The sequence below is a fragment of the Manis javanica genome, chromosome 9, assembly GCF_040802235.1.
Source record: "Manis javanica isolate MJ-LG chromosome 9, MJ_LKY, whole genome shotgun sequence".
Taxonomy (NCBI): domain Eukaryota; kingdom Metazoa; phylum Chordata; class Mammalia; order Pholidota; family Manidae; genus Manis; species Manis javanica.
In genome coordinates this window covers 80,580,024-80,724,202 of record NC_133164.1, presented here as the reverse complement: position 1 = coordinate 80,724,202, position 144,179 = coordinate 80,580,024, and the positions used below count along the sequence as shown (strand labels likewise).

The 144,179-nt window shown below is 40.3% G+C and overlaps 1 protein-coding gene and 3 pseudogenes across 1 annotated transcript; all 4 read left to right on the top strand.

Moving 5' to 3' along the window:
* The first annotated feature begins 23,383 nt into the window (after positions 1 to 23,383).
* L3MBTL4 (L3MBTL histone methyl-lysine binding protein 4) lies at positions 23,384 to 143,735 on the top strand. Its single transcript, XM_073213285.1, has 9 exons — positions 23,384 to 23,472; positions 24,579 to 24,686; positions 26,121 to 26,286; positions 29,094 to 29,112; positions 32,460 to 32,903; positions 105,415 to 105,493; positions 105,827 to 105,926; positions 139,002 to 139,053; positions 139,964 to 143,735. Exons 1-9 carry the CDS (start codon positions 23,384 to 23,386, stop codon positions 139,999 to 140,001), a joined length of 1,095 nt encoding a protein of 364 aa, XP_073069386.1. The 3' UTR covers positions 140,002 to 143,735.
* On the top strand, positions 53,737 to 71,359 carry LOC108384961 (histone-lysine N-methyltransferase SETD2 pseudogene; annotated as a pseudogene).
* LOC140843415 (histone-lysine N-methyltransferase SETD2 pseudogene) lies at positions 71,384 to 72,175 on the top strand (annotated as a pseudogene).
* LOC140843416 (histone-lysine N-methyltransferase SETD2-like) lies at positions 73,667 to 74,619 on the top strand (annotated as a pseudogene).
* Positions 143,736 to 144,179: the final 444 nt, after the last annotated feature.

Here is a 144,179-nt window from a genome sequence, read left to right as displayed (position 1 = left end):
AAAGCTCTTTCCCCCTGCTCAGCAGGTGAAGGAAAATCTTTATGAAAGGAGGAAAGGGGAAGAAGTGTTGCAAGAGCAAGGAGGGCAGCTGATGTGGAAGGATGCACAGTGCAAGATGGGTGAGCTCTGCAGAAATGGCAAAGGCTCTGTGCTCACCAGTAGATGTGCCTGGACTGTCCCAGCAAGAGCAGAGGTGGGAGGGCAGCCTAGCAGGGGGACTGTGCAGTCAGACTGTCTGGCTTCAGATCTGGTTCCTTCGCTTTCTAGCTGTGGACTTAGGGCAGACCACTTTACTTGCAGGTTTGTGTGGAGGAGTTAATGAAAAACATGTATGCAAAGTGCTTAGTGGGTGTATGGAACACAGGAAGTTTTCAATAAATGTTAACAGCTATTAGTATTAGCACAAGGTAGCATTTTATGAATGTTTATTCTCTTTCTAACCTTCTTAAGGGGAGTTTTCTTAATACCACCAGGAGAAGGCCTGGAGTCCCAGCAAGACAAGAGCAAGGCCCTGGGCCAAGAGTTTACTGATTTTGGGCAGTGGAACTGATATTTTATTAAACGGCAACATATTAGTTTGCCAGGGTTGATCTGATTAAATAACACTGACTTGAGTGGCTTAAATAACAGAAATTTATTTTCTCACAGTTCTGGAAGCTTGAAGTCCATCAAATAATGTAACCCAGGAAGCATTAAACAGGGAGAGAAGGTATTGGCTGTGCTGGTTTCCCCTGAGTCCTCTCTCCTTGGTGTGCAGTGGCCAGCTTCTTGCTGCGTCCTCACATGGTCTCCCCTCGGTCTGTGTGTTGTTTGTTTCCTCAGCTCCTCTTCACATAAGGACACCAGTCATATTGGATTAGGGCCCCCCATATGACCTCATTTTATCTTAATGAACTCTTTTAAGGTTCTATCTCCACATACAGTCACATTCTGAGGTACTGGTGGTTAGGACTTCTACATATAAATTCTATGGGGACACAATTCAGCCCACAACAGGTAAACATACATGTCTATACCAACAGTTTAGTAATTATACCTAAATAATCACCTGCAATCTAGAAAAGTTATCTTTAATTTCAGTCTCCAAGTCCTTATGAAAGATCCCTCTTCTACTGCTGATGAGTTAACTTACAGAGAGTAACGCATTGTAAAAGGTCAGGTGCTCTCACCTTGACTCACAAGGCCTGGCTTGAATCCTCTATCAACCACCTGAGAGTTTTGTGATCTCTGGATATCTCTTAAATTCTGCTCGTCTATAAAGTGGGGATGATAATCTCTACCTCAAAGGGCTGTTGTGAAATGAGATGAGGCAATGTACATAAGGCAATGGAGTAGGAATTCATGGAATGTTCTTTTTTTTTTAAGTACACACAACCAAACTTGAGTGTAATCTGACTGAGTTTGGTCATGAACTTGGTACTTAGGCAAGGAATCCTATTAATTATTTAAGCCCTCAGTTATAAATACATTAGTTATAAAATAACTTCTTGGGGGGGATTATTTGGGTTGGAAGCGATGGCTGGCCCCCAAGCAACCCTACTGATCCATATGGTAGAAACAAAATGTTGAGAATGACAGAGTAATGTGATAGAAGAAGCCTGGTCCCTGATGACTCAGGAGCTGTAGCACAACCTTACACAGCCCAACTCTGCTCTTAAGTTATAGGGGGAAAAAATTAACTTCTGTCTTGTTCAGGCCACTATTATTTAGGAGTTTTGGCATTCACAGTTGAACCTCATCCTAACTCACATTAAAGTTTTCATATTAATAGTTTTCCATATTCTTTAATAGAGTTTACTGTATAATCTTAGTACAGTATCTGTTACATAGTTTAAATTGTAGCTGTCAGTGTCATCATATGCATATAGGTTCATAAGCTCCAAAAAAGTCAGTAAGAAAAATCTTCAGAATAAACTTGTTAAACAATATTGCAGGGACACAAATACACAGAGATCAATTGCATTCCTCTATGCAAGTAACAGAAAGCTAGAAAATAAAAGAGATTCCATTCACAGCAAAGGCAAATCATTTGATTCTTGGAAATTTTTCAACTTGAATGTAAGATTTTATTAAGAATAATTTAAAATCTCATAAGCAAAGAGAGAAACAAGAACAACAAAAAAATACAAATCCCACACTACTGACTAAAAAAGACTGTTAAGAAATTAAGAAATATATGAAGAAATTAATAGAGTTTGTGATAAAACAGCAACAGACAGAGAACTTATAAGGTGTCTAACACTGACCTCAGTCTTAATATGCATAACTCTTTACATACTTTAACTCTAATCCTATAGAGTAGACATTATTATAATGCATGTTTTTCAGAAAAGGAAACAAGTACAGAGAAATAAAGTGACTTTCCCAAGCTAACAAGCATACTAGAACTCTTTATTAAAGTACACACACACACATGCATACACATGTAATAAAAAATACAACTAAATCCCCATTAAAGAGACAAAAATTCAGTTATTTGATAGTGCTAGTTCTGAGATGGATATAAATATGTGACTACTGAAAAATAGAGCTTAACATTAAAGATGACTAACCTATTGGATACATTCAGTTTAAAGGAAAATGTAACAAAATAAGAGGTAAATTGGTATTTTTATATTATATTTAAAACAAAGATTTTGTCCTTCAGGATAATGGCATATTGAGTTCATGCTTTGAAATACTCCCTCAACTCCAAAGGCTTAGCAATAAATGGATAAAAAAATAAAAATAAAACCAAGGGAAAATTTAGATTCATAAACAAGTAAACCCTTCAGTGCATCAAAACTTTACCAGCAACTCAGAACAGTAAATAGAGATGAAGACTGTTACTACATTTGCTCCAGGCCTGGAACAAGTAGGTGGTAGCCAAGGAGTCCAGTTTCTGAGAGGTGGAGACAGGTTGAAGAGCTCCCACAGGTGGGGGAACCAGAGTGACTGCAGAGGGGCTCCCACACTCTGAAAAGAAGCTGGAGAAAAGGTGGCTGCCCACCACCTTAAGCTGTGACTTTCAGCAAGCCATGGGCCCAAGCAGGTTGGAGAACAGACACAGCATCATAGCTGGGAATTGAACCATGACAGCCACCAGCTTGGCTTCAGGAATGGATATGTGCTATTTCCAATATTCCCACAACATTGTAAGAACTCAAAATCATTAACATGGCCATTCTTCTCAAATTGATGCCATTAAAATACATCATATTTTTTTTCTGGAACTTTATAGACTGAATCTAATGTATTTTAGAAGAGAAAAGGGCCATAAATTGACATTAAATTTGTAAAGAAGAATAAAGATGAGGGATGATCTTCAAATATCAGGCTTATAATACAGCTAAGTTTTAATGAAAGTGAAAGACTAATACACCAATGAACCAGAAGAAAGAGACCCAAAGCACAACTATGTCCATGGAAATCAGATAGATGACAGAAATAATAAGCCAGTGGGGAAAGGAAGGGTTCAGTAAATGGTTTGAGGACAACTGATTACCCAAACTAATGACTACCCGTTATGGAAAAATGTCACTCTCTACCGTACAGACCATGAACAAAGATCTGTTCTTAGGTGAATTAATGTGTGAAAATTAAAACAGGAAAATAACTTTGTGACCTCAAGTCTCTTTGAGATGATACCAAAACACAAAATATACTTATCAAAAGACGGGAAAAATGTAACTGTTTTATAGTAAAATGAAAAACTGTGTACCAAAAAACACTATACACTGAAAATACAAGCCACAGATTAGAATATAGTTTGTGTGGTACACATAAACTGCAGAAGATTTGTATCCAAAACATAAAGATCTACACACATTAAGAAAGATGACAGAGCAATTCAACAGAGAAATGAGCAAACTATGTGAACAGGAAAATGACAGAGGAAGAAACTAGAAAGATGTTCAACTTCACTTGTAATCAAGAAAATGTTAAATTCCCAGATGGGTGGAAATAATGTAACTATTTTACAGAGCAATTGGGTAAAAAGAACCATGTCACTTCTACGTGCACATATATATATATATATATATATATATATATATATATATATATGTGTGTGTGTGTGTGTGTGTGTGTGTGTGTGTGTGTGTGTGTGTATACACACACATATTTCACTTATAGCTATATACATAGTATGTGTCTATGTTTATATACTTGTAAACATATATAATATATGTAAAATGAGCAGAAAAAGATTTAAGAGAATTTTTGTTGAGTTATGGTTTATACTCTCAAACAATTAGAAACTGACATGACCTTCAATCAAAGAAAAGATTATTTGGAACACTATACAGCCACTAAAATGAAAACACAGATATACAAGTTTCAAAGTGAGCAAACTTAATAGGATATTTCAACATACAAACAGCAAAACTAAAGCATATGTACAGAAAATACCATTTAAAGTTTAAAACATGCAATCATACCATATATGTTTTATGTTTACATAACTATGTAGAAGTAGTATGAATCACTTTTATATTTATAGTAAATGCCATGTTTGGAGTGACATTAGCTCCAGAGAGGGAAGGTAGGGATATAAATTGGGGAGGATTATATGGGGGCTTCAGTTACATCAATTGTATTTTATTTCTTTCCACTGAGGTATTTTCAGGGTATATTTTATAAATTTTTTCTGTGCATTTCTGTGTGATTCATACAATTGATACTCTTTTTTAAAAAGCTTACTTTCCAAAAGATCCAAATAATTAAGACAAATCTATAATGGCTAACACTCAAGTTCCATTTGGTGATTGGTTAAAGGAAATGAACTAGGCATTCAAAAACATGGAACTGAAATAAAAATCATCACACTGGTTAATTCATATCTTTATCATTATTTAATGAACATAAAATTTAGCAACATTTAGATATGATTATATACCTATTTACTAAGTACATTGAAACTATAAAATGTCAATTTATGGATCTGTTGGATATGAGAATGACATATTGTAGGATCTGAAGAATCAAAAGTTAGCATAAGTACAGCCATCTTAAGGCCTAAATACCACCCCCTAACCCAGAAGAAGCAAAATCATTAGAATCTTGAAAAACAAGTTAGTTAGCCTGTGTCAATTGTAGTGACCTTTCTGTGTCAATTGTAGTGACCTTTAGTTAGCTAACCGTAAATCAGTTAATCATATATGCCTAGCTTATCTTACTAGAACCACCCTAGACATTCCGTAGGTGATCTCATCTAATCAGACCCCAGGATGTGGCGCCAGCAAAAGATTTATGAGCCTATAGAAAAAACTCTGTATTGTGATTATGGAAAATTTTACCCCTTTTGAAAATACTATAAAACCTTCTGCCTTAGTGTGCTCGGGGTCCTCGTTGAGACCTGCTGCGACAGGCTGACTTGGACCCCAACTAGTTGGCTTCCGAATAAATTCCTCTTGCTTGTTGCATCAAGAAACGTCTTTGGTGAGTGATTTGGGGCGGCGCCTTCCTCAGGGGAATCCAACAATATATTTTAAATGTTCTTTAATTTTAAATGTTTCTGGTCACATTTTCAATTCTTCTAGTTTTTCTGGAAAAGACACCTTGAGCTGTGGAACTATTGGGTATTGTATGGCACAATAATCCTACTCCAAGTAATAAACAGATTAAAAAGTTATTTACTTAGAAATATTTATGGTAATGCTGTTTATGATTACAAACCCAAAACCATAACAGGGAAAACCCAAATGTCTAAGTGTGGGGAGAGGGCTATGCCCTTCCCCCACTTGCTGATGTGGCGGGAATGGAGAACAAAGAACATCCTGTTCACGCATTCCAAGAGCAACTGAAGGAGCCCTGCTGTGCCTACCTTTGACCGGCTACTGCTGACGTCAATACTGTGCTTGACTGTTTATTGGATAAGGCTATTTTCTGAAATCGTGTATGTCTTTGCTGTATAAATACCCTGATACCCAATAAAGCTTTGCTGGAGATGCGCAGGAGTGTCAGCCCTCCCAGTTCTTTCTGTCTTTCTTTATTTTCTTCACTCCCCTTCTGCACTTCAGGACCTGCCTGACTAGGCGTGGCTGGACCACGCCAAGTGGCGCCCGAACAGGGACCTGAAGGAGAGGGAGAAGGTGATGGCCACCAATAGGCCAATAGAGAAGAGAAAGCCCTGGCCAGGGTAATCAGAGAAGATGCGTGAGAGAAGAGGCGCGCAAGCAATGTGGACATGGTAAGTGAATTTTTCTGGGAGTCCAATATGGGACAGGCAGGGAGCAAACAGTTATTTGTTTGCAGGCTAAAGAGGTTGTTAGCTGCCAGAAGAATTAAAGTAGGGAAACCCCAATTAGAAAGATTTTTAGATTTTATTGAGAAAGTGTGCCGTTAGTTCCCAGAAGAAGGGACAGTAGACATAGAATTGTGGAATGAGGTAGGAAAGGGACTTCAATCTTATTATTCTACCCATGGTCCAAAAAAGGTTCAGGAGGACACATTTGGCCTGTGGACCTTAATTAGAGACTCTTACATGACTTAAGGCAAATTAATGTGGTTCTTAAACCTATGGAACCTTTACAACAAGGCCTCCCTTTTCCAGCTATGATTCCAAAAGACTGGAATATGGCTATCATTGACCTTAAAGATTGCTTTTTTACCTTGCTCCCCATTCAAAGCAGTCCTCTTAGGCCTGAGTTACTTCCTCCTGTGTAATGTAAATAGAGCCTGTAATTAAGCTGAATCCTCAGATCAACATGTAAATAGCTCTATTCTATTAAATGCTTTCCTTAGAGGCAGTCATCCTGGAGCTAACAAAGCATTTCCTCCTCAGCAGTCCCAGGGAAACCAAACAAGCTTGTGACTCATATCAGGGCTCTAGTTGCGAAAAGTCACACAGTCCCTGCATTTATCAGACAGGCAGGGCCTCTTGAGGAATGACTAAAGCTCAGGCAGAAAAAATTAGTTAAACTAAATGAGAGCAGTTCCATCCCTTAACTCTAAAAAGAAGTATCTTATCTTCTGCACACAAACCTGGCCCCAGTACAAACTCTGATTAGAGAGACTTGGCCCCTAAAAGAAGTATGCAATATAATGTTATGCAGCTAAATATATTTTGCCGCAAGGAAGAAAATAGTCAAAAGTTCCATGAACTACTACAATATGGAGCTAGTTTTCTAAATTCTTTTAGTGAACATCTATTCTACTTATTAAGTTCATCATTATCTTTGAGAATTCTTAAACTAAACTCCCTGAGATAAAAGAAATTTATCTTCTGCAATACAGCCTGGCTATAAAGGACTGGAGCAAGAATTATAATTGCATTTCATTTCCACACCCCTGGACACACACAGTCCCTATCAGTTCAGAGCCTTCATTGGCCCTGTTAGTCTGGGGCCATCTAAACCTTAACCCAGTTATGTAAACTGCTTGCCCTTAGAGTGTATTCTTGAAAACTGAAGTACTTTTAATCAAATAAACTAAGAAGAAAGAAGACCATTGAATATTAGAAACTCAAATCTTTATGTCAGTTTGTCTGTGTATATGTTTTTATATAAAAAGTGTTGTTAACTGTAGTCATTATGTCTCAGTCCGTATGTTTGTGTGTCCAAATGTGTAACAAAAAAAATTATTTTCTACCTCTGGAAGGTATTAATAAAATTGATTTAAAAACAAGCACTTGTGAAAATTGGGCATTCTAAAACTTCCAGAAAAGCTAATAAAAAATATTATACATTAATGCTAATTTAAGCTTAACTGAAATGGACATGTCCTTATAGTTATTAGCTGCCAAAGTTTACTTAAAGTCATCTAAGTTAATGTTACCTATTAAATATTTCAAGAAAATGCTTAAAGAAAGGCTTGACTTTGATGTGTGGTGAAAGTTTTATAAGTAATTTAGCATGGTTGCTAAAAATAAGTAAACAAGTGTAGCAAATAAACTTGTAATAATAATACTGTATTAATCTATAACAATGTATATATCTGCAAACAGCCTGAGAATTTTTGTAGTAACCAAAGTTCTTAAAGTTTGCTAAGTTATATAGACATATTTTGTGCTTAATAAGAAATTGTGCTATAAGGCACATTTCCAAAAATGATAAAACATGTTCATAAATGTATCAATCTGAAGAATGCTGGTGTAACAGTTTACAGTGGCCTATTTTTCAGTGTTCACTGAAGGTAAAAGTATCAAATAGTTTTAAGTTCTAATGAAAACTACTTGATATAATAAGGAAAATATTTTTGTATGTTAAAGATGTGTGTTTTAATAAGAGAAAGTATAAAGAATGGAAATCCGTTTTGTTGAGAGTAAAAGAAGGTTAATTGTTCTAAAGTACAGCTATTTATTTAAAGGGAGACAGAGACAGAGAGAGAGAGCAGTGTGGTGCAGCAGTGTGATGCCTTTTGTGGTGCTGGATCTGCTCAGCCTGTTGCTTTGGGGGAGGGTCAAGATGTTTAGAGATAAGGCAGGATGAACCCAGTCAAGCCCCAGGCAAGCCCAGGCATAATTCTCACTGGCTTATGTGCTTGGGGCCATGGGGCAAATGAAGAATAAATTACTATATTCTTACAGATATAATCATGCTATGTGAAATTAAAGCAAGTGAGTCTTAATATCGAGAACACAGCAAAATTGGACTTTTGTTTTCAGTTGGAAAGACAAAGTATTCTTTAACTGCTAGTCTGCTCTTAATATTGAAAGATTGCAAAGGGATCTCTAATTGTTTTATTAAAACAGTTTCTTATGCTTAAAGTCTTAATGAATTGTCTGAGTATTTAAGAAAATAAGATCTTAGTATTAAAAAGACTAAGCTAAGTGTTAACAACTATGTAACCTTCTGCATTTGCTTTTAAACTTTCTTGTTATCATTCTAGTTAAATAATAAGTGTTATTTAATAGCTATAATTCTATTTGAAGGGCCCCCACCAGTAAGATGGCGAACTTCCGGCTTCTCTTCGGGGTCCTCGGTTCCCGCCGGTGCCACCTGAAGACCAATCACCTCTTGCCCCCCTCCCAATCCCAGCACCTAGCCAATAGCCACCAGCCCCATAGAAGTAACACCACAATCACCCCATGCCCCTTCCTATATAACCCAGCACCTTTCCCTAATAAAGCGGAATTCTCTGGTGAATTGCTGCTGTGTGTCGCCCCTTTCCTTTCATTGGTCCCAAAACCTGGGAGACGAAACACCTCAACTGGGCCCCGTCTTCCCCCAACACTAGCAGCAGCTTGCCCTCATCCTCTTTTTCCAGCGCTGGCTCATCACACTTATCACTCCTCTCTGGCCTTTAGGTAAGTTTTCCCCCTGAGTGGGCCACTCTTCCCTGAGCTATCGCAGTGCCATGGACTGTGATCGTCCAGCAAGGCCCTGATGCTCGGGGACGAGGAGGGAACTCTCCCTGCCTCAGGCCTTCATGGCTGCGGTGGACCCTCAGGCCCCTCCTCCAACAGCCATAAATCCCCGCCTCAGGCCTTCACGGCTGCAGCAGACCCTCAGGCCCCCCCCTCCAACAGCCATAAACGAGGTGACTCCTTTGCAGATGAGAATGCTCCCTTTTCCCCCCCTCCTCCTTTTGTTCCGTCCGTCGAAATCCGTTCTGTCTGCCGAAAATTCCTAGTACTAGGTACCTCGTGACTCCGGCACTCTGCCTTCTTAGGGAAGTCTGGGTGATGACCCACACTTCCTAAGAAATTCCGACTCGTGTACGAGTTTCCGCAGACCACCAAGGATCATCGGGGATGCCCTTTGTCTCCTTGCGGTCTGCTCCCAGTCTGAGGATCTCCGTTCGTCTTCCCCTGTTTGTCTCCTTCTCTGTCCTTTAGCCATGGGAGCCTCCTCATCCCTCCCTGAAAATTCACCTCTTGAATGCCTGCTTAAGCATCTGGCTACCCTCTCCCTGACGCCTGATATAAAACCAAAACTTCTCCGTAAATATTGCTCCCAAGATTGGCTGACATACCCCCTAGACAATAACAATCAATGGCCCGCAGGGGAAACTCTTGATCCTAACATCACTCACGATCTTTTTAACTACTGCCAGCACCTGAAAAAAATGGAAGGAGATTCCCCATATCGAAGCTTTTCACCTCCTAGCTCAAAATCCCAGCCTCTGCACCACCTGCTCCCTGCCCCAAGTTCTCCTAGCCTGCAAGCCGTCTCCCTCCCCTCCCCACACTCCCAGTCCCTCTTCAATTACCTTTGACCCAGCTGACGAGCCTCCGCCATACAGGCTTCCCCCTTCTGCCCCTCCCCCTCCTACAACCCCTCCACCCTCCACCACCGCCACTGACTCCACCCCCGCAGAAGCCTCCTGTCCTCTCCCTTCCCCCTCCTCTCCTCCCTCCACCACCATCTCCTCCCCAACCTCACCCCCTCCTCCTCCGTCCCCCTCACCTCCCCCCCTCCCGCAGATCTCTTTCATCCCCCCTCTAACTAAGTTCCAGGAGCCTCCTCCATCTTTGCCCCCTCAGACTCGGTCCCGAGGGCCTCCCAAAATTATTGCGTCTTTGCCCCCATCACCTGTTTCCCCCCCACAGACTGAGCCAGAACCCTTCAGTCCCCCTCAGACTCGGTCCCGAGGGCCTCCCAAAATTATCACCCCCCTCCGGGAGGTAGCAGGATCCGAAGGCATCGTGCGCATTCATGTCCCTTTCTCCTTAGGAGATTTAGCTCAACTAGAGAAATGCCTAGGTTCCTTTTCCACTGATCCCATGACATACATCAAGGAGTTTCAATGGACCCTCCAGTCTTACAGCCTCACACATCATGACATTTTCATGCTCCTGGCCAATACTCTCCTCCCTGAAGAGCGTAGATGAGTTTGGGACTTTGCCCAAACACACGCTACCGAAACCCACAGGACTGACCCCACATATCCCCCTGGCCCCACTGCTGTCCCCGAACAAGACCCACACTGGGATTATAACACCGCTGTGGGTCTCCGCTCTCGAGATATTTTTGCCTCCTGCTTAATAGCAGGTCTGAAAAAGGCAGCTCGTAAAGTAGTCAATTTTCAAAAGCTCCAAGACATAATTCAAAAGAGATGAAACCCCCTCCGAGTTCTTAGACAGACTCACTCAAGCCCTATTACGGTATACCAGCCTGGACCCAGAAACACCTGAAGGAAGACATGTCCTTATGACATACTTACTAGCTCAAAGCTACCCCAACATTAAAGCTAAACTCAAAATGTTAGAACAGGGCCCCACTACCCCACAGACTGAGATTCTAACAGTGGCCTTTAAAGTCTTCCATAACCGGGAGGAGGAGAAAGAATGCCGTAAACAAAAGGCTGATCAGGCCAATTTCCAAATGTTGGCCCAGCTGATAAAAACCACAACCTGGGCGCGCCTCTACAAACAAACCCCCCCAGGAGCTTGTTTCAAGTGCAGAAAAGAGGGACATAGGTCAAGAACATGCCCCTCCCCCAGATCTCCTACCACACCATGCCCCAGATGCCACAAAATGGGCCACTGGGAGTCTGATTGCCCAACCACCCGAAGGGGAGGCTGGATGAACAACCCCCATCCTAAGCCTGCTGTAGTGGGGCTGGCAGAAGAAGATTGATGGGGCCCAGGGGCTTCTTGCCCCCGACCATTTCCATCACCAAACAGGAGCCCACGGTTACTTTAACAGTAGACGGTCACCCCATCTCCTTCCTCCTAGATACAGGAGCCACCTTCTCAGTCTTATGAGAATACCGGGGCCCTACCACGCCTGTCATTACTCCTATAGTTGGGGTAGGAGGTAAACAGATTTTCCCATTAAACCCCCCCCTTTTATGTACAATCCAAGACAATCCCATACCTTTCTCCCACTCCTTCCTGGTTATGCCTCAGTGTCCCATCCCTTTACTAGGATGGGACATCCTTTCTCTCCTCCATGTTTCCATAATTATATCCACTCCCACAGCCCCCAGTACTCCCTTTCTGATGGCCCTCATAGCCAATGACACCTCTCTATCCAATGAAAGCTCCGGTTCCGCCCTCATACACCCTGTAAATCCCAAAGTTTGGGACATTACAAGCCCCTCCATGGCCCTATGTCCTATGTTGGATTCTGTCTGCCTCTATCAAATTATGTGACCCCTCTCAGTATATCTGTCAGGCCCAATACCCCCTAACCACTTCAGCTCTCATAGGCCTCCAACCCATCATTCAAGATCTCTTAAACAAAAATTACCTCAGACCCACTCACTCCCCATTTAATACCCCCATATTAGCTGTTAAAAAAAACCAACGGATCTTTCCACCTTGTCCAAGACCTTCGCCTCATCAACATGGCCATTGTCCCTATCCATCCCTTAGTTCCAAATCCATACACCCTTTTATCGCAGATCCCTGCCTCGGCATCCCACTTCTCAGTCCTAGATCTCAAGGACGCATTTTTTTCTATCCCTCTGGACCCGTCCTCCCAAGATTTTTTCACCTTCACCTGGAAGGACCCATACACAAGACATTCTGAACAACTCACTTGGACAGTTTTGCCACAAGGCTTCCGAGATAGTCCCCATATTTTTGGACAAGTCCTAGCTCAGGACCTGAAACAGTTTCATCATAATCACTCCGAGTCCACCTTATTACAATACGTAGGCGATCTTCTACTCTGCAATCCCTCATGGGAACAGTCTCAACTTGACACTGCCTCTCTACTTAACCTTCTAGCTTCCAGAAGTTACCGGGTATCCCCCATCAAAGCTCAAATCTCTTCCCCTTCTGTCACTTACCTTGGATTCCTTCTGTCTCAACAAAAAAAGTCCATTACCTTAGGCAGAAAATGACTCCTCTCTGACCTTCCCATTCCCAAAACCAAGACAGAAATCCTTTCCTTTCTAGGCCTGGCTGGGTATTTTAGAGCATGGATCCCTAACTTCTCCCTGTTGGCAAGATCCCTATATGACCTCAGCAAGGGCCCCCCTGAAGAACCATTATCATCCTCACCCCAACACTCCTTCATTAAGCTCCATCAAGCCCTTGTGGAAGCTCCAGTTCTCCATCTCCCTGATTTCTCGAAACCCTTCTCATTATACATTCATGAGAGGTCCAGTTAAGCTCCAGGAGTCCTAGGCCAATATTATGTATGGCCCATCCTTTGCCCCAGTAGCTTATCTCTCCAAGCAATTAGACCCCACAGTTCGGAGATGGGCCCCCTGCCTACGGGCATTAGCTGCTGGGCAGCTCTTGCAGAAAGAAGCTCATAAAATAACATTCGGGGTGCCCCTTACCATTCTGTCCCCACATCACCTAAAAGATCTCTTAACCTACAAAAGTTTACAGACTCTCCCTCCCTCCAGACTCCTGACCTTACTGTCCTCTTTCCTCCAAAATCCAGACATTTCTTTCCTCCCCTGCCAGCCCCTGAATCTGGCCACTCTTCTTCCTCTACCCTACTCTCCTCATACTCCCTCGCATGATTGCCTAGAAGCCGTTCACAACTTCCTTCCGTGCTACTCCATGATCTCCGAAGGAGCCCTCTCACACTCCGACCTCATCTGGTTTACTGATGGTTCCTCCTTTAAACATGAGGGCACCCACTACGCAGGATATGCAGTCGTCTCCCTCAAAGATGTCATTGAGGCATGAGCCCTACCCCCTGGTACAACCAATCAACAGGCCAAACTCATTGCAGCCACCAGAGCTTGCACTCTGGCCTGGGACATGTCTCTCACATTGTACACTGACTTCAAGTACGTATTCCACATTCTCTTGTCTCATGCAGCAGTATGGAAAGAACGAGGCCTCCTCACCACAAAAGGAAATTCCATAACTAATTCAGCCTTAATTGCTAAACTTCTAGAGGCTTCACAACTCCCACACCGACTAGGCATAGTCCACTGCAAATCACATCAAAAGGATGACTCCCCCATTGCAAGAGGTAACAACAAAGCCGAGAGTGTAGCCTGGTCAGTTGCCCTATCAGAAGACACACCAGACAACAATCCTTCTGCCCTTGCAGTTTTAGCCTTATCACAAGACACCCTCTGTTCCCAAGACAAAGAGTCTCTCTTCCACCTCTTACATGATCTGTTCCATCCCAGCCCCCAATCCTTGATCCATTTTTTACAATCTTTTTTTTCTCTCTCTTCTGAAGACAAAACCCTACTTAACCAAATCACCTGCAGGTACACCATCTGCCAACGCACTAACCCTAATACCCCCCTCGAGGCCCGACCCTTCCCTGATCATCAAGCAAGGAGTAATGTCCCCGCCGCAGATTGGCAAATAGACTTCACTAACATGCCCCCTGTATGGCGTACCAGATACCTACTCATGTTAGTAGATACATTTTCAGGATGGGTCGAAGCTTTCCCCACCACTAATAAATGAGCATCCGTGGTTGCCTCTATCCTCCTCACCCAGATCTTTCTTAGGTTCGGGATTCCCACTTCCCTCCAATCAGATAATGGCCCTGAGTTCACTGCCCAAATTATCCAGAACCTCTCCAAGTCGCTCTCGTTCCCCTGGCATTTACATTGTCCTTATTGACCACAAGCTTCAGGAAAAGTAGAAAGAGCCAATAGGACTCTAAAGGACATCCTTACCAAACTATCTCTAGAACTACACCTTGACTGGGTTCGCTTACTTCCCTTAGCTCTACTCCACATTTGGGCCCTCCCAAAGAAACCTTCCTTCTTGTCGTCCTTTGAGATCATGTACGGCCGCCCGATTCTACCCCCGGGGCTAACTTCCCATAAAGGACCAATTCCTCCAAATATGGCCCTTCCACTACTCTCTCTCCTCTGCACTGAATTGTGGAAATATCGGGATTGGCTCCTTCCTGATCCATTCGCCTCCCAAAATCCTCCTGTCTTACAGCCCAGCCAACTAGTGTTTTATAAGCCACCAGAGGATTGGCCCTCTCTCACTCGAAAATGGGAAGGTCCACACCCAGTTATTCTCTGCCCCCCTCAGCCGCCAAGCTCTCACTGCCTGATAACTCTGTCACGCCTTGGATTCATATCTCCAGGTTGAAACCAAATACCCAGGACCCACCTTCTCTGGACACCCAAGACCCATCAGTCACAGTCCAGTCCTTCGGATACAGCCCAAGATGCTGTCTGCTCTACCACGCCTCATCCCTCTGATCCCTTGAAGCTCCGCATCTCCCGTTCACCCCCTTTGCCATCCATACCTGAATCATGACTTTTTCCTCCTTTACCGCTCTCTCGCTTTTTTTCCTCATTCCTATTGTCTTCCCCGCCACCCCAGCCTCCTTTGTATGGCAATTCAAAGTCAGGCAGACTTACACACAACATCAAACAAAAGTTACTGCCCTCATTGCCACATCAGACTGCCCTCTGAAAGGCTGCTCTGAGCCTTTGTACCTCCACTTTCCTCCCTCCACCGAAGTGTTCACTAGCAGCTACCTTTATTCTCCCTACCTCTGCTTCCTCTATGACCAAAGACAAGCCTATTGCAGGCAATGGCAAGACACCTACAGGGGATGTCCCTACTGGTCTTGCGCCATTCACTACATGGGTAACTCCCAGTACCCACAGTATTACTCCTCCAACCGTTTCATGAAATATCCCAACGGCTCATTCTCCTTATCAATCCCAGATCCCTGGGACTCTCAATGGGCCACCGGGGTCACATCCTCAGTTTACTACGGGGGGTCCTTGACCCCCCACAGTACCCTTCATATCTCTCGAGAGTATGTTCCCTCTCACTCCCAGATCTCCCAAGTTGCATCAGATATCAGACATTCCAAAAAAGTCATTATCCAAACTCTTGACAGCGCCTCTTCATCTTCTTATTCCTCCTACTCTTGGTTACAGCTCATTCAAGACACCACCATCTTTCTCAACCACACCCTCAACACCACTAATTGCTTCTTGTGCGCATCACTACAGTGTCCACTGCGGGCCACCGTGACCCTTAATATTTCCAACTACTCCTTCCATGCAGAAGGACAACCCCTCCGCCCCCTGGCAGACATACCCTTATGGGAACCAGAATACGCAGATAATCTCACCATCCACCACTGTGTAGGCCCAACTCCACCCCCCTCCAGCGCACTTCACTGCCTCTCTATCTACACCCTTACCTCCAGCTCTAAGACTTTTACACAACCGGGACACTTCTTTTGGTGTAATGGCCGTCTTTTCAACTCACTGCCTCCCAACTCCGATACACTCTGCATTCTCGTCACCCTAATCCACAGCTTACACTTTACAGCATGGCAGAATTTCTTGAGCTCCAACCTCCCTTGCACTCATGCACAAAAAGGGCTGCTTTCCTTCCCATCATGGTCAGTATCTCTTTGACCACCTCAGCCATTGGGGCAGGGTTTTCGGGAGGAGCCTTGGGTCACTCACTATGGGCAGTTAGAGATCTCAATACCAAACTTGAGGGAGCCCTTACATCCACTGCCAATTCCCTAGCCTCTCTCCAAAGACAGGTCACTTCGCTAACTAAGGTCACCCTTCAAAACTGGCGGGCCTTAGATCTGCTTACAGCCGAGAAGGGCGGCACCTGTGTCTTCCTCTGGGAAGAGTGCTGCTATTACATCAACGAATCCAGCATTGTAGAAACTGACATTACCAAACTCACCGACCTTGCCTCCAGCCTCCACTCTGCTTCCAATTCCACCCATTCTCCTCATTACTAACAAACCCCCTCCTTACCTGGGTCTAGCCCATTGCAGGCCCCATAATAATCATTCTTCTCGCCTGTCTCTTCTTACCCTGTATAATAAAGTTCATCAAATCCCAAGCCAGAAAAATCTCTAATCAAGCTTTCAACCAGCTTTTACTCAGGAACTATCAGCTTCTGGCCACAGAAGATCCCTCACCCTCACGTGACCTCCTCACCACACGCTGAGATGTACCCCTCTCTCCACTGGAAACTGTTCCTGGAAACAATGGCCGCAGACGCCTGGCTCCTGACACCCATATCCTCTTGGCACCATTGGAATCAACAGGTCCTTGACCTATGGTTACAGGGAACCTTCATTGATTTCCAACCTGAAGAAGTCCACATCTACTCATCCTTACTGTGGGGAGTCCTATCAACCCTTTCCTCCCAATCCTCAATCCCTCACTCCCTTCTCTGTCCCCGTTCAGCAGGAAGCAGTCAGAGAGAAAGCAACGTCCACAACCCCATAGAGGAGAAAGGGGGGAATGAAGGGCCCCCACCCATAAGATGGTGAACTTCCGGCTTCTCTTTGGGGGGTCTTCAGTTCCCGCCAGCACCACCTGAAGCCCAATCACCTCTCGCCCCCCTCCCAATCCCAGCACCTATCCAATAGCCACCAGCCCCGTAGAAGTAACACCACAATCATCCCATGCCCCTTCCTATATAACCCAGCACCTTTCCCTAATAAAGCGGATTTCTCTGGTGAATTGCTGCTGTGTGTTGCTCCTTTCTTTCACTATTTAGGCAAGTGCCTTAAAAACCTTTGACAGCTTCCCAAAACCAAAATTTAAAAAGGTATTTTTACCTCTCAATTAACTCTGATATTTTCCAGAGGGCCCCTGGAACATATCAGTAGAATTTCTTCTCCTCATCAAAGAAAATATTTGACTAATTTGGCTTATTTACCTGATATATACTTACCTTAAAAGTGCTGTCTAAAGGAATAATGCTTGATTTTATTACTGAGTGTTTTATGTTACAGAAATATCCAAACTTCCATATATCAACTATCTTACAGTAAATTCTCATCAAATCTTTAAGCATTGTCATTTGTAAATCTTTTCTTGTTTATAATCACTGTTTAATTACTACTAAACTAGTAAAGAACTAGATTTCAGCAAATTGAGTACTAGTTACTTAAAATTAAGTAAACTAAAGAATAATGATTTTGTAGCTTCTTGTTTCAAGTGTTGCTTATAAAATGTTTTAAGCTTTATCTCTTAAGCTGACTGACAATGCTCCAGTTTACCTCTCCTCTGTGTTACATACATTTTTTCAGCTATATAACATCACTCACAACACAGGCATTTCATACAATTCTACAAGTCAAGCTCTCATTGAATATTGTCATCTTATTCTTAAACATCATTTATTGATACAAAGAGGGGGGATTATTCCCCAATATAATAAAATTAGTTGCAAGTTGACGATTGGTGCATGCTTTACATATCCTTAATTTTGATCTTCTGGAGGGTGATAGATGGTCAGTGGTAGAGGTACATTTTTCTGATAATACTTCCTTTTCTGAAACAACAACAATTCCTGTGTGGTAGTCTCCAATGGGTTCTTCACTATGGCATAAAGATCATATCAAGGTGTGGGGCAAGGGGTTTGCTTGTGTTTTTACAGAGGATCAATGCTTGATCTGGCCGCCCAGAAAATGAATTCAGATATGATATGAAGGAGAACTTCCAACATCAACATCCTCTGGAGGAGTCATTCCAGAAGGTGACCATCAAAAAACCTCAACAAAAGTCTGTCCCGACCCGCAGGACTATCAATGGGGGTTGACGACCTGGAGGAGAGAATGAAGGGGCAAGAGACACAAAGAATGGACAGCAAGACAGGATGTCTGATCAAGCTGACCAATTTTATTGTTCTCAGGCTCAATTTATATAGGTTGTGATGAAAATATATGTAAAGAGGTGATTGGTCTTCAGTTGGTGCCGGCGGAACCGAGGACCCGGAAGAGAAGCAGGAAGTTTGCCATCTTGTGGGTGGGGGCCCTTGGGAGGGAGGTTTAAGGGTGGGGCTTTGCCCTGGGGCAGCAGGTGTTCTTGAGAAGCAGGAGTTTGGCAGGGTTAGAAGGCCAGTGGAAAGAACAGAGGAGGAGACATTGCTTAGCAATCTGACTGCAAGATCTATATTGATTTGGCTAGGAGAACAACTCTGCCTTACTGCAGAAATGATTGCTGTTGTCTTAAGACTTACATAACTAGTATTGCTTAAAAGTCCATAGGCTCGCTCCCAGCAAAAGTCTGCATGTCAAACACGGAAAACTGAAGCCCACTAAATAATAGTATCTTTTTTTATTTCCAATAATGGCACTTATGTATGTACATACTACAGAAGAAATGTATAGACACATGATAGAGGAAAACTTAGATAGAATGATATTGCTGATTGGTCTGTTAGAGATGGTGATCATTATGATATTTATAAAGCAGCTTTGTCCCGAGAAGATATTGGCAGCTATACTTGTGAAAAGTTTCAAAAAAGAACTCCTGTCATATTGTATAAGAATAATTAGGTGTATTTAAATATATCACTCATTCCAGAAAATAATTTTTCCACACCTAACTTGTAGTTACAAGAACTCGTGAGCCAAAAGTTGCACAAGTCATCTTTTTGTGTAGCAAGAAATTCCTCTATCAGTGAACTGTTGAAGAATTTAATAGGCATAAGACTTTCTCTTACGGTGTTTACTAATATCTCAGGCATAAACATCACTCTTCCCCCTAAAGTGCTTGCTCCTGATGCCCAATTAAATTTACCTGTTAATACTACTATAATTACTGATTGTATATGTATTAATTGTACTTGTGTACCCTCTTATTGTAATTCTTCAATCATTGTAAAATAGTCTTCTAGATATAGACTTCCAAATGGTTGGGTAATTTTTGTGTAATAACAAAACATATCAAGCCCTTTCTTCACACTATCAAGGTGTTTGTGGGGTGGGACGCATTCTTCCTGCTCTAACAGACCACCTGAATATAAGCACAAGAAGCTTCTCCTAGCTCTGCCATCTGATTGTCATGAAAACTTGAAACTTTGAGATCCTGCCGCTGTTGCAGTTGCAGCTGCATTCCTCCTGCCAGTTCCTAGACTTGTCATTGGAATGCAGAAAGAGATATCTAAACTGGCCTGTGCATATAGCAAAACAACAAATTTGACTGTTTCTGTATTATCTGAACTCAACCAAAAACTAAGAGAATTGCGAGCTGCGGTGCTTCAGAATCGCGCTGCTGTGGACTGTCTGCTGTTAAAAGAGCATGTAAGATGTGAACAATTTCCAAAAATGTGCTGTTTCAATTTATCTGATTTTTCTCAAACTACCCAAAATCAATTAGATGATATCCCTCATACTGTCAATAAGTTTTTACAAATGCCTAAGCTATCTAACTAGTTTTTTAAATTTCATTAGAGATAACTAGTAATTGTAAGTCTGCCTTTGTTATCTATCTGTATTCTTATTCTGTTAATGTATGTAAGCAATTTAACTAGTAGTTTGTTAAAACCTATGTATATATATATATATATATATATATATTCAAGTTATGTCTGTCTTTCAACATGTTCGATCTCAGCCATGTAATGCATATTTCCCACAAAACTAAGATACCACATAATCCACAAAGCAAAGCACTATAAAACGTGCCCATGGCACCCTTAAAGCTCATTTGGAAAAAACAAAAAAGGGGGAGTTATATCTCTGGTCACCACAGAACTATTTAAATTATATCCTATTTGCAGCCAAAACTGCATCTGATATATTAAATCAGATAAAAGATGTGTTCAGGGACCCCCTGAATAGTCTCTGGCATGTTGTCGCACCTCTCTTAACCTTAAGCATTTTATGGCTTTTGTTGCTGTTACTAGGGCCTTGTGTCCTTCGCAGCATGTGGAAACTCATCTGGCAAGCCTTAAGAGACCTGCATCATTTGAAATTGCAGATGGCCCCTCCACTTGTAAATCATAAGTTCTAAATCCTTTCCTCATTTTCTGTTATCATTATGTGCAGCCATTGTGTGTATGTTTCTCATTGTGTTCTTGTTGCCTTGTTTCCTAAAAATGAGTTTAAAAGCATTTCTGCACCTTGGTGCAGAGCTACATATGTCTCAGCTGAAAAGTCACCCCCCTATGCCAGATATTGAGAAGGGGACAGGTTAGTCAATGATGGGTAAGTGTCTTGGAGACCTCTGGCAACCTAAGACAGGGCCCTCATGATGGAATGTGGGTACCAATGATGGGTAAGTCCAGATGAGTCGTCCAAGAACACCTAAGACAGGCACTGCCACCCTCTTATAAAATAAAAAAGGGGGAGATGTGGGGAGTGGGCTATGCCATTCCCCCACTTGCTGATGTGGCAGGAATGGAGAACAAAGAACATCCTGTTCACGCATTCCAGGAGCAACTGAAGGAGCCCTGCTGTGCCTACCTTTGACCGACTACTGCTGACGTCAATACTATGCTTGACTGTTTATTGGATAAGGCTATTTTTTGAAATCGTGTATGTCTTTGCTGTATAAATACCCTGGCACCCAATAAAGCTTTGCTGGAGATGTGCAGGAGCATCAGCCCTCCCAGTTCTTTCTGTCTTTCTTTATTTTCTTCGCCACCCTTCCTCACTTCAGGACCTGCTCGACTAGGCGCGGCCAGACCGCGTCATCTAAGAGTAGAAGATGGCTAAGTAAAATATGTCAAATTACATAGAAGATCACTGAGGAGCTATAAAAATGTCCAGTGTGTGGTTCATGCTGATGCATTAAAGTATGAAATAAAATTAATTTTATCAAGCAGAGTTATGAAAGTGTCAACTGTGAAAACCATGCTGACACATGGTTATTAAAATTAAAATTAATTTGAAAAAGCAGAACACACCATTTCCTGACTTCATGATTTCCACTATGAAAAAAACAATACTTGGCAAAGATAAAGCAGAGAATTTGAAGAGAAATAAATAAATATAATTGGGTTTATTGGATTCTTATTCTTTCATTTAAAGTTGCCTAAGTTGATTTGTATACTAAAACTACAGGGATTCTACCAGCAGTAGAATGATTTTATGAATAAATAAACATGTCTGTGTCCATGTAGTGTGATTAGAAAGTACTTGACATTTTTCTTCTGATGTTGTCCATCCTTGAGGCAAGTAGCCACATGACGTGCTGGAAGAACAACGTTTTTCCCTAATAGATGTGCCCAGTCTGAGCCATGTCAAAATTTTACAATTTGTTTGTTGATTTGTTTCCCATATTGTAAAGAATATAGCTGATGCACAATAAAATGTTAAATCCATTCATATATGTCAACTAGAGTAGTTTATAGCAATCTGTGGCCAGGAGTTACAAACCTATTTTTCATGTACAGCTCCATAGGCCATTCTGTGCCATAGCTAAGGCTTATCTTCCATCTGAATCAAGACACACACAAATCAAAGGAACAAATAAACAACAAACAATCTAGCTTAGTTCCCCTGCTAAAACTCTTTTGTTATAAATGAATGCTTCAATGAAATTACGGAGGAGGTAAAATTCTAACAGAGATAATATTAGAATAAAATTAGCTCCCTGGGATAGAGAAGATGTGAATCATTTTTCAGAAGAACAAAATTATTTTTGAAGTCTCTTGTTTTATGTTAAAAAAACCAAGCACATTTTGTCTCTATTCCATAATATATCCATGTTTAATATAAAAATAATGTTATACATCATCAGCTGAATAATTTAATTCTCCCTCCTGCCAAAGCTACAGAAAAAATAATGTCCCAAGAAGATACCCATGGGTTTGTGTACTTCAGTATGTGGGGGTTAACAGCCTCTGTGAAGGGGTGAAGACTACACCCTGAACTGGAGGATTTGAATGACAGCATCAAAATCATGAAAGGAGGGAGAAGAGCTGATATTCATTTTGTTTCTAAGACAGTTTTTGCTTTGAAAGTTTTTTGTATTTCAACAAGAAAATAAAATTAGTAAATTTTGTCCTTTACCTTAAAAAGGTAAGGGATGTTTATCCTTATTACTAGAAAAGAGTTTGAACATAGTTAATAACTTATTTTCCAAACATTAGACTTATAGTTGGTGAAAAATAATATATAGTACTAACTTTTCCTTCATCAAATCTTTACATACTGAACTACTAAAAGAAATGATAGTAAATGTTTTGCTGTCAGATATTTAGCTATTGAAGATAAGATGTTCTCAAGGTCGGATTATCAGAAATCAGTGAAATCTAACAACACTGTAGAAAAGAAGGAAAACAATAGAAAAAGTTATTTTCCCATTTACAAAGTAAGAAAAATGATGCTAATAACTCAATGTCATGAGAGAGATTAAGACTGAGTGAAATACTTAGAAAGAAAGCCCTAAAGGGGTGTTGAAATTTTGACAGAGTCAATATTGTACTACTGTAATTTGCTACTTAAAATTTTCCAGGAAGAGCTTAAATGGAATGTAATGATGATAAAGAAGAAACACCTGGATAAATGTTGCCAGATGCCTCTATAAAGATTAATGTACAAAATTTTGAAAATGCTATTGGAATATAGCATAAGTGGTAAATATAGTAATACAGTAAAATATAAGTAGAGCATAAGACCTTTCCTATGTGCAAGTAAACAACCAATCCAATGAACATCATTCAAAGCATGGTACTCTGGTTTATTAGTACTTAAACACATGAAAATATTAATTTGATTATTAAGACTGTTGGTGATAAAATAGGAGTTCCATCTTTTGATTCATGTTTGCTGTTCATTTATCTTGGTTGATAGTTCATTTCCAGGCTTAAATTACAGTCTGTGGAAGAAAGATGAGAGCAAAGGACGAGCCTACAGACTGGAACTCTACAACAGAAACCAGTGTGAGTATCAGGATTTATGTGTTGAGTTGGAACACAAGGTAAGATAATATGTGGTTCAAAAAGGTCAATCAGATTTTTTGGAAGATGTAGGTTATCAAGTTGCATATCTAGAGTTCTGTTTAATAGCCTCTGTGTTGTTCTATATTCCTGAGTCCAAGGAGTAGGCCCTAAGGAGAACAAGAAATAAAGAAAAAGGAAATAAATGGTGGAAGAGAGATGAAGTTAATTTAGTTTGCAAAATGGTGATTGAAGAGTTAACGATAACCTCAAACAAATAGGTTAACTATCTGCATTCATTTCACCATGATTAGTGATAGTAGACAGAGAAAGAAACATCTGAAGATACAATAAATGCAAATACACATGAGAGATATTATGTAGGTTCCTTAGGGTTGAGTTGTAGATGTAGCAACTCTTCTTTCTTTCATCAGCCTGTCATCCATAAGTATTTGTAGAGTAGTTGGTAATTGTCTGTTCTGGCAATTGTTTGTGCCCACCTACCTTTAGAGCCACTCTATTCATGAAGACAGGGATGAAATCTTGGAATCCTTGGCACTGAAAGGCTTAAAGTTCATCCAGTTCAATCCCATGTTGGGGAACAAATTTCCTCCACAGTATATTTCTGACAAGCATTCACTCAGCTTCCCCTGGAACATGATGCAGTGGTTTTAATTCTAGAAACTTTTGGGGGGGGCTTATCATGTGCAAAGAACTGTGCAAGGGACTGAGAGGAAAATAAAATCAAATTAGAAAGGGAAACTTGGAAAAGTCACTGAGTTCATCTTTGAAGTACCTATCCTGATCCAAACAATGCCACTAAAATACATTAAAATGATAAGGCAGTCATTTCCATGTTCCAGAAACAAGTACATGAAAACACAGTGAAGTGCAGGGGGAAAAACTAGGAGTTTCTGAGTCCTGAAATTTCAGAGATGAATGGCAGTTTCATTGTGGTCAAAAAAGCATGTCATGCTTAGTGGGGCAGGGGAGCCAGACTCCCTGTCTAAACCTGAGGTTGGATGCTTTCTCGTATGCCTAAAGGAGCCTGAAAACAGCCACTTGCTGTGTTCTTGCAGTGCTTCAAAAAGAGGAAGGTGTAGGACCTAGACTAAGTTCCTCACTGTCTTGGTGACTGTGTCTGCAGTACCCTCAGCATCACCATAGAACGGAAGGCCAGCGCTGCCAAGAAAAGATCTGAATCTGGACAAGAATGTGAGCAGCAGGTGGAAGCAAAAATGGAAGGCAGTGGAGAGTGGGAGAGGACAACACTGACCTCTTCTCAGACTCCTAAGATGATCAACACTGAGAAAAACAGTCAACAAACCAAAGCTGTAGGATGAATTTACCAGTAATAAAGTACGAATAAGAGAAACCCATTAAAACAACTTTAAAATAAGTATGTTCAATATCCCCCCAGAAATAAAGGAATAGAATCTATGAAATACGTCATTAGGCAAGGAGTGATAATTAACTATCTCAGTTGAAGCTGAATGGGCATCTGATAATATCCAAACTTGTTAACGTAAAAACAAACAAAACACACTTCGTAATAAAAGAGAATGGAACTTCTTTAATCTATAAAAGGATCTCTGTAAGATCTTACAATAAACATAGTACCTTTAGAATTATCCCTGTTAGAATCAGGAGCAAATTAAGGCTGCCCATGATCCCCTCCAAGTACTTGAGGTCCTAACTAATACACTAAGATTTAAAAGTATTTAAGAAAAAAACATTTTCTTTTATAACCTTGAGTAAGGGAAGGATTTCCTTAAAAGACACGAGGCTCAGAAATTCTAAGGATAAAGGCTTGTAGTAAAAGGATTTGTACCAGGTTCATAATAGTGGTTGCCTTTGAGAAAGGGGGCAAAGGGAGCCCAATGAAAGCTGATAAAGGAATTCAACTTATATATCATGTTTTGTTTCTTATGTTGAGTATAAAGTGTTAACAAATATTCCTTCTGATTGATGGATGTATGGGTGCTGATTGCACTACCTTCTGCATTTTTCTGAAAAAAATTTTTTTTTTAAAAGGACAAGACTAATGGCAAAACCCCACAGATAACTAAAAATATAAAGAGTAGCTTAAAAAATATGGGTCCTCTTCTTCAGAGACCATAGTTAACTGGGTTAGATATGATGTAATAAATAATTAGAGTAAAAATCAGAAAAACATGAATGCAATATAGATGTATAATCAAAATGCTATGGGTAAGTAGGTGGAAAAAAAAGGAAGGCAACAATTTGATAAACACTTCATGGAAGAGATTTTGCTGGTGCTGAATGCTCAAAGATACAGCATATTTCCATATCCAGAAAAAAACCTTGATAGCAGAGTTTTCTTGGTTATATAAGGTTTTGCAGGCAAACTGTCAAGACTTGCAGCCATTCTGAGAACAAGGAGTGTGTTGTCCACAGCGATGGAGTGGGAGATGGAGCTGGCTGTGATGCGGGGCAAAGCATGGTGGCCTTGAAGGGCTTAGGGTAACATTCGGACTTGGAACTCCAGGCAAGGAGAGCCATGGAAAAGTTTTTGAGGAGGTTTTTGAGAGAGACAAGTATCTGCCCATTCTGAACTATACCTATGCCAGGTGCGGGCTTCTGTAGCATTTTGAATATGTATTCTTGCTCACTTACAGGTTGAGTAGACCCATGAGTCAAGCTGGACCAATTAATCTTTTTCTTCTAGGACTGAGGATCTGGAATTCAGCAAAGTGAATCAGTCTAGGAGGTGCTTGAGCTGGGATGGCTGGGTGGCCACGTACTTCCCGCAGAGGCAGGGAACAGAGTGCGTGAAGAGCAGAAAGGACTTGAGGGACCAGAGAACCTGGAGAGATGGCCCAGTGCCTTGTGAGGTAAGGTTGTGCTCCTGGACTCTGAGTTCTGGAAAGACCTAAAAGTTGCCTTTTTTCTAAGTGACCAGTGGGCTTTCGTCCCTACCTAAGGCCAAAGGGTAGGATTTGAAGGAGATTAGGCTCAGTGTCTCAAAAGTTACAGAGGAGTCCAGTAAGTACATGACCAGATGATAAAATAAATTTGGACAATTCTAGGGCCATTGATGACCTGTAAGGGAAGTGTTTTGGTAGACCATTGGGGGCAGATGCCAGACTTATTATGTGATGTGATTATGATGTGAGTGTACATTATAGATAGATTTTTATAGGACTTGGTAATTATAGGACAAGAAGTGATAGGGCTATCTATGAGCGAAGCAAAGTCAAAGAAAGACTTCTGTTGCTATCACTCAGGAGGAAACCTGTGAACATCCTTGTAAACTGAAGGGAGATAATAAACAAGGAGGCAGGAATGGCTGTATAAGGGAGAACATTAATGCATAGTAATGATATTATGTATTGACCCACATTTTTGTGCAAAACATACACAGCTGTGTTTGTTCCCTATGACACTTTCCCTGAAATCAGAATGCTGAACTTATACAGCATCCAAGCTTCAGGAGAAAAGAACACCTAGCTAGTGACTCAATTTTCTCCAAGAGAGAAGTAACATTACTTTAATGTCATAATAAACCTTTTGGGTCACATAGCTACTGCTGCATAAAAAACACCTCAACACATAAAAACATACCTCTACATCTTCCATGGCTCTCCTTGACCTACACTCCCACGTTCAGATGTTACCCTAAGCTCTTCAAGGCCAGCATGCTTTACCCCCACATCCAGCTCTATCTTCCACTTCATTGCTGTGGACAAGATACTCCCTATTTTCAGAATGGCCACAAGTCTTGTCGACTTGCCCATGAACCCTTATCTGGGAACACTCTGTGACCAAGGTTTTCCTGAATATTGAAATATGCTGTATCTTTGAGAATTCAGCACCATTGAAGTGTCTTCCATGAAGCATTTCTCCATGCTAGAGATTTAACACCACAATAATTTTTCGTTCCTCACAAGTGTATAGCTTGGCTGGATGGCTCTGCTGATCTTGGCTCAGTTGATCATACTGGGCTCATTCATTCATGCCTCTGTGGTCAGCTAGTGGGTGGTGGTGGGGGGCTAAGTCCCCTTTCACACATTGAGGGCCTTAAATGGAAGAACTCTGGGCTATGTTCCATTCTCCAGTAGGTGAGCGTAGTCTCAGGGTGATCATACAGAAGCACTCCAGGCCTCCAAGGTCTAAGCCTGGAGTTGGCACAATATCACGTCACCTCCTTTTATTGGTCAAGATAAGGGCATCCCTGATTCAGGGAGTGGGAAAATCAGCTCTCCCACTTAGGGAAAGAAGTACATAGTTACATTGCATAGGATATGGGGAAAGGTAGGCCACTAATTGAGGCCATTAAATTAATTAATCCACTGCATTTACAAAGAGCTGAGTTTTTTCCTGTTTGAATGGAGTAGGGGAATATATGAGCTGTCAATGAGGGGTTTTTCAAGGAGAGCATGAGGAGATCAGAAGTTTAGTACTAAAATAGAAGGCTTAAAAACAACTCAGGAACAATTTCCTTATCCATATTTTATGTTCTCATCACAGCTCAGGTTGGTGAGCCTTGTTCCATTCAGGGATATATATACACACGTGTGTGTGCGTGTGTGTGTGCAATATGGGTAATTCAGGGTAATATGAATAGCTCAGTCATACAGAGTAATTAACTTTCTTCAATCCAGAAATAGGGGAATATACAATATTCAAATTCAAAGTACTAACTGTATATTTGGCAATCTAAAAGTCTAAAGAAACATGCAGCTTTTTACTTTTCACACAAATGTCACTTTAGTAGTTTTAGATCAATTCATATTTCTAAAATAGAAATTTATAAGAAAACATAAAATGGAAAATAATCCAAAATGGAAATAATCCAAATAGGTTTTATTTAGGTAGTTAGCATGCAAGTACAGTAAGGTTCTTTTGGATTTTTGAAATTGTCAAGAAGTTAAGAAAGCCATCCTCTGAGAGAGCTCAGAAGGAAAACAGAAGCAGCTCTCCCCAAGAGACAGTTTGTAAATGTATTGGTGATGGACTTTTTCAGAGCACCAAATCCAGTCAAGGGGGCTGGGGAATATACCCCAAGGACTGGAATGCAAAAGGAGAGCAGATCTCAGTGAATAATTTCAGATCCAGGTGGCACAGTCTTTGGGCCTCTTGGCTGGACACAGCCTTCTGGGACAAAGTTTGTATCAGACAGTTGTTGCTTTTTGACATTTCCCATTACAAGAAGCCAGCTCTCCTTGTCCTAATTTCATGGTCACTTAGCAATCTTTTAACATAATTTGCCTTCCTTTGCACATTATAGTGGTGGGAATGTGCTGACCCGAAAATATCTACCTTTTTGGCATTTATTTCTATCAGCAGAATTGGCATTCTTGTTTTTGGCTGGTTCCCTTAGCCTGATCCCTTCTGGGAACATTAACAAACTCAAGTTTTTGGACAATGCTGAGAACTAGACCTAGACTCTGAATCTGGAGACCTCTGAAGTAAGTGCTGTGCTGAGAGACACATCATGTGGAGTCAGCAGGTTTCTCCATGATAGGTCACCAGGAGAGGCAGGAATAACCACCACCTTTCCTGACACCTAGCACGTGTTCTACATATATGCCATTTTTTATGTTCTAGGGAACTCATGTCTGGCTACAGTTATTTGGGGGCATATTATTCAAGAAAATATGAATTGCCTACCTCTAAACTCCCATTTTTCTTTTTCTAGATCTCAAACCTTGGGGATGGTATGGTTGTGTCACCAATGTCTATGAAAATGAGATTAAAGGGATTGACAGATTTTCTTCTGCAGTTTTCATGCCTTTTTCCAAACCCTAGTAGTTGATTCATTGATGGCTGTAGAGGGAAGTGAAGCTGGCCTATTGATATGAGAATCCTTCTTTTGTTTAGTTTTTACAGTTTCTAAGCATAAGTAGAAATATTGTGTACACAAATTTTTAAAAATTCCAGAGAACATACCTGGTTACAGTGTTTTTATGCTACTTTGTGATAGCTTTGTTCTGCTAAAAAAGAAAGTACAAGTGTAAAAATAAATCAGATTTTTACGGAAATTTTAAATCATTATTCAAAATAGCATAATGTGTGTATTGTTTATGAAGCTTTTTGGTATCATTTATTTAAAATTAGTTTTAATTCTTCAATATTTTTTGCAAACTTCTTTCTGAACCAATATTCACATTTAAATGCAATTCTATGCGATTATTTATATCTCAACCCATTGAAGGCAGTCTACTATTGGACAGTCCACTTAGGAAAGCAAAGCTGTAATGGAGAAAATATAATGTGGTGCAGGTAAAATCATTAACAAATGGCATTTAATGTGAAATGAACTTGATGAAAATTATTATTGATAATGAATAGTGTGATAATTTTAGCTGCAATGAACAATGAAATAATTTGAGCTGCAATGGACAATCTGCTTGTGGACTAAGCATAAAATGTTAAGATAAGTTATCTTCAGTTATACTAAAGTGCGTAAAGGAATTCATTCTGTACTTAACTGTTGCAAATGATCCTAAGTATGTGCTAGGAAACAACTACGAATCCTAAAAACACATCTGTGTCACGGCCAATCCTGCTATTGATCAAATAATAAAACAGTTTAATTCAATTATATTTGGAAAAAAATAACATATATACATCTAAAATTATATATAAAATTTTAATGTAATATAAAAATTATGTATATAACAAAAAGACCAAACTAGAAAAAAATAAATCTAAGAAATTTTAAATGAGTATTCCCTGAATAAAACCAATAACTACCTTAACAAAATTACTATCATTTCTACCCATAACAAATAAACATGTTAGAGAACTGCTGCGACTTTTATGTTTCGGTGACCTGCAGAAAGGAATTCTTCTGTACTTTCCATGCCACCAGGGGTTCCTATCCTAACAACTAACTATCCTTACCTAGCTGGTCAATATCAACTTTGCTACTAAGAGTTTGTGAGATTCAGATGAATTATAAAAATAAATGCTTAATAAACATCAGTGTGCTAAAGCCCATTGTTCGTAAGGGACCACTGCTAACATTACCATAATCCACAATGTGGCAATTTCATTTTGATCTACAGCTGTTCAAATAAAAGGGATTTACTACAACAGCTTTTCAAAAATTCTGTAGTAAGTGTACCAATGCATTCTTGCTTATATTTCCATGTAATTTGAATAACAGTATCATTTAAAACAGATGTCAGCTTCTTTGAATATAATCATATGCTTTGTCAGCATTATGCACCCACAGAATAACATTTAAGTAATCTAGGATGAGGTTCTCTGCCTGTGTACCTGTTTTATTGGTGCATTCTTTCCCTTGTTTAAACCCAGCTCATGTTTCTGTTTTCAGAAATATAAGCCAAATATATTCAATAAACATATTATAATAATAATTCTGTTTCCTCAAAACAAGTGAAGACAAGATAAGGTGAGCTAAATTAACTCTGTTTGGATTTCAATCCAGTTTTCTTTGATTTTGTATAATATCAATATTTATTTTTCTAAGGGGCAGGTGGAAACAGTAGTACTCTTAATTCTTTCTGTGTTGGGAGCATTTTGATGTTTATAACACTTAAGACTTTAGAGTTTTAATGATAAACACCACTGGGAAGGATTGGGGTTGCTCTGTAGTATTTGAAGCCCTTATCCTATATCTCTGTTCAGGTAAGTAGCAAGAAGAGAAACAGTCATTCACCCCACTGAGTCCCTCTCTAATTTCATGCAGTCAGGTGATCAAATATGCAATAGTGGTTCTCTTAAGTGTGCCTGTTGTCACAGAAATTCTATGAGGTCTTTAGCACAAACACGTTAAAATTGGACGAAAATAAGTCCACTCCCTTATTAAATGTTCTCAATGGTCTATACTGATGCCTTCTGCTCCCCTTTCTTTTTTTCTTTGCTCCAAATCTCTTTCTTAACTGATTAGAGCACAGAACACCGTTGGTGTGTGTATACTTACACATTTCTATGATCATGGATCCTAACTTAAAAACTGCACTAGCAAAGGGTTTTTACACTTCTCTCTTCAATAACGCTGTTATGTTTCTACTAAAGTACCAGTCTCACCCGGAAAAAAACAGTTCTAGCTTTGAGTTCCGGTGGTCAAAAACAACCCAAAAAGATCATTTGGGAAATTATTATTGTTAATCACGTTAAATTATTCAATTTCTTGTTGAAAGCAACAAACCACTATTAATTTTGTACCTATCAGCTATTACTTGCATCCTAGAATTTATAGACAAGACACCTCTACGAAAGAAAATGTCATTGAAAAAGCCACAAAAGTCTTTAATTACCAGGTATTTAAAATTATTAGCTAAAATAAATGATTGAATAAGTTCCTCTCCAAATCGGCGATAACGCTTTGTGAAAGCCCAACCTTAACCTGTAGGACTGTAAGTTCCATGAGGGTAGGGACCCCGTAGCTCTTGTTCCCTTATCAATCTCGGGCAGCTAGAACAGGGTCAGTCCACGTTTGTTCTCCACGCTTGCAGGGTATCTTTTATTTTGAAATGGCATCTGCGGACGCGAGTGCAGCAAAGTCAAGAGCGGGAAAGGGGCATCAGAGAGGAGGTTGCAAAACCTGAAAAAGCAGCGGGACAGAGGAATCCAGGAGGGAGAAGAGCATTTGGAATGGGAGCCCTGAGAGCTGGGAGGCAGCGAGGGTGAGGACCCGGGGATCCCACGGCGGGAGCAGGCAGTAGCTACGATTTGGGAGGCTCCTCCCGGGGACACCCGAGGAGAAAGGCGCATCTGAAGAGCAAAGCCGCAGCCGCCGTCGCGCACGTGGGTGCCAACACCCCAGCTTGCCCTGCGTCCCCTCGGCTAACCCGGAGCGAGGGAGGTGCGGCGGGAGCTTGCGCGCCGGGCGGGCAGGGGAGGTCGCCCCCCCGCTCCGGGTACGCCCCTCGGACGTGCACCTCGCGCCCCGCCCCCCGCGGCCAACGCCCGGCCAGCGGCGCCGCAGCCCGGACCGCCCGGGCCTCCCGAGCCCTGTCGCTCCGGCTCGCGCCCCGCCGGCCAGTGGCCCAGTCGGCGTTGCGGGCGGCGCGGCTGTGTTCGGCGTAAGCAGAACGCGGGCCGCCGAGCGGCGCGGTTGGGAGACCGCGGGGCCCCGCCGCTTGGACTGGCCCCGGTTCCCGCGCCGGGCCGGGGGGCGTGCGCGTCGCGCGCGGGGAGGCCGGCCGGGCGGGCGGCGAGTGCCGTCAGGAATCGGCTGGTCCTCCTTCCCCCTCGCCGCCGGGCGCGCGCCGGGCCCCCCGCGCGAGGCGCTGCCCTACTTGCCGCCCACTTCGGACGGGCGCGGCCGCTACTCAGTCCGCTGCCGTGCGCCGGGACGACTCCGCGCTCCCACGCCTGCTCAGGCCACCGGGAGCCTGCGGGGTGCGTTTGGCTTTTGTTTCCTTGCGAGGCTGGCGGGCCCCCATCTCCCGCTTCCCGCCTTCGCTTGCAAATGCCCGGACCCCCTTTCCGGCTCCCAAGTCCGCCCAGCGCCTCGGACGACTCTCACTTAAGGGTAAGTTGGTCGCCACTGGCACTTGCCAGTGGCACTGTCTCCGGATCCCGCCTCTGGAGCTGTTCTAGAAGATGCTTGGGGCAGGCTCCAGGTTCAGTCCTTAGCCCAAATAATAATAGTGGAATCGCCTGGTGTTTTCTGTTCCCTTAACTCAAAAAGGTTAAAGTGGCCAACAGGTTGTGATGGGATGGAGTTTGTTCTTGATATTTGATAATAGAGATTTTGAATGCTTTTCTCTTTTCACGAGATGCTAAAAATGCCGACTACAGTTCCTCCTTCTGGTATTTTAGAATTGGGACAAAGTGTTAAAAGAGGAGAGCTTTCTGGATCATCCTAATGGACTGGATTCTGCTACATTCAACTTGGTGTGTAATTGTTGAGTAGGAAAGACGTGCTTACAGCTGCTATTAATTATGGTCTCAGATTGTGAGGTATATTGATGAGTTTGCATTACAGGTAGCCTTTGTGGAATTGTTTACTTAGCACTTTGCTGGACAATATCATTCTGCCCACGAAGGCTCTCAATCTGTTTTCTAAGAAAGGGTATTTGGTGGGTAAGTGATCCTGAGAAGACAGTATTGGGGAAAGTTAAGGAACTGCCTTAACTTCATGTTAAGGAGAAATACATATATTTTTAAGTTCATCCTAAGAATCCTAGGTGAGCTGTACCATCTGTATATTGCATTGCAATATGTGTACGATTTGCATTGCAAGTTACACTTCTAATTCATCCTGACTTATATTTAAAAAATTTCAGTTGTCATTTGTACAATAAATTATCTTCTGTGTATGTTCATATGTTGGTACGTTGGGGAGATAAAACATACAAACCAAACCACTTGTGAACAAGAAGGATTTGAGACTAAAACATTATAAAATGAAACACCAGCAGTGTCAAACAGACAGTGGTCAGAAGGCTTGGCAAGAAGTGGGTCTTTTGGGTGTAGAGTGATCAGAAAAGGATACAGAAAGAGCTGTGTCTTGGGCAGAGTCTGGAGGAATGGATATAGTATCGACTGACAGGGAGAGGAAGAAGAGTTTGTGGGCCTCAGAGGGTGAAGGGGGCTTCATGCCTCACAAAGAATGATTCTAATTTATTTAAAAGAAAGATAACTTACAGTGTCCAGATTGGCCAGTGTGGACTGCCTGTTCTCCCCTCAAAGCCCTTTCCAGGCTGGGCCACTTTTCTTCATGATAACAGTGTGATTCCTTCTCTGTGAAGGTTTCCCTGATTTTACAACCTGAGTTTTTTCCTTTGACTTCCACTTTCCTTGGCTCATCTATAAGTACAAATAAAAAAACAGATTTTGTTTTGTTTTGATGGTCCAGACCTTAGATTTTGCTATTTCCTATTTATTTTAAAAATTGAGACATACCACATTATATTAGTTCCAGGTGTACAACATAATATGATATTTGTATGTACTGAGAAATGACTACCACAGTAAGTCTAGTCAACATTCATCACCACCTAGTTAAAATTTTTGGTGTGTGATGAAAACTTCCTAAGATCTACTGTTTTAGCAAATTTCAAACGTACAGTACAGTATTATTAACTACAGTCACCATTATAGTCATAAAAACATTTTTGTATATTTTTCACAACTTCGTTTCTGTCTTTAAGTAACACATATGTTCTTAAAAGAGCAGGAACAGTCCTTAGTTCTCTTTATTCAGCGTATTTTTGCACTGTGGTCATAGCTTTTTAACTTAAATAATAATTAGTCTGGTGCCTGGCATGGTACTTGACCATGGTTGAATGCATACTCAACAGTCCTATCTGTAGGACTGAGTCTGTGTGGGAGCAGGCAGCTGCTGAGCAGAGCAATGGGGTAATAAAAGCAGCAGTCAGAGATCATTCTGGTTGCAAAGGGAGATTTGCAGATGGAAGCCCTGGAGTTCTCACTGTGAAGAAGAGGGAGACCTGAAAGCCACAGGAGGGAGCTGGGTGGGCTGCATAGGAAGCATGGGGCCATCCACAGTCTGACCCAGGAAGCAGAAGAGCCCCAGCCTCTTTGCCCCCACGTCCCCATTCCTCCAAGTGTGTTGCAGGTTCCCCTTCACTAGAGCTGATGGAGGGTTTGAAAATCACCATCAGAGAGTGTGTGAATTGTTTCAATTAATTATTTTAAAGAAGAAAGAATGCTGCTGTTGTTGAAATGGTGTAGTTAGCAGGAGAATCAGGGGTGGGTTGGGAACAGGGTGGGGCAGCTAAGTTTGGTTTTCACAATACTAAACTGAAAGACAATAGAGGTGCCCATGTGCGGAGAGGGTCTCTGATGGGGGCCAGGAGAAAGCCAGGTCGGATATATTCAGCAGCTACAGGGATGCCAACAAAGAGTATGAGACAGGGTGAATAAATTAAGCACCATGACTGTGGGCTACACCCAGTGAAGAGTCAGTGAGAGAAACCAACCAAGACAGGGTCCGACGGGGAAAACCAGGCATCACAGTAACAGGGAAGCCAGTGGCAGACCTGAGGGGGAGCTCAGTGAAAATTCTCATCAGTGGCTGATGAAAAATCCCAGCCAAGAACTTGCCTAGAAAGAGGCAATCTCAGTGGTAAGGCTTCGGTGTGACCTCTTAGTAGTGTTTTGCCTTCTGTTTTAGGTATGTATGGACATCCGCCTTTCATTTGAATAATGTTTTATATTCTATAAAGCATTTCCACCTTGTAACATATTTTATTTTATTTTGGTATCATTAATCTCTATAATTACATGAAGAACATTATGTTTACTAGGCTCTCCCCCTTCACCAAGTACCCCCCACATACCCCTTCACAGTCACTGTCCATCAGCATAGTAAGATGCTGTAAAATCACTACTTGTCTTCTCTGTGTTGCACAGCCCTCCTCGTGCCTCCCCACATTATACATGCTAATCATATTGCCCCCTTTCTTTTTCCCCACACTTATCTGTCCCCTCCCACCCATCCTCTATAGTCCCTTTCCCTTTGGTAACTGTTAATCCATTCTTGGGTTCTGTGATTCTGCTTCTGTTTTGTTCCTTCAGTTTTCCTTTGTTCTTATACTCCACATATGAGTGAAATCATTTGGTACTTGTCTTTCTCCACCTGGCTTATTTCACTGAGCATTATACCCTCTAGCTCCATCCATGTTGTTGCGAATGGTAGGATCTGTTTTTTTCTCATGGCTGAGTAATATTCCATTGTGTATGTACCACATCTTCTTTATCCATTCATCTACTGATGGACATTTAGGTTGCTTCCATATCTTGGCTATTGTAAATAGTGCTGTGATAAACATAGGGGTGCATCTGTCTTTTTCAAACTGGAGTACTGCATTCTTAGGGTAAACTCCTAGAAGTGGAATTCCTGGGTCAAATGGTATTTCTATTTTGAGCATTCTGAGGAACCTCCATACTGCTTTCCACAATGGTTGAACTAATTTATATTCCCACCAGCAGTGTAGGAGGGTTCCCCTTTCTCCACAACCTTTCCAACATTTGTTGTTCGTCTTTTCGATGATGGCGATCCTTACTGGTATGAGGTGATATCTCATTGTGGTTTTAATTTGCATTTCTCTGATGATAAGCGATGTGGAGCATCTTTTCATGTGTCTGTTGGCCATCTGAATTTCTTTAGAGAACTGTCTATTCAGCTCCTCTGCGCATTTTTTAAGTGGATTATTTGCTTTTTGTTTGTTGAGGTGTGTGAGCTCTTTATATATTTTGAATGTTAATCGTTTATCGGATCTGCAATTTATGAATATATTCTCCCATACTGTAGGATACCTTTTTGTTCTATTGATGGTGTCCTTTGCTGTAAAGAAGCTTTTTAGCTTGATATAGTCCCACTTACTCATTTTTGCTTTTGTTTCCCTTGCCCCAGGAGATATGTTCATGAAGAAGTGACTCATGTTTATGTCCATGAGATTTTTGCCTATGTTTTTTTCTAAGAGTTTTATGGTTTCATGACTTACATTCAGGCCTTTGATCCATTTCAAATTTACTTTTGTGTATGGGGTTAGACAATGGTCCAGTTTCATTCTCTTACATGTAGCTGTCAAGTTTTGACAGCACCATCTGTTGAAGAGACTGTCATTTCCCCATTGTATGTCCATGGCTCCTTTATCGTATATTAATTGGCCATATATGTTTGGGTTAATGTTTGGAGTCTCTATTCTGTTCCACTGGTCTGTGGTTCTGTTCTTGTGGCAATACCAAATTGTCTTGATTACTGTGGCTTTGTAGTAGAGCTTGAAGTTGGGGAGCGAGATCCCCCCCCCCCACTTTATTCTTCCTTCTCAGGATTGCTTTGGCTATTTGGGGTCTTTGGTGTTTCCATATGAATTTTTGAACTATTTGTTCCAGTTCATTGAAGAATGCTGTTGGTAATTTGATAGGGATTGCATCGAATCTGTATATTGCAGGATGGCCATTTTGACAATATTAATTCTTCCTAGTCAGGAGCATGGGATGAGTTTCCATTTGTTAGAGACCTCTTTAATTTCTCTTAAGAGTGTCTTGTAGTTTTCAGGGTATCAGTCTTTCACTTCCTTGGTTAGGTTTATTCCTAGTTATTTTATTCTTTTTGATGCTATTGTGAATGGAATTGTTTTCCTGATTTCTCTTTCTATTAGTTCATTGTTAGTGTATAGGAAAGCCACAGATTTCTGTGTGTTAATTTTGTATCCCACAACTTTGCTGAATTCTGATATTCTAGTAGTTTTGGAGTGGAGTCTTTAGGGTTTTTTATGTACAATATCATGTCATCTGCAAATAGTGACAGTTTGACTTCTTCTTTACCAATCTGGATTCCTTGTATTTCTTTGTTTTGTCTGATTGCCGTGGCTAGGACCTCCAATACTTCGTTGAATGACAGTGGGGAGAGTGGGCATTCCTGTCTTGTTCCTGATCTCAGAGGAAAAGCCTTCTGCCTCTTGATGTTCAGTATGCTATTAGCTGTGGGTTTATGATATATGGCCTTTATTATGTTGAGGTACTTGCCCTCTGTGCCCATTTTGTTGAGAGTTTTTATCATGAATGGATGTTGAATTTTGTCGAATGCTTTTTCAGCATCTATGGAGATGATCATGTAGTTTTTGTCCTTCTTTTTGTTGATGTGGTGGATGATGTTGACGGATTTTCGAATGTTGTACCATCCTTGCATCCCTGGGATGAATCCCCCTTGGCCATGGTGTATGATCCTTTTGATGTATTTTTGAATTTGGTTTGCTAATATTTTATTGATTATTTTTGCATCTATGTTCATCAGGGATATTGGTCTGTAGTTTTCTTTTTTGTGGGGTCATTGCCTGGTTTTGGTATTAGGGTGATGTTGGCTTCATAAAACGAGTTTGGGAGTATTCCCGCCTCTTTTATTTTTTGGAAAACTTTAAGGAGAATGGTTATTATGTCTTCTCTGTATGTCTGATAAAATTCCGAGGTAAATCCATCTGGCCCAGGGGTTTTTTTCTTGGGTAGTTCTTTGATTACTGATTCAATTTTGTTGCTGGTAATTGGTCTGTTTAGATTTTCTGTTTCTTTCTGGGTCAGTCTTGGAAGGTTTTATTTTTCTAAAAACTTGTCCATCTCTCCAGGGTTTTCCAGCTTGTTAGCATATACGTTTTCATAGTATATAGTATATGTTAGCATATACGTTTTCATACTATTCTCTAATAATTCCTTTTATTTCTGTGGGGTCCGTCATGATTCTTCCTTTCTCATTTCTGATTCTGTTGATGTGTGTTGACTCTCTTTTTCTCTTAATAAGTCTGGCTAGAGGCTTATCTATTTTGTTTATTTTCTCGAAGAACCAGCTCTTGGTTTCATTGATTTTTTTCTATTGTCTTATTGTTCTCAATTTTATTTATTTATTTCTTCTCTGATCTTTGTTATGTCCCTCCGTCTGCTGACCTTAGTCCTCATTTGTTCTTCTTTTTCCAATTTTGATAATTGTGACATTAGACTATTCATTTGGGATTGTTTTTCCTTCTTTAAATATGTCTGCATTGCTATATACTTTCCTCTTAAGACTGCTACAGAAGTTGGGGCTTTGTGTTGTTGTTGTCATTTGTTTCCATATATTGCTGGATCTCCATTTTAATTTGGTCATTGATCCATTGATTATTTAGTAGCATGTTGTTAAGCCTCCATGTGTTTGTGAGCCTTTTTGCTTTCTTTGTACAATTTATTTCTAGTTTTATACTTTTGTGATCTGAAAAGTTGGTGGTAGGATTTCAATCTTTTTGAATTTACTGAGGCTCTTTTTGTGGCACAGTATGTGGTCTATTCTGGAGAATGTTCCAAGTGCACTTCGGAAGAATGTGTATCCTGTTGCTTTTGGATGTAGAGTTCTATAGATGTCTATTAGGCCCATCTGTTCTAGTGTGTTGTTCAGTGCCTCCATGTACTTATTTTCTGTCTGGTGGATATGTCCTTTAGAGTAAGTGGTGTGATAAACTCTCCCAATATGAATGCATTGCATTCTATTTCCTCCTTTAACTCTGTTAGTATTTGTTTCACATATATTAGTGCTCCTGTATTGGGTGCATATATGTTTATAATGATTATATCCTGTTGTTGGACTGAGCCCTTTATCATTATGTAATGTCCTTCTTTATCTCTTGTTACTTTCTTTATTTTGAAGTCTATTTTGTCTGATACTAGTATTGCAACACCTGCTTTTCTCTCCCTGTTGTGTGCATGAAATATTTTTTTCCATCCCTTGACTTTTAATCTGTGCATGTCTTTGGGTTTGAGGGGGTGTCTTTTAAGCAACATATAGATGGGTCTTGCTTTTTTATCCATTCTATTACTCTGTGTCTTTTGATTGGTGCATTCAGTCCATTTACATTTAGGGTGATTATTGAAAGATATGTACTTATTGCCATTGCAGGCTTTAGATTTGTGGTTACTAAAGGTTCAAGGTTAGCTTCTTTACTACCTTACTGTCTAACTTAACTTGCTTATTGAGCTATTATTAACACAGTCTGATGATTATTTCTCTCCCTTCTTATTCCTTGTCCTCCATTCTTCATATGTTGGGTGTTTTGTTCTGTGCTCTTTTTAGGAGTGCTCCCATCTAGAGCAGTCTCTCTAAGATACCCTGAGGAGGTGGTTTGTAGGAGGCAAATTCTTTCAACTTTTGCTTGTCTGAAAATTGTTTAATCCCTCCTTCATATTTAAATGATAATAGTGCTAGATACAGTATCCTTGGTTTAAGGCCCTTCTGTTTCACTGCATTAAATATATCATGCCATTCTCGTCTGATCTGTATGGTTTCTGTTGAGAAGTCTGATGCTAGCCTGATGGGTTTTCCTTTATAGGTGACCTTTTTTCTCTCTCTGGCTGCCTTTAATACTCTGTCCTTGTCCTTGATCTTTGCCATTTTAATTATTATGTATCTTGGTGTTGCCCTCTTTGGGTCCCTTCTCTTGGGAGTTCTGTGTGCTTCCGTAGTCTAAACAACTATTTCTTCCCCCAGTTTGGGGAAGTTCTCAGCAGTTATTTCTTCGAAGACACTTTCTATCCCTTTTTCTCTCTCTTCTTCTTCTGGTACCCCTATAATGCAGATACTGTTCCTTTTAGATTGGTCACATAGTTCTCTTAATATTGTTTCATTCCTGGAGATCCCTTTATCTCCCTCTGCATCACCTTCTATGCGTTTCTGTTCTCTGGTTTCTATTCCATCAATGGCCTCTTGCATCTTATCCATTCTGCTTATAAATACTTCCAGAGATTGTTTCACTTCTGTAATCTCCCTCCAGATGTCATCCTTTAGGTCTTGTATATTTCTCTCCAGCTCTGTCAGCATGTTTATGATTTTTATTTTGAATTCTTTTTCTAGGACACTGGTTAGGTCCGTCTCTGCAGATCCTCTCTCAGGTGTTGTCTGAACTATCTTGAACTGGACTAAATTTTTTTGCCTTTTCATGGTGATAGCAGTGGCTGTAGGCAGGTTGCGGGTGTGTCAGCTGGGAAGAGAAAGTCCTTTCCTGCTTGCTGGTTGCTTTGCCCTTCTCCGCTGCTTGTGTTGGTTACCCGCACTCCTGGAGCAGCCACCAGGTAATTCCCCTAAGCTGTTGTGGGCGGGGTCTCCATCAGAACAGTGCGGAGCCTTGCAGGGAGTGGTAGGCATGCCAGGTGTGCTCCTCCGCTAGTGGTGCCCCTGCCGGGCAGCTGTGTGCCAACAACAGCCTTTGGGTCTGGCCTGAGCGGCTGTGTGTCATGCTGGGATTCTGGTTGGCTGCTGGGAGTGCCACTGCTCTCTCTGGCACCACTGCAGGTGTGCACAGGCCTCTCCCGCATGGACCTCTCCCAGGCTCCTCTGGCGCCACTGCTCCGGCACGCGCGGCTGTACCCAGGCTGTTCGGTCACCGCTGTGGTGGGCTTGCACGAGCCGCTTCCGGTCCCCTCTGGTGCTGCCGGAGCATGTGATCTGCTGCCGGTCCCCTCCGGTGCCACCGCCCACAGCGCGCACAGCTACTCTTCCACTATTGGGCTGGTGTGTCAGGGTCTGAACCAGTTGGAGGAACGACTGGCAGGCTGCTTAGTGCTGTGAGGGGCTTCAGTGCTGCACTGCCACCCCGGGGTTTAGAGTGCCTAATGTTCCCCAGGATTCCCAGCTGCTGGCTAAGTGTGCTGGGATGACTTCATCCAGCTGTGGGGGTTTCTGTCTCTTTAAGACTTGCAGAAACCACTCACTTTTCTTTTGTCTCAGGGGTACTGGTTGCGGAGACCTGCCCATGGGTTTTGCTTTTCTGTTTCTCTAATATCCCTCACCCTGTGTACCTTGTGTCTGCGCTCTGGGTGCAGATTTCTAGAGCTGGTTGTTTAGCAGTCCTGGGCTTTCACTCCCTCCCCATTCCGACTCCTTTCTTACTGCCAGGTTCTGGGGTGGCGGAGCGTTCGGGTCACGCCTGGTCACGGCTTGTATCTTACCCCCTTCATGTGATGTTGAGTTCTTGCAGATGTGGATGTATCCTGGCTGTTGTACTGCATCCACTGGTGTCTCTCTTAGGAATAGTTGTATTTATTGTATTTTCATAAATATATATGTTTTTGGGAGGAGATTTCCACTGATCTACTCATGCCGCCATCTTCCCGTGATCCCCATGGTAAACGTATTTTAAGTATAGTAATTATAGGAGCATATCTACAAGTGAAGAAATGTTTTAGGTCCATTTAAAAACCAATGGACTGTTCACATACTTCAAAGGGGCTCTTACAACAAGTAGTATAAATATAGATATTATCTAGTACTTCAGCAAAATAAAGGAAAAGCAGTGAGTTAGAAGATACTTGGGAGAAACAAAACTCTTCAGTTCATTCACACCTATCATTTTTTGCACTATTTTTTTCTTTAAGAATAGTGCTTTAGAATAATTTATTCCTGCCTTAACTTACAAATACATTTTCCACAGTAACAATGGAAAAATGAAACCTTTACTCCCAGCTCATCAGAGTTGCCACTGCTCTGCTCCCCAGGCCTATCTGCACCTTTTTGGGGGGACGTCACTACAGTGAGGCCCCTGGTCAACATCACCTGCTGAACCTTTATTTTGTGTTGATTTCAGCTTATGTGTGAAGCACTCTCTTAATGAAGCTAGATATTGTGGACAACACTTCTGCCTCCCTTCTGACGATGGATCTTGAATGATGGAAGTGACAGTTAATAATTGATTAATAAATTGTTCAGAAAGTATCTGGTTGGGGATGGGGGTGACAGAGCAGCAATGCATGCATCTTTTTTTTCTTTTTTTTTTGATCACCATACCTAACTGAAGAGGACATGCAGCTAGAGGGACAGGCAGGCAATCCAGCACTTATATGCCCAGTGTTTTGGTGTGTAAGGTGTTATGATAGTTTTTAAGATCATGATAGATTTTTAGATTAAGTCATTGTTGCCTGGGTCCCTGTTCTTTTGAGGGGGGATGAGTTAAGGAACAAGGCATTTTTTCTGGGTGTGCACTTGATATCAGTTGTGTGCTGAGTGTAAGGGGGTGGTTAACACAGACATAACCCCTGCCTTCACGGAGTGTATAGTCTAGTGAGAGGTCAGATACTAAACAATCTTCTAAATAAATGCAAAAGGCACACTTTAAGTTAACTATGATAAAAGTCCAACAGGAATGCCTAATATGGGTTTGTGAGTCAGAAAAGGCCTCACTGAGGACGAGTAACTGCTAGCAGGGCAAAAAGAAGTTCAGGCAGAGGGAAGCACGTGTGTGAAGCCCCCAAGGCGGGAGAGAGCTCCATGCATCGGTTGCATCGGTGGGCAGGAGAGCCAGGGAGAGGGCATGGGCTGGGGGTTTTCCTGGGAGGGGTAGTCAGGGCCAGAGTGGGAAGCCCTGGGAGGGCCGTGTCAAGGATCACACATTGTTTTTCTTGCCGTGGGAAGGCTTTGCAGAGTCCCAGCAAGGGTGTGACATGATCAACTTTACTGCTTGATATCAGGAGAGGCCCACTCTGGCTGCCAGCTACAGAATACTATGCAGGTGGCAAGACCAGTCCCTTGCATTACAGGCGTCCAGGTGGGAGTCATGGTGCTTGGACCACAGAGGTGGGTGTGGAGATGAGTGCAAATGGAGGGACTTCAGGAGTGTTTTGGAGGCAGAATTTACAAAACTGCTGGTATGTTAGAGAGCAAGGGAAAGAATCTGAGATTCTTCCCTGATCTTTTAGCATGAGACACTGAGTGAGTTTTCATAGGTGGGGAAGACTGGGGAGAAGCAAATTTGTTGTCTTTGCTTTAACCATTTTTCCAATGAAGGCTAGTAGATATAAGCTATTTTTAGGGATAAAGCTTGGTGTCATCAAATGTGTCAGGCACCTACCACTGTGATAGGTAAACGGTTTTGGAGTTTAGCAAATGTGGGATTTATTTTCCTCTTCTGTGGCCATGTGCTTCATGGCTCTCTAGCTCACATCTGATCTAATGACTCTTCCTGGATTGGAACAGCCAGTCTGTCTGCAAATGGGAACATGCACTCAAATGCAAGAGGTCCAGAACCTGCCATCTTCAGTCCTAACCAGCAAGGTCTCAAACTATTGGATGTGCTGTATGGACCGTTCTTATTCATTTCCCTATGTCGTGGTGCCCACACACTGATCCTAACCCTGGGTGACGCCTCAAGTCCCTGAAAGGTCTCTGGCCCTTCTGTTAGGAGCCTTTGCTTATTCCTCATGCTTTCTTCTTTTCTGAGCACATCAGACGTTAAAACGAGACCTTCTTGACTGACAACATTAAAGAAATTGCTTTTGGTCCTGATTAGTTTTATAATTTCTTCTAAATAAAAGCCATGGAGCAGATTTTAGAAATGATTCCATGCCTGTGTGAATGGATCCAGATTAGTGCTGATGCCAGTTCAAGGCCCAGTTCATAGATGACAAATATTCTGCCATGGCCTTTGGTTTCCTAGATCTGGCCATGCGTGGTACACTGACACGGTGCTGTTTGGAAATGGAATTAAGGCCTCAATCTAGGGTCACCAATTTGGATGTCTCAGAGGGCAAGGGAGGTAAGGGAACTGAATGAAGCAGGCAGATAGAGGGAAACTCACAGTCTCATCTTGATTTCTCTTTAGTTTCCTCACATTTGAGAACTGAGCATAGGTACTTCTCTGCTATAACACATTCTTGAATTATAGGGATAGTAAAAAGGGAGGAAAATCTCAGTGCTGTGGGCACTAGGGAGTAGTGGAGACTCTGGCAAACTAGGGTTGTTATATGGTCTAAAAGAGTAGCTATTACGTAAAAAAAGTCAAGTTGGTAATCTGTATTTTTAAAAATGTGAAACCTCCCTTATTAACAATACTGGCTCAAACTTTTTGGGACACTGCTTAGGTAAACAGAATATATTTGCTGACCAAATAGAGTTCATAGGCTGCCATTTTGCCATCTCTGACTTGTGGGCTCAGCTCTGTGCTTAGCTGACTGTACTTTCCTTTTAATCAGATTGCTCTTCTTACTCATCATGAATGCCTTTCTTATTTATCATGATGGAGAATATCAGAAAACATTCCAGCTTCCTGTTCCACTGATTCTGCCCATTTGAGTCTGACTTGAAATCTGGGCATGTAGAACGGGGAGCTGGGCCAAGCCCCTGGCCCTGTAAAGTACATACTCCTATTGCTTGTAGAGTTAACAAAATTTGGGTAGCTCTTAGGCTTTTTAAAGCTTTCATTCATGTTTCTGTGGAATATTTTTACATATTCCCATTGTCAAAGTGTATCTTTTTCTCCAGTTGTCTTAAGAGTTTGTATAACTTCTAGACACTCTTGCTTTTTGTATGATTGGAGGCAACAATGCCTTCGTTTGCTTGTGGGCTTTTGTATGTTTGTACTTACCTTTCTTGTGAATTTTCCTCCTCCAGGAAGCCTCCAAGTCTCCCTAAAACTGGATCCCTCCCCTTCCCCACTGTGTGCTCCTCCCCACCCCCACCATGTGCTGCTCCCCACCCCCACCATGTGCTGCTCTCCACTGTTTCACTCTGAAGGGCAGATCCTTACTTCTCTGTGTTCCCTAGGGAACTTTTTGGCTTAAGTTTACCACGTCTTTCCAAAGCCTAGAAATTTCTGGACACATGTTAGCCAACAGTAAATTAAGGTTGAATGATTTTGAGTTCATTATTGACAGGCTTATACAGAAAAGAAATGTTACAAAATTCCTAGCATTTTATGATTCTGTGATTCAGTTAAGACTTGGGATTTAGTTGAAAATATGAGCACTAACCTTTCAGCCATTCACTATTATTTTCATGGTTATATATCATAAGGAAATATAAAGGCTCTTCTCTTTTTGCTTTATGGCAAAGAATATCCTTTAACTCCCTATCATTATGCCGTCTGTCTTGGTCCTAGACATTATCAAGGTGAATTATTAGGACGTCAGCATAGTGCTTCCAAATCCAAACTTATGCAATCAATTTTTGAGGATGGTTAGAACAAGGATTGTTTCCCCCCTTTTCATCAGAAACTGTGAGCTTTCTGTGTTTATTTCCAGAAGATGTAGGGATGTTTTCTGGCCAGCTTAATACATGTAATTGAGCTTAGAATAGGAATTGTTGAGGTTAACAGACCAAGAACTTGAGAAGCCTCACCCAGTGCAGGATAGCATCCTTTTGCTAAGTGTACTTGGAAAATTGCCATACTTATAGGTGATTTACAAGTTGATGGAATTTTGTGTAGGGCAGTGAATCTATTTCATTTGTTAATTGAATGCCCCAATTATTTGGTACTTTTTAGAAAGGTAATAGTGTAAGTCACACTGCTGGATGCTGCATCCATGTAAATAAGCATCTGTGAATGGGCGCCAGTCCTGCGGATGGACCCTGTATATGGTACAGAAGTGTCTCCACTTCCAGCTGTTGCCATCATTGTGTTTTGTGTGAATGGCAGTGCCCATCCATTTTACTGCAGCCGATCATTAGTAATATTTTAGGGCCACTTTATTCTTCTGTGAGGACAGGGAGAGTATCATTGTCCGCTTTTTCAGAACCTTGCATCTGTGTCCAAAACAATGCCCATTGCTATGGAGTAAATGGTGAGAGAAGGAAGACAGGACCCTGTGAAGGGAACAGTTACACATTAACCACTAACATGAGGCCCAGGTGCAAGGTTAGTAGACATCGTTTTAAATTGGGTCTATGTCCAAATAAGTTGTTTTTCAAGAACTTTCTAGAACTTAGAGCTCAGAGTAACTGTAACTTCTATAGTAGGCCAGCTGTAGCTTATAAAGAAGCTTCTGCTGTTCCACACTTAGCAATGTAGACTCAGCATTTCTTTTTAACTTTATGGAGTTTGGAAGTAATCTAGTTCAGAATTTTGTCGATCTCTACTATAAACAGATGATTTTTTGTTATAAGGGGTCATCCTGTGCTCTGTAGGATGGCTCCCTGGCCTCTACTCTCTAGATGTCTGTAGCATCTCCCCCGACACTGAGTTGTGACAAACAGAAATGTATTCAGACATTTCCAAACATGTGCTGAGTAGGGGAACTTGCCTCTGGCTAAAAACCACTGATCTAATTCAGCCAGTTTATAGATGACAAATCAGAGGTCCAGTTACATTAAGCAATATTTCTACAGCTAAAAGTCATTATGTCAGAAGATGCATTAAAAACCAAATTATCTAACTTGAAGGAACCTCTTATCAATTCAAAACTCATTTTTCTTTTGTGGAAAATAGTTCTTAATGATAGTAAATGGTGCCTCTTGATTCTTGGCCTGACTAGCCAAATACAGCTGCCACTACTGTTAATCAAACTGTAGCAAGGATGTAAAGTATTAACAGTACTTTGAAATCTTAAACAACTTTCAAAGTAATTGAAATGTTAAGACATTGGTAAGTAAGGCAAATTTATAAAATTACTTGGTTTTGGCCTCTATCTTCTATGGCTTTATACTCTGCGTACTTCATAAATTTGTACTAATAATGAGGATAAAAAATCCTTGTCACATGTATTTCTAACCTAACCCCTTACTGCAGGGATGCCAAAACCGTTTTACCTAAAACGGAAGTACAGGGAAAGCCCTGATTTGTCCACATGTATGCCTCTGAGTAGTGGCCGAGTTGAAACTATGATCTGTCTGTCCTGAACCCGCTTCCCGCAGGTTTTTGGCAAAGTACATTAACCTCTGTTTTCAGAGCCAGATTTTGCAATGAAGTTGTGTTCAGTAGCTTGGCGTGTTTTATTCTAGAGCCATGAGTGACCGTGTGCTTGCACAGTTGGGAATTCTGATGCCAGCAACATAAATATCTGCTAAGTAAGAGTATGTTCATTCATTCCGTAAGTATTTATTCCAATGTCTGCTTTGGTCAGGGATGTGCTAGTCTGTGGATGTGAGAGATATGAGAAGGAGCAGACACTGAGACCCCAGGAAATTCACAGTCAGGGTAAGAACTTCAAATTTCAGGCTCCTTTGTATCACATTAGAAAAAATGCGCTGGTTTATTCATGCATATTTATTCATTTAACAGGATTTTTGAGTCCCTGTTGCATGGCAGGCATTGGCATCAGCTACTCTGTCCTTTTTGCCTAGGCAATTTCCAGAATAAAGCTGGGAGGAAGGGATGGTGTGCACTAGTGAGTGGGCCCTCAGACTCTGCAAGAGAGGAGTGAGAAACACTAGTGCCTGTGCTGGCAAGGGAGCTGCCCTGCTTTTAAAAGTTAGTGAGAGTGAGAGTACGTTTGTAAAGTCCATAACTAACAAGCATTATTGTTCTGCTTCACAGATGGTACCTAGGAGCTGACTGGGGAAGGTTGCATCCTGGCCGGGCTGTTACCGTCACACCAGGTCTAGTCGTTGTCAGCCCGATCATATGGTGCTCCCTCCAGAGACCATGCGTTACAGATGGAAAAAAATGTCTGAGCTTTTAATCAACCCCTTGTAGGGATGAGTGATGTGTTCAGGGTAGTGCTATTTCTGTGTTGTTTATGTGGCCACTGTTGGCATATAGCACAAAAGAAGAAAGAATTCACTTTGTGGAAATTAAAAATCTCTGTTCTCATCTTTTAATGTTCTCATTGACTTTTATATCACACGTGAAGAAAATAAATTCACCAATTATATGACCTTCTGCATGAACATTAAAAAAGTTCTCCAAGTTTCTCCAGGCTGTCACTAAAAATGTCGGTCAGAACCTAAAATAAAAAAGAAATAGTATATAAATTATTCGATTGATGATTTAATTCACTTACCTTCTTTAAATTGTTCTGATTTTTACCTAGTCCACTTCAAAGATTCCATAATGAAGATTCCTATGGTTAAGTAAATGCACAGTTCCCTGTTTAGCCTTCCTTAGGATCACACATTTGTACAGCAATGAGGACTCTTTCTTCTGGGACTGAAAATGAGGATAACTTGTAAAGAGTGGACAGTAGATTGAGCTGTTTGTCTATCTGTCTATCTATCTATCTACCTATCTATCTGTCTATCTATCTATCTATATATTTATATTCACAGAGTTTGAACTTACTCCCACCCCTTGCCAGGAATAAAATAAAAGCTTTAGTGAATGGCTTTGGATGCACTTATCACCTGTATTCCGCCTGTATTCCTTTTTTACTTGTTTGTTGGACCTATGTAGAATGAACTGAGGAAAAAGAGTTCATTGTTTATGGAAGGGTTACAACTTTATCAACCCTTTGATAACATATATTTTTAGCACTCCCTTAGTATCCTGAGATGAAATTCGTAGGTGAATGAATTACCTATACATATTTTCAAAAATGTCAGTATAATGCCTGTATATAATAAATGAGAGAAACAATGGACGGTAATTTATAATACAGTTATATTTCAAAATGCTTGGACTTGATTAGTCTAGAAAATAAATTGAAGCAGTTGGATGCTTGTGCCTATATGAAGATTCACCAGTAAGAATGTTATCAAGGAATGAGATTCTGCACAGCACTGTGCTCAGCGACATCTTGTGAAATAGTGAACAATATTTGGTAAAGTTCCATATGAAACAAAGTAAAAACCTTTACTCAGTTTACACAGAGTTATATTCCTGGGGAAGACAGTAAATACTAAACCATGCAGAAAAATAATTTTTTATTATATGTAAAATGAAATTATGCTCAAGGTTTAGAGAGCAAAATAGGTTTTTTTTCACCTACATGGATATCAAGTGAGGCTAACTCTCTCACCTTAAAAAGTGAGTGTCTTTGCACTATCTCATTCCATTTTTTAAATAAGGGCATTAGTTTTAGCATGTGGGGCTTACCTGTGTACAGCTTGGCTATGACAGTCCTTGTATGTCAACTGCATTCCCTCCTCATTTTCACTTTATTTATATCTCCTAAGCTGCCCTTTTGCCCAGGGCAGTTGTTGCTATGGGTACTTTTTGAGGTTTGGTGTGAAAGGGGAGTGGGATTGGATTCCAGTACACTCTTAAAGCTTGAATATGGTGTAAGAAGCAAAAGAAATAAGACTCAAATTTCCACAAAGTATTATTTAAATGCTGTTTGACAGCAAGGCAACATTCAGAGAATGAAATATAAGGTGAATGATGATGTCTATAATTGTGCTTGTAAGTGAAAGTTTGTGTCACATTAGATATTACACAACCAAACACCACCAGGCACATGACATTTTGGGGTTTATTGTTGATTTGGTAACCATTACTGTTCATGAGAGATCTAAAGGTATATTCCACCTAAGTTCAGTTTGCTTGCTACCATATAACTAGAATCAGATGTAATATTGTGCTTGAAGGATAAGGCGTTGTAGTCTTATGAAGTCTTTTTCTGATGATGCAAGCTAGAGGTGAGAGTGGGCTGACACAAGAGATAACTTAAAGTTAAAATTGTGTCTTAATCCAAGAGCACAAATGGAGGGCACATTATAAGCCTTAACTTCTGATCCTCAACAGTGAGGAAGGGGGAGGTGTGGGAACCTGAGGGCCGTGGCTTAGTGGGTTTGGTCTCTGTCACTTGGCTACATTGGTAACAGAATTCAAAGCCTGGAGCCTCTCTGAACCTGCGTTAGATAACAGTTCTCAGGAGGCATAGATGGAGTTTGGGGATAAGCATTAAGGCATTTTCTTGATTATTGCCTGTATGTGTAGAGCTCCTGGTAAGTTTCCCAAGCTGTTTACAAAAACCAGACTCATTTTTTTATAGTCATTCTTCTTTGATATCATCTCTGACCTTTTACTTTTTGTCTCTTGTTTCATTTTGTCTATAGGCTAAGTGTAAAAACATATGGGCAAAATGCACTCAGTAGTTTATCAACTAATGTGGGCTTACACCTACATCCAATGTGAAGGAAGCAGAGAAAATTGGCATATTGTTTAAGGCTCAGTCTTTGAATCTTGGAAGGTTTATTGATAGTCTAATTTTTTGGTAGAGTTTAATGTAAAAGTATTTTTCAAAATTATGATGCAGACCACCCTAACTTAGGATAATTTTCTCCATTTCTTTTTAGCACCATGTAAGGTGTATTTTAAAAATGCTTGGTATTACTATAGTCTTTTATACTTTTATAACACATCATGTGGATTTGTTATTACTTTTTTAAACGTGCTAGTATTGCTCTACGGTAATTACTCAAGGGCAGAGTTATCAGTGGCAGTTAATGCCATTTAAAATATTTGTCTTTGTTTTTATTTACAGACTTTTTAATTGAATAAAAATGTGTTTTACAAGGCATCTATTCAGAATTTCTGTAATAGAAGAAATGGTTTTATAGATGAACTAAAGTGCTTAGTGTTTTGAATATTTCTGTGTATTATGTAAAGGAAATTCATATGAAAGGTCTTTTCGGGTTAGCTGAATAAAATTTACTGTTACTTCTCCATTAGCTATATTGCCTAAGAGTTATTTTCTAAGATGTAAGTATAGTGAAACTTGACATTTTGCTAGTTTTTGAAAAGATGACAATGGCTAAGCTTTCTTTGCTAAATTCCAGTCAGTAGACATAAAAATGAATTGGAAGTAAATGGTTATGGCTGACAATTAACATGCGGTTCAAAACCCCTTAGAACAAAGCCACTTAGACAGGTGGCAGTGTTTGCTTTTCCTTTCCAAATGTTCGACTAAGTGTAATTAAAATATAAAGAAATTTCATGTGGCCTTATTTAGATATAGTCAGAGTAAAAACAAATAGGAAAAGTAAATTAGAAACCAATTTGAGGTGAAGACCCAGCTCCCATCTGTCATTGAAACATCTCTTCCAGCCCAGAAGCATAAAGCGACTGGTTGTTTTAGGTTGCTGAACAAACACTGGGGTGCTCTCTAGTGTTGCTCAAGGCAGGCCTCAAGGGTCAGGAACCTCACTGTCTCTTGCAGCCAGGCAGATAACTTGAGCAGGTGAAGTGGCCAGGTTCAGGTGGGTGGGGATCCTGGGCTGGTGGATCATTGGTGCATACCTGTAGGGCCTGGGAGGATTGGTCTCTTTGGGAAGGTGTTTGGTTTTTTTTGTCAGGCTTAATTTTTTTTTCCCTGTAGAAGCCAGAAATACAATTATTTACAATGTGTGTAAATTTCTGAGTTTTAAATTGTGTGAGGCACAAAAACAAAACATCTGCAGGCTGAATTGGGTCCAGATAGTCAGTCTGAGTCTTTTGGCATATGCAACAAGAGTGGGGAGGCAAGGAAATTGGGGAGAGAAAAGGCTATTTCCACAAGTTTAGAGCATTCTTCTTTGCCTGTCCAATGTATAGTGAATTTATCATGGACTCAGCTCTGTGAAGAGGCCCTAAGCCTACATAATGCCCTGGTGGTCCTTGTCATTGGCATTCTGACCCCAAGACTAGGGAAGGGACACTCCGCTCAACCCCTGCTGGCAGGGCATGGGCAGTGCTTGTCTCACCTGCAGGGGAGGAAGGTTCTCCAGCTCTCTTCTCTGCACTGAGCACTCGAGCATCTGCACCATTTGTTCCAGACAGGGCCCTCTGAACTCATAGCGCTTGGTATCTGAAGCAGTGGTTCCTGGATTTGGGGCTGTTTTATATATCAAAAAATCTTTATGTGATCTTACAGAAAGTTGCTAACTTTTTATTTTCTAACCAAGCCAGCTAACAGACATAACCTCTTCCTAAGAAGATAGTCTTAACAACAAAATGGTAGGAGGGAACATCATCCCCAAACAATAGGTTTTATATTCCAAGAAAGGACAGGTGGCAATCTTTAGAAAACAGACACAGCAGAAGGGAGTTATTATGAAGCTTCTCCAATGTGAAAAGTTTAAAAATAATTTTAAAAGTGATTTTATTGTTTCATATCAATTCTTTTCTTGACATGGATTTTTCAACTTAAGGCTCTTTGGGTGGTATTCAAAATAGAGATTGGATGTCCACCTGCTCAATGTCCACCCTTCCTAGTCTCGGATGCCCATGACAAGGACCAGCCTTAGGGCCTCTTCGCAGAGCTGAGTCCATGATCAGTTCATTATATGTCACATAAGCAAAGATAAGTGCTCTAAACTTGCGGAAATAGCCTCTTCTCTCCCCCGTTTCCTTGCCTCCCCACCTGTTGGAGTACATTGATTTTTTTTTTTTTGTAACAACTTGAAAAAACCCAGTTACACATAGTTACTGACCAAAGAGGGTGTGGTTAACGCTAGTTTGCTCATCCTGTTGTACTTGGCATAAATACAGGCTGCTTGTAGGTTTAGTATTTTAAAAATATAATGGTGTTTCTTTGCTATTGTGAATGCTTGTTCCCGCGGGATCTTGTGTCGTGGTGTTCAGAAGTAGGAAGCACACTGTGTGCACCTCCCCGTGACTAGGCCTGTGGACGGTCCGCCGGTCCTTCTCTGCGTAGCCCGCCCCTGACACACTTCTCTCCTCACCTTCTCTGATGTCTTGGCTCCTCTGAGTTTCTTCTTAGTTTAGTTTGTCTTTCCATTCATGCTTTAATAGTGTTTTCTTGTTGAGTTTCTCAGCATAAAATGCCCCAACTGGCTCTGATTCCTTGCTCAATCTTTTGTAGCTGAACTTATTTAATGTACTGCAGCTTCCTCAGCTGTACCGTAGGGAATGGCACTAGGGTCCTTGTGAAGATGTAATGACTTTCTAAGTAGGAACATTTAGAGCATAGTAGCAGATAGCTGTTGTTTCAGTAACTGTCAGAAACTGATTGTTAGTTGTTGTAAACACGGATAAACCTTAATATTGCCTGAAATAGGTGGTATTTTTAGTTATACACTGCAGAATTTTATGATTTTTCCCAAAAAGGGTAGGGAAAGACATTCTGAGGAACATATTTTCTTAAGGAATGTCACTGCCTTTGCTTGTCTGTCACAGGAGTAGTTTTCTTCCTCTATCAGAGATTGCTTCTTTGGTATATGGCTGCTGCCTGCACATGAAATCCACACCCTTCCCAGCCTCATCCTTCCCAGAGAACAATTTGGACTCGTAATGGGTGGGACGAGAGGTGCCAGTAAGGGTCTTACCAGGTAGGTGGTGACAGATGAGGTGCATGGATGTCCAGGCTGAAGAAGGGACTGTTCATCTCCCACTGGGTGACACCTCGCACTCAGGCCCGGAGTAATTGTCTAATGCAGTCAAGGATTCCTCTGGAGGCTTGTGTCAGTCCAAACTGGTTTTCCTGATGGGCTCCTGAGGCTTTGTATTACCCATGTGGCTGCTCAGTAAATTTCTTTCTTTTTACAAATTGTGTGAATGATATTAAAATAATTGCATAATCTTAAAAAAAGGAGCTGTGTTTAAATTTTCACTTGGTAGAAACTTTCTCTTTACTAAATGATTTTCAAATACCAGAAATACAGTTTCAGAATGCAAGCCATCTTCATTTACTGTAATAAGTTCAAAATTGTATTCTTTTCTCTTATTTTTTATGATTTGGATTATTTCTTTAGCCTAAGAGAGAAAATAATATAGATGAATATGTATTGTGAATATGTGAGTTTTAGTACTAGAATTACCTGGGTTCAAGTCTTGGTTTTGCTCAATACCTACTGTCAGATCTTGGAAATAAATAATCTTTTCCTCTTCTTTATTGAGATAATATCCTTGGGGGTTATTATAAAAACAATCAAAAGGAAAACTGAATGTAAAATACTCATGTGATCTTGTAATGTACTAGCTGCTGTGGAACAAAAATGATAGTCCCGTCTCGATTTTTACAATGTTTACTTAGATTTTACTCCTCCCAAAGTGAAAGTTACCTTAGTTTTTCAAATACTGCTACTATTAATCATTTTTTGAGATCTGTGATTAAAGTTATTACACCAAACACACTGCAGTGCTTATTTTTAGCACTGAGAACAGTAAATTGGGTATTTAGGCACATATGTCACAAATTTTGCATCAGGCCTGTCACTTTATTAATAATACACTTTTAAAAATAAAATTTTCCTTGACCCTGGGCTGATTTGACCTTTTTGCTTTATATGTCCTCATACTGCACACACATTACTCCCTTTCCCCTTTATATGTCAGGAAGGGTGGGACAACTGTTTTGGTTATCTTTGCCAAAAGAAACCCCAAAAATATTTGTTGAAACATGTAGGAAGCAGAATATGATGAGTGGAAATAAGACAGATGGTCAGCGAAGCTAGTGTCACATTAGAGAGGCTGTTTGTTCATGTATAATGATCATTTCTCAATATCAAAGATAATCCTGCAAGTAACAGTTCATATATTTTATAAACGAACAGACATGAAGGAAAGAAATCTACATGTATTTCAAAGCATTGCAAATAATCAGTTCTACAAAGAGTGAGCCACATCCTTCTGTATATTGCGGGGAATATACATTTATTTTCATGAGATTGTATTTGCAAAATGTGTCAGCAAATGATCCTTCCCTGTATCTCATATAGTTCCATGATTGCGCATTAAACAATCTTAAAAATAGTGTAAATATACAGTCTAAATACAGGAGAATTGAGGCCAGTTTATTCTTGGTGGTAAGGTGGGATATCTCTTTTTTTTGTTTTTGCTTTTAGTAGATTTACAGAGTTCACTGATTAGGTAAATATAGTGGCATTATTTCAGATCAAATCATTGACTGTCTGATATGTCATAAGTAATTTTGTTATTCCTCTAGTAATTACTGGGGGCTTGGTGTGTATCAGGCAATGTTGTAGGCATTTGGGCCTCAGTAAACAAAAAAGGCCAAGATCCTTGGTGGAGCTTACATCTTACTTGGGGAGAGGTAGTCAGTCAGCATTTTACAAAGTGGCAAATGTCATGGAAAAGAGAACAAGTGGTGTAGGCTGAGAAGTCTGGGAGTGCTGGGAAGTGAGATACAGGATTCCCTGAGGAGGAGAGAGTCCAGCACAGTGGAAGATACCTGGGTAAGAGTTGCAGAGAGAGGAAGCAGCTAGAAGAGCCCCCCAGAGGCCAGGCAGCCTCTGGAGGGACAGCTCAGGCCTTTGTGAGCAGGGGGAGGGCAGAAGGGTAGTCCAGTGAGGGTTTTGTGCAGGCTGCCATGGGGAGCCCCACAGACAGGGGCAGAGGGCTGCCCTGGACCAACATGCTTTCAGGCTGTCATGCTGACCCAGGAGAGGACACACAGGCTGAGTGACACCTGCTCAGGAGGCAATGATCGAGGGGGTGGGGGTGATGTAGCTCCAACGAGGGTAAATGGTGAGAAGCAACTGTTCTGCGGATGTACCATGAAGGTGGGCTGGCACGAGAGAGTTGCCACCTGAGGTGGAGCAGGTCTGGGATGGGCAGGTGATTGCTGTGACAACAGGTTATTGAGACAAGGTTCTTAGAACAGGGTCTGCTCACAGTGGTACCCAAGAAATGTCAGTGTCTGTCCTTAGCAGCAGCAGCAGTAGGAGAAGGAGTTGAGTGCTTTTACCTTTTATTTCAATATGTTTGTGATCCCATCCCAGTATATCCTCTTGCTTCTTCGGATGAGAATTAAGTAGCTGGAAGAGAGTCCATGAGCCTGGCTAGACTTGGCTGCAGTCAGGGGAGCTGTGCTCAACTTTGCCCCTTGCTAATTTCCAGTTTAGGGCAAGTCATTTACCTACTACCCACCAGTATCTTGGAAAGCTCACATGACATAGTGGACCAAAAACCACTCTGCATATCTGAAAAGCTTATATATATAATGTATGATTATATTTTGTCCATTGATTCAGAAAAAATAAATATGATGTATGTTAGGCTTTGTACCAGTTTTGTTTTATTTTTATCAAAGCAATACCTAACACCTATAAGAAATGGAAGAATCTAGGAAAGGTTATAACAGTAGTTTCATGCCCAGCACTCTCCATTCCCAGAGGCACTCTTCTGTTTTAGATACTTTTCTGGCTGCTCCCCTTCCTTCCCTTCTCCCCTCCCCTCCATTAAGCACAACTGACACCTGACCTTATTGCTCTGTTGTGCCTCTGGGGTGGGTGGCCTGTTGGGAGAATCCAGGATGTCTTTTGAGCACAGCAACATGGCGAACTGTCTCGGGCCTGGGCCCTCAGTTCCACTTCTGAGTGGATTGGATTATCTGTTTCTAAAAAAACAAAAACAAAACAACCCAAGAAAAATCCCCAAACTTTTTATTATTATACTAATAAACTCATACATACAGCTTTGCATAGCCAGTGTAATTGTAGGTCTTTCTGTGTGCTTTTATTTTCTTCTCCATTTGAGCTTGTCTTCTCACCTCCTCTCCTTCCCTTTGGCACACATCAGTGTCTTCTCCCTCCACTGGATTCTTGCTTTTCTCATACAACAATCCTCTCAGGTCAGCTGGGACAAATCTAATCCATTCTTTGAAAAGGCTGTATAACATTTCACAGGCATGATGAACCGTAATTTATTCTGAAATTTCTATATTGTTTGGCATCAACTTTTTTTCCTCCCCAAATTTGCTTCAAATAATGCTTCAGTAAACATCTATGAACATTTTTTCAGCCATTCCCATATTTTTGAGCATTAACTTTAAAAAATTTTTCTGTCCTTTATTTATTTTCTTCTTTTACTTCTATTTTTTAAAATTATTTAATGGTTATTCCATCCTTAATAAATTTGTTCTACATACTAGTATTTCTTTTCTTAAACCATAGGTTCTCAGGAGTGAATTCTTGGGATGACAGATATATATATTCTTTTATATTAATAGATCTATTCAGATTGCTTTCTTTTTAAAAAACATTTTCATTTGTTTATTTTTAACAAATAAAATTTGTGTATATTTAAGGTATATAACATGTTTTGATACATGTATATACATTGTGATATGATTACCACAATCAAACTAATTAACATATCCATTACCTTCCGTAGTTACCATTACCATTTTGTTTTTGGTGGTGAACACCCTTGAGATTTACTCTTAGCAAATTTAAGTATGTAATACATTATTAACTACATGACCATACTGTGCATTAGGTTTCCAGAACTTATTCATCTTATAACTGAAAGTTGTACCTTTTGATCAATATCTTCTCTATCCCCCACATCCTAGCTTCTGGTAACCACCACTATATTTTCTGCTACTGTAAATTTGACTTTTTCTTTCTTTTTTTAGATTCCACATATAAGGATATCATGAGATACTTGTGTTTTTGTGTCTGGCTTATTTCAGATAGCATAATATCCCTCCTGATTCATCTGTGTTCTGTCAAATGGCAACATTTCCTCCTTCTGTAATGCTGAATAATAATCCATTGTGGTGTGTATATGTGTGTGTGTGTAATTTTGCTTATCCATTCATCTGTTGATGGACCCTTAGGTTGTTTCCCCATCTTGGCTACTGTGAGTAATGCTGCAGTGAACATAGGAATGCAGATAGCTCTTTGAGATAGTGGTTTTATTTCCTTTGAATGTATACCCAGAAGTGAGATTGCTGGATCATATGGAAATTCCATTTTTAAGTTTTTGAGGAACCTCCATACTGTTTTCCTTAGTGGCTGTCCCAATTTACATTTCCACCAGCAGTGTACAAGGAGTCCCTTTTCTCTGCCAGTACTTGTTATCTTTCGATTCTTTTATAATAGCCACCCTAACAGGTGTGAGGTGATATCACTGTGGTTTTGATTTACATTTCCCTGATGGCTAGTGATGTTGGATATCTTTTCATACACTTGTGGGCCATTTGTATGTCTTTTTGAAAAATGTCTAATCAGATCTTTTGCTGATTTTTAAATCAGTTTTTATATATATTTTGCTATTAAGTTTTATGAGTTTTCTACATTTTGCTTTTCCTCTTTTCTCCAGTTTTATTGAGATATAAGTGATATATAAACATTATGTAAGTTTAAGGTATACAATGTATTGATTTGATATTAACCCCTTATCAGATATATGATTTGTAAATATTTTCTCTCACTCTATAGTGTCTTTTCATTGTTGATTTTGAATGTTTCCTTTGCTATGCAGAAGCTTTTAGTTGGTATAGTCCCACTTGTTCACTTTTATTGCCTTTTTTCCCTATTGTTTTATATAGCATAAGTTTAAGGCTTGCAGCATAATGATTTGATTTACATGTATCTGTTGTGAAATGATGCCACAATAAGTTTGACATCCATCATCTCATATAGATACAAAAAGGAAAAAGAAGAAAGTCTTCTTATGATGAGGACTTAGGATCTATTCTTTTAATGATTTTCATGTATACTATACAGTAATAATTATAATCACCATTTTTTACATTATGTCCCTAGTACTTATTTTTTTAATAACTCTATGTTTATAACTTTTTACCATATTTCTCCATTTTCCCTTCTTTCACCCACTCTTTACCAACTCTTGTCCCTTTTTCTATGAGTCATTCTTTTGAGATTGCATATGTGAGATCATGTAGTATTTATTTTTTTCTGTGTGACTTATTTCACTTGGCATAATGCCTTCAAGGTCCATCCATGTTGTCACAAATGCCAGGAGTTCCTCCATTTTTTATGGCTGAATAGTATTCCACCACAATTTCTTTATCCATCCATATGTTAATGAGCACTTAGGTAATTTCCATGTGTGGGCTATTATAAATAATGCCATTGTGTACAAGGGGGTACAGATATCTCTTTGACATAGTGTTTTTGTTTCCTCTGGATATATTCTCAAAAGTAGAACTGCTGGGTCATATGGTATTTCTATTCTTAATTTTTTGAGGAACCTCCATACTGCTTTCCATAGTGGCTGTACCAATTTACATTCCCACCAGCAGTGCGAGGGATCCCTTTTCTCCATATCCTTGCCAACATTTGTTCTCTCTTACCTTTTTAATGCTAGCATTTTAACAGGTGATAGGCCACTGTGGTCTCTTTTCAATCATATATCTTCTGGAAACATCTATTTGGGTCTTCTGCTCATTTTTAAATTGTATTATTTGTGTTTTTTTTGCTATTGAGCTGTATGAGTTCTTTATATATTTTGGATATTTAAACCCCTATCAGATATATAATTTGCAAATATATTCTACCATTTAGTAGGTTGCCTTTTCATTTTGTTGATGTTTTCTTTTGCTATGCCGAAGCTTCTTAGTTTGATTAGTCCCACTTGTTTGGTTTTGATTTTGTTGCTTTTGTTTTGGGTGTCATATCCAAAAAAATTATTGGAGGTCCCATGTCAAGGAGCTTTCTACCTCTGTTTTTTCTTTCAGGAATTTTATAGTTTCGAGTCTTACATTTAAGTCTTTAATCCATTTCAAATTAATTTTTGTGAGTGGCATAACATAGGGTCCACTGACTTTCATTCTTTGATATGCAAATAAATATCCAGTTTTCCCAGCACTGGAACTGTCTTTTCTCCACTGAATATTCTTGGGTCTCTTGTCAAATTTTAGTTGACTGGGTATGCATGAGTTTATTTCTGGGCTTTTGATTCTGTTGCACTGATCTGTGTGTGTTGTTTTTATACCAGTACCATACTGTTTTGATTACTATAATTTTATAGTATAAGTGAAGTCAAGAAGTGTGATGTATTCTTCTTTGTTTTTCTTTGTCAGGTTTGCTTTGACTTTTTGGGTTCTTTTGTGGTTCCATAATAATTTTTAGTTCCAAATAAATTTTAGGGTTGTTTTTACTACTGCAAAAAAGGCCATTGGAGTCTTCATAGGGATTGCATTGAATCTACAGATGGCTTTTAATAGTATTGACATTTTTGCAACATTAATTCTTCCAATCCATGAACATGGCATACCTTTCCATTCATTTGTGTCTTCTATATTTTTCGTCAATGTCTTGTAGTTTTCAGAGCAGATCTCTTTCACCTTCTTGGTTAAATTATATTCCTAAGCATTTTATTTTTCATGCTGTTGAAATCGGGATCATGTTATTTATTTATTTTTTTCCCAGGTAACTAGACGTTAATGTGCTTTTGTTGCTTTTGCTTGGGTGTCTTATCCAAACAGTCAAAGCCAAGAGCAATGCCAAGGAGCTTTTATAATGTTTTCTTCTAGGTGATTTATGTTTTCAGGTCTTAAATTTAAATTTTTAATCCATTTGAGTTGATTTTTGTGTATGGCATAACATCCAATTTTATCATTTTGCATGTGGATGCACAACTTTCCAAACATCTTTTATTGAAGAGATTGTCCTTCCCCACTTTAATTCTTGTAATCTTTTAAAAAATTATTTGACTGTATAGGCATGCATTTATTTCTGGACTCTCTATTCCATCGCATAGGTGAGGATGTATGTTTTTATGCCAATACCATATGTTTTTGATTACTATAGATTTGTAATGTAGCTTGAAATCAGAAAGTATGATGTTGCTGACTTTGTTCTTCTTGCTAAAGATGTCTTTAGCTATTTGGTGTCTTGTGCTTTCATACAAATTTTAGGTGTTCTTTTTATCTGAATTTGTGTATGTGTATGTGAAAAATGCTGTTGCAATTTTGATAGAGATTTTGGTGAATCTGTGCATAGCTTTGGGTGGAACTGTAACAATATTAATTTTTCCAATCCTTGAACAAGGTATATCTTTCCACTTATTTGTGTCTTCATTGATTTCTTTCATCTCTTTATATACTTTTCAGTTTACATATTTTTCACCTCCTTGGTTAAATATATTCTTAAGTATTTTATTCCTTTGTCTGCTATTGTGAATGGGATTGTTTTTTTAGTGTCTTTTTTGGATAGTTCATCGTTGATGTATACAAACACAACTGAAATTTGTGTGTTGATTTTGTATCCTCCAAGTTTGCTGGATTCATTTACCACTTTTAACAGATTTCTGGGTTTTCTTTTTTGGTAGAATCTTTAGTGTTACCTACATATAAGATAAAATCATCTGCAAATAGACAAAATTTTACTACTTCTTCCTTTCTGATTTTGATTATTTTTATTTCTTTTTCTTGCCTAATTTCTCTGGGTAATACTTTCAGTACTGTGCTGCATGAAAGTGACAAGAAGGGGCACCCCTGATTTATTCTTGATCTTAGAGAAAAAGCCTTCAGTTTTTCACCATTGAGTATGATGTTACCTGTGGGCTTTTCATTTATGGCTTTTATATGTTAAGGTACATTTCTTCTATATCTAACTTGTGAAGAGTTTTAATCATGAAAGGATATTGAAATTTGTCATATGCTTTTTCTGCATCTATTAAGATAATCATATGATTTTTACCTTTCATTCTGTTGATGTGGTATTTGTGTTATTGAAACTTTCTTACCTCCCAGGAAAAAATCCCACTTGATCATGGTGTATAGTCCTTTTAATGTGCAATTAAATTTGGTTTGCTAACATTTTGTTGATGATTTTTCCATTTATATTTATTAGGGATATTGGTCTGTAATTTTCTTTGCTTGTAGTGTGTGTGTCTGGCTTTGGTATCAAAGTAATGCTGGCCTGGTAAAATAAGTTTGGAAGTGTTCTTTTGTTTGGAAGAGTTTGAGAAGATTGATCTTACTTCTTCAAATGTTTGATAGAATTGACCAGTGAAATAGTCTTGCTCTGGATTTTTCTTTGTTGGGAGATTTTTGATTACTAATTTAGTCTCCTTACTTGTTATTATTCTAATCAAATTTTCCATCTCTTCATGATTCAGTTTTAGTAGGTTGTTTCTAAGGGAGTTATCCATTTATTTTAGTTATTGAATTTGTTGGTGTGTAATTGTTTATAATAGTCTCTTATGATACTCCACATTTCTGTGTTAACAGTGGCAATTCCTCCTCTTTCATTTCTGATTTTATTTATTTGAGTCTTCTCCATTTTTTCCTTAGTCTAGCTAATAACTGTTAATCTTGTTTATATTTTTAAAAACAACTGTTAGTTTCATTGATATTTTCTATTATCTTTTTAATTTTCTGTTTCATTTGTTTCTCCTCTGTTCTTAGTTGTTTACTTTCTTCTACTAACTTTGGGTTTAGTTTGTTCTTATTCTTCTAGTTTCTTGAGGTATGAAGTTGGGTTACTAATTTGAGATTTTTCTTTTTTCTTAATGTAACAATGTGTTAATTTCCCTCTTAGAATTTCTTTTGCTTTATCCTGTAAGTTTTAGTATGTTGTGTTTCCATTTTTGTTTTTCTTAAGACAACATTAGTCTCCACTTATTTGTGATTTTTCCAGACTTCCTCCTTTAACAGATTTCCAGTTTATGCCACTGTGGTTGGAAAAGTACTTGATCTGATTTCAGTCTTCTTAAATTGTTAAGACTTGTTTTGTGACCTAACATATGATTTATCCTAGAGAATTATCTGTGGTCCCTTGAAAAGAAAGTGTCTTCCACTGCTGTTTGATGGAGTACTCTGTATATGATTGTTAAAGCCATTTGTGTAAAGTGTAGTTTAGGTCCAATGTTTCCCTGTTTTTATTTTCTCTGGATGATCTTTCTATTGTTCAAAGTGGTGTATTGAAGGTCCCTACCATTATAGTATTGCTATTTCTTCTTTCAGATCTGTGTATGTTTAAGTATCTTATGTTGGAGATATATATATTTATTATTATTTCTTCATGATGAATTAGCCCTTTTATTACTAAGTGATAATCTTAGTTGTCTTTTATTAAAGATTTTGACTTAAAGCCTATTTTGTCTGATAGAAGCATAGCTCCACCTGTTCTTTTTTGGTTTTTACTTCCATGAGATGTTTTTCCATCCCTTCACTTTCAATCTCTTTTTCCTTAAAGCTGTAGTGAATCTTCAAGGCATCATATAGTTGTGTTGTGCTTTTTCATCCATTCAGCTATTCTGTATCTTTTGACTGGAGAATTTTGTCCATTTCCATTTAGAATAACTGTTACTAGATAAGTACTTTTGCTGGCTTGTTAATTATTTTCTGGTGGTTTTTTAGACACTATTCCTTTCTTCCTCCCTTGCTGTCTTCCTTTGTGATTCAGTGGTTCTCTGTAACCATGTGCTTTGATTGCTTTCATGGTTATCTGAGGAGGCCTGGGCTGTTGTGATGGTGTGGTCTGGGGTGGCTGGGGAGAGGGGGAGCCCAGGATACTCAGTAGCTGGAGTCTGTGAACATGAAAGCCTGTGATCCTTCAGTGGCAAAAGTTTCTGGGTGTTTATGGCAAGTGTGCTGGTTGTTGATTTTCTCAGTGCGGAAAGAGGCTGGGGTTCTCTGCAGAGTAGTGTGCTCTGCATTTCCTGGGAAGGGGAGCACTATCAGGGTGGGGAGTTCCCTCATGGTGCTGAGCGGTGCTTGGCCTGGGGGGTGGGATGACGCAAGGAAATGAAACTTTCCCTGACCTTTTGGTGTGGTTGTTCTCAGGCTTTTTGCTCCATTCTGTTTCTAAAGCTTCTTAAGTGGATTCCTGAGCTCTCCCAGATGAGACTGTTTTTTGTGGGGCTTGCAGGTGGGTAGCTGTGTAATTGCTATTTGTGGGGGATGGAGGATCTCCTACTCTGCCGTCTCAGTGACATCAAAAATCTCAGATTGATTTCAAAATCACATTTTATATCCACCAGCAAGTAAGTAGGTGTCTTTTATCCCACATCTCTAGTCAAAGCTCTTTTTAATTTCTTGTCATTCTGATGGGCATAGAAAGGATGTCTAATTACTATTTTAATGTTTTAATGTACATTAACCAGAGTTTATGTCAGTTTTATCAATTTTCATATATTATCTATTGATGTTCAGCTGGGAAGGATGAGAATTATCCTTTTTTATACTACTCCCTCTCCTCTTTCTTTCAGTATAATTGTTTCTTATTCCACCAACTTTTGACAATATCTCTTGGTGCCCTACTTATCAAGATATGGATATTTGTGCCCTTCCTTCTTCCTCCATCTTCCTAAATTTCTACCTTCTGCCTTCTGTCAGTTACACTTGAACATTGTGAGTCTTTAAGAGTTACATTTCCTTCTGTACCCACAGCCACATCCTCTGTGTTTTGCCACTAGACGACTCTGAAGGTTAAAAGCCATTGGTGTCTCCATGTATCACAGTGAGCATTTCATAATGTACATAATTGTTGAATCACTATGTTGTAGTTGGTCTGTAAGCTTCTCAGGAGCTTCTAGGTATAATCTGAAACATGCCTCCATACGCAAACAGCAGGAGAGACTGAAAAAGGAGGCAGGCCACTCCAGGTAGGTGGCAGGCTTAATAAGCAAGGGAACCTACTTATGAGACTTGCCTTGGATACTGCAAGATTAATAGATCTCTGCACCTGCCCACCAAATCTTAAAAGGTTTTAAAGAGGCCTTAACTGAATTCTGTCACTATTTTGCCTAGATAGTCTAGCCCCACATTGTTATCTCAAGGGTGTGTCCTTGGGGCAGTCTTTTGGGTCAACTTTGGTCCCTTCTTGAGGACATTCCCCAACAGTTGTATACCTGAAATTAGTATAGTATTATATATCAACTACACTCCAACTTAAAAAAGGTTGAAAGCCAATAAGCTATGTTTAAGACACAAAATATTAAAGAAGATGGACTCAGAAATACCTTAAATCAGAACTTTCAAACTCTCCTGTCAATGTATGCTAACTGCCAATTGAGAAGAAATACATTTCTTCTATAAACTCCAACTTTTATGTAGATATTCAGGCAGTGTTTCCTCTTCTGCACCTTAATATCCAGTTTTCAATTTTAGTAAATATGACTGGTAAATGTAAGTTATTCTGTGAATCTGTTAATACAGTTAGGTTTCTGGGGAAGATACACGATTATATTGTAGCTTGAATATTTGTATATGTTCCTTAGTTTGATTAGCACAAATCTAACCCTTTGCTTCATTTTATAAACAAAGGAATGGTAGTAAAAGCCATGATGTGATTTTCCCAAGTTCTGTTAGGTGAGGACCTCATGTTTCACTGACCCAATGTGGCTCCCAAGACTTTAATTTGGTAAATAGTTTATTGGTAGGACCAACCTGTATTCCTAGCCTTATTTTCTTTTGAGTATGCTTAGGCCCAAAACCCTGGAGTCATTTTCCTTCTCCATAATCGTTTGTCACCAGATCCTGGAAGCTCTACCTTTGAAATATATCTAGAGTCTGGCTCTTCCTTATGACCTCTAATGAACCACCTCTACCCAGCTGTTGTCATCTCATGTGGACCACTGCGACAGGTTCCTAATTGGCCTCCCTGTTTATACCCTTTTGAAATGTCTTTTCTCTCTTCAGAACCCTTGGTCTTATTCATATTTCATTCATAATAAGATGAAAGTCCTTTCCATGATCTACAGGGTCTCTCATTATCTGGCTCTTCTCTTCCTCCTTGATCCCACCTCCTCCCATGTATACCTTGCTTACTTTGCTCTACCAGATTGACTTCTTGTTATTCTTTGAACAGGTTAATAAGCAACTACCACAGGACTTTTGCACTTCCCTTTCCTGGGAACATTCGTCACAGAGATATGTCAATTTTTGTTCCCTCATTCCTTCATATTTGTGTTCAAATTATATCTTATCAGAGAAACAGCTCTCACTCTAACACTTATCACTGTCTTTCATATATATTATATATTTATTTAATTATGGTCTACTCTGAAGACAGGGGTGTTTTTTTTGTTCACTGTTTATATGCAGCTCCCTGAACAATGCCTAGCATATAGTAAGTGCTCAGTAAAATATTTGTTGAATAAATGAATGAATCCTGCTATATTGCCTATGGCCTTCAATAATTGGCTTTAGTCAAATGAAACTGTACTGGTAAGTTATTAAATCCCAAACATTTGTTATATGACATCTGTGCCAACATGTTATGCTCTTCTCCTTGCCATGTGTTCATTCACAAAGTTCTCATTTCCTCAATTGATTTTTGCTTTTTTTCTTATTCATGTCTTCCCTATTCTTCAAGCTCAACTCAAATGCAGTTTCTTCAATGAAACATTCAATCCCAAGTTGCCGTTAAGCACTTTCTCCTCTGTGTGCCCAGTGTGCTATTTGTAGTTCTATTTATTATTTTCTGTCTTGAATTACAGTTATTTATACACATGACATACCTCTCCTCCTGGATGAAAAGAGCCTTTAGGAAATCCTTTTACTCCCTTAGTGTATGTTCTGGTGTTTTGATAGGCAAATTACTTGTGAAGTGATTGTTGAAGTGAATTGTATTTGATATTTAAATCTTTACCCATGGCATTGGCTCAAATTTAGAGACAGGTTCAAATTATAATTGATGTAAGTAAAGACTGGAGATTTTGGAGATTTTTCTAAAGATAATAGTAGAAATTAAAGGGCTGACTGATGCAGCATATAGGAATTGATTCATCTGGCCTTTTAGAGGGATATTTAAGAATAGGAAATGGTTTTCTAAAGTACTGTTGGACAGCGATTCTTGCCTTCAAAATGATAAATAATGAACATATAATAACTAACAATTAAGCCTCAACATGTGGAGGAACTTGGTACTGATCATTTTAAAGCTCAGAAATACTTTCTTGGAGATCTCGAGGAGTGGTTAAGCCACTGTTGCTTTGAGTGAAGGTGGTAATAGGTACAGGGATGAATTCTATACCCTGTTGAACCTGGTGCTTCTGAATGGGACCCTAGTCATCTCTCTTACATATATTTTAGTGACTTTTGGAAATCTCTACCTTTTTCTTTTCAGCTTTTTATCACACTCTAACTCCACAGAAATGCCGACTGGCTTCTGCTTGAAACTTACCAACTTCCCTCCCTTCTGCAATCAAGCCTTTGTGTGTATCTTACTTCCTTCTCTGTTCTTCCTCAGAGGCAGACCTGTCCCTCACCCTTCCAAGGCTGGGGCTCTGTCAGAACCCTTAACCCCTTCAGGTCTGTGTCCACCAGCTGTTCCTTCTCTTCTGAACACTGTATCCCTTTTCCTGTCCTCCTCAACTGTCTCTCCATGTGTAGGACTGCTGAGTGTCCCCACAACATGGTGGCTAGCTGCTTCCAGAATGGGCTCTCCAAGACAGGGAGCAAGCCACTTGGGAGCTATCCTTTATGACCCAGGCTTGGAAAGCGCAGAGTGTTGCATCTGCCACATTCTCTTTGGCTGAGTCACTAACTCTGCCCTGCATTAAATGGACATGGAATTAGAGACCACCCCTTGATGTGAGTATTGTAAAAACATTTGCAGTCATATTTAAAAATCACCACAGCATTGTTGGGAATGGTGTCCCAGGTTCAGGGCAAGAAGAGAGAATTTTAAAACTTTTTTGATTTTTCAATAGGTAATATAGGCACATGGCACACAATTCAGAGAGGAAGTAAGTCTCCCTCTGCCTGATGCTCTGGCTACCCACTTGCACTCTCTGAAGACAGCCATCATAATCACTTTGTGTATTTCTTTTTAGAGAGATTTCAATTCCGTATGAAAACAGGAATATGTATATTCCTGTGCATGTATATATTAGCATATGTATGTATGTGTTTGTGTGCATGTATATGTATATATAATCAGCTTCAGTACAATTATATATTCCAGAAGAGAAATTGTGATAAGGAGATTATGGGGAAAGGGCTCTGTTTACTCTCCTAGCAAACATGCTCTGCGCAGTAGGGCAGCTGTGGTTGCTGCAGACTGCTCCTCTCTGAGGGAGGACAGCAGGTCCCAGACACGGCTGGCCCTCACAATGGCGAGGGGAGCTGCATTCAGAAAGCCAGCTATTTGACCTCCATCTTTAGAGAATCTGATCATGTACGTTTGAAGTAGGGTCTGCAAACTTTTCTTTTACATTTTTTCCAAGGATAAAATGGCATACCCTTTATGGAGGCAATTTGGTAATATCTTTAAAAATTATATCTGATCCTAAAGTCTTATTGAAAGGTCTTTATTCTAAGTTACAGCAGCCAGTGTATGAGATGATATGTATTCAGATTGCACAAGAAATTCATCAAAGCCAAAACTTAGAAAACATCCTACTAAGATATGTAGGTGGTATAGAGAATTGGGTGGTCAAGGATGGGGAAGGATCCTTGTTAGATTTTTCCCTTGGAGCCAGTTGAGTATATCACTTAATAAAAGGATGAGTGAATAAATAACTGTATGAATCAACATAACAAAATACAGCACAGTGCTCCCAGGGGTCAGCTAGGTGTGTGACCCTCCAGAAAGGTGGCCTGAGAAGGTGGTAGAAATCCATCTCCTCTCTTCCCTTCCCCTATTTTTGCTCTCCTCAGGAGCTTTATTTGCTTTTTGTTAGAACTTCTTCCTGGAATTTATGAGCTAACTAGTTAGCATTCTGGTTTCCTTGTGTAGTTGACACTTTGTATCACCTTTTGTATTTTCACAACTATTTCAGTGGTAAGGCAGGAGGAGGGAGCTTGCCTGATACCTTTATTCAAAACCAAAGATTGAGATACATACTGTACTTCAAATGACAACAATCCTCCTTTGTGTCATTCTGAAGCTGAAGATATTGACCTTTCAGTTACAAAGATTTCTGCAAATAGCTTTATGACTGTACATTTGAAATAAAAAACAGTTACATGTGATAATAGGAATGTGACAAATCACTCAAACTTCACATGTGAAGAATATAAGCAGAGTGTCAGTAATGCTAGTTCAATTTCTGTTAATCATTTTGATGATTTATATCAACCTGTAGGGAGTTCAGGTATTGTTTCATCTCTTCAGAGCCTTCCACCAGGACTAAAGTGGACAGTTTAAATCTCTTGCAGTGTGGAGAAAGCATATCTCCAGTTCAGGATCCTATTCTGAAGAGTAAAAGCACAGCGTTTTTAAAGCATGGAGAGAAAGAAACAGTAGTAGAAGTAGTGGCCTTCCTTATTCAGTAAGGGGTTTTGCTTCCTGGGAAAATAGGCATGAGAGTGGGCTATCTGGAAAATGTGTGCAAGGGGCTCAAGAAGAAGGGAGTTCCAGAGTGCCTGGTAAAAAAGGAAGATCAGAAATGTCTTTAGATGAAGAAGAAGGAAGAGGACATACACATACTTCTGATGATTCTGAAGTTGTATTTTCTTGTGATTTGAATTTAACCATGGAAGACCATGATGGTGTAACATATACCTTAAAATTTGACAGTAGTAGTCATGCCTCAGATATTATGTCTACTGTCCATGAAGATTATTCTGGTTCTTCTGAAAGTTCAGGTGATGAAAGTGATTGAGAAGACACAGATTCTGATGAAAGCAGTGTTCCAAGAAACTGTCTTGAGTCTGTTGTGGTTGTGCCAAAGAATTCTACTTTGCCGATGGAAGAAACAAATCCTTGTTCTTCTCGGAGCACTCAAAGTTATAGACACTATTCTGACCACTGGGAAGATGAGAAATTGGAGTCAAGGAGACATTCATATGAGGAAAAATTTGAGAGTATAGCAAGTAAAGCCTGTCCTCGAACTGAGAAGTTCTTCTTTCATAAAGGAACAGAGAAGAATCCAGAAATTTCTTTTCCACAGCCCAGAAGAAAACACATAGATAACCACATGTCTGAAATTGTTCATCCTCAGAGTGATGGAGTTGATAGTACAAGTTATGCAGATGTGAACTCTGACCTCCCAGGTCATCCAAATTCTGAGGAAACAATGAAAGGCAACATGGTTTCTAGGCAACAAGGAGAGCTGCCAGTTCATTCTTGAGATGATTCTGAAGATGTCCCAAACAAATCTCGGCATCAGACCATGTTCCCTTATAGGCCAGATAGTACACTGGGAAAAACAGTTGAATTTTTCTTCATCTTGTGAAATCTCCCGAGTACATGGCTTCCATTCATTGGCAGAGCTCAGAAACCTGGGGTGGGACTTCTCTCAACAAGAAAAGCCTACTACCACATAAAAAACCTGATAGCAGTTATGGAGCCTATGGTGGGCACAAGTATGAGCCAAGTACAGACCAATACAGTGGAACACGTAATTCTTGGCAAGGCAATGGCTACTGGGTTCCAAGATCAGCAGGTAGACCACCTGGAACTGGGGTTGTATATGATCGAATTGAGGGTCAGGTACCTGATTCCTTAACAGATGACCATGAAGAGGAAGAGAATTGGGATCAACGAGGAGCACACTTTTCAAGCCAGTCCAGTAGATTTTTCCTATCCCTTCAGAAGGATAAGCGGTTGGTGCAAGCACCTGAAATAAGCAGCAATTCCATTAGGACTCTTTAGCTGTGAATGAAAAGAAAGATCTTGCAAGAAACTTAGAAAAAAATTATATGAAAGATAGAGAGCCTCTTAAAAAAAGGAGGCAGGAATTGGAGAGTGATTCTGAAATTGCTGGTAGGCTTCAGGACAGAAAGAAAGAAAGAGTGGAATTAGAGCAAGGAGAGACAGCAGTAACCCCAGGCACAACACTGGTTGGGCCTTCCTGTGTCATGGAGGACTTCAGGGACCCACAGCGGTGGAAGGAATGTGCCAAGCAAGGGAAGATGTCTTGTCACTTTGATTTGAGTGAAGAAAATGTTTATTTAACAGAAAGAAAGAAGAATAAATTTCATGAAGATATTAAGCAAATGCAGTGTGAGTATACACCTCTTTCTAAAGATGAAAGAGCTCAAGGTGAAATAGCATGTGGGGAAGATTGTCTTAATCGCCTCCTCATGATTGAATGTTCTTCTCGGTGTCCAAATGGAGATTATTGTTCCAATAGACTGTTCCAGAGAAAACAGCATGCCGATGTGAAAGTCATCCTCACAGAAAAGAAAGGCTGGGGCTTGAGAACTGCCAAAGACCTCCTGTCAAACCCCTTTATCCTGGAATATTGTGGTGAGGTGCTTGATCATAAAGAGTTTAAAGCCCGGGTAAAGGAGTACACATGAAACAAAAACATCCACTACTATTTCATGGCCCTGAAGAATGATGAGATAATAGATGCTACTCAGAAAGGAAATTGCTCTTGGTTCATGAACCACAGCTGTGAACTGAAATGTGAGACTCAGAAATGGATTGTGAATGGACCACTGAGGGTTGGGTTTTTTACCACCAAACTGGTTACCTCAGGCACAGAGTTAATATTTGACTATCAGTTCCAAAGATATGGAAAAGAAGCTCAGAAATGCTTCTGTGGGTCAGCTAATTGCCAGGGTTACCTGGGAGGAGAGAACAGAGTCAGTATCATAGCAGCAGGAGGAAAAATGAAGAAGGAATGATCTCGTAAGAAGGAACAATCTCGTAAGAAGGATTCAGGGGATGCAGAGCTGGAAGCTCTGATGGACAATGGGGAAGGCCTGTCTGATAAAAACCAGGTGCTCAGCTTATCCCTGCTAATGGTTAGAATTGAAACTTTGGAGCAGAAACTTACCTGTCTCAAGCTCATACAGAACACACATTCACAGTCTTGCCTGAAGTCTTTTCTGGAACGTTATGGGCTGTCTTTATTGTGGATCTGGATGGCAGAACTAGGCGATGGCCAGGAAAGCAACCAGAAGCTTCAAGAAGAGATTATAAAGACTTTGGAACACTTACCCATTCCTACAAAAAATATGCTGGAAGAAAGCAAAGTACTTCCAATTATTCAACGTTGGTCTCAGACCAAGACTGCCATCCCTCCGTTGAGTGAACAAATGGGTATTCTAGTGAGAATACATCACGTGCTCATACAGCACTCAACACACCCGATCCTTCCACCAAGCTGAGCACAGAGGCTGACACAGACACCCCCAAGAAGCTCATGTTTCATAGACTTAAAATTGTTAGTGAAAATAGCATGGACAGTGCAATCTCTGATGCTACCAGTGAGCTAGAAGACAAGGATGTTAAACAGGACCTTGACCAGTTAGAAAACATCCCCATGGAAGAAGAGAAAGAGTTACAGTCAGAAGAGCTACTTACACAGCAACTGCCTGAATCTAAAGTTGACAGTGAAATCACTGTGGAGGCCAGTAAGCTACCCACATCTGAACCAGAGGCTGACACTGAAATAGAGCCTAAAGAGAGCAATGGCTCAAAACTAGAAGAACCTATTGCTGAGGAAACACCATCCCAAGATGAAGAGGAAGGTGTATCTGGTGTGGAAAATGAGAGGACACAGGAACAGCCAGATAAAACAGTAGATATAAGTGATTTGGCCACCAAGCTCCTGGACAGTTGGAAAGACCTACAGGAGGTATATCGAATTCCAAAGAAAAGTCAAACTGAAAAGCAGAATACAATAACTGAAAGAGGAAGGGATGCTGTTGGCTTCAGAGATCAAACAGCTGCCCCAAAGACTCTAACAGGTCAAGAGAGAGAGACCCAGACAAGCAAACTCAAAATAAAGAGAAAAGGAAATGAAGGGGCTCCCTCTCACCACCTTCTGCCTATGAGCGGGGAACGAAAAGGCCAGATGACAGATATGACATGCTAACTTCTAAAAAGAAAGTACGAATTAAAGACCGCAATAAACTTTCTACAGAGGAGCGTCAGAAATTGTTTGAGCAAGAGGTGGCTCAGCGGGAGGCTCACAAACAACAGCAGGAGATGCAGAACCTGGGAATGACGTCTCCATTGTCCTGTTACTCTCTTGGCTACAATGCCCCTCATCATCCCTTTGCTGGCTACCCACCAGGTTATCCCATGCAGGCCTATGTATCCCAGCTACCCTAATGCTGGAGAGGTGCTCCTCCCCACACCTAGCATGGACCCTGTGTGTTCTCCTGCTCCTTATGATCATTCTCAGCCCTTAGTAGGACATTCTGCAGAACCCCTTGCTGCCCCTCCACCTGTGCCAGTGGTGCCACATGTGACAGCCCCCGTGGAAGTTTCCAGTTCACAGTATGTGGCCCAGAGTGATGGTGTGGCACACTAAGAGTCCAGCATTGCCGTCTTGCCAGTGCCAGCCCCAGGCTCAGTCCAGGGACACAATTACAGTGTTTGGGATTCAAACCAACAGTCAGTCTGTCAGTGTACAACAGCAGTACTCTCCTGCACAGTCTCCAGCAACCATATATTATCAAGGACAGACCTGTCCACCTGTCTATGGTGTGACATCACCCTATTCACAGACAACTCCACCAATTGTACAGAGTTAGGCACAGCCAAGTCTTCAATACATCCAGGGACAACAGATCTTCACAGCTCACCCACAAGGAGTAATGGCATAGCCAACGGCGGCCGTGTCTACAATAGTTGCACCGGGGCAGCCTGAGCCCTTACGGCCACCTGAGATGGTTGTGAAAAATAATCTTCTGGATCTGCCACCCCCATCTCCTCCTAAACCAAACACCATTGTCTTACCTCCCAACTGGAAGACAGCCCGAGATCCAGAAGGGAAGATTTATTACTATCCTGTGATCACAAGGCAGACTCAGTGGGATCCTCCTACTTGGGAAAGCCCAGGACGTAATACCAGTCTTGAGCATGGAGCTGAGATGGATCTGCGAACCCCAACATATGATGAAAACTCTATGAGGACCTCAAAAAAGCCTAAGACAGCAGAAGCAGACACTTCCAGTGAGTTGGCTAAGAAAAGCAAAGAAGTATTCAGAAAAGAGATGTCCCAGTTCATCGTCCAGTGCCTGAACCCTTATTGGAAACCTGAGTGCAAAGTGGGAAGAATTACCACAACTGAAGACTTCAAACACCTCACTCGAAAGCTGACTCACGGCGTCATGAATAAGGAGCTGAAGTACTGTAGGAACCCAGAGGACCTGGAGTGCAATGAGGATGTGAAACTCAAAACCAAGGAGTACATTAAGAAGTATATGCAGAAGTTTGGGGCTGTTTACAAACCCTAAGAGGCCACTGAATTAGAGTGACTTACGGGGCCAGGGTGGGAGGACGGGGGAAAAAGGGGGACAGACTCTGGGGAGAAGTCCTGCGGGTCCTCTCTGCCCCACCCCACTGTCAGGTCTGTGCTGCTGATGACACATCACCCTGGGGAATTCAAACCTGCAGATTTCAACTGAAAGCCACAAAAATGAGCTCCATCTACAGCAAGTGATCCCTGGTCGTGAGCTTTTGGGGTATGGTTGTTAGAGGCCAGCAGAGGCGAGGGCTTGTGGAAGACCCTTTTCTCTAAGACCTGGGCCAGGCCTGACACCACTCTCAAACCTGGGTCTCCTTGGCGGTGCTGTCAGCGCACAGATCCATGCACATCCCTCCCCATGACCCCTTACCCTGATGATCTGTGTTATATTTTAATGTATATTAAATGTGAATATATTGAAAATAATTAGTTTTTTCCTGGTTTTTGTTTTTTTTTTTTGCTTTCGGCTTCTCCGTGCTAGGATCATAGGAAAACTTCGTACAGTTTAAGTTTTCCTGCAAGGTTTAATTTGTTATCATGTAAATATTCCAAAGCAAGCTGCTTTGTGGTTTCAGCCAGCCTTGTGCTATGTTGATGATATTCATTTACTGCTTAAAATCACTTTACTTTATTCAATATTTACTAAACTTTTTATGTAAAAAATAAAATCAATTAAAGAAAAAAATGGTTTAACAGCAAAGTTATACAGTTTTTTAAATGTTTTACAATTTATATTTGTAATGGATCATATTTATCCTTTCTAATCATTTATTAAATAATTTTGCCTTCTGGGTCGTATACTCCATAACTGGGCAGTGAGAATATTCAACAATTTCTTAATTTGTAAGGTTAATTTCACAAAATAAGAAAAAACCATCTAAACCAGCATATAAGCTATAATAAGATCCTTTTTGGAACCTTGATGTGATCATTAATGAATTTATGATTTAATCTGCCTCTGTCTTCTTACCTGTCTTGACCAAAAATTCATTTCCCCTCTCACAGGTTTTTGAAACTGGATAAAGTAATGTGCATAAACTCTTGAAACTAAATTCCAGTGTGTTAAAGATCTGAGTATACGATGAGTATCATTTTAGAAAAAATTTAGTAGCATATGTGAGTTGTTGAGTTTTGCATGACTTGCTGCACTTGTAATGTTACAGAGGTTGCCTCATGGTTTTCTGCCGAATATGAAACTTGACGTTGTGGGTAAACGAAACCCCAGGTTAATTCGTGTTGCTGCTATTAAAGATGCTGATGACCAAAGAATAAAGGTACATGTTTTAGATTAGTACATTGTTATGCTGGCATTTTCACTGATGCTTCCTGCGAGGCTGGCTACAGAGACTGATGTTTTGGCACAGTAGAAGAATAAAAGCTTTGACTGACTTCATTTCTAGTCACACGTCTTTGGGTAGAGAGCTTTCTAACTGATGTCTATGTGAAATGGGAAATCTACAGGTTAGACATGACTAATTTTGAGAGGGATTCTAATAAATTCCTGTTTGGATTTGCTGTTAAGACTTGATAATTTCTTAAAGCTTCCTTTTCTTGGTATTATCAGATTTTTCTGGAAATTGTTGACATTTAACACCTTAAATATTAACAATTAAGTTTTTGTTTCCTACTCTTATTTGTCATATTAAAAGAAAATAGAAATAATACTCAGTGACCATAACTGAAAAGAAAACGTTAGATTTTGAAAGTACAGGTTTGACTAACAGATTTCTATGTAGTCCTCATTGTCACATCTGTTTTTTTAAAAATGTACACACCTTCAAAATGAAATTTTCCTAAAATGCAAGATTTTCATTTTTCTTATAAAGAAAGCTGAAAGATGTGGGATTCATTCTATAGCATACGATAGTTCAGAAATTACTTTCCACCCAAGCACACTTTATTTTCATAATAATAAAAAGATTGAAGTCAACTAATTTTAATAAGCACTATTAAGCAAGATGTGTTTTAGTTCAAAACATAGTTTGATATAATTTAAAAGAAATCTTATTTACGATATGCCTAATTTGAGAAAAAAATATCTAATTCATCTATCTCATTGATAATAACCAGGACATATATTTTAGTAAAATGTAAATATGAGTATTTGGGTTGGTCATAGATTATCAAGCCGTAGATTGACAATATTGTTTATTCTTCTGATGATGAAAACAATAACTGCTGAGCACTATTCAAAAATAATACGTTGGAGGTATTTTATAGGAAACAAGATTAAAGTTTAGAGAGTTTGACTACCTTGCTGAAGGTGATAGTAAGTGGTAGAGTCAAGACTTGAATGGAACTTCTGATTTTGTATCTAATAATCTCTCCTTCTCCCAGGACTGCTTTGTGTAACACACATGGAAGTCAGTCAAACATTTCCTAGGCTGAGATTCTGCTTCTGGAGTATTTTCAGTGTTGCAGCCCTTCTTTTACACAATTGGCTTGTGCGGAAGACTAAAGACCAAAATAAAGTTACAAAAGTGTAGATTTAACCTAGACATCTTACAGATCATCTAATTCACTAATATTACAAATGGCATCATACACTACAGAACAGTTAAGTACTTGGTTTAAAGCTGCATAATTTATAGTGACATTCATTTCTCCACGCTAATGGAAGGGAAAAGTAGGTGAGACTGTGAAAGAGTAAACACATATGTGAAGTTTGCCCTGTTTTGTCTTTCTGTCCATGGTTTACTTGAGGAAATGTTTAGTGGCTACAGTTTTGTGTCTTCATATGAACAGCAGGAGAACAGTGAGATAATAAGATTATGTTCTGAACTTTAAAGCACTGAATGAACTCAGCCTGAAGATAAAGCTGTTAATGGTTAGATGCATGAGTAATTCCATTTTGATGCTTGTATCACAGTTTATGCATCTTATGTAATCTGTAATGCTTAGGCAATTGATTTATCCATCAAATCACCAGAACATCCTGCCAGTCTGTGTGCTTCATGCATGTGGTTTGACTTTTCTCAAGATCCATTTTGTGATAATTAAGGTCCAGTAGTTGAAGAGAACTTCACAACTGCTTATGTATATGTAGTATTTTGATAGGGCAATTTAAAATCAGTCAGCATTTGGAGAACTGCTGCATTCATAGTAAGATCAAATCCCCTTTTTTCGTCTCAAATCTTTACTATGTGGAATTAGAATAGTTCATTGATTTAGGGTGGTTGGAGTGGGTCGTTTAATTTTATATTAAAATACCAAAATTAAATAAGTTGCAGAATGGAAAGAAGGTACAAGTTATCCCACCATTCAGAATGTTTTTAGTGCTTTTACGTATTACTAAATTTTCTCTTATTAAGTCCCTTAAATACAGGCTTAGGAATTTCACATAATGTTCCAAGGTTTTGGGATAGATGTAAGCAGGATGAAAGGAAGTTTCAGGTGGAAACTAATTTGATGAGTTAATCAGTGCTTTGAATGAGATATCTCAAAAGTCAAATATATTTAGACTGATGTAGAAAACCAGAGAAAACATCCATATATGAGATGTGCACACAGATATTTAAGTTGTACCTGCAGGGTTTCGAAGAATGCAAGTACCCATCGAGTTGATTCCCAGCTCCTCTAAGAGGTTGTCCTGTGGCTTCCTCATGAGTGGGAGCAGCTCCCTGTGCCTCCCCAAAGCATTCCTTGGAGCATAAATGTCATCTGGCAGCAGCCGCTGTGTGAACTCAGAACTATTTTGGATTTAAAATGTATAGACACAGGAAGTCCAGATGACTTGTGGCTTTTATTAGTAACTAGAAAGAGAGCTTGGAGCAGATGGCATGAGGGTGAGGTGAAAAGAGTGGAGGAAGTTCAGGGCTCTTTGAGGGCTGCAATCTGTGAAGTGCAGGAGTCCAGGCCCGCTGCTAACTACGATGGCCTCTGTTTGTGGTTCCACAGAAATGGTGTGGCCAACCCCTTGGGGATGAATCAAACACTGGCTGATCACTTTGCATGCACATAGTACTAGGTAAGATCTCACTACTTTGATCTTCCATTAATTTGGATTAAGAAAAATAATTCAAATTAGGATCAGATGGAGATGATACAGTTTATTTTACCTAGTTCACTGTTTAGTCATAAATGATATAAGTTAATGGAGTTAAACTATTGCAGGAGAGGTTGACTTGAATATAACTGATAGATTTTAAGTCACTGAGATTAGTTTATTGAAGCCAGTCCTATGTTTGTGAATATAATTCAATGGTAATTTTTTAGAACTACTCCTTTTACCAGATCTTTTACGTTCAGATAATTGTCTCTGGCTTGTAGGGTTGTTCCTTTTGGTAAGCTTCTGTACAGTAGCCGTATGTTTTACTTGAGTTCTGAGGTGCTTTGTTGACAGAATGGAAGGCGGTTACTATTATCCAGTGCTTTGGCCTTCAGGCTTCAAAAAACCCTCTGATGGCCTTGCCTTATCAGAGTGCTACTGAAAACATGTCAACTGAATGGAGAGTTAATTTATTAAAAATCTTTTGAGAAACTTGCTTAGTGTATTCTTGACAGAATTCATTAAAAAATTGCATCTCACTTATATTTCTGTACCTTTTTTCTCATCGCATCTACTTGACTGAAGCCCATGGACATCTTGCCTCCGCACGTCTGGTGTGTGAGTGCTCATGGGGACAGGGAGTAGAATACACGTGATGGCGCCAAACAAGTGTGTTGTCGCCGTCAGGCTTTAACCATGGTGCTGACCTCATGAGCAGTCACGCTGGTATTTGTATCATACTGTGTTACATCAGTGAAAGCAAGCCAGTATGTTTTCCATCCTAATTACTCAAGTATGTGTTTGTTGGAGGCAAAATATGTGGAGCTTATGAAATAGAATGAGCCTGCTTAAAAAAATACTGCATTGAATTGTATTTGTAGTACACTGTAATTTATGTGTGCTGTTGTTCAGTTTATTGATAAACTATGATTTTGATCATTTAGTTTATTCTAGAAATCCTCAAGAGGTATTTGGCTTGTAAAATAAGAATTTATATAAACTCTGTATGATAATTTAACTATTCTTTAGGTAGATATGAAGAAGAGTTTGGAGAAAATGAAACCTAAGCAGGAAAATGTTTTGACAGTTTAAAGTACCTGAGAGAAGTCTGTTTTGAGTTTTTACCAGCTTTTAGGCTAGCATAGCAATTAAATCTTTTTCTTTAAGTCTTCAGCACATAGTAAAGGAATTGAACAAATGGAGAAGTTTCATAGTCCATGATATAGTTTCCCTGCGTCTCTGTGCATTTTACTGGGAGAAGTGAGGTTACTGCGTATTTTCAAAGGAGTCCATGGTTCAAGGTTTTCTGGCTTCTGCCTTGGGGAAGGCAAGGCTCATAGGTGGGAAAATGTGAGGGAGCTACTAGTGACAAATGGACACAGTGTAGTTCATAATAATCTCATCAACCACTTAATTTTTAGATCAGAAGAAAGAGCATGTAATGCAGGTTTCTTAGCTAGTGTAAGAACATTTACCTTCTCCTTTGTATCATAATAAGTTTTCAACAAATTTTAAATGAATATTTAAAATTTATTGATCATCTACTTGTGGAATAGACTGTTCCAAGTGAATGCATTAAGTAGTAGATACAAACTGAGCCAAAGATTTGATCTAGAAGATTTAGATAAGAGGATAGAAATACTTACAAGGGGAGTGATCATGGTGGGTTGGGATCTTTATTCATGAACTGTAAGTAGGCAGGTGCTCCAGATTTAAGAGATTTTGAAGAAAACACTTAGTGACCCTTTTTGAGAAATTACAGCGAATGGGAAGGGATAGAAATAAAAAAATTTAAGTCTACTTAAAAATTCACTTATAGTCCCAGCAATTTGTACAGTGACTGAAAAATAATAGATGCTCAGTAAACTTAAAAAAAAGAGATCAACCTTCAAAAAATGTGGTAAAATATGCATAACAAAATTAACCATTTTAATCATTTTAAGTGTATGATTCAGTGGCATTAAGTACATTCACACTGTGTACAGCCATCATCACTATCCATTTCTGGAACTTTTTCATCTTCCAAACTGAAACTCTGTAGTCATTAAACACTAACTCTCCATTACTTCCTCCCCCAGACTCTGGTAACCACCATGCTACTTTCTGTCTATGAATTTGACAGTTCTAGATACCACATATAATACCTCATGTATTATTGCCAAATCTAATGTCATGAAGCTTTCACCTATAGAGTTTTATAGTTTTAGTTGTTACATATGAGTCTTTGATTCATTTTGAGCTAATTTTTATATATGGTGGAAGGTAAGGGACCAACCTCATTCTTCTGCATGTGGATATCTAGTGTCCCCAGGACCATTTGTTAAATCAATGCATTTTTAAGTCAACTCTTTATTGAACTATACAATGTATAAACATATGTATGTTTTATAAGAATACAGTTCAGTAGATTTTTATGAACATATGATTTTATGAACACCTGAACACCACCCAGATCAAGGCACCGAACGTTATAGGACCCCAGAAGCACCCCTTGCCCCCACCTGTTATTCCCTGCAGTGCCCTGCTCACCAGTGATGGTGACTGTGTAATTAGTTTTGTCTGTTTTTGAGCTTCTGTCAGTCAAATCAGACAACATACATTCTTTCCTGTCTGGCTGCTTTTTGCTTAGTCTGTTTTCTGTGAGACTCATCCATGTTCTCCTATATAGCAGTAGTTTGAAAAATTTTATGTAATATTCTATTGTGTGAATATACCACAATTTATTATTCATCCTCCTATAAATGGATATTTTGGTTTTCATTTGGGGATGTTGGGAATAGTGCTGCTATGGACATTCTTGTACATGACCTTGGGAGAATTGTATTAATTTCTGTTGGCTGTATACCTGGGAGTGGAATTGCTAGGTCAGAGGAGATGAGGATGTTCAGTCTTAGTGTTTTACTTCCAGATGGTTTTCTTAAGTGGTTGTACTAATTGACATGTGTACAATAGTAAATGAGAGTTCGAATTGCTTCACATCTTATCTAGTACTTGGTGTTTTTTTCTTATTAACTTTAATCATTTTGATGGCTCTGTAGTGGTAGCAATTTGGGATTTTAGTTTGAATTTCCCTGATGACAACTAAAGTGAAGAAGAATCTTTTCAAATGTTTACTGACCACTTGTGTATCTTCTTTTGTGAAGTGTCCATTCAGAGCTTTTGGCAATTTTTCTACAGATTGTCTGCCATTATTTCACTGATTTGTAGGAATTCTTGGTATTTTCTGGATAAGTACTCAGTTTGACATATATATTGCAGATATCTTCTGCTCTTTGAATGCCTTTTCCCTTTTTTAATGGGGATTTTTAATGAACAGATGTTAATTTGAATGTAGTCTAGTGTATGTACTTTTTTTATATGGTTGGTACCTTTTGGTGTATTGTTCAAAAAGCTTTATCTAAAGTCATGAAGATATTGCCAGTATTTTTTTTCTAAAAACCTTAATTATTTTACCTTTTATATTTGGATTTACAGTATATCTGGAGCTCCTTCTGGTGTATGGGTCAGGTAGAGATCAAATTTTTTTTGTGCCATGTAGATATCCAGTGACCAAGACCATTCTTTCCTATTGTACACCCTATTGGAGTTCCTTATGTCAAATTGTTTCACTTTTGTCATCAGTTGTGCCTGTCTCTGAACGCTCTAATCTGTTTTCCTTTCTGTCGTGTTGGCTGTCATAGTTTACACTGTAGCTTTATGATGTCTTGATACATGGGAGTATAAATAAGCCTTCTAGATGTGTTCTCCTTGGCCCTTCCCATTTCCATATAAGTGGTAGGATAAGTTTACCGATTTCTTGGAGAAAAACCATATACATGTATTAAGATTTTTATTAGATTGTATTGAATCTATAGGTTGTTTTGGGGAGAAATGTCATCTTGGTAGTAATGAACTTCCCAATCCTTATAAATGGCATATTTTTTCATTTACTTGAGTGTTTAAAATTTTTTCTCAGTACTATTTTGTAGTTCTTAGTATACAGATCTCATTTATCTTTTGTTAAATTTAGTATTAGATCTTTAATATTAATGCCACTGTAAATGATGCTTTAAAATTTCACTTTAAAATTTATACTGATTTACAGAAACAAAAGTGACTTTTTACATTCACCTGTATACAGTAATTTTGGTAAGTTCATTTATTTCTAGTAGTTAGTTGGTTTTCTTTTAGATTTTCTTATGTTTGAAATTATTTTGCCTGCACATAATAAGAGTTTTATTTTCTTCCTTTCCAGTCCTTAATGCTTTTAATTTCTTTTTCTTGCATCATCATACTGGTTAGGACATCTAGTAAAATATTGATAGACATAATAGTGGACATTTTGCCTTCTTTGCTATCCCAGGAGAAAAGCTTTCAATAATTCACCATTAAATTTGTTGAAGATTTACTGTAAATAATCTTTATCAGAATTAGACAGATTCCCTTCTATTCCTAGTTTGATAAATTTAAAAAAATCATGAATTGGTGTTGCATTATGTCAGCTCCTCTTTTTTGTATCTGTTAGGATACTCATATCATTTCTTCTCCCTTTTGGAAAGGATTTTTGCATCTATGTTTTTTGAAAAAGATTGGGCTGTAATTTCTTGTAATGTCTCTGTTGATATTAATGTTATCTTGGTCACAGAAAATAGAGTGAGAAGGTTAATTCTTTCCTATTCTCTGGAAGAGTTTATGTGAGTTTTGTATTTCTTTCTTAAATATTTGGAAGAATTCACCAGTGCAGCTATGTGGGCTTAGAGCTCTTTTTGTAGTAAAGTCTTAATAAAGGATTCATTTTCTTTAATAGGCAAAATAGTACCCATATTTATAATTTTTTCTTGATTTAGTTGAATAGGTTTTCATTTTTAAGAAACTTTTACTTTTATTTAAATTGTCAAATTTGTTAATGAAGTTATTTATGAAATGCTTTTATTATCTTACTAATACTCTGTAGCTATGTTCTTACTCCCACCTGATATTTCAATTTGTGTTTTCTGTGTTTCTCTTTATCTGTGTTGCTATAAGTTTATCCATAATTTTCATTAATCTTTTCAAAGAATAAACTTTTGGTTTTGTTGAGTTTTTCTATTATACATTTGAATTTGATTTCATTGATTTTTGCTATTTAAAAAAATTTTCCTTCTGTCTTTTTTGGATTTGATTTCCTCGTCTTTTTCTAGCCTCTTGATATACCATTTATGGCTATAATTTCATTCTAAGCACCTGTTTTAGGTGTATCTTATAAATTCTGTTGTCATATCAGATATGATTGACATATCTTAAGTATCATTCAGTTAAAAATATTTACATATTTTTGTGATTTATTCTTTAGTCAATGGATTGCTTAAAGTGTATTTTTCAGTTTCTAGGCATGTTAGGATTTCCTAGTTGAATATTTCTTATTGATTTACAGCCTAATTCCATTGTGTTCAGAGAATATATTCTGAATGATTATGGTAACTTGAAGTTTGCTTTATGACTTAGCATGTAGTTAATTTTCATTAATGTTCCGTGTGCATTTGAAATGAATTTGCTTGTTATCTTTGTTGATATAGTGGTCTATAAATGCCCAAATTTGTTAATTGTGTTGTTCATGTCTTCTGTATCCCTAATGATTTTATTGTTTGGGAGGACTGGGGGATTTGGTTGTTCTTTAAACTATTGAGAGTGTGTTTAAGTCTCTAGTGTTTTGGGATTTGTCTATTTCTTCTTTTAATTCTCAATTTTTGCTTTACATAATTGGATGCTCTATTTTTGAATGTACACCAATTAAAAATTGTTATTTCTTCCTAATCAATGCCTTTATTTTTATAAGATGTCTTTTTTTAATCACTGGCAATATTTCTTTGTCTTATGATATTGGCATATCTTCATCATTTTTTGTGTTTTCACAGTTTGTCTTTTCACATTAAAACATGAAAGCAAAAAACCTCTTCTATATCCTTATATTTAAGGCATTTCTCCTGTGTGCAGCATATAAATGGGTTTAGTGTTTAGATTTCTTAAAACCACTCTGGTTAGGTCCATGTTATTAATGACTTGCATTCATATTGTAGTTACCTTAGGGATTACAAATCTGTATCCTTACTTTATTACAATATATTGTAATATATATTGTAAGTAAGGCAATATATGTTTGCTTTCCTCCCACTTTCTTAGAAAATGTTAATTCCATTTGGCCCCCTACCTTTTATGTTTCTGTTGATATACATGTTAATTCTAGACCATATATAAAACTCAGAAGACCTTAGTTTATTATTAATTAATATTAATTTATATTTACCTACATACATATCTTTACTTTTTACCTTTCATTTCTTACTGCATTTCTGTGTTCTGTTAGGGATAATTTTTCTTTTACCTGAAGAATTCTCCTTTTACTCCTCTTTTTAGTATATATACTACCAGTGGATTCACTCAGTTTTTACTGGTCCCAAGACATCTTTGTTTCATCTTATTTTTGAAGAATATTTCCATCAGTATAGGAGTTTTGGTTGGCACTTACTTCCTTGTAGCATTTTAATGATGTCATCCCACTGTCTTCTGTCTTTCACTCTTCCTGTTGGAAGGCAGCTCTCTGTCTCACTGTTGGTCTTCGGCAGTAATTTGTTCTCTCCACTCCACTGGCCTACTTTTCTGTTATATTAGCCCTCTTATTATCATGGGCCTAGATATGGATTTTTACAAATATTTATCTTACTTGGAGTTTGGAGAGCTCCTTTTATTTAAGCAATCTTTTTACTGAGTTGTGACATATACATGTGAAGTTGTATGGAATGTGTTTTTCTTGATTTTCCTCAAAGTGTACTGATCTGCCATAAAGCACTTCATTCTCTTTGGATGTCTTCGATAAAAGTTTCACAAAGTAGACACAGGTGTGCATCCAGCCATGATATTGTGAAACAGAAATTACCTGCATTTCTAAAACCTTTTCTCTTATCTCCTTGTAGTTATTATCTTCCAAGGGTAACAGCTATCTTGACTTCCAATGCTTTGGGTTAGTTTTGCTTACTACTGAACTTCATGTAAACAGAATTGTATGGTGTTTGCTCCTGTTACTAGCTTCATCAGTTAATACTATCACTTGTGAGATTTGCCCAGTAGTTTTAGTTTGTCATTCTCATTATTGTATATTGCTTGTTTTATCTGATAGCTATACCGTTATTTATCAACTCTCTGTTGATGAATACTTTATTATTAGAAGTCTACTATGAATATTCTTATGTGTGTCTTGTTTAATATTTTTCTGCATTTATGTTACAAGGATATTGTTCTTAGGTCTTAGAATATGCATATGTACAATATTAATAAATATTCACAGAGCTTGGACAATCTGTAGTTTGATATGTTTCATCAGTTTGGGAAAATTTCTGGCATTTTTCCTTCAAACATTGGTTTTTATTGGTTCTCATACTCTTTCCCTCTTTGGGACCCCCAGTTTCATTTTAATTCTTATCACTCTTACCAGCATATCTTTTAGGCCCTTTTTCTGTATTTCCTGTTCTTCCTTTCTGTTGCTTCAGTTTGGATATTTTCTCTTGGCTTGTCATCCAGATTACTGCAGTATCAGTCTGCCATTAATTTATCTACCAGTGGGCTTCACGTATTATATTGTCCAGTACTAGAATTTCCACTTAGCTCTTTTTATATATTACAGATATCTGGTGGCCTTCTCTATCTTTTCATCTATTTTCACATCTTTCCTTAATTTTTTGGACATATTAGTCATAATTATTTAAAAATCTTTGACTCTTAACACTGATAAAAGTATTACCAATGGGTCTACTGTGGTTTTGGTCATACTTTCTTGTATCTTATGCATAGTAATTTTTGAGTGAATGCTGGATTCAATTGTGTGTGAAAAGTTGTAGAGGCTCTACATGTTACAAACTGATATTATCTTCCTCTAGAAACAGTCTACTCTTTCCTCTGAGATGCAGAAAAATTTGGAATTAATCATCTTAATCTAGCTGAGTTAAAGTTAGGTTAGAGTTTTTGTAAATCTCAGTCTCTCTGTTGTTCCCTATTCCTTAGGTATACCCTTTGGGACTTTAACTGAGAATCTGTTCTGTTTACCTCTTCTCCTTATTTAGTCTTTAATTCTGATCTTTGTCTTCACAGTACTTCAGAGACTTCAGAAAACTCTGTATTGGTTATAGATTCTATGGCTTAACTTTTCACTTTTAACCTTGGCTGCATATCAGAGTAAAACAGGTCATGCATTTGAGGGACTTCAGGTCTCTGATTCTGATCCTGTAGCCTCACAAGACCATTAAATGAAGAACTTATATATCCCTTCATATGAGCAAGTATAATCAGGACAGTGTGATGCAGCTGTTTTCACCTCTTGTCTCTCTGAGGTTCCCTCCCTCCATCATCCCTCCCAGCCTCCTCCCTCCCTCCCTCCCTCCATCTTCCTTCCCTCCCTCCCTCCCTCCCTCCCTTCCTTCCTTCCTTCCTTCCTTCCTTCCTTCCTTCCTTCCTTCCTTCCTTCCTTCCTTCCTTCCTTCCTTCCTTCCTTCCTTCCTTCCTTCTGTAGACTTTTTAGTTGTTATTACTTCCATATCTCTGATGCTTTAATGAACTCAATATTTTATTTAGCTTTTTATGATGGTACTGAAGGAAGTATTGGTCTGCCACAAACTACTTTATTCTACTTTAATGTCTTCTATAAAGATTTATTTGCAAAATTGAATGACTGACATCCTAGGTCAGACCTATGATTTTAATTTAATCATTTAACTGCTAAATTTGATTTAGTAAGTGAATGTGATGTATTAGGAATTAAAGAATGACTACATATGGCCTTTGGAAGAATAACTTAAACTTTTTAGGGGATCTTTGAGGCATTTTATTAGAGAAAAAAGAAACATACTTTTTTAAACTGAAGTGTAGTTGAAATACGATCTAATATTGGTTTCAAGTATACAAGAAAGTGGTTCCCAGTTACCCATATTATTAAATCCTCACCCACACTAGTGTGGTTGTTGTTAGTTTATAAACACCTATTGATGAAACCCCAATTCCATATACTTAGTGTGCTGTGAGAGTATGTTATTTTTATATCTAAGAAAGCAATTGATTTCTGAGTCTTCAAACCTTATTAGAGAGACAGATTTTGGAGAGACAAAGGTAAAACCTTAGTGGTTCAGGAGAGGTGTTAATACCTGCTTTTTTCATGTTGTTGGGGTTATATATTCCTTTCAGTGATTTGGCTGTATACAAAAGGGGACATTTCAGAGATAAATGAAATTCTCTTATTTAACTCCAAGCACAGACTTGGCAGAGCAAAGATACAAAGACGTATGTCAAAAAAGGGTTAAAATTGCATGACTTGTAAGGAAATAGCTTATATCTTTGTTGAGTAATCAGAAATCAATCTCCTTGCCCCAGAACAAACCATACCTTGAAAAACCAGAAGGTAGATATACTATATATGACCTTTCTGTAGAAACTATTGGATGTCTTCTAATATTAGACACTATTGAGTAAAAGCTGTTCTATTATTTTAAGGTCCTGTGGTAAGAAAAAGCAATGCCAATTAAATAATTATGTCTTTACATCACTAAGAATTGATATTTTATTGAAAAAACTCATCTCTACTTACTTAAAAAAATATATATATATATATATTTTTTTGAGAGGGCATCTCTCATATTTATTGATCAAATGGTTGTTAACAACAATAAAATTCAGTATAGAGGGGTCAATGCTCAATGTACAATCATTAATTCTCGTCAGTCTCCAATCTTCTGAAGCATAACGAACAAGTTCTTACATGGTGAACGAATTCTTACATAGTGAATAAATTCTTACATGGTAAACAGTACAAGGGCATTCATCACAGAAATGTTCGGTTTTGATCACGCATTATGAACTATAAACAATCAGGTCAAATATGAATATTCATTTGATTTTTATACTTGATTTATATGTTGATCCCACATTTCTCCCTCTATTATTATTATTTTTATTTTTAATAAAATGCTGAAGTGGTAGGTAGATGCAAGATAAAGGTAGAAAACATAGTTTAGTGCTGTAAGAGGGCAAATGTAGATGATCAGATGATCAGGTCTGTGCCTATGGACTAAGTATTAATCCAGGCTAGACAAGGGCAGCAAGACATCCACGGATGCAGAAGATTTCTCTCAAAGCAGGGGGGTGAGGTTCTGAGCCTCACCTCTGTTGATCCCCAAATTCTCACCTGATGGCCCCCCTGCGACTGTGCCTGTCTTAGGTTGTTCCTCCCTTGAGGAATCTTACCCGTCTCTGGCTAACCAGTCATCTTCCGGGGCCATACAGGGAAATGTAAAGTTGGTAAGTGAGAGAGAAGCCATTTTGTTTGAAAAGGTTAGCTTTTTACTTCTTTGCAGATTTATGCCCTGTGGCTTCTATGCCCAGCACTTGTCTCGAGGTATCTTTACCACCTGGAGGAATTATGATACTCGGTAAATTCGATATGAGGCACGAATTCTATTTAAGGGTTGTAATTAGGAAGGAAGAAGAAAAGCTATATAGGTAGCATATGGAAGAAAACATGGGAGGATTGATTATTTCTTTGACATAACTTCTTGTAGAGTACCTTAAGCATGTATAGGTTTTAAACTACTAATTAATTTGCACACACATATTAACATAATAGGAATACGGTGACATAAACATAGCAACTCTATAATTACCATCCATCTCCAGTGAAGCCAAGAGAACCATTTAGGCACCCTAGGCATTTGTGAAAATTTGTCTATGATATGATGGATATTGTCCAACTGTACTTGAACAGTCTGAGAAAAATCAGACAGATTAAAGCAGCCCATTTCTGGGATCTGTTCACATCCCATATGTTCTTTTAACCGTAGATAGTCTGTAGTCATAAGATTTTGGAGTGCTACAACTTGCACCCCTCCCAACTCCTGGTTGAGTTCCAATAGTACAGATCCGCTCAAATTAGTTGTCTAACTGTATGCACATGCCAGCCTAGACGTCTCCCTCCTCATTCCAATGGCAAGTCCAGGAAACGGTGGGGTGGACGCAGCCACAACCGCAGCATCGCCCGGATCCCTGTGGAGGCTTTTTGATGCTCATCCCCCAGCACGAGTCCTCCAGAGAATGCTGATGCCAGAAGCTCCTCCTCATATTGTATCTTAGTTCATTTTCTGGGTATCCAAGCTAGGCCTTGATCTTCTGCATGGAAGCAAACAGATCCTTTGCCCACACTTTGACATGCCCTCTATACCACTGTGCAGAACTCATTGGAGGTCAGCACACAAGGACTGCTTTTTTTTTTTATTAAGAGAAAGGAATATTATCAGAAAAGAGTACCTCCATAGCTGATCATCTGACACCCTTTAAGTAATGAACATTAAGGATATTTAAAGCATGTGTTGATCTTTGATTTACCAATAGTTTTATCCTATCAAGGAGTAATCCCTCTTTTCTTTCTTTCTTTTTTTTTTTTTAATCTTTAATCTACACTTACATGAAGAGTACTATGTTTACTATGCTCTCCCCTATATCAGGTCCCCCTAACAACCACATTACAGTTACTGTCCATCAGCTTAGCAAAATGTTCTGGAATCCCTACTTGTCCTCTCTGTGTTGTGCAGCCCACCCTCCCCTTTCTCCCGCCCCCCCATGCATGCTAATCTTAATACCCCCCTTCTTCTTCCCCCCCCTTATCCCTCCCTGCCCACCCATCCTCCCCAGTTCCTTTCCCTTTGGTACCTGTTAATCCATTTTTGGGTTCTGTAATTCCGCTGCTGTTTTGTTCCTTCAGTTTTCCTTTGTTCTTATACTCCTCAGATGAGTGAAATCATTTGGTATTTCTCTTTCTCCACTTGGCTTATTTCACTGAGCATAATACTCTCCAGCTCCATCCATGTTGCTGCAAATGGTTGGATTTTTCCACTTATTATGGCTGAGTAGTATTCCATTGTGTATATGTACCACATCTTCTTTATCCATTCCTCTACCGATGGACATTTAGGTTTCTTCCAATTCTTGGCTATTGTAAATAGTGCTGCGATAAACATAGGGGTGCATCTGTCTTTCTCAAACTTGATTGCTGCGTTCTTAGGGTAAATTCCTAGGAGTGAAATTCCTGGGTCAAATGGTAGGTCTGTTTTGAGCATTTTGATGAACCTCCAAACTGCTTTCCACAGTGGTTGAACTAATTTACATTCCCACCAGCAGTGTAGGAGGGTTCCCCTTTCTCCACAGCCTCGCCAACATTTGTTGTTGTTTGTCTTTTGGATGGCAGCTATCCTTACTGGTGTGAGGTGATACCTCATTGTAGTTTTAATTTGCATTTCTCTGATAATTAGCAATGTGGAGCATCTTTTCATGTATCTGTTGGCCATCTGTATTTCTTTTTTAGAGAACTGTCTGTTCAGTTCCTCTGCCCATTTTTTAATTGGGTTATTTGTATTTTGTTTGTTGAGGCGTGTGAGCTCTTTATATATTCTGGACGTCAAGCCTTTATCGGATCTGTCATTTTCAAATATATTCTCCCATACTGTAGGGTTCCTTTTTGTTCTATTGATGGTGTCTTTCACTCTACAGAAGCTTTTCAGCTTAATATAGTCCCACTTGCTCATTTTTGCTGTTGTTTTCCTTGCCCGGGGAGATATGTTCAAGAAGAGGTCACTCATGTTTATGTCTAAGAGGTTTTTGCGTATGTTTTTTTCCAAGAGTTTAATGGTTTTGTGACATACATTCAGGTCTTTGATCAATTTTGAGTTTACCTTTGTATATGGGATGAGCCAATGATCCGGTTTCATTCTCCTACATGTAGCTGTCCAGTTTTGCCAGCACCATCTGTTGAAGAGACTGTCATTTTGCCATTGTATGTCCATGGCTCCTTTATCAAATATTAATTGACCATATTTGTTTGGGTTAATTTCTGGAGTCTCTAATCTGTTCCTCTGGTCTGTGGCTCTGTTCTTGTGCCAGTACCAAATTGTTTTGATTACTATGGCTTTGTAGTAGAGCTTGAAGTTGGGGAGTGAGATCCCCCCTACTTTATTCTTCTTTTTCAGGATTGCTTTGGCTATTCGGGGTCTTTGGTGTTTCCATATGAATTTTTGAATTATTTGTTCCAGTTCATTGAGGAATGTTGCTGCTAATTTGAGAGGGATTGCATCAAATCTGTATATTGCTTTGGGCAGGATGGCCATTTTGACGATATTAATTCTTCCTAGCCATGAGCATGGGATGAGTTTCCATTTATTAGTGTCCCCTTTAATTTCTCTTAAGAGTGACTTGTAGTTTTCAGAGTATAAGTCTTTCACTTCTTTGGTTAGGTTTATTCCTAGGTATTTTATTCTTTTTGATGTAATGGTGAATGGAATTGTTTTCCTGATTTCTCTTTCTATTGATTCATTGTTAGTGTATAGGAAAGCTACAGATTTCTGTGTGTTAATTTTGTATCCTGCAACTTTGCTGTATTCTGATATCAGTTCTAGTAGTTTTGGAGTGGAGTCTTTAGGGTTTTTTATGTACAGTATCATATCATCTGCAAATAGTGACAGTTTTACTTCTTCTTTACCAATCTGGATTCCTTGTATTTCTTTGTTTTGTCTGATTGCTGTGGCTAGGACCTCCAGTACTGTGTTAAATAACAGTGGGGAGAGTGGGCATCCCTGTCTTGTTCCCGATCTCAGATGAAATGCTTTCAGCTTTTCGCTGTTCAGTATAATGCTGGCTGTGGGTTTATCATATATGGCCTTTATTATGTTGAGGTACTTGCCCTTTATTCCCATTTTGCTGAGAGTTTTTATCATGAATGAATGTTGAATTTTGTCAAATGCTTTTTCAGCATCTATGGAGATGATCATGTGGTTTTTGTCTTTCTTTTTGTTGATGTGGTGAATGATGTTGATGGATTTTCGAATGTTGTACCATCCTTGCATCCCTGGGATGAATCCCACTTGGTCATGGTGTATGATCCCTCTAATATACTGTTGAATTCTGTTTGCTAATATTTTATTGAATATTTTTGCATCTACATCCATCAGGGATATTGGTCTGTAATTTTCTTTTTTGGTGGGGTCTTTGCCTGGTTTTGGTATTAGGGTGATGTTGGCTTCATAGAATGAGTTTGGGAGTATTCCCTCTTCTTCTATTATTTGGAACACTTTAAGGAGAATGGGTATTATGTCTTCTCTGTGTGTCTGATAAAATTCCGAGGTAAATCCGTCCATCCCTGGGGTTTTGTTCTTGGGTAGTTTTTTGATTACGTTTCAATTTCTTTGCTCGTAATTGGTTTGTTTAACTTTTGTGTTTCTTCCTTGGTCACTCTTGGGAGGTTGTATTTTTCTAGGAAGTTGTCCATTTCTTCTAGGTTTTCCAGCTTGTTGGCATATAGGTTTTCATAGTAGTCTTTAATAATTCTTTGTATTTCTGTGGAGTCTGTCGTGATTTTTCCATTCTCATTTCTGATTACGTTGATTTGTGTTGACTCTCTTTTTCTCTTAATAAGTTGGGCTAGAGGCTTATCTATTTTGTTTATTTTCTCAAAGAACCAGCTCTTGGTTTCATTGATTTTTGCTATTGTTTTATTCTTCTCAATTTTGTTTATTTCTTCTCTGATCTTTATTATGTCCCTCCTTCTGCTGACTTTAGGCCTCATTTGTTCTTCTTTTTCCAGTTTCGATAATTGTGTTGTTAGACTATTCATTTGGGATTGTTCCTCCTTCTTCAAGTGTGCCTGGATTGCTATATACTTTCCTCTTAAGACTGCTTTTGCTGCGTCCCACAGAGGTTGGGGCTTAGTGTTGTTGTTGTCTTTTGTTTCTATATATTCCTTGATCTCTATTTTGATTTGTTCATTGATCCATTGATTATTTAGTAGCATGTTGTTAAGCCTCCATGTGTTTGTGAGCCTTTTTGTTTTCTTTGTAGAATTTATTTCTACTTTTATTCCTCTATGGTCTGAAAAATTGGTTGGTAGAATTTCAATATTTTGGAGTTTACTGAGGCTCTTTTTGTGAGCTAGTATGTGGTCTATTCTGGAGAATGTTCCATGTGCACTTGAGAAGAATGTATATCCTGTTGCTTTTGGATGTAGAGTTCTATAGATGTCTATTAGGTCCATCTGTTCTAGTGTGTTGTTCAGTCCTTACTTATTTTCTGCCCAGTGGATCTATCCTTTGGGGTGAGTGGTGTTTTGAAGTCTCCTAAAATGAATGCATTGCAGTCTATTTCCCTCTTTAGTTCTGTTAGTATTTGCTTCACATATGCTGGTGCTCCTGTATTGGGTGCATATATATTTAGAATGGTTATATCCTCTTGTTGGACTGAGCCCTTTATCATTATGTAGTATCCTTCTTTATCTCTTGTTACTTTCTTTGTTTTGAAGTCTATTTTGTCTGATATTAGTACTGCAACCCCTGCTTTCTTCTCGCTGTTGTTTGCCTGAAATATGTTTTTCCATCCCTTGACTTTTAGTCTATGCTTGTCTTTGGGTTTAAGGTGAGTTTCTTGTAAGCAGCATATAGATGGGTCTTGCTTTTTTATCCTTTCTCTTACTCTGTGTCTTTTGATTGGTGCATTAAGTCCATTTACATCTAGGGTGACTATTGAGAGATATGTACTTATTGCCATTGCAGGCTTTAGATTCGTGGTTACCAAAGGTTCAAGGTTAGCTTCTTTAGTATCTTACTGCCTACCTTAGCTCACTTACTCAGCTGTTATATACACTGTCTGGAGATTCTTTTCTTCTCTCCCTTCTTATTCCTCCTCCTCCCTTCTTCATATGTTGTGTGTTTTGTTCTGTGCTCTTTTTAGGAGTGCTCCCATCTAGAGCAGTCCCTGTAGTATGCCCTGTAGGGGTGGTTTTTGGGAAGCAAAATCCCTCAGCTTTTGCTTGTCTGGGGATTGTTTAATCCCGCCATCATATTTAAATGATAGTTGTGGTGGATACAGTATCCTTGGTTCAAGGCCCTTCTGTTTCATTGCATTAAGTATATCATGCCATTCTCTTCTGGCCTGTAGGGTTTCTGTCGAGAAGTCTGATGTTAGCCTGATGGGTTTTCCTTTATAGGTGACCTTTTTCTCTCTAGTTGCCTTTAAAACTCTTTCCTTGTCCTTGATCCTTGCCATTTTAATTACTATGTGTCTTGGTGTTGTCCTCCTTGGATCCTTTCTGTTGAGGGTTCTGTGTAATTCCATGGTCTGTTCGATTATTTCCACCCCCAGTTTGGGGAAGTTTTCAGCAATTATTTCTTCAAAGAGACATTCTATCCCTTTCCTCTTTCTTCTTCTTCTGGTACCCCTATAATACGAATATTATTCCTTTTGGCTTGGTCACATATTTCTCTTAGTGTTGTTTCATTCCTGGAGATCCTTTTATCTCTCTCTATGTCAGCTTCTATACGTTCCTGTTCTCTGGTTTCTATTCCTTCAATGGCCTCTTGCATCTTATCCATTCTGCTTATAAATCCTTCCAGGGATTGTTTCACTTCAGTGATATCCTTCATGACATCTGTGATCTCCCTCCGAACTTCATCCCATTGCTCTTGCATTTTTCTCTGCATCTCATCCCATTGCTGTTGCATTTTTCTCTGCATCTCTGTCAGCATGTTCATGATTTTTATTTTGAATTCTTTTTCAGGAGGACTGGTTAGGTCTGTCTCCTTCTCAGGTGTTGTCTCTGTGATCTTTGTGTCCCTGTAGTTTTGCCTTTTCATGGTGATAGAGATAGGTTGCAGACCTGGTACGAGTGACCGCTGGAAGAGCTTCCCTTCTTGTTGGTTTTTGGCCTTCCTCTCCTGGGAGAATAGCGACGTCTAGTGGCTTATGTTTGTCAGCTGTGCGCAGACAGGGCTTCTGCTACCTGCCCGTTTGCTATGGAGTTTATCTCTGCTGTTTCTGTGGGTGTGGACTGGCTGGGGCTGCTCCTCCAAAGTGGTGGAGCCCCGTTGGAGGGGGAGCGGCTGGGAGGCTATTTATCTCTGTAAGGGGCCTCTGTACTCCCTGTTGCCCAGGGGGTTAGAGTGCCCAGAGATCCCCAGATTCCCTGCCTCTGGTCTAAGTGTCCTGTCCTGACCCTTTAAGACTTCTAAAAGGCACTCTCCAAACCAAAACAACAACAGCAACAATGAGAAAGAGAACAGAAAAAAAAAAAAAAGGAAAAAACATGCGATTTTTTTTTTTTTTTCCTCAGGCGCCGGTCCCAGGCACCCACTCACTGGTCCTGCTGCCCTGCCTCCCTAGCACTGGGGTCCCTGTCCCTTCAAGGCTTCCAAAAAGCCCCTGCCCACTGGTCCCGCAGGGAAAAACACGCGATATTCTTTGTCTTCAGGCGCCGGTCACAGGCACCCTCTCACCGGTCCTGCTGCTCTGCCTCCCTAGCACTGGGGTCCCTGTATCTTTAAGGCTTCCAAAAAGCACTCGCCAAAAAGAGAGAAAAAAAAGAGGAAAAACCCACGATTTCCTCCGTCCTCAGGTGCTGGTCTCAAGCACCCGCCCACCAGTCCCGTAGGGAAAAACACGTGATAATCTTTGTCCTCAGGCGCTGGTCCCAGGCACCCACTCACTGGTCCCGGCGCCCTGCCTCCCTAGCAATGGGGTCCCTGTCCCTTTAAGGCTTCCAAAAAGCAGTTGCCAAAAAGAGAAAAAAAAAGGGGAAAAACGCGTGATTTCCTCCATCCTCAGGCGCCGTTCTCAGGTACCCGCCCACTGGTCCTGTAGGGAAAAATGCGCGATAATCTTTGTCCTCAGGCACCAGTCCCAGGCACCTGCTCACCGGTCCCGCCGTCCTGCCTCCCTAGCAACGGGGTCCTTGTCCCTTTAAGGCTTCCAAAAAGCACTCGCCAAAAAAAAAAAAAAAAACTGCCCCGGTTTCTTTCCACCCGCAGGGAGCTGGGGGGAGGGGCGCTCAGGTCCCGCTGGGCCGGGGCTTGTATCTTACCGCCTTCGCAAGGTGCTGGGTTCTTGCAGGTGTGAATGTGGTCTGGATGTCCTGTGTCCTCTGGTCTCTATTTTAGGAAGAATTTACTTTGTTATATTTTCATAGCTCTATGTGTTTTTGGGAGGAGATTTCCACTGCTCTACTCATGCCGCCATCCTGGCTCCACCCTAAAAATATATTTTTATTATTTATTACTCTTGTACATACTCAAAAAGAAAAATATTAGCTTAAGAAGTTGGATCAGGCTTTTCTGAAACTTAGTCCCCTTCAGAGTCCAGGTCTACTGAAGCACTTTAGATTCACTCATCATGGCCTGTGTTTTCCCACATAGTATTATTGGCCTTTGTGCCCTCAGGAGTGTTAATGTTGAACTATTTCTTGAAAGAGTGTTTCAGTATTGTCTCTGAGATTTTCTTCCAAGCTGTTGTCATATGTTCTGATCATTTTGATGGTGCCATCAAATTGTTTATCTGACAACTGGGCTCTTATCCCCATGAGGTGCTCCCAGGTCTGTGCATGGGCAGGCAGTGATAATTACTTAAGAACTGCTACCTGGCCTGCAGCACTGCAAGACCATCTTGATTTCAGATGTGTTTAAATGCACAAAATGTGTTTTATTATCAGTCAAACATGTCATACATTGACATGTATTATGGATAATATCTGGCTATATGTAATATGTTCTGTATTTCTGGCCACAAATTTATTTATCTTCTGGCAGACAGAATGGAGAGAAAGGGTGAGTTTTAGTACACTGCTTGACATTAATATATGATATTCAGGGGCTATGGGAGAGATGATTTTGACATCACTGTGTGACTAGGAACATAAAGAGGAACAAGAGACTCTGAAAGTGGATGATAGAAAAAGTATATTATATTTCCATTGATTTGCTGGGGAGATTTTTGTAGTCTCTTACCATGTAGCTAGAGTTATGCTCAGAGTGACATAAATACATATGCTAGCATCACTGCTCACCTCACCCATGCCCCTCCCTTGCATGCTAATCTCTTATTCATAAACAATTAGATGCTTTGCTTCCACAAAAATCTCACCTACTATTGTCTCTACACCTTCCAAAACCATTCATTATCATTATTATTGATTCGTACTCTTTCAACACTTTGATGCTTTTATTTTGTTCCATCTCAATTTCTCTGAAATTCTAAATGTCACATTTTCTTAAATATCAAATAATTAACAGTTATTTGCTTTTGAAATCATTGTTTATAATTTTGTGAGGTCTTTTAATGTGGCTGAAAGAGCTCTAAGACATTATAAAACCCAGACTGGATTCAGAGAATACAGAGTTAGAGTAATGTTGGGATCATAATGCGAATCTGTCTTAGTATATTAAACTGGAGAACCATTTAGAGAGCAGTTGTCTTCTTGCTGTTGCTGCTCCCACTATTGCTTTTTGCTTCTAAAATTCTTATTAGTCTGGGCCCTTTTAGTTACAAATGACAGAAATTGAACTCAAACTGGCTTAAGTAGAAAGGGATGCTCTTAGCTCATAAAACAAGACATCTTACTGTGGTGTTGGATCAGGTATGGCTGGATCCAGGGCCTTGTCACTCTCAGCACTTGGTTCTGGCTTCTTCTTTGTTAACTTTGGATTCAGTGAAGTTCATTTTTACTTAGTGGCCTCTGCGGCTCCTGACTTAATTGTAACTTAACTATCTCACAAGAAATGTTCTCTTGTACAGTATTTGCAATTGGACTCCTGGAATCAAATCTCCATGGATTTTCTTAGTTTTTTTATATATTCCTGAAGCAATTACTGTGGCCAGGAGAGTGGATTTTATTGAGTTACTTCTTTCCATGTTACTTATCCTGGAACTATGTGGATTCAGAATGACACTCCCCGAAGTGAAAATCAAGTAGCTGGACAAAGAAGGAAGATGTTGGTCTAGCTTAACCAGTGGATTCTCCACTGTAAGCATTAACCGAGTGGTCTTCAGCATTTGTTAACTATTTATCTCATTTGAGTATGAGGGGAAAGTAAAAACTATAGCAGTGAAGCTGGAACTGGATCCAGGGAAATAGATCCCTGATCTCAACCCTGACTCTTTCAGGCTTGTAGGATAACATTACTTCCCTTCTTCAAAACTATGTCAATCAAATCAGATGGGCAAGAAGCTGATGACACACTAGGGAGGCAGTGTCAAGGTTGGAAATCTCCTTCCCTAGGAGTCAGGAGTCCCAGATGCTGCTTTCAGCTCTGAGAACATGTTATTTTTCTGATAGATTGTGAGCTCCTGGAAGGGAGAGACTGTGCTTGATCTTGCTTTTTAAATGTTTCATCTAAAGTTTTTTTCTTAGTCTCTCCCTCTATATCTCCTGTCATATGTATGTTGGGGCCTGTTATCTTCTGTGTCTATTCTCATTCAATATATGTTTGTGTGCATATGTATGTATAATTTATGTATGTATAAACATACAAACATATGTATAATGTATATACACATATGATACATACATAGTATATATGTATATATAATTTCCACTGTCAAACACAATATACTAGAGGCTAAAGAATTAGAAAATAAATAGGTGACTTCTTGTCAACATGGTCAATTGGGTAGATGTAGGAAAAAAAAAGATGTATTAGGAAAATATAACAAATGTATTTGTATTACACAGCTGAGCTTGGATAATTTAAAAGGGAAAGTCTTTAGATGTCAGAAATAAAGATAAAAATGAGTAAACAAATCATATATACCCATTAGGACTTTGCATTTTATTCCTGCATGGGTATAGGAACTGAAACCATAAGCTGCAAGCATTGTTTGGAGTTGCAAATAGTCTCTTCTATACAGAGCTTAGACAAAGAAAATGTCCTAACTTTGATTAATAAACCTTCACTTACTGACTTATGTAGTAGCACAGAAGAGGTTCACCTACACTAAAACATTGGTGGAAAAATAATCACCACAAAATCAGAAACCCAAACCTGTACTACACAACGGTGGCTGCATTGTCCCATGCCCAGCAATGCAGAAAGCTCAAGCAGTGGTAGCAAAACTGCCACCTGTCAGTATCTCAACCACCTGGGACACTCCCAGAACTCATAAGAAACTCCCTGAAGATGAGCTCACAGAATAAAACTACAGAATACACAAGTAAACCTTTGAGAGTCAGCGACAACTCTGTGCTGGCTATCCAGATTTAATTATAATAATATTTTGCCATATTTGCTTCCATTTTCTAAAAGAACTGAAAGCATTATAATTGGTTGAAGTCTCTTGTCCCCAAACCTATTATCTTCACCCTTCCTGAAATGTAAGTACTATGCTATAGTTTTGTGTTATTCTCAGTCATATCTTTATATTTTGAGTGGATGGCTATGAATCTGTAAGCAAATATTACAGAAATGTATTCTAGAGATTTTGTTCAAATCTGTTTTAGAGATTTATCTGTGATGGAATATACCTAGCTCATTTATTTTATGTGCTGTTTATTATCCTTTTTGACTGTATCACAATTATGTATCCATTTTCCTATTGATGGGTGTTTTGAGTATTACCAAATTATTCTTATTATAGGCAGTGCCACAATAAACATGTCCTTCTTGTACATGTGCTAGAGTTTTCCTATGTATCTAGAAACATCTGGATTCAAACGATAGTTGTACCAGTTTACACTTAGCAGTATGTGAGAGTTATTGCTGCTTCACATTCTAACTCTTGATAAAATTTACCTTTGCCATTAAATGCATGGGTGTAAGAGGATTTTATTTTCAGTATGCATTTCCTTGTTTCTTTCTGATTCTTGCATATTCTTCTGGCAGATGCCCTTTTGCTTAAGAGAAACAGAGTCACTTTCTCTCACTTGTGATTTTTGTGTCCCTGTTGTCTTTTGTCCTTGCTCAGATTTCACTCAGTGGAGCTGGAAATGCTGGGGTTCAGCTAAATGTGTGGGTCAAGCAGCATGGAGGAGGCTAATGACCCTGGTTCAGTATAGACTTCTCCTTCCTGTGAATAGTGTGGTCTAATGAAGGTAGGTAGGAGCATTGCATGTTCCTGGCTTACCTGCCTCTTGCAAACTGCACATAATTCATGCTTGTTCTGTAGTTTTCTTGTGATATCTTTGTCTGGCTTTGGAATCATGGCAATACTGGTTTCATAGAATGAGTTGGAAGTATTACTTCCTCTTCCCTCTTTTTTGGAAGAGTTTGTGGAAGATAAGTAGTAATTATTTGAATATTTGGTGTAAATTATCTGAGCCTGGGCTTTTCTTTTGGAAGTCTTTAAATTGCCATTTTTATCTCTTTTATTATATGCATATTCAGATTTTCTTATTTCTTCTTGAGTATTTTCAGCAGTTTGTGTCTTTTTAGAAATTTAATGTAAGTTATCTAATTTGTCAAAATACAGTTTTCATAGTATTCCCTTGTAGCCTTTTTGATTTCTGTAAGATCAGTATCGTTGTAACTTCTCTCATTCTGATTTTAGTAATTTAAATATTCCCTCTTTTTTCTTGGTCTGTCTAGCTAAAAATATGTCAGGTTTGCTTATCTTACTGACTACACTTTAAATTGCCAAGTTCTTAAACTTTTTCATATCCAGTTCTTTTTGCTTTACTTACTTATATTATGGTTCATAATTTCTTGTTCATTTGTTAGGGACTTTTTTCTTTCATCTGTCTTTTTTGAGCATTCTAAACTTATTTATTAAAATATATTCACCCAAATTTTCTATAACTTAAATTTTGCCAGGATGAATTCTTCCCCCAATGACTGGTTTTGTTGATTATCTTTCTTAGCATTTGATTTCTTTTCTGTATTTTTGAATTTTGATTTGGAAGCACACTCTGAGTAGGAGAACTTGGATTTTTCAGTCTGTGTGTTTCCATAGATTTTGGCTTTTTGGTATTTGTGGTCACCTTCTACTCCCGCTTCCTGGAGCCCGTTTCCCGGTCAGGAGTTCGTGTTTGTTCCTCCTGCCTTCTTAGAGCAGTTTTACAGCTCACGCCACCAGGCCCTTGTGACGGAAGTTCCATCTGGCTTCCATTCATGATTGCTGGAGCCTCCTGCCACCTCCGGGTTTCAAGGGGTAAACCTGGCCCCGTGTGCATCTTGTGTCGATCACAACTCCTAACTTCTCCTGCCTTTTTTTCCTTCTGGACCCCAGCAGACTCAAGGTTTTCAGCTTACTTGCACTTTGTTTTGATCTGCTGCACGTTTACAGAGAGGGTTATTTGGTGTATATTTTAATGGCTTTGATCTTTGTTTAGAGCACAGGGTGTCTCAAAGCAGGGATAACAGTGCCGTCTTGGCAGGAAGATCTCAAGAGTGAATTTGTACAACCTTAACTGGCTTAAGTTTGGAGACTTCAGTATGGGACAAACCCTTTAAGTGATTCTATCTTACAAGGAGAGATAATGTTTATGTATGTTAGCCAGTAGGTATGTTTGAATGGAGTGTAGAATTTTAATGTTGTTTCAGAAAGAATTCAGACAGGCAGACCGCAAAACTGATGTATTAGAGTTTTCCCTGTGCTAATGTTGTCTGGGACTTGTATCTTTGGTGCTGCTTTTGTAATGTGTGTGGGGAGAAAGAGAGGAGAAGGGGAGGGGAAGAAAAGGGTTATGTTTCTGATCATCTGATTTTATTACAGTTATACTGGTGACAGAAAAGGATATTTGAAGATATGTCTGATAAAGTACCAATTTATAACATTTTGAGTTTCAGAAACCTGTGTGATACCTTTTGGGCTCTGAATCTTGGGACTTCCTGTGCTACTGTCATAAATTTTTTGGGATACATATGAGTCACAATAAGTACATGACTAACTGTTAATTCGTTAAGATTCCCAAATAGATAATAAAGATAAAATTTTTTTTAAAAAGTGAGAGTAGGTGTCTGCCCTGATGTAAAGTACAGTGATGATATAAAGCAACTAAGGAGATAAGCTATGCATGAGGGCCAGGGGTTCTCACAAAAACTTTAGTGTCAGTTTCTCACTTAGATCCTTGGATGTGGTAAGGGTTTAGGTAGTGTACCTGGATGGTTGAGTCTCAGGTAACTAAATTTACAAGATAGCCAGGAAAACTGCAACATAGGGTAGTGTTGGATGAAGGACTGTAGACTTGTACTACCTGGGTAATTGTTTCATAACCTTGGGAAGTTATTTATCCCCTTGGTATTTCTTAATCTGTGAATTGAGTTTGATAATGGTACATATTTTCTTGGGTTGTTCTAAATATTGATTGAAAGTCTATATGTAGAGGGGTTATGCCTATACCAGCTGTATGTGAGTACTCAGGTAATGTTAGCTAAATACTAATACCAGTAAGGGGGAGCAATAGTTCACACAGTTGTCAGAATGCCTCAGTTGTAATCATTTATTAATTTATTTGAACATTACTCTGTGTTATTAACATTGAATATCAACTGGATGAATAAATTTTAGCCTGGTAACCATTACCGTATGATTTATTGTTTAAACTGGAACAGTTTTGGGAGTGAAAGACAGTGCTGTGAATAATCATTGCCAGGATAGGTGGCATGAGGCAGAACTATCCTGGGTTATCCAAGGCATATGGCTACTCTAGTTATCTCCCTTTCTAGAATATCTTATGAATCATTCTTATATATTCTGCAAAGTACCTGTGACTATACTGATGATAATAGGTGATCAATAAATATTTTTTGAAAGAGCTACCAAATACTAACTGGATATAGGCAGACAAGTGCATTATTTTTGTTGTTTATAGGCTCCTTTAATTTGAAGTATTGAATTTGTCCATAAACTTTCTAAATTATAATTTAATTTGTCTGCTTATTTAGGAGGTCAGTAAGACAAGTGTTTGGCAATGTGCAGATATCTCCTAACTATGAAGGGAAATCAAACTGATTAAGTGGATTAATTTGAAAAATCAGTGCTCTATTTCCAAATTTTCTACAGATAATACAAATCACATACATATGTTACCTGTCTTTTTCTAAATATAAAATATTATTTAGAAGGTTATTTAATTAAAATCATTTTGCAACGACTGTCTGTTGTAGTTAGAGTTTGGATGTTGTCACAAAGCTGAGGTGCACCGGTGTGTAGCTCTGCTCCATCACTGCCCACCTTTCATTCCCCTAGGTGATACATTTTTTAAATGCATTTTAGAATGTGCTGTTACTCTTCCTTGTTTCTAAAATTATTTTGTTTCTTCAAAACTCAGAAAGGAAGCATGTGGCTGATGTGACACTGGGGGCCCCTGATAGATGATGTATCATGGACAATCAGAATAATCCAAATATTTTGATACTAAGGATATCAGGTTAAAAATATATCAAATGTATTCTAACCAACATCCTGTGAATTGACATTTGAAGGAATTATGTAAAACCCACCTGTTGGTTTGTCTGTGTGTCAGTCTGTCAACTATCTGTCTGTCTGTCTGTCTGTCTGTCTATCTATCTATCTATCTATCTATCTATCTATCTATCTATCATCTATCTATCTAATCTCTCTATCTCTCTCTCTCTTTCTGTCATCTTCTATCTATTTGCCATCTACCTCCTTTAACTTTTCTTTGATGGAATATTGTATTTGATTCCTTTTTCATCTGGCAGCAAAATCTTATATGAGTCTAGGTATCTGGTATATTTTTGCCTTATCATTTCTAAATCTAAAGGGAACCCAGTTGCTACAAGTTGTACTTTGAAACTTCTCAGTGTAAAATATTTTCATCTTTTTTTTAATACATAATATAAATTCAGGCTTTCTTGCTTTTTAAAACCGAGTTATTAAGATAATTATCAGGGATTAGTAAGACAGATCACTTAGATGGCAAGGAGAAAAGCCTCAGTAGCCAGATGATTTCAGCTTGACAAGCTGTGGGGTATTATTAGTCGTGAAATGCAGGCCAGACTTGGCACTGCTAGTGTTTTGTGCAGTTACACAAATGCCTTTGCTAAAGGCATCAAGTCCAAACTGTTCATTTGCATAGATGTTCAGAGCATTAACTAGGAGCTAGGCATAGTAAATTGTATTTACATCCTACAAAAATGAATGTAATATTACTGAATTTAGTAGGTAAGTGCCTGTCTTATGGGCATAAATAAATATCAACTGACTAGAAGCAAACAGATGAGGAAGTTGTTTTTTTTTAACGTTAAAAAAGGGGGAAAGGAGTTGTTAAGCTTCAGAACCAGGCTCACTCTAACCATGCAGCACTCTAAAAGGAATAACATGTGGATGGGAGCTGCTACCATCAGACTTAAGGTCCAGGTTTCTTTGTAATTCAGAGGTGCCTTTATGCAATTCAGGGCAACAAAAACTCACGGTGAGTCGCTGTGAGACACACTTTGTAGACAATGGAAAAATGAAGATTGGTGATTCACTATCTTTGTTGTCAGCATGCTTGTAGCCTCATAAGGGAGGATGTGTCTGTGAATTAAAAATGCAGTGTAGTGTTGAATGCTGTGGCAAATACGAGCACAGGCACAGTTATTTTTGGTAAGACACCTGGTCCATTGGGAGCAGAAGGTAAACAAGGAAAGCTTTTCTCAAGGATATGAAGTTTGTTTTAGTTGAATTAAAAAATGTTTAGTAGATTAAAAATCAGCAAAACCTGGAGACAGAGTGTGGGTCGTGATGTAAAGGATGGAATGATGGCAATTCCCTGGTCTCTGGCAAAGTCGTCGTGGCCAAAAGTCATTCGCCCAAAAGGTGTCTTGGTTTGAATTAGAAAAAGATGCGTTTTCTTCCTGGCAGATGTAACCCCATGGCAGCGGCAACGGCATGTGTGCAGAGCCCAGGGTGGATTTCAGCTTCCACTTGCCCCTTGGCTGGTGTTCTTGTGCACTGAACAGTCTGAACAACTGTGTGGGCAGATGTGAGCAAATGGGTGGCCAATCATGTCATTAATGCATATGGGAGATGGGAGTAGAGCTGGGAGGCAATGAAGGGGAAACGATGAGCTCAGTGGTGAATATGTTGTATGATTTAAGGTCACTGTTTAGGTGGAAATATCAAGGAAGAAGTTGGATATATGGATTCTAAAGCATTGGGCCTACAGATGATTTCGTTGTATTAATTTTATATGTCAGTTATAGTTAAAATTATTCAAAGTGAATGACCTTTTGAGTTGTAACTCCAGTGGTACTCATGTATTACTAGCAGTTGGTTGTCCCAAATTGTTAACCTGCTGTATCAAAAAACTCATTCCAAATAATTTTTCAAAGAATGTCTACAATTTTTATTAATGTACTGAAGAAGATCATGAGTCATGATAAATAGGATTGGTAAAAATTTTCTTATTTTCTCTGTTCCAGGTTGCTGTGTTATCTCTGTGTGGCTAAGACCTCTTACCAAGAATACCTTTGCTTTGACACTTGTGGACAGTCAGGCCATGTGAGTACTGAAGCTGTACAGGCAGACTGTAGTGAATCTTAATTGGTTAGGACAGCTAAGTAAAAAGCTGGGAATTTTGTGATAGATAAGACCAAAAGAAATAATATCTATTTTCTTTGTGATATAAATTCTAGAAAGCTCATTTCTTTTCCCCACTCCTTTATTATTATACCAGAGGCTGTAAAATCAACAGTAAAATTTTTATGTCAGTTCATTTATCAGGGTACTTACTATAATCAGCTATGAGACATATAATTGAAAGTACTATTTGGGGTTTGTTTTTGTAATTTTAAAGGGCAAAACCCTACAACTTTCTCTGTGGCACTGTTATAGAGAAACCCTAAGGAGTGCTACAGTGGCAATGAAACAACCCAACAGGAAGAGGAAGCTGAGCCTGGATTCCAAAGAGCATTGGAATCAGGATGGATGCTTGGTAAGATGTTGATTCCTGGACCGTTTTTGTGCACGCACTGTGGGAATTCACAATGTAATCATATGGTTCATATAACCACAGTAGAGGTGTTTTTTCAGTCACCTAAAACTGGTTGCTTCTGTTTGAGTTTTACATATAGTGGTATAGAATATGTGTCATTAAAGTCTGGTACATTTTAAAAGGTAATCTCATTATAAAGGTGAAGGGAGACCCTTTCTTTTAGAAAGATGGGGGTTATTGTTTATTAATTACCAGTTAGGGTAGAGATTGTGCACTGTAAGGGGTTGTATTTGTCAGGGTTCTCCAGAGAAACAGAACCAATAGGAGTAGTTGATAGTCTGTCACAATCTCCGTCCCTGCTCAGTGATGGTGAATTATATGTATGTATGTATATATGTAGGGGAGAGAGAGGGATTTATTTTCAGGAATTGACTCGTGGTTGTGGGGACTGACATGTCTGAAATGTACACAGCAGGTTGGCAGGCCAAGACCAGAGAAGAGTAGGTGGTGCAGGCTCGCATCCAGAGGCATTTTGGAAGCAGAATTCGTCTCTCTTTCTTCTCAGGAGGTCTTCAAGTGTTAGGATGAGGCCCATCCACATTATGAAGGGTAATCTGCTTTATACAGAGTCTGTTGTGTAAATGTTAATCACGTCTAAAAAATACATCGCAGTGACATCTTGACAGTGTTACTGTATAATGTGCATGCCTCCAGTTACCTGTGCTGTTTCCTTATGACAGGTTTTTGTATTCCTATGAATTTCAGGGTGGGCAGGAGGGATCAAGAGATCTCCATAGTGACTGCTTTGGGGATGGTGGTGTGTTAGAGCATTCTCACTAACAACCTCATGGGCTTGCACCATCTATCTGGGCGTGGGTTTTGGGGTCTGAATGTGGGTTGTGGTTATGTGTTTACACATTAGAGTTGGTGAAATGACACAATGTCATACACTCTTTGGTTTGATGCCAGGTGGGGTGTGTTTTGATGAATTCCAGTATTAAATGAAGCATCATGTGTTGATCTGGTCTATGACTGATGTTAAGATGTTAAATATAAGTCTGTGTTAAGCTCCAGAACTCTTTCTTCAGGATCCGCCTCACTGGGAGGTGTGGTGGTTAAAGTGGGGCTGAGGTCCAGTTCCCCCTGAGGTCCAGATTGGTTTTATCTCATAGACCAGTTCATGAGAGTTGAGTGCTCTAAATATATCCCAGAGAACTTGCTGTCTGAGAGGTTGCTTGGACCAGACTTGGGAAGGCCTGCATTTATCTTAACTTACGTGAGGGTGCCATTCTTAGCATTTCTGGTTTTCTGTGTCTGCCCTCTGAGGAGACTGAGTACTTGATGTGTTCAAAGTTGTCCTTGGATAATGATTCACTGGCTTTGGTCTCCGAGCCAGTAGCATTGGCACTGCCTGGAGGTCTGTGATGTGAATTCTTGAGCCCCACTCCCAGCCTACTAAATCAGACACTCTGGGCATGGGGCTCAGTGTTCGCTATTTCACCAAGGCCCTCAGGTGACTCTGACACATACTCATGTTTGAGAACCAGTGTCCTGGGGAAACAGACTTATCTTACATTCTAACAGTACTATAGTTAACCAGTATTGGTTGCTGTGTATTTCATAAAGTTTTTATTTTAATATTTGAGACCACTTCTATTCAGACATATTTCTTTCCTTTTCTCATATCATTCCCCTTTAGACTGTTAACATTATTACCACTTGAGTTATCTTGCCCTACAACATGAGTATTTAACCTTCTATCTTTTCTGTATTGTCACAAATCCCAGTTTTCTCTTAAAGCACAGCTTGATTTCTAATGTAATGTTGATGCTTTTACCAGTATTTCCATCCCACTTTGGGATTTTTCCCTTTTTTGAAGTGCTTTTTCCCTTTTTCAGAAGTGCTTAATGCTGTTTTAGTGTAGAGTCTTGTATAGCTAGATTTCCAAAAATATCTTTTGAATGATGTTCCTGATGTTTAATGGCATCTCCATGCAAATGGGATTCTTTGATCAATGGTAAGAAAATGATATTTCAAAGGGCCATATTACTAATTTGAGTTTTGAGGTGTTTGGAACATAAAATTATTGAAAGGATGTTCACATGGAGTAATTGAAAAGATATGCATTTAGAATGAATTCTGTACTGGATATCTTGGAGGTACAGGTCTTGTCATTGTTTTCAATTGTGCATAGTATTACATTCTGTGAATGTACCGTAATTTATTAAATAGTGCCCTATTATAAACATTTAGTTGACTATGTCTTAATATATTTTTACATTTGATTCATAGATAAAGCTTACCAGTAGAGTTGTTATACTAAGGAGTATGTGCATTTAAAATTTTGGTAAGCCTTTCATATCATACCTGAAAGGAAAGGAGCGACACACAGCAGCAATTCACCGGAGAATTCTGCTTTATTAGGGAAAGGTGCTGGGTTATATAGAAAGGGGCATGAGCTGATTGAGGTGTCACTTCTACCGGGCTGGTGGCTATTGGCTAGGTGCTGGGAGTGAGAGGGGGGAGAGAGGTGATTGGTATTCAGGTGGCGCCGTCGGGAACCGAGGACCCTGAAGAGAAGCCGGAAGTTCGCCATCCTACTGGTGGGGGCCCTTCATTCCCCCCTTTCTCCTCTATGGGGTTGTGGACATTGTTTTTCTCTCTGACTTCTTCCTGCTGAACGGGGGGCAGAGAAGGGAGTGAGGGCTTGAGGATTGGGGGAAAAGAGTTGATAGGACTCCCCACAGTAAGGACGAGTAGATGTGGACTTCTTCAGGTTGGAAATCAATGAAGGTTCCCTGTAACCATAGGTCGAGGACTTGTTGATTCTAATGGTGGTGCCACTGGGATACAGGTGCCAGAAGCCAGGCATCTGCGGCCATTGTTTCTAGGAACAATTTCTAGCGGAGAGAGGGGTCCATCTCAGCGTGTGGTGAGGAGGTTACATGAGGGTGAGGGATCTTCTGTGGCCAGAAGCTGATAGTTCCTGAGTAAAAGCTGGTTGAAAGTTTGATTAGAGATTTTTCCGACTTGGGATTTGATGAACTTTATTATACAGGGTAAGAAGAGACAGGCGAGAAGAATGATTATTATGGGGCCTGCAATGGGCCAGAGCCAGGTGAGGAAGGGGTTTGTTAGTATTGACGAGAATAGGTTGGAATTGGAAGCAGAGTGGAGACTAGAGGCAAGGTCGGTGAGTTTGGTAATGTCAGTTTCTACAATGCCAGATTCGTTGATGTAATAGCAGCGCTCTTCCCGGAGGAAGACACAGGTGCCGCCCTTCTCGGCTGTAAGCAGATCTAAGGCCCGCCAGTTTTGAAGGGTGACCTTAGCTAGCGAAGTGACCTGTCTTTGGAGAGAGGCCAGGGAATCGGCAGAGGATGTCAGGGCTCCCTCAAGTTTGGCGTTGAGATCTCTAACTGCCTATAGAGAGTGACCCAAGGCTCCTCCCGAAAACCCTGCCCCAATGGCTGAGGTGGTCAAAGAGATACCGACTATGATGGGAAGGAAAGCAGCCCTTTTTGTGCACGAGGGCAAGGGAGGTTGGAGCTCAAGAAATTCTGCCCTGCTGTAAAGTGTAAGCTGTGGGATTAGGGTGATGAGAATGCAGGGTATATCAGAGTTGGGAGGCAATGAGTTGAAAAGACAGCCATTACACCAAAAGAAGTGTCCCGGTTGAGTGAAAGTCTTAGAGCCAGAGGTAGGGGTGTAGATAGAGAGGCAGTGAAGTGTGCTGGAGTGGGGTGGAGCTGGGCCTACACAGTGGTGGATGGTGAGATTATCTGCATATTCTGGTTCCCATAGGGGTATGTCTGCCAGGGGGCAGAGGGGTTGTCCTTCTGCATGGAAGGAGTAGTTGGAAATATTAGGGGGCACAGTGGCCAGCAATGGGCGCTGTAGTGATGTGCACAAGAAACAATTGGCAGTGTTGAGGGTGTGGTTGAGAAAGATGGTGGTGTCTTGAATAAGCTGTAACCAAGAGTAGGAGGAATAAGAAGATGAGGAAGTGCGTCAAGAGTTTGGATAATGACTTTTTCAGATGTCCGATATCTGATGCAACTTGAGAGATCTGGGAGTGAGAGGGAACATACTCTTGAGAGATATGAAGGGTACCGTGGGGGGTCGAGGACCCCCCATAGTAAACTGAGGCTGTGACCCCGGCAGCCCATCGAGAGTCCCAGGGATTTGGATTGATAAGGAGAATGAGCTGTTGGGATATTTCATGAAATGGCTGGAGGAGTAATACTGTGGGTACCGGGAGTTACTCACGTAGTGAATGGCGCAAGACCAGTAGGGACATCCCCCGTAGGTGTCTTGCCATCGCCTGCAATAGGCTTGTCTTTGGTCATAGAGGAAGCAGAGGTAGGGAGAATAAGGGTAGCTGCTAGTGAACACTTCAGCGGAGGGAGAAAAGTGGAGGTACAAAGGCTCAGAGAAGCCTTTCAGCGGGCAGTCTGATGTGGCAATAAGGGCAGTAACTTTTGTTTGATGCTGTGTGTAAGTCTGTCTTACTTTGAATCACCATACAAAGGAGGCTGGGGTGGCAGGGAAGACAATAGGAATGAGGAGAAAAAGCAAGAGAGTGGTAAAGGAGGAAAAAGTCATGATTCGGGTATGGATGGCAAAGGGGGTGAACAGGATTTTGGAGGAAAGAGGACAGTAAGGTCAGGAGTCTGGAGGGAGGGAGAGTCTGTAAACTTTTGTAGGTTAAGAGATCTTTTAGGTGATGTGTGGACAGAATGGTAAGGGGCGCCCTGAATGTTTATGAGCTTCCTTCGGCAAGAGCTGCCCAGCGGCTAATGCCCATAGGCAGGGGGCCCATCCCCGAACTGTGGGGTCTAATTGCTTGGAGAGATAAGCTACTGGGGCAAAGGATGGGTCATAATATTGGCCTAGGACTCCTAGAGCTTGACTGGACCTCTCATGAATGTATAATGAGAAGCGTTTCAACAAATCAGGGAGATGGAGACCTGGAGCTTCTACAAGGGCTTGACAGAGCCTAATGAAGGAGTGTCAGGGTGAGGATGATAATGGTTCTTTAGGGGAGCCCTTGCTGAAGTCATATAGGGGTCTTGCCAACAGGGAGAAGTTAGGGATCCACGCTCTAAAATACCCAGCCAGGCCTAGAAAGGAAAGGATTTCTGTCTTGGTTTTGGAAACTGGCAGGTCAGAGAGGAGTCATTTTCTGTCTAAGGTAATGGACTTTCTTTGTTGAGACAGAATGAATCCAAGGTAAGTGACAGAAGGGGAAGAGATTTGAGCTTTGACGAGGGATACCCGGTAACCTCTGGAAGCTAGAAGGTTAAGTAGAGAGGCAGTGTCAAGTTGAGACTGTTCCCACGAGGGACTGCAGAGTAGAAGATCGTCTACGTATTGTAATAAGGTGGACTCGGAGTGATCATGATGAAACTGTTTGAAGTCCTGAGCTAGGACTTGTCCAAAAATATGGGGACTATCTCAGAAGCCTTGTGGCAAAACTGTCCAAGTGAGTTGTTCAGAATGTCTTGTGTATGGGTCCGTCCAGGTGAAGGCGAAGAAATCTTTGGAGGAGGGGTCCAGAGGGATAGAAAAAAATGTGTCCTTGAGATCTAGGACTGAGAAGTGGGAGGCTGAGGCAGGGATCTGCGATAAAAGGGTGTATGGATTTGGAACTAAGGGATGGATAGGGACAACGGCCATGTTAATGAGGCAAAGGTCTTGGACAAGGCGGAAAGATCTGTTGGGTTTTTTTTAACAGCTAATATGCTGATATTAAATGGGGAATGAGTGGGTCTGAGGTAATTTTTGTTTAAGAGATCTTGAGTGATGGGTTGGAGGCCTATGAGGGCTGAAGTGGTTAGGTGGTATTGGACCTGACAGATATACTGAGAGGAGTCACATAATTTGATAGAGGAAGGACATAGAGCTATGGAGGGGCTTGTAATGTCCCAAACTTTGGGATTTACATGGTGTATGAGGGCGAAACTGGAGCTTTCATTGGGTAGAGGGAGGTCGTCAGCTATGAGGGCCATCAGAAAGGGAGTACTGGGGGCTGTGGGAGTGGATATAGTTATGGAAACGTGGAGGAGAGAAAGGATGTCCCATCCTAGTAAAGGGATGGGACACTGAGGCATAACCAGGAAGGAGTGGGAGAAAGGTATGGGATTGTCTTGGATTGTGCATAAAGGAGGGGGTGGTTTTTAACGGGAAAATCTGTTTACCTCCTACCCCGACTATAGGAGTAACGGCAGGTGTGGTAGGGCCCTGGTATTCTTGCAAGACTGAGCAGGTGGCTCTTGTATCTAGGAAGAAGGAGATGGGGCGACTGTCTCCTATTAATGTAATACTGGGCTCCTGTTTGGTGATGGAAATGGTCGGGCGAGAAGCCCCCGGGCCCCGTCAATCTTCTTCTGCCAGCCCCACTACGGCGGGCTTAGGATGGGGGTTGTTTGTCCAGCCTTCCCTTCTGGTTGCTGGGCAATCAGACCCCCAGTGGCCCTTTTTGTGGCATCTGGGGCATGGGGTGGTAGGAGATCTGGGGGAGGGGCACACCCTTGACCAATGTCGTTCTTGTCCGCACTTGAAACAAGCTCCTGGGGGGCGCTTGTTTGTAGAAGGGCGCCCAGGTTGTGGTTTTATCAGCTGGGCCAACATTTGGAAATTGGCTTGATCAGCCTTTTGTTTACGGCGTTCTTTCTCCTCCTCCCAGTTATGGAAGACTTTAAAGGCCACTGTTAGGATCTCATTCTGTGGGGTAGCGGGGCCCTGTTCTAACTTTTTGAGTTTAGCTTTAATGTCGGGGTAGCTTTGAGTTAGGAAGTATGTCATAAGGACATGTCTTCCATCAGGAGTTTCTGGGTCAAGGCTGGTATACTGTAATAGGGCTTGAGTGAGTCTGTCTAAGCTACATCCCGGAGCGGGGGGCGATAATTTTGGGAGGCCCTCAGGACCGAGTCTGAGGGGAACTGAAGGGTTCTGGCTCAGTCTGTGGGGGAGTGACGCGGTCCAGCTGTGCCTAGTTGAGCAGGTCTTGAAGTGCGGAAGGGGGACGAAGAAAATAAGCAAAGATAGAAAGAACTGGGAGGGCTGACGCTCCCACGCGTTGCCAGTCAGTACCCCAGCTGCTTGCCTCTGCCGCTCCAGTTGGGCTTGAACTCATGACTCTGAGGTTAAGAGTCCCATGCTCTACCAACTGAGCTACAGCAGGGCTCCAGTTAGCTGCTTATGGAATGCGTAAACAGAATGTTTTTTGTTCTCCATTCCTGCCACATCGGCAAGTGGGGGAAGGGCATAGCTAGAAGCAGGGGCGGTGTTTCTACACATCTTCAAGGTCTCCCTATTTTCAGAGCGAGGAGTCTTGGCTCATCTTCGAGGACAAGATATGTTTTTGTGGACAGATAACTTCCAAGTACTGCACCGGTTGTTCTCAAGCTTGTGCTTTCCTATGCTGCGTTCAGACATGGGGGAAGGTGCTTTCCCATTCTGCCTACAAACATGTGATAAGACAAAGGCGGTCCTCAACAGGGGAGAAACAGGTGATGAGGGCAATGATGGAGGAGGCCCCTGGGACTTAGTTAAAGGGGGGCTGAAAGGCTCAGGCTTAATCCACGGGGGACGAAGGCGGAGGAGGTGAGATGGGGGAGGAGATGGTGGGGGAGGAAGGGAGAAGGGCTGTTGTAGGAGAAGAAGGGGAAGGGAGTGAACGGGAAGCTTCTGCAGGGGTGGCAGCTTGCAGGCTAGGAGAACTTGGGGGGGGGCGGGGGGAGGAGGAGGCTGAAAGCTTCCATATAGGGAATCTCCTTCCATTTTTTCAGGTGCTGGCAGTAGTTAAAGAGATTGGGAGTGATGTTGGGATCAAGAGTTCCCCCTGCGGGCCATTGTTTGTTATTGTCTCGGGAGTATGTCGGCCAATCTTGGGAGCAGTATTTATGGAGAAGTTTTGGTTTTATATCAGGTGTCAGGGAGAGGGTGGCTAGATACTTGAGTAGGCATTCAAGAGGTGAACTTTCAGAGAGGGATGAGGAGGCTGCCATGGCTAAAGTTCAGAGAAGGAGACAAACAGGGGAAGACGAACGGACATCCTCGGACTGGAAGCAGACTGCAAGGAGACAAAGGGCGTCCCCGATGATCCTTGGTGGTCTGCAGAAACTCGTATACGAGTCGGAATTTCTTAGGAAGTGTGGGTTGTCACCCAGACTTCCCTAAGAAGGCAGAGTGCCGGAGTCGTGAGGTACCTAGTACTAGGAATTTTCGGCGGATGGAACGGATTTTGGCAGGCAGAACGGAAGGAGGAGGGGGGGAAAAGGGAGCGTTCTCATCCGCAAAGGAGTCACCTCATTAATGGCTGTTGGAGGAGGGGCCTGAGGGTCTGTCACAGCTGTAAAGGCCTGAGGTGGGGTTTATGGCTGTTGGAGGGGGGCGCCTGAGGGTCTGCAGCAGCTGTGGGCGGCAATTTATGGCTATTGGAGGGGGGCCTGAGGGTCTGCTGCAGCTGTGAAGGCCTGAGGTGGGGAGAGTTCCCTCCTCATCCCCGAGCATCAGGGCCTTGCCAGACGATGACGGTCAATGGCACTGCGATAGCTTGGGGAAGAGCGGCCCACTCCGGGGAAAAACTTACCTAAAGGCCAGAGGGGAGTGGTGAGTGTGGTGAGCCAGCGCCGGAAAAAGAGGACGAGGGCAAGCTGCTGCTGATGTTGGGCGAAGATGGGGCCCAGTTGGGGTGCCCCATCTCCCAGGTTTCGGCACCAATGAAAGGAAAGGAGCGACACACAGCAGCAATTCACTGGAGAATTCCGCTTTATTAGGGAAAGGTGCTGGGTTATATAGGAAGGGGCATAAGCTGATTGAGGTGTCACTTCTACGGGGCTGGTGGCTATTGGCTAGGTGCTGGGAGTGGGAGGGGGAAGAGAGGTGATTGGTCTTCAGGTGGCACCGTCGGGAACCGAGGACCTGGAAGAGAAGCCAGAAGTTCGCCATCCTACTGGTGGGGGCCCCTCAATACTCCCAAGAGGTCACTCAATTTCTACCCTTTTTAACAGCATCTGCAAGAGGGCCTCTTTTCCTTAGGTTTTATTGCTGTCTTATTATCTCTTTGTCTGCTGAAATCTCCCATGTGGATAAACTTCTGTTTAATGTGCTAGTCTCCATAGGGTTGCCACAGAGTTGAACAGAGGTGTTTCCCTGCTCATATTATGCTCCTAATATGTTACTCTTTTTCACAACATTCATTCCAAAGACAAGTGTAGTGTCTTTTGGATGCCATTTACTAGCCTTTCCCACCCACCTTTACAATTAAAAAAGTGTGGGAACAAGGTATTTGAGCAAACAACATTTTTCTCATGGATGTTATTTAATAGATGTTTAGTGTGTATGTGGCTATTCTGGGCATAAAACCCCCAAGCATATGTAGGCTGTAAAATTTCAAATTTCCTATATAAAAACGTAAGTTTCCCAGATAAAAATGGAAATTTTATTTGACTCTATAAAAATAAAATGTATTGTCTCTAATTGTATATATAAAATATCTGATCCTGACTAATGTAAATTCCCATTCTTCTTCTCCCACTGAACCTCTTACAATTTAAAAATGTATACCTAATTAGTGAATTATGAACTTTGAGAAACAGAAATATGAGGCAGTTATTCTCTAAAGGATCTTAGCATACTTGTGTAGAAGAGAATAAACTTACAAAGAGTGATGCAATACAATGAAATTGTTTTGCAAATTAGGGCTCTTAAGCACATTCAGCCTTCAGGGAAAGGTAGGACCATTAGGAGCTTATGTCTGTCCTTGAACAGTGAAGAGTATCTAAGATACCCATATTTAATGCTTTATTTAATTTATTTAATAAATACAAATATTTTCATATGCATATTTGGTGCTATTGTAACAAATGGCTGTTAAATCCAACCTGGTAAAATGCAGAATGAGAGAATACAACTTATTTGCATTTTAACACCTGGATGCTCTCTAGACAGCTAACCTTGAAAGACAAGATAGTTGAAGGGTCATAGCAGAGATCTTCTGGGCCAAGGAGGCAGCATGAGCAGAGGTATGGGGTTGGAAGCAATAAGGCATATATGGTATATGATGAGATTGTAATGACCTGTCTGATTGAGCAGATGTTGCTATTGGCAGTTTTGTAGAATTAGCAGGGGGGTCAGGATATTTGGATTTTAGTCTTTGGCTCTAGTGATAATTATCTCTTTGATCAGGGACAAGCCCTTCACCAGATTGGGGCTCATGTTCTTTGTCTGTAGGATAAGAGTGTTAGATTAGAAGGTCTTTAATGGTCTTTCCATTTCAATAAGTTTAAGATTTGGCACGTAATGAGACAGTAAGATGACTGAGGTGGATGTCAGTGGCCAGACTTAGCAGGTCTTGATGTCGGAACAGAGAAAGTTGTACTTGATTCTGTGGTCACTGAGCTTGATATAGTGGCAGGGGTTCCACGTTTGACTTCAACTTGGGCAAAGGGTAATGAAATCTTTTTTGGATTATTTTTAAATAGATATTGAGACAATGTTTAGGGTGGGATTACTTTAGTTTCTTATTTTTCACTAGTACTTAACTTTTTATCATTTTGTTGGCCCACACAGGACTGATACCAGTTTGCCATGGCCAATAGAATTCACTTATATCTGGAGGAACCACAGAAGGGTGATGTTTATAAAGTCTTTAGTTTTTTTCTCATTGTTTTTGCATAAGCCTTAGCAAATATGTTTTAAAATATACCTGGGATTTTGTTTTTATTTAGGTATAGTTAGGCTAGCAGATGAAGAGACAACTGGTGTTGAAGAGACAGTTTGTTACTTCGGAGCAGGATCATCGCACCATGCAGGATCATATGGGTCTGTTGGAGTCTGTCAGGAGTCAGAAGAAGTGAAGGGAAAAGGTAGACAAAAGCCTTCATTTTATTATTTACAGGAAGGAATGGGTAAGACAGGACAGGCAAGATAAGCAGGTTTAGGATTGTCTAGTTGGAATAATTTCAGTGGTCTGGGGTGTGAGGATTGTCTTGACCTGTGATGTGCCCGGCCCTGGGGTTATTTAGTGCACGCAGGATGATAGTGTCCCAGGCTGGGGCATGTGAAGGACCTGGTAAAAAGAAGCGGGTGGGTTATGAACTCAGGGCTAATTGGCTTGTGCAACAAAGGCATGATTACAGGTAAACTGTTGGCTATCTCTAGGAATCAGCTCACCCTGAGAGGGACCATCCCTGTCCACAAGCCCTCTGTAGCCCCAGTGGGAAGTGGTGTTCCCAGCCCAGGGCTATACCTGGCATAATTGGCAGGAACAGTAAACCTGAAATCTGCCTTTGTGGCTGGGATATTTGGGTAGGCTCCCCTAGAGATGGTGGGGAGCCACCCAGGAACCCCACTGTGGATGGGGGAGTTTCACCTGGGAGCCCCCTATCAGGGGTGAGGCATCAACCATTAGAGCTCAAGTGGGAAAACACGTTCCCAGCCCGGGGTGAATAAACTAGTGAAACTGGTGAAGCCAAAAAAAGTCTAGGGAAAGGATAAAGTGGGAGGAAACCATTTGCTGCTCACAGGAAGCCTGGCTCCTTTCACACCCCAACCGCTGCTCTCCCACACCCATCTCTCTTCCATCCACTGTGCGCCTGCCTCTCCCCTTGCCCCTTGGAGGAGCTCCCCAGGCACAGCCCCAATGACTCACAGGTGCCAGACCGGTGACAACCGAGGGGAGGAGAGGGGAACTTCCCTGCACCCCTTGTAAACACATCCTGATAAGGAAATGGACTAAGGCTAGGTGAGAGATCCTGGAAGTATTGCAGTTTTACCCACAAGGGTGGGCATTCACCTAGAGATTCCCCAGTGGGGATTCAGTCTGGGATAAAGCGCCTCCTAGATGAGTGGGCCCCCCCGGAATTGGGGAAGGGGTGAAGACACAGGAAGCTGTGGAATTAGCCCTCCATGAAATTAGTGACTGCTTAGGGGGCCTGAGTGGCCACAGGGCACAGGAATTGTGGGATGGCTGTTTCTCACCGCACTGGAAAGAGTTACTGAGGAGAGAGATGCACTTCAGCATTGCTGGGATAAGCTGGGAGATGAGTTGTGGGATGCTCTGAAAAAGGAAAGGAAGCTATTAAGAACCGGGGTCATGCTGCTGAGAGACATGCTAGTAATGAGGGAGGAGGCAGCAGGAAAATCCGAGCTGCAAGAGGCTGTGGGATAGGGGAAGGGAGGAGTGGTGCCTTCAGCCCTGGAGATGGTAAAAGAGAGATCAGGGGAGGAGCAGCTGGCGAGGGGGAGGGGGAGGAGCTGAGGGCAGAACTGTTGCTGAGGCCATGCCCAAGGCTCCAGCTCCTCCCCTGTTAAAGGCCTACCAGTTTGTAATTAAGAAAATAAAAATGCAACAACCATGGGGTCCTCAGTGGGAGGAGTAGCCCCCTCCCCAGGTTGTGGAGCACTCCATGCTTGGTCCCTATGTCCTGGATGAGCTGGTAGATTTGAGCATCCAGTTTCCACAGAAGCCCTCTGAACCTCTGGTACATGGCTTTGCGTCTTTGGGACTTAGGGATAGAGAGTACTTTTCTGTCTGGGTCAGAAATGGATAAACTCCCTGATAACTCATCCCTCCCTCCAGCGGTGGTTGGAAAATTACTGTCTCACCCTAGGGAATCATGCACTTCTGGACTGGCTGACAGCAGGCCTCGGGCAACCCATGAGTGAGGCTACTCATACCTCAGCATATCTGGGGGAGGTTGAAACAATAAAAGCACTGAAGAAAGTATGGGCTAGGACTGAAAGGAGAGGTTCAAAGGGCCCTGTGAAGATCTGGAGGACCCAGATGTGGGTTGAATTGATAAAGGCCAGGGTAGTGAAAGAAAATCTTGATGGGCAGGCAGCCCAATAGAATCTTGTTAGATCTGTGGTACCAATTAAAGCCAGAGGAGTGGTTTCAGCAGCTTAAGTCCAAGATACGGAAACCAGAGATAAAGCCCATGTCTGGCTTATGTGCCTACAGGACATCCTGGGGGAAGTTCTCAACACCGCCTGAGCCCTCAGCCCCACAGGAGGGCTATTGGGTGTTCTGATTTGACTGAGTTGCGGGGCCAAGGTCCCCACCTGGGGGATGTGGTGTGGACTGGAGGCCACTTGTAGAATTAGCAATTCATTGATCCCTCATGATTGTATAATGTTTCCTGGTGCTGGTTGAAGGGTCCCCACCAGTAAGATGGCAAACTTCCGGCTTCTCTTCGGGGTCCTCAGTTCCCGCCGGCGCCACCTGAAGCCCAATCACCTCTCGCCCCCCTCCCAATCCCAGCACCTAGCCAACAGCCACCAGCCCCGTAGAAGTGACACCTCAATCAATTCATGCCCCTTCCTATATAACCCAGCACCTTTCCCTAATAAAGCAGAACTCTCCGGTGAATTGCTGCTATGTGTCGCTCCTTTCCTTTCACTGGTGGACACAGGAGCTGAACGTTCTCTGATTTATGGCAACACTGTGTGTTTTCCTGGGCCCCTGTTATGATAGATGGCTAAGGGGATAAGGCAGAAAGAGTGAAGAAAGCCCCAATCCCACTGGGAATAGGGCATTTACCTCCAGAGGAGTATACTGTGTACATTTCTTTCATCCCTGAATATATTTTGGGAGTCAATATCCTATAGGACCTGTGGTTATAGACCACTGCAGGTGAGTTCAGACTGAGGGTACATGTGGTAAAGGCAGTTCTGAGGGGACATGCTAAGCACCCACCTGTAGCTCTGCCTGTATCTCAGTGGGTGACAAATACTAAGCAGTACAAATTGTCTGGAGGACACAAGGAAATTGGAGAAACTCTATAGAATTGGAGAAGATGGGCATCATGAAGTCCACTCATAGTCCTTTTAATTCCCCAGTGTGGCCAGTGAAAAAGTTGAATGCTCCTTGCATATGACCGTGGATTACTGGGAATTGAATAAAGTTACACCCACTTTGCATGCTGCTGTCCTCTCTATAGCAGCTCTTATGGACACCCTCAGTCCTTCACTAGGGACGTATCATTATGTTGTCTATTTATCTAATGCTTTCTTCTCTGACATAGCACAGGGAAGTCAGAAAGAGTTTACCTTCATGTGGGAAGGCCAGCAGTTGACATTCACTGTCGTTCCACAGTAATACCTCCAAAGTCCCACCTTTTGTCATGGACTTGTAAGCCAGGACTTGGTCACATAGAAGAAACTGCAAATAGTGTGACTGTATCACTACATTGATGATATTATGTTCACGTCTGATTCTCTTGTACATTTAGAAGGGACAGTTCCTAGACTGTTGAAATATCTGCAGAAGAAAGGATGGGCTGTGAATAGCACCAAGGTTCACGGACCTGGTTTATCAGTAAAGTTCTTGGGGGTTGTCTGATCAGGTAAAATTAAAATTATTCCTGAAGCAGTCATAGACAAGGTCCAGGCTTTCCCTACCCCTACCAGTATTACAAGAGTTTTTGGGTCTTTTGGGCTACTGGAGAGTGTTTATCTTGCACTTGGCACAAATTCTGAGGCCTTTATGCTGGTTGGAATGAAAGGGTATCAAGTGGGACTTCGATGAAACATGTCAGCTGCTTCTACTGCTGCCAAGTGGGCAGTCAAGGCTGTACAGGCCTTGAGTGTAATAGAGTCATCAAAGCCCTGTGAGCTTGATGTTCATGTAACCAAAATGGTTATTGATGGGGCCTCTGGCAGCGGCTTGAATGGACCCAATATTTTACATTCTGATTGCAACTGTGGAAAGGAGCAGAGGTCTGGTACACCTTGAAAGAGAGACAACTGGCTGCTATATACCATGCCCTGCTGGCTACGGATCCCAGCACTGGAACAGCTCCTACTGAGGTAATAACTACTAATCCCATTGCTGGGTGGGTACGAGACTGGACCCAAAGGCCCCAGAGTGGTGTGGGACAGATGCCTACACTGGCCAAATGGAGGCACATATTTACGTCAATATAGTGGCCTCTCCACTAGCCCCTAAAGTGCAGAACTCCAACGCTTATAGGGGCCAGTGACCTATACCAGTGGAAAGCAGGAAGAACTTACTTTGGAGCTATTGTAGCTGAGAGTCCTTATCAGGAGGGAAAAGCCCCTATACCTGAAGATGCTTGGTATACAGACAGCTCCAGTTGTGGGCAGCCCCTGAAGTGGAGGGTTGTGGCTTTTCCATCCTAAGACTGAGACAATACGGATAGACGATGGAGAGTTGCGGGCAGTATGGCTCATGATCACCCAGAAGCCCTCCCTATAGTTGTCTACATGGACAGCTGGGCCATCTATAGGGGCTTGACCCTGTGGCTACCAACATGGTACCATGCCAACTGGATGGTTGGTCACTGGCCCCTTTGGAAGCAAAAATTGTGGAAAGAATGATGGGCCTCTAGTCAGGCTCAGACTGTTATTGTATATTATTTGACTGGCCATTTGCCTTTGGCATTCCCAGGGAATGATGAAGCAGACACTTTGGCCCAGGTGTGCTGGCTAGAAGAAAAGCCTGCTTCTGATGTTGCCCAGTGGTTACATCAATGTTTGTTGCATGCAGGGCAAAAGACTATGTGGGTTGTAGGCCAGTGGAGTTTGCCATTGACCTTTGAAGAAGTCAGCAGAGCCTGGCAAGAGTGCCCAGCCCTGCAGCAACATGGGACAGTAGCAAAAGGGCTGATACCCCTTGTCAGATGGCAGATAGACTGTATATGGCCTCTGCTCATATCAGAAGGATATTTATATGCTATGACTTGTGTGGGCACAGCTACTGGCCTGTTGGTTGGTGTTCCTGGATGTTGTGCAGATCAGCAAATCACCAAAAGAAAAGTCCAGAGCATTTCCTTGCAGGCTATGGCTGGCCACAAGTCATTGAGAGCGACCAAGGCACCCACTTTACCGGACATATGTTACAAGAAAGAGTGCAGCAATTAGGAATAAAGTGGAAGTTTCATGTACCATGTAACCCTACTGGAGCAGGCATGAAAGAGAGGTACAATGGTTTGTTGAAATCTGGCCTGAAGTCAGACACCAGTAGTCTGTGGGGCTGGTCGGTCTGCTTATAGGCAGTGCTATGGCGTTTGAATGAGAAGCTGCGGAAGGGGGCATTGAGCCCTGTAGACATGCTAGTACACACTGCTGCCCCTCCTGTACAACTGCATGTGCAAACCAAAGAGGAGTTATTGAAACCAGTATATGGCCAGTGGAACAACATCCTTCTACCAGCTCCAACTGCCCTAAAACCTGGAGACTCTGTTGCGGGCTGTGGCTGTGTACATTCTGACACATGGACCAGCAATGGCTGCCCCTTCTGGCACCTGGAAGGGGGCCTCCTGTGTGTTCCTGTAATAACAGCAGAGTGGCTCCCAATGATCATGGTAGTGTACCCAGATCGGTCAGGAGGTAAGAGCATCTTATGGGGAAGTTTTGTTTTACCTTTGTGGCCAGTGCATTTACCTCTCATAGCCCTATGTGTTGTCCCATCTGTCATTCCCACCGGGAGTGGGGTGAAGTTCTGGTATGTTATGCCTGGATGAGACCCCATTCCTGCCACTCTCCTATCATAGGGCCACTCTCTTGGGTGCATCCTACCTGAGGACAGAAATTGCCTATGCTGGTGCAATTAAAACATGTATCCTATCGCCCTTCAGGTTCTGAGTGTGCATGGAGCTTCCTACTGGTTCGGTTGTTAGCTGCCTGTGGAACAGGCAAGCTGGACTTAATCTGAGTAGGACTTTGAACCTAGCTGGATCCTCAGCCTACAGGATTACATTGCTACCTGTAGCTCTGCTCCAGTTTTCTTGAAGGGGACTGCAGAGACAGAGAGTGAGCCTGGCAGCCAGAGGCGATGAATGAAGCTAGGCCCCATTGTGAGCAATAAAGGGTTTCTGCCAATCTAGTCTTGCCATAGACTGATTTTGGTCACACTGGTTTTGTAGGATCTGAAGAATCAAAAGTTAGCATAAGTACAGCCATCTTAAGGCCTAAATACCACCCCCTAACCCAGAAGAAGGAAAATCATTAGAATCTTGAAAAACAAGTTAGTTAGCCTGTGTCAATTGTAGTGACCTTTAGTTAGCCAACCGTAAATCAGTTAATCATACATGCCTAGCTTATCTTGCTAGAACCACCCTAGACATTCCGAAGGTGATCTCATCTAACCAGACCCCAGGATGTGGCGCCAGCAAAAGATTTATGAGCCTATAGAAAAAACCCTGTATTGTAATTATGGAAAATTTTACCCCTTTTGAAAATGCTATAAAACCTTCTGGCTTTGTGTGCTCTGGGTTCTCGTTGAGACCCGCTGCGACGGGCTGACTTGGACCCCAACTAGTTGGCTTCCGAATAAATTCCTCTTGCTTGTTGCATCAAGAAACGTCTTTGGTGAGTGATTTGGGGCGGTGCCTTCCTCAGGGGAATCCAACATTTGGGGGCTCGTCCGGGATCATGCGCTCACCCCGCTTCACTCCCGAAGTCGCTCTTGGAGGAAGAGGTAAGATTAGTGGCGCCTTGAGTTGTCTGTGTTCTGTCTTCTGTTTTTCAGTGAGACCGGTCAGAATTCTGAAAAGGGGTACCCACTGTCTGGCAGCTGTCCCGATCCCGTAAAGGGGTCGAGACTGTGGTCGGTAGACGTACTAGGAGCACCGCAGGCTGCAACCCTGGGGGACGCCTCGGGGAGGTTGGGAGGCCAGGGACGCCTGGTAGCCTCCCGTCTGTTTTTCTGGCAAGGTGAATCTGATGAGATAGGGTTGATTTTCAGGCGCCAGGAATATCAACCCTCTGATTCCTTTCGGTTTCTGTTTGAAAATCTGAGAAAAAACAAAAAGCGGCCGCTGTGTGTCTAATCTGTGTGTGTCTCTGTTTTTTGTGTCTTTCATGTGCCTAATAATTGTTATACTGACAATGGGACAGACTCAGACAACCCCCTAAGTGTGTAAATGAATATATCTTTCTACCTCCGGATGGTATTAATGAAATTGAATTAAAGACAAGCGCTTGTGAAAATTGAGTGTTCTAAAACTTCCAGAAAACCTGATAAAAAAGTGTTAAGCATTAATGCTAATTTGAGTTTGCCTAAGGCGGCCATGTCTTGGTAGTTGTCGGCTGCCTGAGTTTACCTAGAGTCATTTGAGTCATGTTATCTGCTAAATCTTTTAAGAATAGAATGCTTAGAAGCTTGGCTTTGTCTAGTGTTCAGTGGGGGTCTTGTGAGTAGGCTAGCGTAGTTGTTGCAGGTAGGTGAGCTGGATAAGTGTGGCAAGTGAACACCTTTTTAATTGTGTGTTGCAGTGTGTATGCCTACCTGCAGCCTGAGAATCTTTGTAGTAACTTAAAGCCTTAGAGTTTTGTTAAGTTGAGAAGATGTGCTCTGTGTTTGCTGGGAGATTGTGCTGTGAAGCTCATGGTTGCAGAAATTGTAGAATGTGTTCGTGAGTTTGTTGGTCTAGAAAATGTTAGTTTGACAGTTTGCAGTGTCCTGCTTCTCAGTGTTCACTAGAAGTTAAAGTTTCTAATGGTTTTAAGTTCTAATTAAAACCACTTAAAGTAATAAAGAAAACATTTCTCTATGCTAAAAGATGTATGTTTTAATAAGAAAAAGTATAAAAAATGAAAACTCTTCTGCATGCTAAAGAATGTGTTTTGTGATAAAAGAAAGTAACTTTGTTCGAAAGTACAGCTATTTATTTAAAGAGAGACAAAGAGAAAAAACAGCATGGTGCCTTTTGTTGTGGAAGATCCGCTCAGCCTGTTGCTTTGGAGGGAGGGTTAGGATGTTTAGAGATAAAGTGAGATAAACCCAGTCAAGCCGCAGGCAAGCCCAGGCATAATTCTCACCGGCTTATGTGCTTGGGACCATGGGGCAAATGAAGAATAAATTACTATATTCTTACAGATATAGTCGTGCCTAGTGAAATTAAAGCAAGTGAGTCTTGATATCAAGTGCACAGCAAAATTAGAATCTCGTTTCCAGTTAAACAGTTTTCTTTAACTGTTAGTCTGCTCTTAATGTTGAAAGATCACAGCAGTTTCTCATGCTTAAAGTCTCAGTGAGTTGCCATGAAATCGTAATGTTAAAGGGACTAAAAGCTAAAGTTTGTTAACAATTGTGTAACCTTTATTTGCCTTTGAAATATTTTGTTATTGAAAACGATTGCATGGCATGAGAATTTGAATTATTCCATATATTTTTATAAGTAGAAAAATCTCTAACCAACAAATGATTAAAGTTGTTACTGATTATTTGTTTTCTTAATTTATCCTAAGCAGAATGGTAACAAAGCTTTTTTTTCAGCTGATTAAATGCACTTAGTTAACAAACCAAAATTTATTCTTAAAAATTAAACTGTAGAATCTGGACAAGATTATGTTTCCCCCAGAAAAACAGGTTTCACCGTAAAAGTTTAGATAGACGAACGTGTGACCACTTTTGAGAAAAGTTGTAATAGATTTTTTGAGAACCACCAGGTCTTCTTGTTTAATTTATATGCTGTATGTTTTAAAAAACATGGGGGACTCTCCATATTTTTTAATGCAAATAATCTTAGAGCTTTTAATAGAATTTGCATAGCAGCTTATATCTACTATTAAAGAGTAAAACATTCTTGAAGCTTTCAGGGAAGACCTGTAAACTTAAGCACTTTCTCTGCTTTTTTTGTATCTGGTCTTAGACACTTATGCTGAGTTATGTTCTTATTATTTTCACTGTTTGTAAGCTATTGATTGTAAGCCAAAGGTCATCATTTCTCAGTCCCTAAATGAAAAAGTAAAATGCCTGATCTCTTTCATCTCAAATCATATTTCTGGTCATATCTGAATATCTGTGTGAAAGAAAGAGACATTTAAATTTGAGATTCTGCTTAAACTTTTAAGTTGAATTTGACTATAGCCATATTCATTCTTTGTATGTATCTCTAACAGGTCTTTTGTATGCCTGGTGATATTATACTCTGCCTTGAGTTTAGACAGTTCTTTCAGCTAAATATGAATTCTTATTGTAGCTTTTTTCCCCTCCTGAAGATGAAAGCAGAAGAATCTACCATCTGCTACCATTCTCTCAAGAATGCTTAGTAACCCAGAATTAGTTTGACTTTCTGTATGTTGTCTTTAAAAATTGACAGCAGCAGTCTCCCCTGCTGCCCCACTTTTTAAGATATCTCGTTTACTGTGCTGAGTATATAGACAATAAATGTGTAATGATAGTTCTAAAAAAATTAAATGCAAAAAGGTGCTTTTACCTCTAGTTAACTCTGATATTTTCCAGAGGGCCCCTGGAACATGTCAGAAGAATTTTTTCTCACTAGAGAAAGTATTTGACTAATTTGGCTTATTTATCTGATATATATATATATTTATTTACCAGGAAAGCACTGTCAAAGAGAATGATGCTAAACTTTGTTACTGAATGTTTTGTATTACAGAAATATCAGAATTTCCTTATGTCAACTGTTTTACAGTAAGCTCTCATCAGATCTTTAACCACTGTCATTTGTAAGTCTTTTGTCATTTATAGTATTATCCCTAAACTGGTAAAGAACTAGATTTCAGCAGAACAGGTATTAGTTACATAAGATTACATAAACTAAAAAAAATGATTTTGTGTCTTTTTGTTTCAAATGTTGCTGGTAAAATGTTTTAACCTTGTTCTCTTAAACTGACAACAGTTTAGTAAATGACTATCTTTATGAGCAGAATTGAAACATCCTTCTCTCTACTTGATCCCTCCAGAGTTTAAAAACTTTCAGTGACTGTTTTTATATTCCATGGCAGTATGTTTATTTGCACGAGTTCAATAAGAATCTGCTTTCCTTGTGAGAAGACTACTTAAGAACACTAGTTATACTACCAGAGCTTTGACTAGAATGTCGTACCTGAGAAACATGTGCATAGACTCAGATGTGAACAACTTTAAAGAACTAAGATTGACTTTATAAAGCCAACAAAGCCCCTTGGAAGAACTGGCCTGGTACCTTGCTTACAGAGTTCCCAGCAGCCTTACCAGGTGAGTAAAGAAGGTCACTTCCTGGCAGGTGCAGAGACCTCAAGAAGAGAGAAATTCATCCAAATCTACAGGTACTGCAGGCAAAGCCTGATGGCAAGTCTGGCTTGGCTGTCTGGCCTCGAGGCCTTTAAAAGTTCAATCTGAAATTCCTTACAAAAAGTTCCAGCAAAGCATATTTAAAAGAGCCTGTGAAATCAATTGCTCTTCTTGCTGCACCTGTGCAAATAATCAAGCCAGCTGTTAATTATTTTCTTAACCCAGTTACTTCTAGTAAAAATGAGAGTGATTTTAGAGAGAAGTACTGTTTCAATAATGCAGCCTCCTTCCAGAATAAAAAATCCAACTCCAGATGTTGCTACATAACCTAATAACACAATTTGTTTTATCTTGCCTAGAAGCCACAAAACTGCAAATAGTAATAAAAATGAAACCCAGAATAGAAGCGCCAGCCTTCTGAAGCCCTCTCAACTGACCAGTGATGGAGACCTAGCTGCACCCTTTACTGCGCCCCCTTCTCAGCACGAAGCAGCCAGAGCGGTCATCGCCCCTTTTCCCTAGCAGCAGCTAGAGTCTCTATCTGTAGAAGAAAGAATGAGACCATACCCATAGCCTTCCCTGGTAAAAACAGGTATTTAATCCCTCCTCCCAAGAGATAGTGAGCTTGTAACACTAGAGTGACCCCATGTGTCTCTACTTCTGCCTTCAACTCCTCCCGTGATTTCTGTATCATAGTCCAGTTAGTACCCAGACTAATGTATTATAATGACTTATCATTCGTGGCAGAATTAGAACCTAAACTAAAGTATAAAAGAGAGCCAGTCTCACTCACTCTAGCTGTATTACTAAGAGTAAGAGTCGCAGCCGGAGTAGGACCAGGGGCAGCTGCAATTATACAAGGAAACCAACATTACGAAGGACTAAGAATAGCTATCGATGAAGATTTGAGAACTATAGAACAGTCTATTTCTAAACTTGAAAAGTCCCTAACCTCTCTCTCTGAAGTAGTGCTGCAAAATAGACGAAGGTTAGATTTACTATTTCTAAAAGAAGGTAGATTGTGTGCAGCTATAAAAGAAGAGTGCTGCTTCTATGCAGACCATACTAGAGTAGTAAGAGACTCAATGTCTAAATTTAGAGAAGGGCTAGACCAGAGAAAAAAAGAACGAGAAGCCGGCCAAGGGCTATTTGAATCCTGGTTCACTAGGTCCCCGTAGTTTACAACCCTGATATCCACTCTGGCTGGGCCCCTACTCATCCTTGTGTTGCTCCTAACTTTAAGACCCTGCATATTAAACCGGTTAATAACTTTTGTTAGAGAAAGAGTGAGTGCCGTTCATGTACTAATGTTGAGGCAACAATACCACTCACTCACCTCACAAGAAGATACAAACATTCCATGATTGGAATGCCCCAAAAAGAGAAGTGGGGAAATGTAGGATCTGAAGAATCAAAAGTTAGCATAAGTACAGCCATCTTAAGGCCTAAATACCACCCCCTAACCCAGAAGAAGGAAAATCATTAGAATCTTGAAAAACAAGTTAGTTAGCCTGTGTCAATTGTAGTGACCTTTAGTTAGCCAACCGTAAATCAGTTAATCATACATGCCTAGCTTATCTTGCTAGAACCACCCTAGACATTCCGAAGGTGATCTCATCTAACCAGACCCCAGGATGTGGCGCCAGCAAAAGATTTATGAGCCTATAGAAAAAAACCCTATATTGTAATTATGGAAAATTTTACCCCTTTTGAAAATGCTATAAAACCTTCTGGCTTTGTGTGCTCTGGGTCCTCGTTGAGACCCGCTGCGACGGGCTGACTTGGACCCCAACTAGTTGGCTTCCGAATAAATTCCTCTTGCTTGTTGCATCAAGAAACGTCTTTGGTGAGTGATTTGGGGCGGCGCCTTCCTCAGGGGAATCCAACAGTTTATTTGCCCCAGGCCAGGAACACAGCTTCCTCCCTGAAGCCACACTCCCCAAATACCAAAGCAACAGGCAGTAAAAAACATAATTATATGTAGATTTACATAGAATTGTAAGTATAATCATATGTTGATTTCTGTATATATAGAGAGATTTCAGAGACTCTGGCTATATTATTATTTGAACAAAAAGAGAACATTTCCTTCTGTCTGTCTGCATCAGAATTACAATACATCAATGGAAAGTAATCCTTTCCTGTATTTTTATCTGAAAGATTAATTTCATTTATCTTCAGTTTGCATCTCACTTTGGATCAGAGCAAAAGAAAATCTGAAACATGGACATGACACAGCAGGTGAAATTAAAAGTTGTCTGTTACCAGAGTCAATAAGTAGGATTTCAGTCTTTTCTGTAGTCCATGAAACTGGGAAGCATCACACCCTCTCTTGTTATGAAGAGGAGCAGTAGGGTGCTCGGAAGTCCTGAGCGCCCAAGGAGGAGGTCTGGCAGTGAAGGAGCGTGAGGGGCAGCGCCTGCCAGTTCTAAGACCATGACTTGAAACTGCCAAACACAGATTTGTGGATGACACTCCTTTGTTGTACTTCCTTGATTGGAATTCATAAACAGGGAAATGTAGACATTGATTAATTAGAAACATCACTATAACTTGTAGTAAAAGTATATGATGCATCCAGGGCCATTAGGAGAGAGAGAACATGAAGCCTTTTGGTTATTTTCCCACCGCAAAAATCTTCTCTGCCAATACGATGGATTTTAAACTGACAAATGAAAATGTACCATAGCAGAGACTTATTTATGTTCCTTAAACCATTATCTCCCCTTTTTCAGAGCACTGTGATTTTTTCCCCTAATTTATTTTTAGTAATTAGAACTGAAGTTTGAAACCTGAGAAATTGCAGTGATTTTTTTTCCCCTCAATTCATATTGATTTCCTCAAGGGTTCTGTCTGAAAGGATAAAGAGAAGTGTTAATTTTTCTTTTTGTTTTTAAAAAATTAATTCTGTTCATTAATAGCAGTGTGGATTTATTGCCTTTATGAAATAATAGCCCAGAAAGAAGCAAAGAATGTTGAAGCCAGAAGGAGCTTTGGAGAACATTTAGTCCAATCCTTTATTTTTATTGGCAAGAGAAATCAGGTCCAGAGAATATACCTCATTTGTTCTCAGGTACATAGGTATTTATGGGTGGTACTGGGTATTGGATAGGTCACCTGACCTCAAAATCAGCATTTTTTTTGCTTTAGTGTATGATATTAAGTCCTCTTTTGTTTGTAAAATTGTTTAAAAAAATAAGATCATTACATAATAATAAAAATGTAAATTTATTCTGAAATACAAAATTATGATCTTTCATTTGTCTATACGTATCTATAACCTTCATATGAAAAACATATGTACATAATAGGCTGGGGCAATTTAACTCTGAAGTGAGAGATAATGTTATTTTTGTGAGAAATAATGTTTCTTCTTTCTAGGCAGATTTTCAATAGCGAATACAGAAGTATGAACCAAACATCGTAATCCACTGAGTGACGGACAGCTTATTATAAATCTTTTTATATTTGAATGATACAGTGATTATAAAAGTGCTTCATTAGCTATTGTGCTCACATAATCAACTCAAATACTATTTCTTGTTACTAATTCAGCTTTTGCATTAGAACCTTTATGAGAAGAGACTGGTGGTGTTTTGAGTTATATAAATTTACCATGTATTGAGTGGATAAAGAGGGATAAAATTGGGGTAAAGAGCTACCATAGAAAATTAGACATGATTCAGCTCATCATTTCACATGCAGTAGAATAGAGGTATATAGGATTGGGTTACTGCTTCCCCACTCCCACTCCATGTGGCCATGTGGCTTATCATGTGGTCCACAGAGCTTCAGTGGTGGTATCAGCTGGGGGCCTGTTAGAAACTAATAATCTCAGACCCCACCCCATTCCTACTAAATCAAGGTGTGTATTTTAACAAGGTTCCCAGGTGATTCATATGCATGTTAAAATTTAAGAAGCACTGGGTTATAGTATTTGTTATCTACTTTTTTAATTGTATAAACTTATCCACAGTAACTTTGGATGTGAAATCTGCCAGGGCAGAGAAGTACTCTTCATGAACCTTGCATTCATGCCTTCATTCAGCAAATACTTATTGAGCTAGAGTAGGTGTCAGGCTGTGTTTTGGGGAAGAAAGATGGCTAAAGACTTTGCCTTTAGTAAGCTAATCAAAACAGGCAAAGCCAGTAAGACAGATGACAGTAGTGCAGTGTGATAGATGGAGTAATAGAGATTTGTAAGGGATATTTCCAGCCTCAAAAGGTTGCCCAGTTTAGCATGGAGGAAGTGGGGAATTGGAAGTAGGATCAAAGAAAGCTTTCTGACTTAATTGTTAAAGGATAAATAGGCATATTTTAGTTTTCTGTTGCTGCATAACAAATTACCACAAACTTAGCCACTTAAAACCATCAATTTATTATTACCTCACATTTTCTACAGGTTAAACATCCAAGCTTGAATGGATTCTCTGCTTAGTCTCAAAGGATAAAGTCAATTTGTTGGCCTGGCTGGGTTCCTTTTGCAGCTCTGTGTCCTCTTTCCAGCTCATGTGGTTGTTGGCAGAATTCTGTCCCTTGTGGCTGCAGGAGAGTCTTATTTTTATGCTTCTGCTAAGTAGAGGCCATTTTTTGCTCCAGGAGGCCCTGCAGGTCCTTGTGGTATGACTGTCTCATGGCATGGCAGCCCACCCTCTCAGGGCCAGCAGAAGGCTCTTGCTCCAGTCAGCTGGGTGGAGTCAGGATTTGTAATGCAGTCAAGGGAGTGACTAACCCATCACCTTTGCCATTTTCTGTGGTCTAGAAACAAGCGACAGGTTCACCCTATTCAGTGGAGGGATTCCATAAGGATGAGGCTTGTTGGGGTCATCTGAGAATCCTGCCCATGCAAGGGGATTGGCTGGTAGAGGAGTGGGTGTGGAAGTTAGAAACTGTAGAGTTCAGGGAGTTTGGAGCAGAGGCTAAGAAGGGAATAGAGTATGAACGATGAACTCTGGTAGTTACTGAGTTTGAAGAGCTCATAGGGCATCCAGATGAAACTGTGCAGTGGGGCTTCAATCAGCATGTTCAAAACTTGATAGAGGGAGGTGCAGACCCACTGGTTGTCCTGTTTGTGCGATTGGGAGTGACCTGGCTGGTGGGGAGCGCTGGGGGGAACAGGCTGTATAATGTGTATTCTCTGGAAGAGCAGCAGATGGCTGAGAATGGAAGAGGTGTTTTGCCAAAGAAGGCAAAGTGAGGCCAGAGAGGTGCAGGGAGTATGGGCAAGTGAGGTGTGGGCCAGGAAGGGTGAGGGCATGACAAGGAGGAGGGGACGGTAGAGTAAGCCTGGAATTCATTTTGTCCTCAATCATCCTGTCAACGAGAGCAAGCATCTGTCAAATGGCAGATAGGGACATTGTATTTTATTTGCATCCTGAAACCCAGCACAGTTCCAGGAGTATAATAATTGTTCAACAAATGATTTTGAAATAGGTGATTACTTCAGTTAGGGTTTTGAGATTCTTTCCCCCCAGAATTCTTTTATCAGAGGTTGTGTTCATTGGAGATGCTTCTTCGGTTGGTGAACACAAATAGGCAGGCAAGCTTGATTTTTGGTAATTTGAAATCTGGCAAGATAACTAAGAGTCTACCATGTGTCATGGCTGTAATAAGACAGTGCCTACAGATCTCTAATCTTGAACAAAATCTGGCCAAAAAGTGGTGATTATAACTGTGTAACAGGTTAGGAACCTGAGGCTCATAGACATTCAGTCACCTGTGTTATCACACAGCTAAAAAGGTGGGGCAGGGATTTGACCCATCAGCTGTTGGACTCTAAAAGAAAAACAGAACTCACTTATTGTGTATAAAACACTATATAGCCCAGGAAGCATATTAAAACATGGCATTGGTACTCAAATAGACAGAAACAAAATAAATACAAGAGAAAAGCCAGACACAGGAGCAGATGCCCATGGGAATTTATGGTGCAGAGGAGGACTCTTCAGTGAGAGAACATGGGACAGGTGAATAGCCACCTGGGTAAAAGTGTTGTGCCTGTTCTTCACACCATGTTCAGCACAAATTCATATTTATCAAAGATTTAAATATAAGAAACTGTAAATATAATAGACATAAATAATGTGGAAAGTTTTTATAATCTAAGCGTGGAGAAGGATTTTCTGTTACTCAGATCTAGAAACCATGAAGAAAAGTTTGATAATTTCACTTTTTAAACAACAAAAATCTCTGCATATTAAAAAGTTCCATAAGAAAAGTGAAAAAGAAAAGTGATAAATTAGGAAAAAATAAATTATGCATCTCATATTATAGACAAAGCACTAATCTTCCTAATTTATTAAAATCAAAAAATGAGTAATCATTACAACAGAAAAATGGGTCAAAGATCTAAGGAGAGATTTCTCAGCAAAGGAAATACAAATGGCTTTTAAATATACAAAGTGATGTTCTACTTCTTCATAATGAAGCAAATGCAAATATAGTGAGAGCATTTTTCCTCATCATTTTTCATCATCTTGTAAAGTCCAATAATTTAATAACAACACACCCTTTTGGCAAGGCAAGGAGAACAGGCCCTGATCCAAGGCCTGGAGACTGTTGGGTGAGGTAGGCTCCGTAAGGAAGACCTGGTGACTATTTACCAGCAGGAAAACACATGTCACCTTTGACCCATCAGTCCCACTTCTGAGAAATCATTCCACATATTTCCTCACCATATGTAAATGACATAAGGAGGCCCAAAGTCTATGGAAGGAGGGACATAATAAAGATCAGAGCAGAAATAAATTTGAGAAGAATAAAACAGCAGGAAGAATCAGTGAAATCAGGAGCTAGTTCCTAGAGAAAATAAACAAAATAGATAAACCCCTAGGCAGGCTTATCAAGAAAAAAAGAGAATCTACACACAAAAACAGGATCAAAAATGAGAAAGGAAAAAATCACTACAGACTCCATGGAATACAAAGAACTATTAGAGAATACTATGAAAAATTATATGCTAACAAATTGAATAACCAAGAAGAAATGAACAACTTCCTAGAAAAATACAACCTTCCAAGACTGACCTAGGAAGAAACAAAATCTGAACAGACCAATTACCAGCAAGGAAATTGAATTGGTAATCAAAAATACCTAAGAACCAAACTCCTGGACCAGATGGCTTCACTGATGAATTTTATGAAACATTTAGTGAAGGCCTTGTACCCATTCTCAAAGTTTTCCAAAAAGTAGAAGAGGAGGGGATACTTCCAAACTCATTCTACGAGGCCAGCATTACTCTAATACTAAAACCAGGCAGAGACACCACAAAAGAAAAAGAAAATTACAGACCAATATCCCTGATGAACATAGATGCAAAAATCCTCAACAAAATATTAGCAAACTGAATTGAAAACTACATCAAAAAGATCATCCATCATGATCAAGTAGGATTTATGCCAGGGAAGTAAGGATGGTACGATATTCAAAAGTCCATTCATATCATACACCGCATCAACAAAGAGGACAAAAATCACACGGTCATCTCCGTAGATCCTAAAAATGCATTTGACAAAATTCAACATTTTATTCATGATAAAAACTCTCAACAATATGGATATAGAGGGGAAGTACCTGAGCATAATAAAGGCCATATATGACAAACCCGCAGTCAACATCATACTTGAAGTGAAAAGCTGAAAGCTTTTCCTCTAAGATTGGGAACAAGACAAGGATGCCCGCTTCTATTCAACATAGAACTGGAGGTCCTAGCCACAGCAATCAGACAACACAAAGAAATAAAAGGCATCCAGATTGGCAAGGAAGAAGTTAAACTGTCCCTGTTTGCAGATGACATGATATTGTATGTAAAAAGCCCTAAAGAATCCACCCAAAACCTACTAGACTAATAACTGAATATAACAAAGTTGCAGGATATGAAATTAATACACAAAAATCTGTTGCATTCCTATATACTAATGATGAACTAGCAGAAAGAGAAATCAGGAAAACAATTCCATTTACAATTGCATCAAAAAGAATAAAATACCTAGGAATAAACCTAACCAAGGAGGTGAAAGACCTATACCATGAAAACTACAAGACACTCATGAGAGAAAATAAAGGAGACACCACTAAATGGAGATACATCCTGTACTGATGGATAGGAAGAATTAATATTGTCAAAATGGGCATCCTGCCTAAAGTAATCTGCAGATTCAGTGCAATCCGTATGAAAATACCAACAGCATTCTTCAATGAACTGGAACAAATAGTCCTAAAATTCATATGGAAGCACAAAAGACCCCAAAAAGCCAAAGCAATCCTGAGAAGGAAGAACAAAATAGGGGGGATTATGCTCCCCAACTTCAAGCTCTACTACAAAACCACTGTAATGAAGACAATTTTGTACTGGCACAAGAACAGATCCATAGATCAATGGAACAGAATAGAGGACCCAGATATAAACTGAAGCATATATGGTCAATTAGTATATGATAAAGGAGCCATGGATATACAATGGGGAAATGACAGCCTCTTCAACAACTGGTGTTGGCAAAACTGGACAGCTACATGTAAAAGAAAGAAATTGTATTATTATCTAACTCATACACAAAAGTAAACTCAAAATAGATCAAAGACTTGAATGTAAGTCATGAAACCATAAAACTCTTAGAAGAAAATAGGCAAAAATCTCTTGAATATAAACATGATCAACTTTTTCCTAAATGCTTCTCCTTAGGCAAGGGAAACAAAAGCAAAAATGAACAAATGGGACTAATCAAGCCAAAAACCTTCTGTGTAGTAAAGGACACCATCAGCATAACAAGAAGGCATCCTACAGTATGGGAGAATATATTTGTAAGTGACATATCCAACAAGGGGTTAACATCCAAAATATATAAAGAACTCACATGCCTTAACACCCAAAAAACAAATAACCCAATAAAAAATGGGCAGAGGATCTGAACAGACACTTCTCCAAAGAAATTCAGATGGCCAACAGGTGCATGAAAAGATACTCCACATCTCTAATTATCAGGGAAATGCAAATTAAAACCACAGTGAGATATCGCCTTACACCAGTTAGGATGACCACCATCCAAAAGACAAGGAACAAAATATGCTGGCGATGTTGTGGAGAAAGGGGAACCCTCCTACACTGCTGGTGGGAATGTAAATTAGTTCATCCATTGTGGAAAGCAATATGGAGGTTCCTCAAAAAACTAAAAATAGAGAAATATCACTTGACCCAGGAATTCCACTCCAACAGAATTGGAATAGGAATGTACCCGAAGAAAACAAGATCCGAGTTTCAAAAAGACATATGCACCCCTATGTTTATCACAGCACTATTTACAATAGCCAAGATATGGAAGTAATCAAAGTGTCAGAGATTAATGGGTAAAGAAGATGTGGTACATATACACAATGGAATATTATTCAGCCATAGAAAAAAAACAAATCCTATCATTTGCAGCAACATGGATGGAGTTAAAGGGTATTTTGCTCAGTGAAATAACCCAGGTGGAGAAGGACAAGTACTAAATGATTTCACTCATTTATGGAGTATAACAACAAAGCAAAACTGAAGGAACAAAACAGCAGCAGACTCACAGACTCCAAGAAGGAACCAGCAGTTACCAAACGGAGGGGCTAGTGGAGGGTGGGTGGTGAGGGAGGGAGAAGGGGATTTAGGGGCATTATGGTTAGCACACATAATGTAGGGGGGTCACAGGGAAGACAGTATAGCACAGAGAAGACAAGTTGTGACTCTATATCATCTTAGTTTGCTGATTGATAGTGACTGCAATGGGTTTTGTGGGGGGATTTGATAAGGGTGAATGTAATAACCACATTGTTGCTCATGTGAAACCTTCATAAGATTGTATGTCAATGATACCTTAATAATAAAGAAATGAAGGAAGGAGGGAAAAAAGGAAGAAAGGAAGAGGGAGGGAGGGAGGGAGGAGGGAAGGAAGGAAGGAAGGGAGGGAGGGAGGAGGGAAGGAAGGGAGGGAGGGAGGGAAGGAGGGAGGAGATGAGGGAGGGAGGGAGGGAAGGAGGGAGGAAGGAAGGAAGGAAGAGAGGGAGGGAGGGAGGGAGGAGGGAAGGAAAAGAAAAAGAAAATGACATACATGCTAACTTTTCACTATTGCATTATATGATTAGAAAAAGATCAGGAACCACCTAACATCCATAAACATAGGACCAGTGAAATAACCATGAAATATACATTCATTGTAATACTATGCAGCTCTGAGAAAAGAATGAGAATTCTCTTTATAACCTGTTAAAAATCTCTGAGTGACTTTGTTAGTGAACAGAGGGTAGAAAACAGTGTGAGGATGTGCTATCTGTGATGCACAAGAGCATGAAAATAAGAGTATATATTTATGTTTATTTGTATTTATATATATAAAGCTTTGCAAGGATATATGAGAATCTAATAACAGTATAAACTGGGTGGAGGCCAGGTGGGGGAGGACAGATGGGAAACCTTTCACTGTATTAGTTGTATATTATATATATTATATATATTTTTAATATGAAATAAAATAAATTATATGTATAGAAACATACCAAGTTAAAGCATCTCAAAGACTCTCTCCCAATCAATTATGTATGGCTATAGAAGCAAAAGGCAGCCTGCGGCATGCGTCTTTGAACTTGTTAGTTTGCTTACTCCATCAATAAAGAAACTTTAATCACGTATATGTGAAAGCTTTAATCATTCCATATATATATATACATTATTTATTTGAAAACTATGAAAATTATATTTTGTACCTTAAAGCCATAGACTAAAAAAGAAACTTTAAAAGTGTAATATAAAAATGAAATTAATAGGGTTTAACAATTACAAATTAAGTTATGCTCATTAAAATATTAATATTCATGATTCTTTTTTGAAAGCTTGAGGCAAGCTTTGAATTGCCATTATCTGAAGTCTGATTTTAGGTTTGGTGTTAATGGGATGACCAACTATCCTGGTTTGTCTGTAACTGAGGCGTCCCCGAGGTGTGGCACTTCCGTGCTCTGACCAGGCCAGTCCTGGGCAAACTGGGGCAGTCATTCACAGCTGAAAAAGATAAAAGATATTCAAAGATATATAGGAATAAACTGAAGAATGATTCCTGGCCAAACCTACTAAATCATGATACTCATTTTTCAGAATCACCCATTAATTTATGTGAAGGTTTCATATATTTCAGCTGCTGAATTTTCATCTTCTTTGATGACAATCAGTTTTTCTTGGGAACTTATCAGAAGTATAGTAATATACGTACATGGAATATTTGTATTCCAATAGAGAATACAGAGCCCACTGAAACTCTCGTTTGGAAGATATTTAAAATTGGGAGACTGTTTCCTCATTTTTAAGTGTACCATTATTATGAGATTTTAGAGGGGACTTACATTGTTTATGGCTGCAAAATTATGTAAATGAAACACATTTCTGGATGGTCATTAACACACGCTCTTTGACATTATATCTTTGAGAAAAGAAGTCATTGCCATAGTCTTTGTTAAATGGTCTGCTTTAGGAGTTGCTGTGAATGTGCCTGATGTACTGCCTGATCCATGGAGAAAAGCTCTGCTGTCTTCTTGTGGGTTGTCTGTATTGTTCATCGTATTTAGTTTGTGGTTCCTTCGCAGGAATCTTTGATGTCATTTGTCCATTCTGTGAAGATTGGTTTGGCTAAAATTAGAAAATGGTATTTTTATTGAGCCTTGTAAACTACAGAAGATGCCAGTAGGCTGCAAGCAGTAATAAGATGGAGGGCTCTGACGTGGACATGCCTCTTGCTTGAGCCTGCCTTTCTTGGGACCATCAGACCCCTGGGGTCCTGTTATGAAGGTACCCTTGTCAACTTTAATATTAACCATATTGAAGCTCACTTTCTGTCATATTTTAGTCAACAAAGAATTAAGACAGTAAGGATTCCTTCACATCTGAATGGATGATGGTGTGCCCTTCCTGGCATTTGCACACCCACCCAGCGGGCATGGGCACCACGATATTTTGTCTCCTTCATTCACAGTGCTTTTCATGGCTTGGTTTCCTGCAAATGGAAAAGTTAATTTTCATTATTTTGAACATTATCCAAAAATTGGTCTAAACTACACTTCCTGTGTTCTAGGAGCAAGCTGAAGAAGATAAGATCAGGGATGGTGCAACCTCTTTGAGTCACGGTAATTATCACTGCCCTTTACTGTTTTAGTTTACAAAGAGCAATAATTTTTAAGTGAAATTTTGATTAGATAGTTATTTTAGGCTTATTAATTTGAATCTCTAAGAATGCTATTCTTACCAGAGATGGGTTCTTGGTTTGGTCTTGAGAAAGAACTCAAGAACAGAAGCAAAAAACAGTTGAGCTTTAGAAATTTATTTGTAGAATAAGAATTTAAAGAAAGTGAGAGTACATGCCTGAGGGTTGAGTGTGGGCAGACCCAGAGGAGGTTGCCTTGAGGAAACAATAAGGAGCCTTTTTTCTGTAAAGGGAGATGAATATTCACTAAGTAGAAATAGGTTTCAAATGAAACAGGAAAGATCTTCTTGGAGTTTGGGCTTGCTTTACCCTCACTTTGGGAGGGGGAGTTTTTGGTTATATTTGCTTTTCATTGGAACTGTCATGGCGTGGGAAGGCATGACTTTTACTGCACTAATGAGTGTATGATGTATTTGGGGGTCAAGTTTGGATCAACTTCTCCATGTTGGAACCAGATGGTTTTGGCCGTTCTGTTATCTACACTGTCACTCCCCACATCCTGCAATGTGGGGGCCCGGCCTACGGCCGAGGCTGAGCCCCACTCTAGCTGGACAATGCCCTAAAGATGACGCCTGCTTCCCTGTTGGGGATTGGCCCAGCAGACTTCCGTACCCGTGCACAGCTCGTGCTGCCCGCTTAGAGTGGCGCGTGACACCTATCCGCTTAAAGGTCACGCATGATACTGTCCCAGATTGGTTGGGTGACTGAATATAAGGGAGCCCACCGGGAGGGAAAAGGAGCTGCCCGACAACTGCTGTAACCGCCGTGAGAGATTAGACAATAAAGCCTAGAGAAGAATCAAGATCTTGGGCGTGTTGCTTCGGTCCTTGAAGGGTCACGACAAGTGGTGCCGAACCCCGGGAATCGCTAAACCTCGTCGCGACCTGATCCGCTGACCCTGGCGCCTGCCGATGAAGTAGAGCTTGTAACTCTTCAGGAACGTCGCTGGACGCCGTTCGGTCGGCTGGCCAGACCGGGAGAGGGCACCGAGGAGGGTGAGTGGATCGGCGAGTAAACTGAAAGTATACGTGGCAGGGCAGACAGCAGGCAGTTGCGGTGGGTGTTTATGTGTAGTGTGTGTGTCCTGTTAGTGTTTGTGACATTGTTTATTATAATATATGGAATGAGGAGGCGCCAGTGAAGGTTCGCAGAGCAGCGACGAAATCAAAAGGTTCGCAGAGTGGTGACGAAATCAAAAGGTTCGCAGAGTAGCGACGAAATCAAAAGGTTCGCGGAATTAGCGACGTAGTCCATCTAAATTATAACTAGGATACTTCCCCCTTTAGAGAGAGGATGGGGACGGAGGACCAGGATTGGGTTTTTCTTCGGGGCCACTGAGGGAAAACAGCCTAAAAAGGCCTGTGTGGGTACCTCAGTGGCCCCTCACCAAAGAAAAGAAGGAAGCAGCCCACACTTTAGTACAAGAACAGATAGCAGCTGGTCACCTCCAGCCCTCTACCTCGCCATGGAACACACCTATTTTTGTAATTAGGAAAAAGTATCAAAGACTGTTTCTTCTCCATCCCGCTTCACCCCAGAGACTGTCAAAGGTTTATTGCCACAGGGCATGGCTAATAGCCCCACCATGTGTATGTAAAGAAGGCCTTACAAACTGTCAGGAAACAGTTTCCCCTGATAATCTATCATTATATGGATGACATCCTTTTGTGTCATGAGAGCAGCAGGGAGCTAGAGACAACCCTCAGGGTCAGGGTATGGTGGAATGCACCCACCTCACCCTCAAGAATGCCTTATATAAACAAAAAGGGGGAATAGGAGAAGATTTTAGAACATTGGACAAAAATGGCCGCAGTGCAGCAGAGTGGCACGGCCAATAATCCAATCCAAAACACATGCCTAAAGTTTTGTGGAAGGATGTGTTGGAAGGAACATGGAAAGTCCCGGACCCAGTGATAATCTGGACCCGAGGCTCGGTTTGTGTTTTTCCACAGGACCAGCAGAACCCCGTTTGGGTGCCTGAACGTCTGATATGCAGAGTGGAAAACCCCAGAGCGGAGGTATAAGATGATCGCACTGCTTCTGCTCCTGCCGTGGATCCTACAGCAGGTGACGGCGGAGCCGAGCTGCAGCTGCAGCCACCGCCGCGCTGACTATCACCATTCCTATGGCAGAGACGCTGAATGGTCTGTCCCAGGCCACTGAACCTTTTTCAAGAACAATTGGACCTCTTGGGGGAGGTTTTGTCTGTGGGCTGTGTATAAGAGGGTGTATTACTGGTATTCCTTTTCATAATTATTCTAAAGCTGCCAACTTGTCCAGACAATTAGGCAAGATGTTAAACGCCACCAAAGCCTGGTCAGGTGTAGGTGTCATAGGAATATTGCTAATTGTGGGCCTCTCCTGCCTGGGAGGAAAGTCTGTTACAAAAACAGCAACGGGGAGAACGGAAGGTCCTGTTGCAGGCCATGGCAGTGCTAGAGGAAGGCATCTCCCCTAGAGTATGGCTTAATATGCTGGATCAGTAGTCAAGGACGGGTAAGATCGGGAGCTGCGCATATCAACCTAAGACAGGGCGCAGACCTAAGCTGTCTGTTGCCTGAGGACGGGTAAGAATGCCGCAGACTCCGGACGACCTAAGACAGGCATGATCCCGACAACCCTTTGGTTATAAAACAATAAAGGGGGAGATGTGGGGGCCCAGCCTGCGGCCGAGGCTGAGCCCCACTCTAGCTGGACAGTGCCCTAAAGATGACGCCTGCTTCCCTGTTGGGGATTGGCCCAGCAGACTTCCGTACCCGTGCTGCCCGCTTAGCGTGGCGCGTGACACCTATCCGCTTAAAGGTCACGCATGATACTGTCCCGGATTGGTTGGGTGACTGAATATAAGGGAGCCCACCGGGAGGGAAAAGGAGCTGCCCGACAACTGCTGTAACCGCCGTGAGAGATTAGACAATAAAGCCTAGAGAAGAATCAAGATCTTGGGCGTGTTGCTTCGGTCCTTGAAGGGTCGCGACACTGCAAGAAAGAACAGATTACATGGAATGTGTAGAATGGAGGCATTCAGCCAAATGTAAAATCCCCATTGCCCCATCCCCCGTATCCTGCTCTTGTCTGGCCTCTAAGAGTATCACTGAAAGTATGTTACATGCTATTCTGTAGACTTCATCAGTATCATCTAAGATTTTAAAATATGTACATCAAGAAAGTCGGAAGCTCTTACCTCATCTATTTGCCTTTTAAAAATGTTTTAAGCAAAATGACTTCTGATTTGTACACTTACTCTGTAATGAGATGATGCTTAGTTTATTTGTAAGCTTGTCCCAGATTGGTTTAATTTTCTAATGATTGAATTCATACTTTGTATTGAAATCATGTTTTAAAGGAGAAGGTACATTGCAGAAGATGAAAAGCCCTGAATTTGGCTGTTAATAACACCAATAGGCTTTAGGTAATAGCTTTTTAATATTCAGCTAATTCTTTGATGCTTTTAATTTTTTTTTGAGGAACATTATGTTTACTAGGATCCCCCCATCACCACGTTCCCCCCACATACCCCATTACAGTCACTGTCCATCAGTGTAGTAAGTTATTGTAGAATCACTACTTGTCTTCTCTTTGTTGCACAGCCCTCCCTGTGCACCCCCCAACATTATACATGCTAATCATAATGCCCCCTTTCTTCCCCCCCCACTGCCCCATATCCCTTCCTTCCCACCCATCCTCCCTAGTCCCTTTCCCTTTGGTAACTGTTAGTCCACTCTTGGGTTCTGTGAGCCTGCTGCTGTTTTGTTCCTTCAGTTTTTTCTTTGTTCTTATACTCCACATATGAGTGAAATAATTTGATACTTGTCTTTCTCTGCCTGGCTTATTTCACTGAGCATAGTACCTTCTAGCTTCATCCATGTTGTTGCAAATGGTAGGATTTGTTTTCTTCTTATGGCTGAATAATATTCTACTGTGTATATGTACCACATTTTCTTTATCCATTCATCTACTGATGGACACTTAGGTTGCTTCCATTTCTTGGCTATTATGAATAGTTTTGATGGTTTTAATTTAAACCAATAAATGCAGATGCTATTTCCCTGGAATTTATATTCCATATGTTTTGTGATTATTGCTGCATAATCAGACAACTGTTACTAAGTTTTTTACAGGATGCAGTTGAATGTCCACCATTTTTATTCTTAACAAAAATGAATGTCCACTGTTTTATTCTTAATGGAAAGGATGTATATAAATTTGAAATTATTTTCTAATGTACCTTGAGTATTTGTTGAGCGAGCTTCTTATAAATAATGGAAACAACTAAAATTACCTTGAAAAAGTTACAAACAAAAATTGAAAATTTTCTTAAAAGACCATTTTATATTGCTTAGCTTTGGGACAAAATGTTGAAAATTTGTGATCTTATACATAATGATTTTTAAAATACAAATTGTTTTCTATTTTAAGCAAAGTATGCTGCTTTAAATTTCTTCTCTGTCTGTCACCCCAGACCCATTATGTTCTTTATTGAAAAAGCATACTGGAATGCAGTGATGCTATAATTATGTAACTTGATGTTCAGCTCCATTGAAATACATTTCAGTTATGTAATACTGGAATTCAAGGAATAAATTTGGACTGTACCTGGTCCTAACAGCAGGGTTTTTTTTGTTTTGTTTTGTTTTTAATGTCTTTTTCTTCTTCTCACAGAGAGGTTTGATTTATTATGTTGTTGTTCACCCCTGCAGCTGTATTTTCATACTAATGTAAATTGTTTCAGGTTCTCTCACTCCATGGTTGCAGTATTTATTCTAAAAAAAGAAAAGCAGAGTTAGATCAACAATTTAAAAATGTTCAGTCCATAAAACTAAAGTTTCTTAGCAATTTAATATCTATAATTTCATTTTAACCAAGTATATATTTCTCTTGAATAGTTTTCCAGTTTAATAGAAAGTAACTTTTCTTCCATTGTGAGACTTGTTTTGTAGCTAGTGGTCATTGTCAGGTCTCACCCTGCGGCTGACTCCTCCAATCGATTTTGCTGTTGCTATTTCCCTCCCTGCTGTGGAACATAGCTAGGAGGATGAGGTCTGCTTGTGA

Excerpts from the sequence above, each read along its gene's own strand:
- L3MBTL4 (XM_073213285.1), top strand. The coding sequence starts at position 23,384 with ATGAGAGCAAAGGACGAGCCTACAGACTGGAACTCTACAACAGAAACC. Across the intron at positions 24,687-26,120 it reads AAAATGGAAGGCAGTGGAGA|GACTGAGGATCTGGAATTCA; the intron begins GTGGGAGAGGAC and ends TTTTTCTTCTAG. Across the intron at positions 105,927-139,001 it reads GGAATCAGGATGGATGCTTG|GAGCAAGCTGAAGAAGATAA; the intron begins GTAAGATGTTGA and ends CCTGTGTTCTAG.